At 45.2% G+C, this 140,105-nt stretch overlaps 6 protein-coding genes and 1 long non-coding RNA gene across 16 annotated transcripts in view; 3 read left to right on the forward strand and 4 right to left on the reverse strand.

The window, feature by feature from the left end:
- NME5 (NME/NM23 family member 5) overlaps positions 1 to 1,628 on the forward strand; it is a 19,520-nt gene extending 17,892 nt beyond the window's left edge. For all 3 annotated transcript variants that reach the window (XM_065690398.1, XM_065690400.1, XM_065690399.1), the window contains one exon: positions 1,057 to 1,628. The gene's annotated coding sequence lies outside the window, so the exon portion shown is untranslated. The remainder of the gene's footprint in view (positions 1 to 1,056) is intronic.
- Positions 1,629 to 13,920: 12,292 nt separating this feature from the next.
- WNT8A (Wnt family member 8A) lies at positions 13,921 to 17,684 on the reverse strand. The gene is made up of 6 exons (XM_065690535.1): positions 17,540 to 17,684; positions 17,414 to 17,447; positions 17,061 to 17,199; positions 15,996 to 16,121; positions 15,746 to 15,888; positions 13,921 to 14,707 (listed from the first exon to the last, which is right to left on the reverse strand). The coding sequence occupies exons 1-6, from the start codon at positions 17,608 to 17,610 to the stop codon at positions 14,147 to 14,149; spliced, it is 1,074 nt and encodes a 357-aa protein (XP_065546607.1). The 5' UTR covers positions 17,611 to 17,684; the 3' UTR covers positions 13,921 to 14,146.
- Positions 17,685 to 27,482: 9,798 nt separating this feature from the next.
- Positions 27,483 to 41,273, forward strand: LOC136019780 (uncharacterized). Its single transcript, XR_010615036.1, has 3 exons — positions 27,483 to 27,689; positions 29,476 to 29,580; positions 40,612 to 41,273. It is a non-coding gene; the product is annotated as an uncharacterized LOC136019780 (long non-coding RNA).
- LOC136019779 (thymosin beta-12-like) lies at positions 30,255 to 32,573 on the reverse strand. Its single transcript, XM_065690338.1, has 3 exons — positions 32,541 to 32,573; positions 31,536 to 31,643; positions 30,255 to 30,577 (listed from the first exon to the last, which is right to left on the reverse strand). The coding sequence occupies exons 2-3, from the start codon at positions 31,633 to 31,635 to the stop codon at positions 30,540 to 30,542; spliced, it is 138 nt and encodes a 45-aa protein (XP_065546410.1). The 5' UTR covers positions 31,636 to 31,643; positions 32,541 to 32,573; the 3' UTR covers positions 30,255 to 30,539.
- Positions 41,274 to 42,706: 1,433 nt separating the features above from the next.
- FAM13B (family with sequence similarity 13 member B) lies at positions 42,707 to 92,097 on the forward strand. 4 transcript variants are annotated; one of them, XM_065690334.1, is made up of 25 exons: positions 42,707 to 42,971; positions 52,947 to 53,113; positions 54,066 to 54,256; positions 54,719 to 54,931; positions 58,205 to 58,382; positions 59,178 to 59,322; positions 61,858 to 62,015; positions 68,587 to 68,628; positions 69,703 to 69,858; positions 71,797 to 71,932; positions 72,162 to 72,185; positions 75,858 to 75,925; positions 76,539 to 76,593; positions 76,994 to 77,141; positions 79,693 to 79,758; positions 80,826 to 81,036; positions 82,690 to 82,819; positions 83,292 to 83,373; positions 83,653 to 83,882; positions 84,241 to 84,324; positions 85,470 to 85,565; positions 87,844 to 87,930; positions 88,026 to 88,198; positions 88,626 to 88,727; positions 89,749 to 92,097. In XM_065690334.1, exons 3-25 carry the CDS (start codon positions 54,100 to 54,102, stop codon positions 89,870 to 89,872), a joined length of 2,865 nt encoding a protein of 954 aa, XP_065546406.1. In that variant the 5' UTR covers positions 42,707 to 42,971; positions 52,947 to 53,113; positions 54,066 to 54,099; the 3' UTR covers positions 89,873 to 92,097. The 4 variants fall into 4 exon arrangements, with proteins under 4 accessions (XP_065546406.1, XP_065546409.1, XP_065546408.1 ...); XM_065690335.1 differs by lacking the exon at positions 42,707 to 42,971 and adding an exon at positions 47,345 to 47,418; XM_065690337.1 differs by lacking the exon at positions 85,470 to 85,565.
- A 2,550-nt stretch (positions 92,098 to 94,647) lies between these two features.
- Positions 94,648 to 105,252, reverse strand: PKD2L2 (polycystin 2 like 2, transient receptor potential cation channel). The gene is made up of 13 exons (XM_065690854.1): positions 104,991 to 105,252; positions 104,659 to 104,783; positions 103,144 to 103,397; positions 102,189 to 102,410; positions 101,473 to 101,701; positions 100,778 to 100,948; positions 99,104 to 99,285; positions 97,908 to 98,028; positions 97,420 to 97,521; positions 96,359 to 96,438; positions 96,212 to 96,260; positions 95,344 to 95,465; positions 94,648 to 94,908 (listed from the first exon to the last, which is right to left on the reverse strand). Exons 1-13 carry the CDS (start codon positions 105,250 to 105,252, stop codon positions 94,794 to 94,796), a joined length of 2,034 nt encoding a protein of 677 aa, XP_065546926.1. The 3' UTR covers positions 94,648 to 94,793.
- Positions 105,253 to 106,361: 1,109 nt separating this feature from the next.
- MYOT (myotilin) lies at positions 106,362 to 119,221 on the reverse strand. 5 transcript variants are annotated; one of them, XM_065690171.1, is made up of 10 exons: positions 119,111 to 119,221; positions 116,870 to 117,472; positions 114,724 to 114,874; positions 112,552 to 112,653; positions 110,522 to 110,565; positions 109,847 to 109,979; positions 108,727 to 108,934; positions 108,098 to 108,263; positions 107,359 to 107,492; positions 106,362 to 106,955 (listed from the first exon to the last, which is right to left on the reverse strand). In XM_065690171.1, the coding sequence occupies exons 2-10, from the start codon at positions 117,304 to 117,306 to the stop codon at positions 106,783 to 106,785; spliced, it is 1,548 nt and encodes a 515-aa protein (XP_065546243.1). In that variant the 5' UTR covers positions 117,307 to 117,472; positions 119,111 to 119,221; the 3' UTR covers positions 106,362 to 106,782. The 5 variants fall into 5 exon arrangements, with proteins under 5 accessions (XP_065546243.1, XP_065546244.1, XP_065546245.1 ...); XM_065690172.1 differs by having other exon boundaries at positions 119,115 to 119,219; XM_065690173.1 differs by lacking the exon at positions 116,870 to 117,472 and having other exon boundaries at positions 119,115 to 119,196.
- Positions 119,222 to 140,105: the final 20,884 nt, after the last annotated feature.

The following is a 140,105-nucleotide window of genomic DNA, read 5'->3' on the forward strand; positions in this document are numbered from 1 at the left end:
ATCTCTTCAATTAAAAAAGTGCCTGCTTGTAGTTATGGAGATTTGGCACGATGTACTGGGTCTGTAGCCTAATCTCATGTCTTCTGAGTCAATGTGTCTCTTCTCTGTCTTTTCTGGAAGAGGACACAAATTAAGGCTGCTGGACTTTAATTCAGGCTTGTCCACCAGTATTCAATGTGCCTAACATCTCAACTTCCCCATCTGAACATGGGCAAGCATTCATCTGACACCTCACAGACTGCTAAGGTTGAACAGTCCTCTTCTTGAAGCATTAGTGCTTGTGCACCTATTGCCTCCACTAGACATGGGTGATTACACAAGCAGATGGTTACTGCATGTGCACTGCTGGGACCTGCACGTTGAAGTACCTACTCATAGGTAATAACGGGGAGTTTAACACTCATGTTCTCCAGGTTTGCCAGACCTTTGGTGCTTGGATCATTTGCTATATCCAAATATATGCATATTCTATATATCAAACATATATATTTGATAAGGTTTTTTGGAGGTAGCGACTGTTACCTGAATATGTGTAGAGAATGTCTGTGTGGTCTGATGTTTTAATGAAGAAAGCTGCTGTCACTGCAGTAGTGCCTGTTACAGGTTTGGAAAGGAGTTCTGGACTTCCTAAATCAGTGATCAGGAATTCGTGGCTGGTTTTCTTTCACCCCAGATGAGGCTTATTTTTAAATATAGCATATATTGCAGAATAACCTGGAAGAATCAGTTGTTTAGCATCTTATAACAATGCCTTATAGTAAATAAAATTAAGCCAAAACAACACTTGAACTGCATATAGCCATAAAGAAACGTCTATGTAATGCAGCTGTGAGAGGGGGCAGGTGAGGAGTTATAATGGAGAGTGAGAAATTGTGCTTCATCTTTGGAAGTGAGAACAAGTCCAGCCAGTACAGTTCTGCTGAGGGTCTCTATGTATTGAACTGGCAGCAGTTCAGCTCCAGCCACACAGATGAGTCTGTGACCAGGAGGATCCGTGTCTCTGCTCTAGCAGGCTCTGCCACTGTTCTGATTTCTGTTCTGTGTTGCTGTCTACAGCCATTGAAGGCAATGATCCAAGAGGAAACCACACAGTGTGTTCACTTCCACTGTCTTTTGGAGCTGTGAAACAAAGAGAACAGGTAGAGAAAAGGCCAAATGAGGACAGGTATCTTCTCTGCACGCTCAACTTTGGCTGCTTGTGTCTTCCTCTGCTCCTATAACACTGAAATAACACATCTTCCTATGCCCCCACCTTGCACATATTCTTACTGTCCTCTGCTCAGCTCAGTGATGACTGCAGGTGTATGTGGGATGGAGTGACTTGGACAGAGAGAGCAAAGACTGATGGACAATTACATTTTCTAGCTATTTTCCCCTCTAGCTGCTTTTCTGGGGGTTACAAACTGTTGATGTGACCTTCACCAGCTGCTGTGAGGGGAAAGATGTAAGGTAAAGGATATTTTTTAATTGAAATTAACAGATTTGTGTGTGCTTTTATAGATTTACTGCGCAATATGATGTTGGGCCATGTCCTTAGATACTATAATATGGTGTAGTTCTACCAAGGTGAATGCTATTGTATCAGTTTGGGTATGACCTGAGAACATAATGTCCTGACAGTATAAACTGGCAGCTTTGGTTTTTTCACTCCTTTGTCCTGACAAGAAATTGGATCTTTATTTATCTAGCCAGTTCCAATGAAAATCAATTGTTCCATTACCACTAACGTTAAACTGCAGTTCTGCTGCAGGTTTTCTTCCTTATGGGTCAGAAAGTATCGCACAGAAGAACTTTCACAAGTCACTATTTGTATGTGTGTGTGGAGTGGCAGTACCTGGGTTTCCCAGTAGAATGTGTCTGTTACATACACACATGTGTAACATTAAATCACTTCTGCTCATAGAGGTTGTATGGTTTGCACACTGGTCCAGAGGTGTCAGATTGCTGATGGGAATTTGTTTAATATTTAGAGGGAGAAGTTGTCTTCTTAAGGTTTCTTCATACCCTGCTATAGCCTGCAAGGGGAACATGTTGGGGCATGTCCTTTTGGGTTTGCTTTCAATAAGATGGCAATTCTTTATTTAAATACAAAAACATGGGAATGCCCTTTCTTCCCCTCCTCTCAAGTATGTTTAGGTAACTGAAGCACATTCACACTTGGAGGGATGAGCCTGTTTTGCAAGGGAAAACCAAACATTCCAGTGCAGCTAATATTGCAGCTCCTCTGGTGTCTTAAGTTCAGGCCACAGCAGGGGCTGCAGACACCTAAGGGGAATGCAGTAACTTTCTGGATCTTTTCTTTGGAAAAATACTAAGATGAGTCACAATTGACCCATTCAGCTAAATCAGTAAGGCTCTGCAGGTGAGAGAAGAGATGGGGAGTCTAAGTGAGGTTGCAGTGGGTAGAGGCTGCCCTGGGGTAGCCTAAGACTCTACATAGACTGGGCAGTCCTGTCCTTGCCATCACTGCTGTTTTACCTGGCTTTCCTTTATGGAAATCAAGACCTCTTTGGCCTCACTCTCTGGTTTCAAGAAGCTGTTGCTTTTTTGAATGACTGTAGGTACAGAGACAACATCCTGGGAAGGTATCTAGACCTTCCCACATGATGGGGACTGTGCCCATGGGAATAGCTGGTGGCACATTTTATTCCAGGCTGGACTCTTCCTGACTCCTGTACCAGCTATCTGACCCTCCAGCCACACTGTAAGTTTGCTTGACTCCACTGCAGTGGATAGGGCATTTTTCCTTGGCTGAAAGCCTTTGTAAACTGATCCCAAGCCTGGGTTGGTTTTATTTGGTGGACGGTTGTTTTGGTGGTGTGGGTTTTTTTCCCTGCTCAAGTAGTTAAACTTGGTTTATGAACTACACTGAGCCATCAGTTACTCATAGGCTCTGCTACTCATCTTGCAAAAAAGAAGTATTTTCTTTTCTTACATCCCTTCAGGCTCCATCAATACACCTGTATTTGTCATTGCAAGAAGCACAGTTTTGCTCCCTTTCTTACAACCTCCTCTAATCCATCCTTCCTTGCTCCATCCCTGGCAGTGTTCAGAGGGTGAACAGCGGGGTTGGAAATGGATGAGCTTTAAGGTCCCTTCCAACCCAAACTGTTCCATGATTCCCTGAGATGTCCAAGCCTGCTGTAATGATCTTGATTATCTGGCACACCAATGGACTTGGTCCAGGTATCCTGTGTCATGGAATGCAGCACTCTAAGGAAAGAAGGGGCTCTCTGGAGCAAGCATCAGTGTGTTGGCACAAAATACTTTGTTCCTCTTACATGATTGATGTGGAAGTTGCGGGTTTAAGTATATGGGGTATGTGTAGGATCCTGAACAAGTACCTATAGCTGGTGGGCAGTGGGTGAGAAGCCAGTTGGGTGGCTCCAGGCCTTCAGCCCACTGTGATCTCTTCTTGCATTGCAGCGAGTGTGTTCTGAAATGCCTAAGTGAGCACACAGGCTGCTGTGCTGCTTTGCCAAGCCAGCTGCATTACTCACCCTTTCCCCAGCTGTTTGCAGTGCTGGTATTTGCATGTCGTGCCCTGCAGGCCTGTGGGGAAGTGAGTCAGGAATGGGGTTTCGCTGGAGACAGTTACTTCTTTTGCAATAAGAAAAAGTTAAAGGAAATATGAACAGGTGTCAGGAGCTGCTGGATATTTAGGGGAATATACATTAAAATAAATGGAAGGTAGAAGCTGCGCATCACCAGCTGCCTGATCCATGCAACCTGGAGCTGTTCTTATGCATAGGTACTGCTGAGGGCATTCCAGTGAAAGAACACTGTATGTTGTCACAGTGACTTGCAATGGAAAGCCCACAGCAGCAGCAGTCGGGACAATAAGTGCTGTCTCATCAGCTGGGCTGTCCTTAGGAAGTGAGGACTGTTTCCAACCCAAGTGAAATCATAGAATCATAGAATCATTAGGGGTGGAAAGGACCTTAAGATCATCCAGTTCCACACCCTCTGCCATAGGCAGGGGCACCTCACCCATGTTTCTTCCTCAAGGACTGGTGCATGGATTAGCACTCAAACCTCTGCAGAACAGGCCAAAAGCCAACATGTGGTAGGGACATAGCGGGAATTAAGAAGGAAAACCACCACATCCAAACCCTTTTATTAGCATTTTTGTTGTCTTTTACCATTAGACCTTTTCTGGTTTCATGTATGTGGCTGTCTTGAGAATCGCTGTCTCCAAGGAGGCAGAGAAGTGTGTGTGTCTTCCCTGGAACCTCAGAAAATAAGGGTATATTTTGGCCCATCACAGAAACACACCGGTGAGATGGGTGAGCTGGACATTTCATGTCCCATCGCTCGCTGTCTGCCTTGTGCAGTACTTGTGGAGAAGCCCCTCAGTGATCAGACGGCTGCCAAATGAGGATGGATGGACCTGCAGTCGGCAGAGCAGAGGATAATGCAGACCTGCCGCTGCGGCTCTTCCCCCTTCATCCCTAGTGACAAACTGCTGCTGAGCGTTGCTCCCATGGGGTACCTCTGTCCTTGTACCACATCAGCACTGACCCACTTGTCTCAGCAGTGCTTCACCACTTTCTGTTTCCATTTTTTTCCAGCCTTTGGGCCTTAATTTCTTTTTCTCCATCACCATGTAGCTGTGAAATAAGTGTCTTGGGGTGAAGAGGTCTGTGTGAAGAGCTGTCCATCATTCAAAACACAGGTCGTGGTGGCATCTGTTCCAGTGAGTAGCACCTGAAGGACAAGGCTTTTATTCCATAACTCCCAAAAGCCGGTAATCTCCAAGGAAGAAATGGCCTGTCTGGGAAAATAAAGCAAGACATGTAAATTGCTTTAATAGGAAGCTTTATTGCATTTATAGCTCCTCAAAAAAGAAGCCAAACTACAGGCACAAGATCACAGATGAGTTTATTTTCACATGTGGATTTAATAGCCTACCGCGATGTAACCACGGGGTTAGTGCCAGAAAAAGCCTCCAGGAAAATAGTCCCTGGGGTGAGGTCAGAGCCCGCTTACAGCCGGGTTTAAAGGAGTGGGATGAAGGGATTTAGTCCGTGGTTACAGGCAGGGTGGTTCATACGATACCGAGCAAATCACAGTGATGTGGAAATTAATTACACCTTCCTCACAGGACAGAGAGAGTGGAAGTGCCCCAAGACCAGCTCTGGTTTAAAGCTCAAAGGAGTGGGCAGGAGCTGAGTGCCACTCTCACAGCAGTGTCTGTTACTCTGCCCAAGCATTTGCTTGATCACAGTTGTAACTGAATTTGTGCTGAAAACATACAAAGCCCCTGCGCTTGGCTTCACATGAAACCTGAGGCCTTCTTCACTGAAGCAGAACGGTGGCAAATCCATGGCCACAAAAGCTCCCTTTGGAAAGGGAAATAATCTAAAATAACCCAAATAACACTCCCCAGTGCTATGGCACTTTGCTAGGTTAAAGCACAGGAAACGGTGAAGTTTGGGCTCCATCCTGTTTGACCATTTACACTATCTCCTTATCAATGTACCTGGCCTGGGGAGATTGGATGGTGTCTGGATACAAGAGGTACAATTTAGTGCTTCCAACTGCTTGAGAGGGACGGGGCAGTGATTTGTGACCTCTCTGGTGATCAGTGAGATAAAGCTCTGCAGTGGGGATGTCCTCTGCCCTGCCACTGATGCTGGTCAGAGCCAGCCCAGGCTCCCCATGCACACCTTGGAGCTGCATGGAGGTTGTGACCTGATGGCTCCCAAATCCTGGAATGTCTCAAATCCAGATTCAAGTCTTGCATCCTGCAGTAACTGGGGGAAGGTGGTGGTGGTGGTGGGGGGTGTTGTAATGAATTTACTGCTGTCAAAAGCATATGGATGTTTCATGGGGAATTTAAATAGCAGTAAAACAGATGCTGAGACTGGTACCTGAGAGGATGGCAGCACACAGTGGGAAAGGCCATGGCACAAGAAAGAACCAGGAGAATAAAGCAGTCCAAGCTGGGAGCTACAACTGTGTTTGCCCAGGGATAACTCTTATTCACTTAAGCACATCAGAGCACAAATGAGGCTGCTGTATTCCTGGACCCAGGCTGGCTCGAGCAAGGACATCCCGAGAGTCTCTTCCCAGTGCTCCCATCCAGGAAGTCCTGCTGGGGCCAGTGCTCCCTTGCCAGCAGAGACGTCCCCCGGAGCCACATTTGGAGCCTGCCATGGACCAGAATTACCTGTTCTCAAGCACCCGCAGTGCTGCTGCAGTGCTGGGATGCTCAGCACCTTGGGAGGGGTTCGGGGCTCAGTTAATGTCATTATTCTCCTGCTTATTGCCTTCAAAATCCACTCAGTGATAGAGAGGAGGTGCCTGCTCCCTGTCATAGGTGATGGCAGTGAAGCAGAAGTCCTGGTTGGCAGAAGTGGAAATGGGGAACAGGGTCAGAGTGGGTTTAGCTTCCCAGCACTGGCTAAAAAGGAGAGAAACAGGAATTCCTGTGTTTAAAGCTGCCAGCTGTAGTCTTGATGGGTGATCCCACGGAAGCGTCAGGCCGGGAGCCATGGTCTTGTGAGGAAGAAAAGTCTGGAACTGGGAAGAAACAAGGGAACTGTGTCTCGCCTTTGCCTGTGTCCAACTGAACGGTCAGGCTTGATCTGAATCATAGAATAGTCAAGGTTGGAAAGGACCTTAAGATCATCCAGTTCCAACCCCCCTGCCATGAGCAGGGACACCTCACACTAAACCATGGCACCCAAGGCTTCATCCAACCTGGCCTTGAACACTGCTGGGGATGGAGCATTCACAACTTCCTTGGACAGCCCATCCCAGTGCCTCACCACCCTCACAGTAAAGAACTTCTTCCTTACATCCAATCTAAATCCACGACAAGAGTCCTACTTCCCAGCCTGTTTCAGACCACAGCCCTCATCACAGCAGACCTGAGCCCTGGCAGCCAGGCTGTGTGCTGGGACGTGCAGTGCAGCCCCACAAACAGCTCGCAACCAGCAAACTCGGTCCACGCATGGCCCGAGTTTGAGCCCAAGAGATGAGGTTTGTGCCTCTCCCCACTGTTTTACAGTCATCCCACTGACCCCGTCATTATCATCTTTTATGGCATCCCGTGAGCTACTGAAAGCATCAGAGGAGGAAATGAAGGGCCGTATACTGTCCAGGCTCTGTGGTGCTATGTCCCCTGACGAGCTATTCTCTCCTGGCCGTGCCTTCGATTAACGTTGTGTGGGACACTGAAGAAAGAGTAGAGAAACAAAGAGAAGGAAAGTTAAATACTGCTCAAGGTCTCCCTATTTCCCGTCACATCCTTCTCCTTGTAAACCTCCACCCTGCCTTTCTACAACCCATTTAGACTTACTTCTCTTTCATTTTCTGGCCCTGTCCCCCATGATTGCGACTCTTCTCTGCATCCTGACTGCATCTGGTGAATGTTTCCCATCTGCAGTCATCAATCTCTGCTCCTTACCACCAATTCCCTCTTGTTTCCCTCAGGGATGAGTCTGGGCCCAAGACCTGTTTCAGGCTTTAAACAGGGGCTTTTCTACACTCCAGGAACATTTGGACAGGATCCACTCTGGCTGGGAGTGCTCTTGCAGTGTTGTTCCAGCAGTCACCTCTGTGCCTAACTAACAGCTTAGTTAAAGAACACATCGTCTTCCTTGTGTTCCTTGTGTGTTTGGAGGAAGGGGGAGTGGGGATGGGAGAGGAGAAGAGGAGGAAGGAATTAATTTGGGAAGTACTTTGTGAGTTGCGTTGATTTGATTTTCTCTGATCCATCAATCTTGTGTTCTATTGCTCATCTCCATGGGCTTGTCTGAAAAGGGAGGATTTACTGCACTGTAAGCTAGGGCAGTGATGTGCAAAGTTGGGGGGGGGGCATGGAATGTATCCTAGGAGAGAGCAGGGAACCAGAAAAAGAGGTGGGGGAGGTTGTGAATCCCCGCACTGGGGTTTAAATCTGCCATACATTGCCCATTACCCCCCAGCCACCCATGGGGGCATCTTTGGACGGGAGCAGCCTACCTCGTCATGGAATGGTTTGGGTTGGAAGGGACCTTAAAGCTCATCCAGTCCCAACCCCTGCCATGGGCAGGGACCCCTTCCACTGGAGCAGCTTGCTCCAAGCCCCTGTGTCCAACCTGGCCTTGAGCACTGCCAGGGATGGGGCAGCCACAGCTTCTCTGGGCACCCTGTGCCAGCGCCTCAGCACCCTCACAGGGAAGAGTTCTGATTTCTAATATTTTTAGTGAAGATTTTCCCTGCTCCCCACATTTCCCATGCACCCTCACACGTGGCTGCAGCAGAAGTAAGGCCCAGTGGATGGGCAATACGTTGGCTCCCTGTACACCTCTTTCTCCTTGGAGTAACCCATGGATAAGGCACTTTCCCAGCAGACCTGTGCTTGTGAATCGGGGATAGAAGCACTGTATGAATTCATACGGCTTATGCATATTCAGGGTTCCGTGGTGGGTATGGACATGTCCTCTCCAGCCAGGGAGAGCAGATGCAGCGCATCCCCATAGACAGTTATTGTAGGTGTTCTCCCCAGCTGAGCGATGTTTGGGAAACGCCTGGAACTCTCTTTCTCAGGTGTTGCAAAGAGGATTTGGTTTGTAAATAGCGTTAATTGCCTTGACTTCATTAAGGGGGAGCTGAAAAGGTGTTAACAAGTTTCTGTTGCTCAGCGCTGGCCATGAGCCACCGAGGAGCTCCATAGGGGGAAGGTGGCAAAGCTGCTATGGAAGTCCCTTTGCTCTATAGGGAAGGGAAAAGGAATTAGGCACTGATTCAGCCAAAGACTTAGGGGTAACGTGTGACTTCTGCAGAAGGGGTTTAACGTGATCTGCCCCATAGTGTGATTCCATGGGATTCACAATGTCCCCAAGGATGCAGTGGTGAAGGTCTGAGCTTTGGAGGGTTTTGGCCCTCTGCTCCTCTCAAGGCACAGGTAAAGGGGAGCTCCTGTTTGCACAGTGCTTTTAGCAGCTTTGCACCAGGCTGGTGGGGTTTAGGGTCTAACTTTAAGCACCTCACATAAATAGGGTTTAGGGTTTGAGTTAAGGTTTCAAAGTCACTGCCTGGTCACAGGAACGTTTCCTATAAACCCCAGCAAGCCAGAAACCCCAATTCCCACCTGTCCCTGAAAATCCCCGTCAATAAATCCCGCACGGATGTTTTCTCATCCTCCTCTATGGCGCTGGCGCTAGCAGGGGCTAAACAGGGGCTTATTAAAGCCCTTTAACTTTGTCATGCTAAGGGCCGGTTTTGCAAGTGGAAAAGGACCTGTGAGTTGTTTTTTAAGGCTTTAGGGGATTGTTGGCACTCACTGGTTTCACTGCACCAGATGCAGCGTGACCGGGAATCTACGCTGCATATGAAAAGGTCACTTACCCTGTTCAAGAGAGGAGATGCTAACACTTGTCAGCTTGAGTGATGGAGACTCTGCATTGAGAGCCATAATATTCATGTCAGAGGATTGCCAAGCCCATGCGGAAGTGTTGAAGATGGATGGCCCTGGGATGTGCTCCTGACACTTTAATACTGGGGGAGGATACAGCACGAACATCTCATGCAGGATCACCATCCATGAAAGGGCACTGGAGGCATAAATTAAAGGTAACCCACCAGGCAAGGAGTTAACTGCTGGGGCAAAGGAGGGCTGGTGGTGGGGTGCAGCAGGGTGGGAAGGGAATGGGCTCAGCCAAGAGCCAGCCACCCCCAAAGTGCTTTGCAGAGACCACCTGCAGAACCTGCCCTGGGTGAGCTAAATAAACCCTGTTCTCAGCTTGCTGGTGGTGACCCTGCAGGGATGTGACTTGAGAGGGGAGCAGGACTGGGGCAGGTATTGCTCACTGTGGTACCCTGCCTCCAGCACAGACATCCCTGCCAGCATACAGGAGAGGATGGCCACGATGGTGTGAATTCTCCTTTGGAGCCACTTTGGCGCTCTGTTTTGGCAGAGGGGCACCAGCATGGATCCACCCCCGACATCCTCATCCCGTACTGGTGCACTGTGGGTCTGCACTGCTGACACAGGCTGAGGCCAGCACCAGCCTGCCTTCCAAGGGCTTCCAATCCATCCCTATCAGCAGCACTGATAGGCTGGCATGGGGCAGAGCTGAACCTGTCCTCCACGCAGTGATGGAGGTGCCCTTGGCCAACACTGTGTGTGGAGTCGTGCCCTGTTCCTGCCTGATGGGGAATTAGGCTGTGGGGGCATTCCCATCTCTAGGGCAGAAGGAACAAGAAGGGAAGCTGGTGGCTGTTGTTCCTGGTGAGGGTGCTGGGATGGTGCCTGGATGGCAGCACAGCAGAGCCAAGAGGCACCAGGTGAAGTGGTGACAGCGATGATCCTGGGTTAGATGGGAAGCGCTGGGAAAGCTTCTTGGGCTGTTACCGCGATACCAATGTCCCAGCGCTGATTTGCTGAAGCCCTGTTAGCTGAGCATGGACGCCTGATGGAAACCTGCCCCGGTCTGTGGCAATGCTCTAGCTGGATGATACTATCTCTTCATTCACAACATGTTTCCCTTTCTCATTGAGATTGCAATATAAATCAGTCCTTTCCCACAATAAAGCATAAACATGCTATATAATCTATATAATATATTGTATATATTATATATTATGTATAATATGTAATATAAAAATGCTGCTGGAACAGTGATTTCAGGCCAGTTCAACTGCTGTGCTGCAGGTTTCTTATCACACAGATTACTCTGGCCGTGGCCATAGCTCTGCCCCCAAACAGCAGCTCTGCAGAGCCTGTTCTGACATGAAGGTGCTGCTCCAGGACTGTCCAAGAAGCTCCATGGGTGCCCTTTTTGGGTGCCTGGTTGGGTGCCCCTGCTCCAGGGCATCCCCAGCGCCCCTTCCATTGCCCCAGTGCTGTGCTCAGCCTCCATCCCCAAAGGAAGAACTGGAGCTGACAGCAATCTGGAGGTGGGCAGCAGGATTTTGGGTTGAGTTCATACCACATTTGGCTCAGATTTTGCTTATTTCATTGTAATTAGGGTCAGGCTCCTCCTCGAGGCTTTCTGGGGCCAATCCATCTCTCCCTACAGGCATGCAGTGAGCTACAGGTGGTTGGGATCAGTGTCCCAAGGTGGAGCTGACTTTGGGTAATCAGGAGTAAACACGTTCAGGTTTGAAGACATCATCAGTCCCTTCAGATGCTCCTTGGCTGTGCTTAGAGAATGGGCCTTTACAAGCCTGCAGGTGACGGGGCTTTGCCCTGCTGTGTGCGATGGTGTTTAGTTCGAGCACTGCTCTGCAGGAGCTTGCTGCCCAGGTAAAATCACTGCTGAAATGAGGAGATCAGCCTGATGGGGTGTCCTGCATCAGCCTTGGGTTCATCGCCCTGGGCAAGTGGCATCTCTGTGTGTGTTATTACAAGCGCTGGGTACCAGCGGGCAGGGCTGCTCCTGACAGTGCTGTGATGGATTAAGATGATCCTGAATCTCTATTGTTTTGTAGTGAATGTAGTGAGAATTGATGACTGTTGTATCCAAGCAACAAGGGGGGGGGGGGGATGAGAGAGCTTCATCTTCTCCAGGACTGTGATATCTCTGGCAAGGTGCAGCTCTAAGCCATTACAGTTGTTCTTTGTATTTGTTCAGACTTGGTATTATCTCTGCGTGCTGTATAAAGGGAACAGAGATCTGTATCATGGGATGGTACATCATTTTCTCTTGAGTTTGCTTCCATTTGCATTTGGTCTCTGTTTTTTGCATAAGATGCGCTCATTGCCTTAGTCTGGGGGCCAGAAATGTAAATGGATTTAAGAAAGCAATTAGAAGGAAGAACAGCTCATATCCAACATTTAAATCAACACACTGGGGATGAGTGCTGACTTGGCAAGCCCCTGGCTGCAGGTCGGTGGGAATGGGAGTGTTCAGTGGGAGAAGGATCTGTCCCAGACGTGGTATCTGGAGCTCTGCTCCCTGGGATGGAGCTTGTGTGAAGCAGGCCTGGTTTGATGCTATGGTGCAAACCTGTGGTGATGTTGCTTTAGAAAGATGCTGCAGAGAGCGGTGGGAGATGCTACACAGCGCGTCCTGAGCATCCCTGCTCATGGGGACCCTCGTCTCCCAGGATTTACCCGTGCAGCAAGATGGGGTTTGTGTGTTTGGGAGCTATCCTGGTAAAACAGTTCCTCTGCTCTGAATGCAGCGACTGCGCCGTGCTCTGTGTATCCTCATTCTATGGCTCTATGGGACTTCCAGGCACGGTGCTGGTGCTGCTGAGCACCGGATGGGGCAGCAGCACTCTGGGCAGCCAGAGCAGGCACTGCAAAAGTAGAGCCTGGCTTAGTTCCGTGCCGACAAACCAGGCAGGGCACAGGATGAAGGGAAAGGCTTTTGGCTGGTTCGATCAGTTCCAGTTCAGCCTGGATTCTGATGGGTTGCAAATGTGGCGACCCTGCAGAAACCTCGGGTTTTCTGCTTGGGACATTTGTTATTGAAACTTTATCATCAGCTGTTGAAGCCCTCCAGTGAGATGGCCACTGGTGCAGCTCTTCCAGCTTTAATGGAACCCCTCTTTGTAGAAGTAAACGCATGGAAGTCAGTTTGTGCTTCGCAGCTTGTGTGTTTTACACCTTGAGCTTCCTGCTGTGGCTCGAGTGCGTGTCAGGGCTGCGTTTGCACTAGGAGCCATAGAGATACCTGGATAAAATAGCATCAAAGCATCTGTAGTGGGGGCACAATAGAACGGCAAAGCTGTGGTGTGGTTTCTCACTTGTGTCTTCTCCTCCTCCCCTGGCTGGAGCGCAAACCCCGCCGAGCATCCTTTGCCCCTGCGTTGTGGGTGCGGGCGATGGCGCAGCTCTAGGGCAGCGCTGTGATTCCCAGGAGCGATCCATAGTGACGGACAGCCCTGGGGAGACCTGGAGAGGAGCAGGACCCGCTCGGGACGGCAGCAGCAGTTTGTGCCCTGCCCGCCCCGGCCCCGGAGCAGCAGGGACCCTGCAGGAGCATTCACGGCTGTCCCCGAGCTTTCTCTCCTGCCCCAGTTCAAAGGCTCCTCTCGGGCCTCCGAGGATTCAGCCCTGGGTGCCGATGGTTTCCACATCAAAGCCGGGCATTGTCTGGGGGATGTCGGGCCCAGGGAAATTAAGGAGGAACTGGGAGCTTCAAACCGGGACGGAGCCGGGCAGTGCCTGCGCGCTCAGCGCTTGTTGGATGTGCGGGTGAGAGCGGTTAAAGCAAACCCTCCGGGGGCTGGAGCCAACGCTTGTGGAGGTCTAAGAGATCAGCCCCGGTGGCTTTTGGGTTAATGGTGAGAAATCTTGGAAGTGCTGGGTTTTATACAGAAAGGGACAATTTGGCACCTAAATTCGTACTGTCAGGAAGCCAGAAAGGAAAAAGCCAGTCCTTTCCATTGTGGTGTTTATTGCAAAATACAGTCCAAAAACCTAACTCTTGAGGGATACCTTCACAATACATAGAGAAAAGAGATTGTGCTAAGCAATAATACAACTTATCAATAACAACATCAGGCATAAAGAATTCTGAATTCTCATCCGATAGTTAAAACCAAACCCAAACCAGCAGTATAGGAGTTGCAAACTGCTCAGTTTCATCCAGTACAAACACATGAAGCTACTGTCTATTGAGGCAGGGTTCTGGTACCCAAATACAAAACATAAGAGGGGAAGGAGGGGAAGGAATCTGTAAACACTGACTGTAAACTTAGCAAAGCCCTCCGCAGGCTGCAGTCATCTCCGCCCATCAGAAAGTGCATGAGTTTCCCACTAGGAATGCTGCTGAGCAGCCGCTGTGCATCGAGGGCTGGGGCTGCCCCACCTGTGGTACCCTGGGCTGCTGAGACCCACTTCTGGCCACAGGCTGGAGCGCCACCACTGGCCGTGGTGGAACCACTGTCAGTGGCACAAGGGGTTGATCCCATCTAAAAAGTGAACTCTTCCCTCTGTCCAATCCACAGATTAAAGTGACTCCCAACGAGAAAGAAGTACTATTAGTAAACATTTACTACTAGTAAACACTGAAGACCCACCATGGAAGCAAGGAGGACCGTGGTCCCTCAGCGCCCGCGCTTTGTGCTTCCTAATCTCACAGCATCCATCCTCAGCAGGTCCCTCTGGACCCTGGGGATGCTCCCTCCCACCCCAGCTCCACCAGTGGCTGCCAAGCATGGGGACACCACCGTGTCCTCCTTGGGCACCACATCTGCCCCTTTATCTCTTATGACCCTTGCTCCTCTGCTTGACGTGGTTGGGCGCAGCGGTGTCGCGCCGGGTGCAGAAGTGCTTGGCCACCAGCTGCCGGCACTGCTCGCACCGCACCGTGCAGCACCAGTGGAATTTGCAGTTGCAACTGGCCACCACCTCGGTCCTCCTCTCCTCGACCCTCAGACCGCACTCAGTGCACAGCCGCCGGCAGCTCCTCCGCTCCCATTGCGAGAGGTTCTTGCCCGTCTGCAGGCACTCGCGGCCCTCGGTGCCGTGGTGGCCCAGGCTGGCGTTCCTGGTGCAGTAGTCGGGAGAGTCCTCCAGGAAGACCAGCTCCGTGGCATGGACGTGGTGGAAGGTCTCTGCCGTGGCCCCGCGGCTGTCGGCGCTGTTGCCGGCTCTCATCCGCCTCTTGTCCATCTCCAGCTTGTGAGCTTGGTCGTATTTTATCTTCAGGTAGTTCCCGATCTCGCGGAACTCGGCAAGCTGGAGCCAGCAGGTCTGGATGCTGCAGCTCCCGGACACGCCGTGGCACTTGCAGGTTCGCTTCATCGTGGCTTTCACGGCCTTAATGGAAAAGGTGGAGGAGTTAGGAGCAGCAGAGCATCACCATTTCAATCCCGAAATCACAGCACTTCTAATTCGGATGGCAATGGGTCAGAAGTGGCTTGTGCTCAGCATCACTTCAGGTCCTTCCCAGACGTGAGCTGATGCTCCTGGAAAGCATCTGTCCCTCTTCACTGATTTAAAGGACAGAGATAAATGGGCACAAACTTTCATCTCCAGCTCTTGCAGGAGCCGATTCCCCTGGCCAAGAAAGAGGCCAGGTCATGCCCTTCTCACGCCGCTCATGTCGCTCATTGCAGCATCAGCCCTTGCAGCGGTTTCATTCAAAACGTGTGAAACTGCTTTGGAATAATCATACCCAACCTCTCTGCATCTCCTCCAGGCCAGGCACTTCACAGATATTATCTACCTATCTGCCTCTGGTATTTATAAGGTCCCAATCGCTGGTATCTATGTGAGATTAAGCCTCGACACACCCTATCAGATAGGTATGTTAAGTGTTGCCGTCCTTGTTTTTACAGACAAGGAGGTTTGGCAAGATGCTGAGAGCCTGGCCCAGGGTGTGGGGGTGAATCTGGCAGTGAGCAGGGCCAGCTCCCACCTGGCTTTCCCCACCAAATAGCTTGGAAATGCATATTGCAAGGGGGAAAGGTGGTTCTTGCTTTGTTTTACAGACCAGACGAGCACAAACCCCATGCACTTCTGAATAAGTGGTGGGTGCTGGTAGTTAACCGCATCACACAAAGCTGCAGCAGCTGGAAGTGAGAACAGCTCTTGCTGCACTTCTTTCTGTTCAGGTTTAGGGCCAGATTCTGGCTGTGGTTTTTAATCCATTAAATGCTACAGGGCCTAGGTTGTCACAGAGGGCTGCAGACAGGGACCTGAACAGCCGCAGAGTCTCAGGTTTTGTTTTCAATATAGACATTTCATAATGTTGATATTAGTATTTAATAAATAGGATTTAATAATGTCTGTATTAGTATTTAATAAATAGCATTTCATAATGTCTATATTACTATTCCAATACATTTGACTTACAAGTCTCCCAACTTCATTGTTGTGCAGGTTAATCAGCGCCCGGGTATCGTGTCCTGTTTCCAGAGCATCCACGAAGAGCTTGGAAATCCTCTCCCCAAACTCCACATTGTCGCTGCATCCTCCCCAGACCCAGCCTCGGCCACCTGCAAGACAGAGGCACACTGAGCACAGAACCATCCCACCGGACCCAATCCTGCCCTGGTATGCGGATGGAGAGGAGGTCTCAGCCCCCCCTCGGGCCGCAGCTCACCAACGCGGCCGTTCCTGGAGTCATCGCAGCCGCAGCTCTCGAAGTCCCCCATGCTGCAGTTCCTGGTGAGGGTGTACATGACACCAGCCGAGCTGATGGCGTGCACGAAGGATGTTTCCCGGGTAGCTGAAGGAGAGAGGAACAAAAAGCTGTCCCATACCAACATAGAGACATCGGTCCCGGTGCACTGGGGATGAGGATCTGCTCTGCAGAGGTGCAGGAAGGAAAATACCCACAAGTTTGTGCAAAAGGTCGTGAATGTGCTATAGAAATTAAATACTTGTGGAGTCTTCAGGCTTCAGCATCGAGGGCTGCAGTAATCTGGCACAGTACTATGCAGGTGTCCATGCATGCGATGGAGTAGGACCCTAAGGCAATGCACCAGCCCCTCTCTGGCCAAGGTTAGTTATCACTCCCTTCCCCTCACCCAGTTCTCCTCTGTCCTTTCCTGCTCAGAGGGGGCACGTTTGTGCTTTGATCTTGCCTGCTGGGGAAAATCATCACTGATCTTGTTTCACCGGGTCTTTGAACCTGTGCTAACGGCCGCCCGCACGCACACTTCTAATCAATCTAGCTTCTCTTTTGGCTTTTCTAACTCATTCAGAGATGCTGCTGGGGGGGGGGGGGGGGGGGGGAGGAAGAGATTTCTGCTGGTTGAAGTAAAAAGCTTTGAAATACATCCATGAGTTTCTTATGAACAGAGTTTAGCAGTGCATGTCCCTGGTTTCTCTCCTGTGCTTTTCCCCATTGCAAGCTCAGGTACCTCTAGCATTGCACTCCTGGGATGCCATGCACTGAGTGGCAGGAGCAAGCCCATGGAGCAGCACTGCAGAAAGGACTAAACTCTAACCTAGCATGGATAGTGATCCAAAGAGAGCCTGGGAGTCACAGAAAATGTTAGCACTACTTATTATCCCCATTAATACAGACAGAGGGAAAACCATCACAGCACTTGGGACACCAAAGCCCTTCTCCATCAGCTTAACTGGCAGCACCGGCTCCCTCCAGAGCACATCCCAGCCTGTACCTAAGGGCATCCCGGGATGCAGGTAAGGGCGCACTCACCGCTGCGGAGCCGGTTGTGTGTGGAGAGCTGCAGGGCGCTCTCGGGGCAGTTCCAGCGCTCCCATCCGAACTGGAACTTGCACTCCTCCATCCCGCTGTGTGCGCCGGCCGCCACGCTGCTGGAGTACGTCAGGTAAGCCTGGCACGGGAGACGGCGGGGTTAGAATCCACCACACGTTACCATCATCATCAGGGATAACAGACACAAAGGGGTTGTGGTCCTTTCCCTCATCCTCGGCAGGACATGGAGCTGATACACACTGGGAATTCTGGCTCCTTGGAAAAGCACCATTTCCCATTTGCAAACCAAAATCACTGTACTTTAAATCCCGGATAGTCCGTGTTTTCATTACCTTAGGTCCTGTCATCAGAAAGTTATTCACAGACCTGAAAGATAAGAGAAGAAAATGAATCACTGGGCTTGCCACAGCCTGAAGAGCATCCCTGAAAAACGCCCTTTGCACTGAACTGGACCCTACCACGCTGCCGCTTGGAGAATGGCACCGAAGAGCCCTGGGATGGAGAGGATGAGGAAGGTGCTTCTCTTCATGGCTGTCACAAGGAGAAGGTTGGATCCCTTGTGCTGGTCTGTAGCTCTGTGCACCACAGGTCCCGAGTGAGCAGGGCCGCCTCCCTCTGCTCCTTCCCAAGGTGAGCTTCGGGGTGGAGGGAAGCTGCAGGAGCCACCAACCCTGATTATTTATAAGGGGAAGTTGTGAATAGTCAAAACCCCCCATTCATTTGCTACCCAATGACTTAATGTGGTAAAAAAGCTCCCTCTCCAATGGGTGACAAGGAACCGCCTAAGGTTGCACTTCAAAAGGCAGCACAGTGTCCCTGGGAGCGGGATGGTCTGAAGCAGAGCAAACTTCCCTAACAATGGGACACTTTTAACTCTCTTTCCCCATCAGCAGCCACCCCTTTCTGCTGGTCCCGGGTCTGCTCCCCTTCTCCTTTTCATCCCCTGCTTGCCAGGCAAGGCTCATCCCTGTCCCTCTGAAATAACAAGCTGATGCATTTCTATAGTGCCCGAGAGCTCCCCGAGGAGCTTTAACAACCCTTCCGTAAAGAGCTATAGGGAATAGACCTCCCAGGTCTTCTCGATGGGAAGAGATGCATTTAACGGCGGGGCTTCCCCCCCCACCCACCCCCCCCGCCCCTTCTCGCCTCTTTATGATGAAAGTTGCTGCATTTCCATCCTGATAACAGCGTGCAGGGCTCGGGAGTGTTTGGGAATCTCTCTCATTTTCAGCTTGGGAACGCTGTGTGAATCATTTATGTGGTTTGCTCCATGCTCCAACGCTGTAATTAGGGGAGCAGTTTTCTGGGGTTAGCAATTTCCCTACGGTGGAGGCTGTGTGCTGGCTCCGCAGGCAGGAGCGCTGCCCGCACCCCTGAGCGGGGCCAGGGGCCTCCACCGCTGCTGAGCCATCAGGAAAGGAAAATCCTTATCAGAGGAAACCCCAAAAAGCCTCTTAGTTACAGCCAATGCCACTGAGGGCTGTGAGGAGCGGTAGTGCAGGGATGGTGCCCATGGGAGCTGCTCCGTGTGTTATCCTGTGGATGAACGGTCCCTCACCCTGGGCAGGGATCCTGCCTGTTGGGTGCTATCCCAAAGCCGTGCCATGCTGCTCTGCCAGGCACTGCCCCAAGGCACACAGCATCTGCTGGTGCTGGCTCCGTGGCAGGGCAAAGGTGCTGCCCTCCTCTTCCTCTCAGCTCCCCATCTGAGCCCTGGGACACCCATCTCCTGGTGATAAATCACTGCTGCTGCAATCCTGAAGGGGCTGCAGATGTGAGGCTGAAGGGAATGGGACCGCACCGTGAGCAAAAGGGGGCACGTGGGGATAAACCCCTTCCTTGCACTTGGGTGAGCAGCCAGCAGCACTATGGGCAGGCAGGAGGCTGCACCTTAAACACCTTTGTGAAGTACTTTGCTGCCTTGCCATGAAATGAACAGGAGCATTGCAAAGCCAGCACCTGCCCTGGGGTTTCAACACCCCAGCACTGGATGTCTATGGGCTCAGGTCCCAGCCTGGGGTAGCTGTCACTGCCCAGGAGCTCCTTGCCATTCCTGGCTGCAGGAAGCACAGGGACTCTCGCTGTCCTGTATCACTGGGAGGGGAGCCCTCTCCCTCCAGACCCAGCAAAGGGAAAACCTGGAGCCAGTTGTGCAAAGCCACAAACTGTTTGCAGCCGGAGGACTGAAATTGCAGGTTGGTTGGAAGCAAGGATGCAAAATACCTTCCAAGTGAGCACAAAGCCAGCCCGGCAAAACCCCTGTGAGTCAGCATTTTAATCATTACCATCCCCAACAGATCCTACTTGTTAGAGCTGTCAAAGGGCAATTACTGGGAATAAAGCGTTTCCCACGTAGCAGTGAAGTTCCCTGATTAAAGCACATGCGGAGGGTTTGGAAACCTTTCCCATAGGCACGCAGGTCCTGTTGGGGTTCGGGTCTGGCCGTCCCCGAGGGCATATTGATGTTTAGGGGCTATTTCTTGTCTCGGAGAGCTTGTGCAGCTGAAACCCATTGGCGTGTCTGCTCTGTCAGTTCACACATGATATCCCTATCACACACCAGGGGAATAACAGCGATTCCAGGCACAAAGCTCTGCTGGGAACAGTGGCTGCAGCTGGCAGCATCACACAGCTCTTCGCTGGGCTGTTAAAAGTGCCCTTTCCAATTAAAGTCATGGGGATCTTAAAAGTCCCTCCTAACGTTATCACTTAGGCTGGCTGGCTGCAAACAGAGCAGTGCGCTGGGAATGCAATGATCCCGGTCCTTTCGCTGCTGGGCTTTCCCACCTTAGGCAAAAGCAGACTTTGGTCTTGCTGTGTTAATGTGTTTTGCACTTCTAGAGCACTACATGCAATGCCTGTGCAGTAAAAGAGGTTAAATAGAGCTGCGTCTGCAGCTGGGTAAACTGAGGCACGGGGATGGGCGGTCTCAGGGTAAATCAGTGGTGGAGCTGGGCTCGGTGGAGCTGTTTGGAAGCTGATTTCAGTGCTTTGCTCTGACCATCACTGTGTGTGTGTGTGTGAAGCCTGGCTGGGCTCTGGAGGGCTGCAGGATGGGGACTCCCCCATCACCCATCAGCAAAGCCCATGGGCCCTGCCTGGGTTGCCTGAGCTGTAGGTCCCACTGTAAAATGATGCTGAAGGAGTTTTGATTGGGTTTCCCCAACAAGAAACTGGCTTTGGGTTTGGGTTTGGATGGAGGGGGGGAAATACCTAAAAGGGGAATTCTGTTGAATTAACCTGGTTACGCAGAAAATGAAGCGTCAGTTGTTCTGGGCAGCCTCGGACCACAAAGTGACCATCAGTCACTTAGTGTGATGGCACCACAGGGCAGGCTGTATGGAAAGGGGTGTCCTGAATGTCAGCTGGAACTCCTTGGCTTTACAGATAAAACACTGATGCTTTGTTTCTTATTTTCTTGCACAGGACAATCAACATCTGAAGGATTTACTTTATGCCCCAAGCCAAGAGATAACCACAGTATAAACAGCCCCATGCACCCACAAACCCCCCTTCCCATCAGAATATGGGTGTTAAGGGAAGGCAGACATGAGATAAATCAGTTTATAGGTGCCCCAAGCTCTGCTGGGTGGCGGGTCCTGCAGGGATGGGCTCTTGGCTTGGCCATGGCTGCAGACAACAGGAAGATAAAGCACAGCCCACTTGCTAAATAGCCCTCTGCAGGTGACACATTCAGAGCCCGAGCGTCAAATCCTGCTCCGTTACAATAAAACCCACCTGGGTCATTAGAAACCCCCTCCTGATGGTGAGGTGGAGGAGGTTTTATGGTGCTCTCCCACCACGGGAAGCCCGCCGGGAATGATGCCATGTCCTTGCGTTGTGCACAGCAGCTGCAAAAGGGGATGTGATCCTTTCCTTCAGAGTACTGCATCAGGGAGAGCCGCAGCCATGGGGCAGTCCTGCTGCATGCTCAGCTCCACGCGGGGATTGCTTTGGGGTTATTTTGGTATTCCCAACTTTCCTGTATTGAGGAAAATGTGTCCCCATTGTTCTGCCTAATGCAGAGTCCCTCGTGGGCTGCTGCAGCGGGAGCAAACCCCAGCAGGATCTGACCCCTGGATCCACGGTGGGAGTTTTGCCTGTATAACGAACGTGTTTTAATTAATGAATGGTAATTGAGGATGGAGGTGAAGCTGAATTCAGGTTTTATGCCACACCTATCCCACGGGCTTAGTTCAATTCATTCCCATTTTGGCACAGAGACGTGATCCGATGCTCACTAAAAGCAAGGTTAAAGCATCTAACAGGGCCAGCTTAGGTTCCTAGTAATGAAGTTATCCTGAGGAGTTCCTGCCTCCTGCCTCCCCACAGCACCTCGTCCCCCCTCCCCTGTACCAATGCAACCAGTTTTACTGTCTTACTGTGTCTGCTTCCCAACACAGCCTCATGTGCAGAGTGATGGGGTGAGCAGTGAACTTCACCAGAGAGGCCAAGAGCGAGCAAGTCCAAGCTAAGATGCTCTGCAACAGAAGGAAGCACATCTGGAACAGGACACAGAACCATCAGGATGCTGGAAGCCAGAAGCAGAGGAGGGTCCAGGTTGCACAGTTTGGGTTTTACATCTTTTGGTTTCAGGATGCAAAAACTTAGGGTTTGGAAGCAAATTCTGCCAGCGCCATGCACAGGAGCTATTCCTGGCACCAGGGCACGGAGCTGAGCATCTGTTTCACTTGCAGGCAGATAAAGGGCATTTCTTTCCCCCTGTTTTTGCACTGTGTGGTTTAAAGCTGTAGTTTTCCGCTATCTTCTCACTCCAGTGACTTCCCCACTCCCCTCCTAAGCCTCTGTCTCCCATCCTCACCTCTTCCCAGACTCCCAGAGGCAGCTCCCTTGCTCTCCCAGCATGGGGCAATGAGCAGAGGAGCCTGCAGAGTTAAACGCTCTGGTACATCCCGCTGCAGAGGTACAGGCAGCAGCATCCCTCTGTGCTGCGGAGCGAGGTCACATCTCCCACCCCAACAATCCCAGCCCTTCCACTGGAGAAAGCTTTTCCTTGCTGGGCTCTTACCCCTGATCCAGGGCTGTTGTGGGGCTCTTGGTCCATCCTGACTGATGGCTTCCTAAATCCCATTGGCTGCTCCATGCCTCTGTTCCCACAAATGATGCAAAGCTTTTGGACAAAGACATGCCTGTACTTGGTCCTGCCGCATCCTGAACCACCCTGAAAAGCAGGACAGAGTAAACCACCCGAGTTCAGATCAACCTTCAGTGATTCTGAAGAGAACTCAACTGCCTGGTCAGCCCCCAAAAGGCACGACCTGATCAGCATCGCCTCACCCAAGCCTGTCCTTCAAAGCCTACAGGGCTGTTGACACAGCAGTGCTATAAAGCAGGGACAAGTGGTTTGGTTTTCTCCCCTTCTTTAAAGGAAGTGTCATGCAAAACGGTGTTAGTGCAGCAGATAGGTCACTGCCTGGGCATCTGCATAGGGGAGCAGATCTCTGTCCTGGCAATGTGTCACCTCAGCAGGTAAAAGCCTGCGCAGGAAGAGATGGGGCACTTGATACCGAGGGGAATTATCACCTCCTTCTTAATCATTCCCCGCCGAACTCAAGTTGAATTAACTGATTGCAGCCTTTCCCAGCGTGGTTCCTTTTGTTATCCCTTTGTGGCTGTGGCTCCGTCTCCCCTCCTGTCCCCATCCGCTCTGTGCCACGGGGAACAGATTGAGCCCAAAGATCCTGATTTCTGAGCTGGAGGATGTGTGTGTTGGTGCCGGCTGTGTCTGGCACAGCGAGTGTGGGAGGCTTTGAGACTTGCAGGGATTTGAGATATGGATATTTTCTTATAACTCATCTTTATCTCTTTGGACCAAGGCAATTCCTCTGGAGGATCCTGTGCTGGAGAGGAACTTTAAAAGCCCTTTGTGTCGTGCTAGGAAAAGCAAAGTGGGATGAATTTCCCCGGTGGCACCCTTTGAAAATGGATTTTTTTGCTCATATTCCCTCAAACGCTGCACCTGCAAACCAGAACCGTGGTGGTTTTGGAGGGAGCTTTGCCCAGCCCCACTGAGGATGAAAGCTCCCAGTACATTTTACATCTGTTATCCAGAGAAGGAAATGGAGCAAACCTCCCAGTGCTGGGATCAGGCACAGCGGTGCAGCGCCGTGTGAGCAGAGGGTGCAGTGGCTGGCGTGGATGGCCGGGATGATGTCCGCAGGGATGATGCCCCAGGGCAGTGTCCCCTGCAGGCTGGTGACAAGGCTCCCCCCTGTGGGATGTGACTGCACCGCACACCCAGCCCAGCCCATCCACCACCCACCCGTGCCCGTGCCCAGCAGCAGGTAGGGATGGATGGATGGGACAGGCTTGGGTACCGCCAGCAGGAGCAGGGATTAAGCCACCCGGCGATCCCATCTGCTGGAACAACCGCCAGTGATGTTTCAATGCTCTTTGCCCATCCCATCCCATCCCATCCTATCCCATCCCAGGGTTTTCAGGCTGTCCTGAGGAAAAGAAATGCCTGTATTGTGGCTTTGTGGTTCACCTGGCCATGCTCAGAGCAACGAGGAGCCGTGTTATGGCCAAGTGTTCTTGCAGACAGGAAAACTTGCACGCATGTAACCGTTGGGAAATAATGGAGGTGGTGTGAACAGGAGGAAGGCTGCCCTGGTGTCTCTTGTGCATGAAGGAGGTTGGTGGCCCTACTCCTGACTCTCATGTGGTGAAACCAAAGTGCAATGAGATGATGAGGTTTGCTTGAGGGGTGAGCACCGGAGCACAGCTTTCCTAAACCCTGCCTGGTTCGGCTCCCTGGCATCCCACCTCACTTAAATCCCCCCTTGTGCCATTGGCACAATTCATACACATTAACCACAGGGCAAGCTGCAGGCGCTGGTCCTGAACACTGGCTCGAGGCACCCAGTGCCTGTAGGGAACCCCAGCCCCGCTCCCATCAGTGTTTTGGTTCCTCCTTGCCTTATGCAGGGGTTAGTAGTGCCCCAGGTCCAACAAATTGCCTTTCCAAGGGACCCAAAGCAGGATCCCTTTGCAGGGCCTCGGTGCACACTGATGCAGAGGCCATGGTCACCCGCGGGTGTTGGTGGCTGGCACATTTACTTCAGTGTCACAGGGAGACGTTTGGGCATGGCGCTGGGGTTTGTTTTCCAGCCCGTTCTGAGGAATGAGCGCTATTTTAGGTGAAGCTCTTTTATTTCCACCTTGGCTGTGCACCACTGAGTGCTTCAGACAGAAAGCTTATGAAAGCAGCTAAGGTAAAGCTTCATTAGTCCTTTGTACAGCCAGAAAATAAAGGAAGCTGCAGTCAGCACCATCGAGGCAGGTCTTGTCTGAAATGGGCTTCTGTTATCTCTTGTGAGCAGGGAGGCTGATTCCTGTAGCTGATACGGCCACGTCGGTGTCCTGACACTTCCAATTCCCTGGGTATTCCTGAAACACATTAAGAGGGAAGTAAAACTAAATTGGAGCCCTGGCCGTGCACATTGTGCTTGGGATGTTAAAGCAGCCTGGTAATAAAATGGAGCCAGGGGCAGGTTAAAGCAGAGATGTGGTGGTTTGGGGTGTGTTAAAGGAGGTGATGCCGGTGTGGACCCAAGCAAGGCGTTACCAGGCGAGGTCCATGCCGGAGCGGGTGTGAAGCATCGCCGTGGGCTTGGGTTACCCAGCTCCTACTGAAACAGGAGCCTGGACAGGGCAGGGATCGAGTCATGAGGAGTGATGGGGAGGCTGGAGCTGTTTTAAAGCCATCATGAAGCTGTTACAGCACTGTCAGCTCTTGCTGCTCCTGCTCCATGGAGGGAAGGGCTCCAGGAGTGATGCTGCTGCCCCAGGGCATCACTGCTGCCTCCATCCCCTGCCCTTGCGCTCAGCTCCACAGGGTCTGCCTCAGCCAAAGCATCTCACAGCTGATTCCTCCATGGCTAAATGAACGCTATAGGACCCACACATGGGTTTCTTTAACACTGCGAGGTGGTGACCTGGTGCTGGTAGGGATGGGGGAACCAGTCGTGGTCAGGCGTGACCTGGGGTAGCTTCCATGATGGGACAGAAAGAGAAACCCCCAGTTCTCCTCTCTGAGGAGGAGAATTATTTCCAGCCCCACAAGGAAACAAAGCAGACCAAGAGGGATCATTTTCCCCACACAAGGCGCTGTTTGAGAACACCCACTCACAGTCACACGTTGGTTTTTTTCCTCCCTGCTTGTTACAACATTGCCAAAAACTTGACACTGAATTGGCCTCTAAATTCACGGAACCAGCCTAAAATTCCTGAGATTGTTGGTTTACTCTGAAAAATCTCAGTCTTTTCACGCAGTGCCTGTTGTTGGAGCCCCAAAAGACCCTATTCCCATGTGTGTCAGACCACAGAAGCTAGAAACCCCCTTTTGCTGCCCCATCTCTCGTTCCTCTGATTTCCCCATCCACCCAATGAATTCTGGAGCCGGGCCCTGAAGCAAACAGTGGTGTCGGGGGATTCACAGCCGATAGTAGGAGTTGTCAAGAGCTGTTGTCAGCACAGTGTGCGAGATGTGTGTGAGCCACCCCCAGCGACTGTTCCTTCCCAAGCCAGCCCCTCTGACAAGACAGGAAGCACACGGAGCCTTTCCCAGCACAGAGTCCCACTGCAGACGATGGAAGCGGAGCTTACCCTGCTCTCAGTGGGTTTGAGCTGCGGGAGCACCCACACACACGCACGGCCCGGCTCCTACGCACCCCGGCTCAGCTCCGACCATCCCCATGCTGTGCTGCGTGCCCAAGGCTCAGCAGGGTTTGGGGCCGGGTGCCCCGGATCGGGTGGGGATGGCTGGAGCTCACCGGGCACCCCCGGACCCGTGGGGAGGGAGCAGGAGCAGGGGCCGGGAGCGCCTGCCCCGGCAGGACACCGCGGCTTTGTGCGCTGCGTGCGGTGTGGGGGCCTGCCCTGCTCGGCACCGGGCGGCTGCTTTCAACGGGACGATCGTTTCCACGCTGTGTTTTGGGGAAACAAGGGGCGAGCTGGGCAGAGGCACCAGGGAGACCCTGGCTGCTTCTGCTCCGGTTCCTGCTGCCGTGGCACCCTCCTTCCCGTGTGCCTGCAGCTCAGGCCCCGATCCCACCGAGCTTGGGTCAGCGTGCTCGCTCGTTCCCCTCTTTTCTTTCCCCATTCTCCTCGCAGGAAAGGTCTGTGCTGCGTCGGGAGCACCACTGACAGTGAGCGAACACAGAGGCGATGGTCGTAACCGGCAAATTGAAGTCTTCATCTTCATGGAGTGGGTTGGGTTAGAAGGGACCTTAAAGCCCATCCAGCTCCAACCCCTGCCACGGGCAGGGACCCCTTCCACTGGAGCAGCTTGCTCCAAGCCCCTGTGTCCAACCTGGCCTTGAGCACTGCCAGGGATGGGGCAGCCACAGCTTCTCTGGGCACCCTGTGCCAGCGCCTCAGCACCCTCACAGGGAAGAGCTTTGTAACATCTAATCTAGATCTGCCCTCTTTCAGTTTTAAGCTGATTGATAGGCTGAGGAAGTTGGGGCTGTTCAGCCTGGAGAAGAGAAGGCTGCGTGGAGACCTCAGAGCAGCCTTCCAGTACCTGAAGGGGGCCTATAGGGATGCTGGGGAGGGACTCTTTGTCAGGGACTGTAGTGACAGGACAAGGGGTAACGGGTTCAAACTGAAACAGGGGAAGTTTAGATTGGATCTAAGGAGGAAATTCTTTCCTGTTAGGGTGGTGAGGCACTGGAATGGGTTGCCCAGGGAGGTTGTGAGTGCTCCATCCCTGGCAGTGTTCAAGGCCAGGTTGGATGAAGCCTTGGGTGGGATGGTTCAGTGTGAGGTGTCCCTGCCCATGGCAGGGGGGTTGGAACTGGATGATCTTGAGGTCCTTTCCAACCCTGACTATTCTATGATTCTGTGATTGCCTTCATCACTGCAGAGCAGGACCCAAAGATTTGCTGTGGGATGCCTCAGCAGCCACAGGGCCAATGACCCAAATAAGAGAGAACACCCAAACGTATTTGGGAAACAACCTCACAGATGCTTTGGGCTCAGTGTGTGGTGTCTGAGCTGGGGCTGGCGGGATCTCCGGGGCTTTTAGCTCCAAGACACACAAACACGTGCCCTCTCCTCGGGAGAACTAGGTCCAGGGTTTCACTGTTACCCAGTGCCTGCCTAATGGGATTTATGAAATCAGCCAGCTCCTGTGTGATAATGACAGGAATGTGGATTTCCTCTGCTCACGGAGGCAGTGCAGAGCAATTAGAGGTGACTCACAGGGCAGGTGGACCCAGCCGTGATCCCAAGAGGGCTGGCCCTGGGATGCAGGGGTAAGGCTGGCTCCATGGCGGTGCCAAGGAAGCAGGTGTTTATCAGCATATAATGAGTTCTTCGCTGTAACTGGAGGAGCAGGGAAGGTTCTTCATTTAGAGGGGTTGCAAGGTGATGTCTCCTTATGCGAAGGACCCAAACAGCAAAGGGCTGTTGCTGATTGGCAGAAGTATTTAAGCTTCCCACCTGGAGCAGGTCGAGCTTCCTGATGAAGCTGTCTGCAGCTCGGCTGTCCCCAGCGTGGTGTATGGGAAGGGATCACAGCTCCTGGAGAGTGGGGTCATTGGAGAGCCTCAGCGCTGGAGGATGCTCTTCTGGGGAGTGAAGGTCAGGAGCAGGTTAACACCGGAACGTGTCCCCCAGGTGTGGATAAGGGGTTTGGTCTGTAGCTCCCTGGCAATGGTGGGGACAAACATTTCCTCAGTACAATGACTGGAATGACGACAATTCACTGTCTCAGCCTTAAACATGAGCAGTTTCCTGGTCTGCGTCCCCAGCCTGCCCCGCAGATAAGGGCTGCGCTGCTCTTTGGTTAAGATAACAGGGAGACAGGCCTGCCCCTGCTCCTGGCAGATCTTAATCTCATGCTCCCGTTCCTGGGCTGAAGTGGTTTCACAGAGCAGCAAAGGGGGACGCTTCTCAAATCAGGTATTGTAACTGCGCGTCCTTAAGCCTCTCTTAACCTGCTAAAGGTGAAAGAAAGCCCCCAGACCCTGCCGTAAAGCTGAGTTCCACCTGGGGCAGGAGGGTGAGAGGTGGGAAGATGTGGCCTTTATCCTGGTGGAGCTTTTCCTGGTGGGCAGCTCCTGTGTTCTCTGCTGAGCCCTACAGCTTCCGCAGTCAGATCCAGGGGTGGGGAACCTGGCTGGGGTCTCATCTCCATCACCTTCCCAATGGGGTGAGACAAGCACTGGCACTATGGGTTTATGGGTCAGGCTTTAAATGCAAACACCTAAATCAGGAGGAGGTTTCATGGGGGCAGAATGAGTGGCACCAGGAGCAGCCCCGAGCCAAGTGCTTGGATAAATCTGGTATCTGCAGAGCTGTCGGCAGTGCTCTGATCTCCTGTATCACCCCTTAGAGCCACGCTGCTAATCCTTTCTATCTGTGCAAACATGAGAGGACAATCTCTGTTGTTTCCTTGCTCTGGCTACACCTTCCTTCCCTTCTAGCCACAAAGTGCAGGCTTGAGGATGCAGCCCGGACCTTGAGTCTCTGGGAGCACAGACACTGGCCACTGATTCAGCCCTGCCAAAGAGGGGTTTAGTGCTTTACAGCGCTTTGTGCTGAGCGAGTTGGCAGGTGCCTGAGCTGGCAGAGAAGGAGGGAGGTCGTCGTGTGGAACAAAGCTCTGTCTCCTGGCAAAAACAATGAGAGAGTCTGGTCTGCGGGCTTGGGTACCCGCTGAGCGCAATAGGGTGCTTCAAAATCACCCTGTGGCACAGCAGGGAGTAGTGTGGATGGATGGTGTTACCTGCACTTGTTTCCAGCTGGTGTTGCTGCTCCAAGTGTGATCTCTGAACTCCTTCTCCATGCATGAGCCATCATCACGGCAGATATTTAACCAGTGTCAAAGGCTCTTTCACCCATAAGCATGTGGGGAGGGTGTGAGTCACAAAGAAAATAGCACCGTGTTCGTTGTTGCTCACATTATTCACCTTCTACATAAAAATGAATATTAGTAAACCCAGCAGACCCTAAAAATACCCCAGCCTTTAGAATCAGGCACCAAGGGGAGTGAGGTCCTCAAAGGAGAATGTGCAGAAACCCTTGGTCCTGAAAAGAAAGCAGCAGCACCATTAAACTGAGTGGCGATCGAGGCAGCAGACTTTTTGCTCCTTTGAATTTCCCTGCCATTAACAAAGCCCTAACTCCAGTCCCTAGTCCTGCGTGCTGTGTTCCCTGCGGGCTCTTGGCCACCTCTGTTTGCTTTCTGTTGGCACCAGAAGTCACCCATTCTGTGGCTACGCTGCCACTGTTTAATTGCAGTTGTGACTCTTCACGTTAAATGTCAAGTGCCAAACCACCCTGAAGTAAACAAGACCTTTCTAAAGATCACCGTGACCATTTGCTTCTGTTTTCTGAAGGCTGGTTTCTGCCTCCCTTTGTGCAGGTATAAACCCAGAGGAACCCTGTGGAAGTACCCAGAATCATTCCCGTTTCACAGCACAAGCAGCACCACACTGATGCTCCAGGGACAGCAGTTCACCTTCCCAGGGTAAGCACTTGCTTTTCTATTATGACTGCAAATTAATTCCAGACATAACGTGGTACCCTGTAACTGAGAGTCCCCTGAGCTGGTACCAGGGTCTGGTTTTGCCAATAGTGAGGATGCACTGAGGTGGGGATGTTCTTGCACCACCAGTAATGGAGATTTAGGGCATCCCTGCTTCCTTTGAAGCTGTGTGTCTTATGCCCCTGTGCTGCCCTCTCATCCCAGAAATCAGTGCAGTAATAACTTTTCTTTCCTTCTCCCACCTTCCTGTGTTGCTTGATATTAGATAGGCCAAAGGCTACATGTGCTGCTCTTGTCCCATAGTTGACTGGATCTTGACAGGCTGAAGAGAGAAAAGATGTTGTGGAGAGGGTGCTGCAGCCCTACTCCCATTTGGGATGTTAATTTGAGCATTTCCTCAGGCCAGCCCTCAATTTTTCATGGAACTTATAAGCAGGTTCTTGTCTCTGAGACCTCTAACCTGCTGCTGGATAGGACTGAAGCAGGCCAGCAACTTCCCATCGTACTCACACCTGCTGCCAGGCTGGGTTGACCTGGGTGTGCTCTTTAGATGCTGTGGCAGTGCAAACAGAGCAAGAAGGATGCCAGTAGGAGTTGCAGTGTAAACCCTATTTCTGCAAGGCTCAAAGACAGCTCAAGGTCAGAAGAAACCTGTTTATTGTGAGGTTGAGGATAACAATTTTTATGCGAATTGCGCTTTTTTGGCAAGTAATGGGGTTGATACAGAACTTGGGATTACAGTTTTAAGAGTACAAATACACAGTATCTTGCTCAACAAACACAAACCAAACTTATTCCCCAGGAACATTAAATGAGCAAATGTTTGCTAAAATAAATGGGGAACAAACCCATTTTGGGGGGTGGGAGGGACAAAACCAACAACCCAACTTGGAAGCCAAAACCCCACTGAAGAAGCAGCAGTCACATCTTCGGCTTTGCGCTCAGGCTGTACTTTCACTTTGCTTTTCCTGTTCGATAGCTGCCAGAAAAACAGAGGAAACAAAACCATCACTCAATAAACATTGTAATGATTCTGTAGGATGCACATTCCTGTGGCCATTTTTAAAGCCAGAGGATGGTAAATCCCCACTCGCTCTCTTTGGCCACCCTGGAAATGCCAGCTCATTCCCATGTAGGGTGTAGTTCATGATGTGCAAACCTCATCTTGTATTTACAGCTTGAGCACTGGTAGGGATAATAAACCAGGAAAAAGCAGGTATCTTATCTGCACAGTGTGTCTCCATAGCTGTCAATATTAACACATCCTTAGTGATAGTGTTATGAAGGAAACTGCTCACAAAGTCCGGTCCAAATGGAGTGAAATGGCAGGTTGAATGGGAATTACAAGAATGATCTGGCTGCCTGTGCACAGTGCATGTGCCATCCTGCATGAGGAAAGCTTCCTTCTTAAGTAAGATTGCCTGGTAGATAAGGATGATGATGGGTTTCTCTTGCAGCCTTACTCCCAGAGAAGGTGCCTGGATCATTCACGGCCAGGGCTGACAGCAGGTACCAGTGGGGGGCAGCAGCTCATCTGCCTGATAACACCAAATCCAGAGCCCAGGCACCTTCGCGGATGCTGCCAGAGATGCAGAAGGGTTCCCCTGTGCGTTTGTGCCTCCAAAGAGGCTGGTAACATGGCAATTACAAACAGTTTGATCCTGTTACATGCAAGTAGCAGAAAAACTAGTCTTGCTTTTAGCAGAAGCAAGAGCAATCCCATCAGAAAGGCTTTTTCAGGCAAAATACACCATTGGTTACAACTATTCGTATCCTTGGCAGCCCAACACAGAGTACAAGTCTTAGTATTATCCCCAGTTAAAGTCAGGGATGAGTTTGAGCCTCTAATCCTGTGATTAGTATTCATTTTGCATATGAACTGCATTACAGATTGTGTCCTTGCCACTCGTAGTTCAAAGAGCCTCGTAAGCACTTACTTTCTTTAGTGGGCAGTGGATTTTTCTCTCTGGTTTCTGTCTTCTTCAGCTTGGTCTTGTCAAACGTTTCAATTTCTGCAAAATCTGGTTTGTCGGACATGGTGGGTGCTGACAAAGAAAGGAAAAACACACCCGGGGCTTCATTAACCAGTGCTGTGCTTTCAGCCGTCTGCAAAGCATTTGCTGCTCAGAAGCAAGACTATGAGAATACCATCAAAATGCTTATTGAAATACCCCCCCCCCAAATCTAACACCTTGGTCTGGGACCTCTCCCTGAGGCTTGGCTCATACAGAGTTAAAGAGGAAAGGCATAAATAGGATTTTATTGCAATTTCTCAGCTGCAATTTCTCAGAAAAATCGTATTTTACACATGGAAACAAGCATATCTCAGTAAAGACAATGCATTAACTGCCAATAACCCACGGTGCCTCCTGACGTAAACCTCTATTTTAAGCAATGCTGCTAACCAGAAAGTCTACAATAAAACTCAAATCCAATCTGAACAAAGAGCTTCAATTCTGATTTGGTTTTAATTCATAGGATTTGCCTTTACTCCAAGCACCCTGTCCTGAGTGCATACATACCCTGTATGCATGAGCTGCTGTGGACACTTGTGCTTAACAATAGAGGACCGGTTCACCCAGCCCTTTGTTTGCTCTCACACTCAATATCCCAGTTGCAGGCTCAATGGGTTTGATTATGCTCTATCAGAAGAGAAATCCACAAAGCACAACGGCATTCAGCACTTCACCTGTCAAAACTTCCCTAATCCAATCCTTGGTTTTAACAGAAATTCAAGTTAAAATCCAGCCTGGCCATTATTCCCCTTATTTCCACGGAGTTTCCCATCAAGGCGAGGTTCGGCCCGGAGATGGCTGATCTAATTGTATTTTTAGCTTCCTAAAGACAATCAGATTTCATTGCTATCTGCACTGAGACAACAGAAGTAAATATTCACAGGGAAATAAAAGCAATTACAAGCTACCAAACCCACATGGCATTACCGTCTGCTGCTCTCTCCTCAGCTGCTTGGTGGCCGTCTGAGGCAGTGTGAGTTGAAAAAGGTCAGGGTAATCCCTCCTCTCCTCTCCTTTCCTCTCCTCCCCCCGCCCGAGCCCATCGCTATTAATATTGATTAGTTTAGTGCTGGGATTGCTCAGCGTTCAGGGAAAGGACAGATTGCTGCTGCAGAAAGTGCACGAGGGAGGGAAATGGGAAAACTGACGTGGAAAACCGCCAAAGTACAGCTTGGATTTTCTTTTTGCCTTTCTCCTCATTTACCAAGATGATCATACTGAAGTTTCCATTCCTGCTCTTCTTTTACAATGGTGAGGTTTGGAGTTAAAGTGAGGTTTGAGATCATTTAAGGGCTGCTGCTTCTGGATTAGTTTGTAGGGGAATTCTGGGTGCATTCAGCATCGTATCTGGGGATCATCCCCAACCTGCTTGCTCCCTGTTCTACACCCATACTGGTGGCATTGACCACACTGGAATTGCTTGTAGGAACATCTTCAGTTGCAGCAAAGGGAGAATGCACTGTGGTGCCATATGGTATAACCCACATAAACCTTTAAAATGGCTAACAGCCTTTGTATTTGCAAGACACATTAGACGCACATTAGATTATTTGCACATTAGATGTGTAAATAGCCACCTGCTAGAGCTGCTGCTGTCGAGGGCTGAGGACATCCCTGTGACCACGACATGGCTCCAGCTATGCAGCACAAAACTTGGGGAATGGTTTTTGGAGTTTGGAAGGGCCTCCCTAGATACCAGCAGGGGTTTCCCCTTGTGTAACTTTAGATGTCTCCATCTGAATTACTTGCCTAGACCCTAATCAATAGGGAGGCAACTAACCTAGGATGAAGTTAACTGTGCCCTCCGAGTATCCGGGTTTTTCTACTGACTATAAAGGGAGCCTGGACAATGAGCTCGGGGAGACAGAGATGTCTCATGGCTGACCGAGAACACCAGAAAGGTGCTGTGGATCTTTCTGTTGGCATAATATGCTTAGGTGGAGTGGGTTTGAGACTGATTTGTGTGGGAGGAGAAAATGGGTTTAATGTGTTTAAACATGGTTTTAAGGACCTCTTCTTGCAGTGTTTGCTTACGTTAAAAAAATTAACAGGTTTGTGGTTGGACTGCATGATCTTGGAGGTCTCCTTAAAAGGCCTCTTAAAAGGGTAATGGCTTTAAGTTGAAAGAGGGGAGATTTAGGTTAGACATTAGGAAGAAGCTCTTCCCTGTGAGGGTGGTGAAGCGCTGGCACAGGTTGCCACTGAACTCAGCCCTCTGCAAAGCTGGCTGTGCTGCTTCTGGACCTAAGATTGTCCTGGCAGCAATGTACCTACATTTCTGTAAGCCTAAAAGCTCCGGTGACTTGAGCAGGCTGGCTCAGTTACTTCTGCACTTGCACTGACTGTCCACACCAAATCAATGTGTGAGTACCAGTCATACTTAGGGTCAGGACTCGGTTCCTTTGCTTCCATCCCATTAGTCCAACCAATTGTCAAAAATAGAAAGCTGTGTTTTTGACCAAAACCCCCTGGGAATAAGCAGGAAGGCAGCCACTGGGTGAATATTCAGTGTAAGCCATGGCTGAGATTTGGCACTGAACAGTCTTAGTGTCTGTTTAAAAAGAGAGCATTAACCTTTTCTTGTTAGGGTAGACACCAGATTTAGGAGATCAGAAAAGACTATAGAACACAATCTGAATGATTCATGAACTCAGGCAGCTGATGAGTTTCAGTTTTCTAAACATTTGTCCATTTTTACAAGTAACAATTAGAATTCCTATTATGAAGAGATTACAAGGGCCAAACCTCTTAAACTTTTAGACTGGCACAAATTCTCTTAGAGGTAGAAATGAAGTGTTCAGGACAGCAAAGCAGAATAAAGACACTTCTGGCTTTCTGTGTACAGTCACAGGCTGGGCCCCTCACATCCACAGCAGAGCTCAGGCTTTCCTAAACACACAAAGACTGCGTGGCCACGCTCGTTTTTCCACCACCACCATTTTCATTGCATGATTTATCAGCAGACCTAGTATTAAAACCAGTTTGAGATCTATTGTTTGGGGGTTTAGGTTGCAGATGAGCAGGTTTTTAACTGATATTAGGTTGGGTTTCTCAGGAAGGTGCAATAGTGTTTGTCCATGTAATATAATGATGAGAAATTACATGTTCCCATCCTCAGTGGAAATGAGTAGATACTCATCTCCATAACAAACATCTTGACCGTTGCATAAAGTCCTTGTCAAGTTTCTGTAGCTTTCAAGTTCACTACTGTGGTCAAACACAGCTCGTGCTGGGTTCAAACCTCATGTTTACATACTCTGTGCCGGACAAACAGCCTTATGTGGTTTTCATAAGGAAAGTTTGGAGTTTGGCCTGAGGGCATTGTGTACTGCATTGAGGCTGGTCACAGAAGCAAAGATGGGTAGATAAGATTTTACTCAGCTGCCTTTTACTTTCACTGAGGAATGAAATATTCTTGCTATATGAGCAGCAGAGCAGTTATTTGGAAGGTTTTTAATGGCAGGATTTCAGAGTCTCCACCTTCAGTAAGGGGAACATGGCATTTACCTGGCCTTAGGACAATTGTGGTAGCAATGAACCTCAACAATGAACTTTACAGATCCCATACGCATAATGCATGTAAAGCCATACTGGTGTGGCTATGTCTGAAAAGCTGCCTCGGATACAATGGCAATTTCATTTAATTTCAATCTGCTGCCAAAGGATGGAGAGCTGAGTCAAACCTTCCAGGACTGACACCTCTGATTCCAGTGAGTCACCTGCTACCGACAGCATTAAACCGTGCCTGGCAGCACAAGCCACTGAGTGTCTGTCAGACACCCACAGAGAAACAGGGGAAAACAAATATTTGCTACCAGGATGCAGTAATAGGTGAGAGGAAATGTTTAAAGGCAGCTCAAGTGCAAAGGAACATTCAGAGGAGAGTCTGAAGAGTGTGGCTGGGAGGTTTGGAGCCTGCTGCCACTTGGCTTTGCCACTTGGCTTTTTCCCTTGGCTGCCGTCACTTGGAAACAGGGAGCCCAGCCTGCATGGGGCTGGGGCTGCAGGGACCTACATATGAGGGCTATGGCCTTTCAATGGGCTGGGAGGATGCTGTGCTCCTGAGAATGCCAAGTTTCATGGAGATTAGGTGGGCAACTGCAAGAAGAAGGGGATTCTTTCTCTTTGGTGCACCAGTGGGAATCAGATCACATCTCTTTCTATGTGGAGCTGAGGAGGGACAAAGCACCCTATCGCGAGCAGCCGGTTCGAGGAACAGACGCTCGAGCAGATCAGTGTCTGTAGCTGAGCCAATAAGCTGACACAACTGATTTTATAATCACATTAGTGCTGTCTCGAAATACCGCACCCACTCAAATATAACAGTGATTTCGTTTTCAAAACCTTGTGGTATTTTTGGTGCTAAAGGTAGGGGATTAATTTTTCAAGGTCAAAGGCTGGGCTAGAATCTACAAGCACCCTCATTCCTTTAGGGCCCTATGAGCACTGAGCACCTTCCAGAAAGGCAGCAGGATTGCACGTGTTCTAAACTATCCTTAGGTTTCCCGTCCTTAGGGGAACAGGAGGGAAAAAAAAAAGACTACAGCTTCACTGAAAGGGTTTTCTTAGTTCTCTTTGTGCCTTTTGTTCCGTCTTGCTGCCAAAAAAAATATCCATGTTTGGGAACAGAGACAGGTTCCCAGGCTAAGAGACAATGAATCCTGGGGGTGTAAGGAAGGAATGATCTCTCTTTGGCAGAGCGTCTGCCGTAATGCTGCGCTGCTGCTGGGTAAATGCTTGACTCCTGTCTTCTACTGTATGTTTTATCATGAACTAAGGTGCTTCATTTTCCTTATCGAGACTGTTGAACCTTAAGGGTAGGTGCATACAAAGGATGAGGGCAGAGGATGGTTGTAGATAGCCCTTCTGCTTGGGTTATTTTTTCCAACCCCATATTTTCAAATAGCTCTGGAGTTTAGACAGTCTCTACTAGGAGTCCCCTTGTAGCAAAGAGCAGAAAGAGAAAACATAAGCTAGTGGGAGTGGAAATTTCCTCTCCTCCTCTTTTTTGGTCTTATAAAACTCAGTGTGGGGGTGAATTTTTACAAGTTTAAGCAGATGGAGATTCTTGCAACAGAACTTTCTTGAGAGCTGACCCAAAGTGTGTCTTCAGCAGAAAGTACTTGGCTTCAGCCTGGCCTTTTCTAGCAAAATGTGGTGATCCCTGTGTGCATTATTAAAGGAAAAAAAATGAATACAAAATGTCCATGCACATGCTTCTCTTCCAAAGACAGGGTGGGGAAAGAAGCATGTGATGTGTTAGTCACATTAGTTACTATGGTATGGAGCACATGACAGTTTGTGATGAATACGGTCTGGAAATGCTAGTTCAGCGTGAATTCCAGTCTTTACTAACAGTCCTTTTTGTCTCTCTGTCTCTGGACAGAAGCCTCTCTTGCAAACAGAAGCTCTTAGGGAAAGGGTAAGACAGAGAAGTCTTGGGTGAGCCTGGGGAGCGTGCTCAATCACGGTTCTCAGTGCAGCTGCTCTGGAACTAAAGAATCCACTGTTGCATTTCTCACTCCTTTTGCTTTAAACAAAAGGAAAATCACCATTCCTTATGAAGATTAAACTGTGGCACCCAGTGTGCAACAAATAGATAAACAACCTAATCCAAGATAAGCTAATACAATCCAGAGATCTACTAACTTTATATTAACTTCAGATTATCGTTCCGTCTGGGGGAAAAAGACAGTGGGTCTGATTACACACCACATTTTGCTGGGGTAGGTACGGAGGCCATGGTATCCTCAGCCTCTGGGTTACGGGGTTGTGGATGTAGTTTTGATGGGCGCCTGCCCAGCACTTCTCTTTTAGTGCCAAATCATTTTTCAGTTTCAGCACCCTGGCACCTCCTGGTAGCTTAAGTAGGTTTTGTCTTCCGGGGAAAAGAAGATAAACCCTGAAGTTTTTCAGCTGCTTCAGGAAACAGGGCTGCTGAAGCAGAGGAACAAGACTAAGCAGCCGAGTGTCTTTTCTAGCTGATCTCTGTGAGCAATTTCCAGAATCAAAACCCGTATTTCTACTTGAAGGGATTCATACTTTATCTGTTCCCAAAATCATTTTCCAATTTTATAATCTTATGATGCAGAGTAAACCAAACACACAGGTATTACATACTGTGGATAACATCAACAATTATGTAAGGAAGGGGTAAACAGTTAAGTTCCACATCTGTTACCTTCTGCCTGTTCAAATGAAAGCTGCAAGTATGCTATGCTAAACGCTGGTTTTCTTCTCTAAAATGTAAAAAGAAACCACGCACACACACACAAGAAAAAACCAAAACAGGAAAGATGAGATTATTTTCCTCTCAGGGCATCCAAAGTGAACAGTTACAACCTGACCAAACTAGAATGTTTTCAGTGAATACTTTTACAGCTTTTTCCTTACAAATGTATATAATGTGCAGAAATGGGTTGCAGTCTTATGAAAGTTATATCTTCATAGGAGGGTTAACTTGAGCTCTGTACACTCAAACTGACTCCTCTGGAGTCAGTATACTCTGTGTGTGAGTGGCCACACCATGAAATAACATGGGAGCAGCAGAGAGTGATTGTGTTGGCAACAGACAAATTGTACTAACTTGAACTCGAGCTTTCCCTAACTAAGGTTAAAGCACTACAGCAGCTTAAGATCCTTGTGAGAGCAAGGAAAGGGAATTAAGAAGGGATGGGGGTATTCAAGCTTTATTTCAAGTTAACTTTTAAGCAGAGACTAGCTTTAGGGCATGAGTTCACGTCCTCAGCCCAAACTGGTGAATGCAGAGAAAAGCAAAGAGGAAGTAAAAACCGAAAGTGTGTCATGTTGTCATTTTTGCCTGTCTGATGCATACATTGAATGATTTTTCCCTTTGGATGAATACTAGCTTGCATAAAATTCAAATAACTCAGCTGTCTACAGATGGGGGGAGGGAGTGTGGGAAGAGGAACAGAAGGAAGGAAATGGAACTGAGAAGATTGAATTAACCTTTCAATGTCTTGAATTTCAAGAAGGGAAGAATTATCTCCTCTTAAGTCTGTAAGCATGCAATTAAAATGTGAACAAGCCTTAAACCCCACATTTGCCCCATATTCCTAGATCTCTAGTTTAAAGACAGGTCTTACAAAACAGAGGTTCAGATACAGGAGGCAGGAAAAAAAATCTTATCCTTTGAATATCTATTTTAATCACAGAACTCTGGTAGAAAAATGAGTAAAAATGTCTGACATTTACATGGAACGTGTGCCTTTGATACTGAATTCAGTTTCAAAACATCCTTATGTATGTGTACAGTAATGGCAGACAATCCTCAAGAAGGTGAATCGTTTTCTCTGTGCTGGTTTCTGTTTCCATGAAATGAATTCTTTCAGGTATCTGCTTGAGCATTGTGAAGCTTCATTTGTTAATGCAGGGCAAAGCTTTAGAAAGGACTTTGATTCTTAAGTGCTCTGCTGGACTCTGTGAGTCAGAAGAATTAGATACCTGCTGATTAAGGAGCCTCCATGAAGAGTTATGGATGTCCAACGCAGCCAACGGTCTTGTGCTGGGCATCCTGAAATAAAGTATTTGTTAGAAAACTTTATAATGCTGGAAAAGACTCAGTTTGGGGACACATCCCTGTTTCTGGAGGAAATATGCAGGAAGAAAAAGCATTTTACAGAGCAACTAGCTGGAAACTGTTACTGTTTGTTAGTTCTTTGGTATTGAAAGGACTCATGTTTGTCAATACATTTGCAAGGTATCAATAGGATCCATTTAAGACACAAATTGAGTACTTCCAAGTCCAGGATAGTATATCAAATAATTTGCTTGTAAATGAAAAATTAAACCCAAAAGTAAATACTTTGCTGACATAGGGATAATTTTCCCGTGAAATAAAAGCTGCTGGCACACAATACACAGGTATTACAGCAGACAGTGTCTCACTTTGATTTCCATTTCCTCCTAGTAAGATAATGACCCAGCATGAAGGCAAAGAATTGCATGGCAGGATACCAGCTTTCAAAGCATCAGGAGGCATTGCAAAATTGATTCAAATTCTGGAGTATTCTAGTTTAGTTTCTACTAAGCCTTGTACAACAGTGAGCACAGTTGGGATAGAGATATTTTACTTTCATTGGCTTTATTTTCTGATGAGGGCTGTTGCTGGAATTAGACTTAAGTGGAGATGCAAGTTTTCAGAGAATATTTTTTCTAAGGTTGTACTAAGTCAGGACTGATATTGGGATCCATGATGGAAATATGGCTTCAGTTCTTCTGCAACAAATACTGGTAATCATCACTTGCGGTCATGAATGGCTCTCCCTGAAAACAAGGGATTTTTTTATCAGTAACCATCTCAGATCTACCAAGTTACTTTGTAGAATCTCTATAAAACTTTTAGGCTGAGCAACTTGGCTGGACTTGTAAGATTACACGCTGAGCTATAGAAATGGCTCACCCTTGGCGGTGTGGCTCTGGATATGGATTTACTGATGAGACAGGGATGCCATGGCACTCTGGCTCCTTGGTCCTAGGAGCCAGGGGCATCTGCCAAGCTCCTGGAGCTGTGCAGCAGCTGGGGAATGGTTCCCTCTGCTCGTGAGTAGCCTCACATTGGGGCCTTGTCACTGTGCAGGGCAGTGCATTGTCGTATGTCCTGACATGTGGGCGACAGTCCTATGTCATGTGGAGGGACTGCAGCCACACACTGCACGTACTGGGGATGCTCTGCATGTGCCTGTGTGTTCAGAGGGGGAAATGAGCCTGTGTGAGCTCCACAATGTCTTGTCTAGCCTGCCAAAACTGGGCTGGGTGTCTGCCTGCATGTCGTGTAAGCAGGAAGTTACAAAATGCTACTATAAAATCTGACCTGTGCCCTGATAAACACAAGGAGACAGATCCCACATAGCTCCATTGTAATTTTAAGCAGTGATCTTGAGAGGCAGACACCTTTGATTAGCTGTATTTTGGGGGTGTAACTACACAGCCACTCATTTAGTCGTTGCCTCCCTTCTCTCTATATTTACTGTTTTAGAAAAGGTGTCTAAAGCATCAGGACTCCCAGGTTCTCCTCAACCTTTCAGAAACAGGCAGCGAGAACACAAAGTGAGCAGAAAAGACTAAAATGGCAGCTTGGGACTGCATATGTCTGCCCCCTGCAAGGAACATTGGAAGTGTTTGAAAGGGAGGTAGGGTAAGCTGGCACGAAACAGGGCACTTGGAGCCAGTTCAGAGGAGGGAAGACGCTGCCTTGGACTCCAAACCAGTGAGCAGGTGCTGTGCAGTGCCTGCCTACCTGCCTGCCTCTGCTGTCTGTCTCCTCGCACTGCATGTGTTTTGTATGTCAGGTTTCTTGGCGTTTTAGTCCTGTCAACTGGCCAACGTATCTGCTGAAGAGCCAGCTGGAGTCCGCACTCTCCCGTGTTTCATCAACAGAATTGCCAGCTTGTTCTGATTCAGTATCTTTATTGTTGTCGACGAGGCTAAACGAATCAGAAAGAACACAGCTATGTATACAAAATGCAAATTCGGAAACCTCAGCCTGATGCGAGGAAACGTTATTAGCTGTTCAAGTGGAGAAATCTGCTGTGGAAGCAGACTGGCTGCAAGTACAGACCTCCCGAGAGCTCTGTATCCCCTGGCCCTACCCATTGTATTGTCTTTATACAGCACCTCCTAATGATACCACATCTTCTAATAGGGAAATAAAAGTTTAGATCTGATTAAAACCTAATCTGCTGTGGGACTGTGATTCTCCCTTCTTTGGATTCTAAATGTAAAACCTCTTAATGAGTGTTGTGAAGTATGTCTAGATAAATTTTAGAATCCATGTTGGAAAACCTGAAGCAAACCCCTCGCAGCTATTGGCAGTACTTTAGTTTCCATTAATCCCATCCTACGTCTTATCGGGGTTTTTTTTCTTGTCACATATTGTCAGTTTTTCACAGGGCGGAAAAAAAAAAGCTTTTCCTGTGAGGATTTTTTAGGAACTAAAATCCGAACTCCCTTAAATGCTTTATTAAACCCACCTCCTATGGCTGCTGGCACCGCGTGACAGAGAAAGCTGTTGTAGTTACAACATGGCATGTGGGAACCGCAGACTGCAAGGCACGGCTTTTAACACTTCTACTGCAAGCTCGCATCTCCTCACTAACTTATGCTGACTTAGTTTAAGGGTGCTAAATTGTGTATTTTGAGACACATTAGCTCTTTGTCAAAGGGCACTTCATTACTTCTGGTGTGCTTACACGTTGGAAATGTTTGGGAGCGATCACTTTTGATGCTTTGATTCAGGAAATACTTAAATATGGTTACGAGAAATGGAGAATCACAGAATCAGCTGGGTTGGAAAAGTCTTTTAAGATCATCAAGTCCAATCGCTCCCCAGCACTGCCAAGGGCACCACTAACCCATGTCTCTATGGGCCTTGTCTAGGTGGCTTTGAACACTTCCAGGGATGGTGATGCCACCCCATCCCTGTGCAGATGGTTCCAATGCCTATTACTCAGTGAACAAATTGTTCCTAATAAAAACCTTAGACTGGATATAAGGAAGAAGTTCTTTACCATGACGGCGGTGAGGCACTGGAGCACGTTACCCGAAGAGTGGCAAATGCTCCATCCCTGGCGGCGTTCAAGGCCGGGCTGGACAGAGCTTTGGTGCCATGGTTTAGTGTGAGGTGTCCCTGCCCATGGCAGGGGGGGTTAGAACTGGATTACCTTACGGTCCTTTCCAACCCAAACCACCCTGTGATACTAAGCAGTGGTGACACCAACTGCGGTCACTCTGGGCGCCTCCCAGCCCAAGGCAGGCGGGTGCCTGAGTCATTGTAAGGTTGATGAACGACAGAAAAACGCCAGTCCCCGGGGTGCGGTTCCCGGGTGCCGTGCGACAGTGCCTGAGGCGCCGGGCAGCTCGCGCCCATAACGGACAGCAGCCACCCCACTCGGGGCCGTCGGTTCCCCCTTACTGAGGCTCCATTCCCCCCCCGGGGCCCCACCGACGGCCGGAGACGGAGCCATTGCTACCGGCAGGACCCCTGTCCCCTCAGCTACCCTCAGCGCGACCCCGCCCCTCCCCTCCACACGTGACCCTGAGGGGAGGGGAAGGGGGGCCGCGCGCGCGCTGCACCTGTCAGTCAGCGCGTCACTTCCGCCAGTCGCCGCCGCTACCGTTGAGGGACCCCCGCTCGCGGTAGGCGCGAACGAGCGGCTGAGGGGGGGGGCACTGCACGGCGGCCCGGGGCGAGGGCACGGCGGCGGCGTGGCGAGGCCTTGCGGCGGGAGAGCGGAGCGGAGAGGAGAGGCCCGCGCCGGCCCCCGGGGTAGGAAGAGGCGGAGGAACCTGCTGCTTGGTGTGCTGAGGACGGCGGGGAGGGCGAGTCACCCGGCAACGGTGAGGGGCCGCGGGGCGCATGCGCGGCGCTGTGCGGGCTGGGGGTTCTGGTGGTCATGGTGGTGGTAAGGGGAGGGGGGGGGGGGGATGTCCGCCCCTCTGCCGCGGGGAGGGCGGCCCAGGCCGGGCCTCCGGTTCGGAGGTGGTTGAGGGGTAGGGACGGTGTGGCGTCAGGCTTCAGGAACCTTCTGGCACCGGTACGGGAGCGCGAACTTCCTCGTGTGCGCAGCGGCGGGCGCGCCGCAGGGCTGCGCGGTGCAGAAGTTGCTAGAGCCTCGCGGAGGGAGCTGTCAAGCGGTGCGCCCGCTTCCCGGGTTGCACTTGTGTGGCTGGGACCTCGGGGGCAGCCCTGGCAGCCTGCGGGGGTTTCTTGGCTCTTGCAGCAGAGTTGTCTGCCGAGCCTGTGCCCTCCTCCCACGGTGGATCAGCTCTGTTCCCCCCTGCGATGGGGCTTGGAGCGCTGACAGCGTTAGCCTGGTAGCTCCCTGCCAGCAAAGTTGTTCTTAAGAAGTTAAAGAAGGGTATTCACTAAATCTTGTGTGAATAAGGCAACGCTAGCACCGAGAGCACTAGCTTATGGGCACGGCACTCCATCCTGTGACTAAATGTATCTTCTGAGGAATCTGTCAGTGTGTCTGCTTCCATTGTTCTTGGAAGCTCCTTAGGGGTTTAAACGTTTGAGTGTAAATGCTTCTTGCTACCAGAAAGTTGCTTCAGTATGAGATGCTCCAGTGTTAGGGTACTTCTTCCAGGTTTGAAAAAAACACCCAACCGCAAAATAACTGCAATCAAACACTGCAGCTTGAACTTTTAATACTTAATTCTTACTCTGGAGTTCCATGGTCTGGCAGCACTTCTAAATTTGAACAGGGGAGGGGAAAAAGGTAACGAATGAAGAAAGTGAATAGCACCAAATCACTCCTGCCTGTTCAAGAAAAACAAAACTGACTATATAAAATGCAACACAGGTGTTTATTTTTTTTCAGGCACGTATTCCCAAGTGTCCTCAGGGATGGAATAGTTAGTCTGTGACTTCCGAATAAATTGTTGAACTGGATTAGCATTTAGGGTTGAAGTTTTTCTGTCTTCTGTGCAGTTTAATCTGCCAACATAAAAAAAGAAAAGAAAAAGCTACTTTGTGGGCCTGTATTATAACAAATTCACTGTCTCAGTCTGTTTCCTTTCCCTTTTTTTTACTACTTATTACCAGTAAACTGCTTTATGTGTTCTTTGCTGCATAGCTTTGAAGGTATTTACACTGTTTTTTTACCTGCTTTGTCTGGGTTTTGCATGTTGTCTAGCACCATAGGAATCCTTTCCTTGTCTTGACAATGTTACAACAAGGAATCAAATATCCCGATGTTTTGAAAGCATCAAACTGGAAATTCACAATATTATTTTAGAAAAATCAGTAGAGCGTTTCACGGTTACATTTAAAGATGTAAAGAAGCTCCTGATCATTTCTAATGCTTGCAGATTCTGACACGGACGATGTGTCAGAACATCTGAGCTTAGGAAATGACAGTTTGTATCTGCTGAGTCAGTTTGGGCTCTCGCTGTATGCACTGTAACATTGGAGGACCTTCTAATAGCTCATAAAAAGACTTAATTTAACATTTATGGCTCATAACGGGAGACCTGTGCAAGCAGTGAAGTCTTCTTTCTCATGTATATAACAGCATGTTGGCAAAAACAGGTGAGGCTGAAGAAATATTCCATGCATTTTGAACACACAGCAACTGTCATGAAAGCCCCAACCTTCTGTGCGTGAAAGCTTTTTGTGGTGCTTTTCCCCTTTTCAAATACTCAACCTTTTGATCTCTGCTGAAATGTTTATAGCTCAGCAGTGATGCCCTATTCTAGGACTCATTAGAAAGTGCATAAAATCTGCCAAGTCTCTTCTAGTTTCGATTTTTGTTATTATTCCTCTTTGGTTCTTGTTTTGGTTTCCCCTCCCCGACCCTGCCCTGAGAAGCTGTAGCTCTAAGGAAGAGGAACTGCTATCAGTAGAAGAATGCCTTCAAGTTGTCCTTAAATCCCGTGTATAACACCAGGTTATGTTTTGCTGCCATATTAGCACACAAAACAAAAGTCTAGCAGCCATTAGGCTAGTGAATTGACTTCTTGCAGGGCAAGCCAGTATTTGCATCTGTGAGGGTGGAAGATGGTAAACCATTTTAACTTCTTTTTTCCCCCCTTGTACTGCAGGCCCAGTTCTATATTTATTAATCATTTCAAATGTGGAAACTGTTACTTCAGAGCTAAAAAAAATAACACTTTATCTGGGACATTTGAGGAGGAGATACAGAATTGAAGGAGTATTTAATCTTCTATGAAAGGCCATTAAAGAGGGAGATTTGTTACTTGTCATGCAGTTTTTAAAGTAATGAATGTATCTGTTATTCAGCAGAGAGGCTGTTTGTCTCGTGTCAAAATTGGATCCAGGCTGAGAATCCAGGAATTCTGCATTGTTCCCTGAAAAGTCAGTAAAATTGGGCAAGTGATTTTGAGTCTCTTGCTGACCATTACCTTCTTCAAATTCAAAATTTTACCTGCAAAGACTTTGGGAGTGATGACCTGTCTGAAGGCTTTAGCCAAATCAGATTTGGCTTTGTTGTTTTGTACTGGCCTCGTAGCCAACTGCCGGGATTTGTGAGAGTTCTGTCAGTTCAGATGAATTCTGTGTATTGTTACAGCCTAAAAGAGAATCTGTTTCTTCCTGCATCTATTTTTTGTAAAGCTGTTTTTTTTTTAAGTCTTAAGTTTAGGAGATGATAGTGCTGAAAGCCTGTTCTGCTTGCAACATATGGGTGGAGTCATTCAGTGCAAGAAATGGGCAGTATTTTGCACCTGGATCTAGGACCATATTCTGATTATAGTGAAATTAATAGTTCTGATAGTAACAAACAAGGCTGCTCTTGAGGTGTCTCACTTGTGAATGTGTGAAATTTGATACTGTACATTTGTCTTGGAAAAAAGAAGACTTGAGCTTAAAATAAAGATACTGCATTATGTTCATGTTCACACAGCTTGTAACAAAGACTGTGCCTGCAGAGGCTTTTTGGTATTGAGGGTTTTATTTTCCTTGCTATCTGGAGCATTGTAAGGACGTTAGGGTGGGGCAGCTGCTCGGTCAGAACAGAGGATCTGGTGGGAGCCATGAATGGATTGTCCAGGTTCCAGTCTCCCTACCTGCTCTCTTCATATGTCTCTTCTGTTCAGTGTGTTCCCTGCAGTGTGTTTGGGATTAAAATTTGTGCTCAGCTGTGTAGGATAATAATACTTGGACAAAATTGAAAAGATGAAAGCTGGAATCTTATGAATGCCGTTCTTTCTTCCTTTATTTTCCGCCTGTTTTTTTAAGCATGTATATTTGAAAGGGTTTTTTTTTTTTCCCTTTTTGCTGAACTTCACATTTAATTAAATCTTTTGTTGTCACTCTTTTATTGTCATCGGGTTACTTCATTTTTAGGCTGCAGTGTAATTTCTAACCTTGTGATTCTGGTGGTATCTTCAGATTTGGTCATGACCAAGTTGTGACAAGAATGGGTTGTGGAGGAGACCTCATTAGCAGTCCTCTGTCTTCTACCCCATCTCCCCTTTTCTTTTCTCTCCCCCTCTTCCCTTGCAATTCAAAGAGTCATTGAACTCCATTAAGATGTCTTACCCCTTCAGTGGGGATGCTAAGACTGTCCTTTATTTTGGTGGCACGTGGTCATCGTTATGACAGAGGCAGTGTTTCCATAGCGAATGGGCCATTCTGTAAGGTGTTGAGTTCCAATGTGAATTTCTGCTTACCTGCTCAGGAGAGAGAGAAACAGGCTGATGATAAATGTATGTAATAGGATAACTTGTGTATCATAAATTAAATGCATTATCTATTTATAGTTTGCTTTTTTTTGGTGTCTCTATGGTAGCTTGACTTCTGTTCCAAAGTCTGTCTTTAACAGCAGTGACAATTGTTAAGCTGCTTTGGACTTATAATGTGAACCTCTCCAGCTGCATAGTTTTACTGATAATTTCTTCCTGTCTGTTACCTCAGTGTACTTTTATAACGCCATTACACTTAACTTATTATCTGATGTACTGGCAATTATACATTTGTGGTTGGTGGAGTACAGCTTTACTTTGGGGGGAGGCAAGTAGCATGAATATAATTAGCTGTTAAACAAGATACAAAAGCCTTTTTATTTATTAACTACTGTTGTTAAGAATGTGACGGGATCTGTGTGAGCAGGAAGTTTCTTTATAATTCTGCACATGTGCATTGGCAGCAGCAGCTGAGAGCAAATCTGGCAGTGTTCAGTGGTGGGTGTGAAGCAGTGAGCAAACATCGACTTCTTTCTGGTATTGCTGATGGTTTTATTGAATTCCTCCTGCTACAGTATAGTTGTAGAAGGATTCCGAGTTGCTGTAATGCTGTTTAAAAGCCTTTGGAGTTCATCTAGTAAGTGAATATAAAATACTATTTTTGCATATCAAACCACTTGAAAATCAGCTCACATTTTGGTGATCTCTCAGCTTGCTCTTTTAAAATGCAAAATCGTTTTGGAATGTTACTTAAATCAGTCGCTGTGTTTAAGGGTTTACTGCTATTGCAATGCAGCTGCTAAATGCTTAATTTGGTGTTCAAAACGTGAACCTTTGTAGGTTTTGGGGTGGTTTTTTTTCCTTATTTTGCAATTCATCTAACCAAAGCCTGCCCACTTTCCTGCCTCTCGTGAAGATCTGTATTGGATGATGGGCTTTTTCACAGAAAGTCTAATCGGGTGCTGGCAGCTGAAATTGTAGGCTAAACTTTAATGGCTGGAAAATAAATCCTAATCAATACTGTGGTTTCTTGGCTTGTAAGTTTTAAAAATAAAATCCCAAATTTCCTCAATTTTATAAATATCTTTTTTTCAGAGGAGCTTTTGTGAGTTGTTTTGTTGCTTTCTTCCGTGGTAAGGACATTGAGGCTTATTTTGAATTGGTCTAACTTGTAAATTAGGCAGCTTGCTGCTGCGTTTCCAGGAAGCAAAAATGACATTCTACTAAATCTGCTGTTGTATTTTTTTGTGTTTTTATTTGCTGTATCACTATAACCGGTATTTTGAGTGTTTTCTGAGTGCTAGTGGCAGATCATGGAGAATTTCAGCTAGTTGAGATAGTGTGTGTGTGTGTGTGAGAGCACACATGTGAAGGCATGTACATGCAAGTAGCGAGTTTATTAAATAGCTGGTGTTCCTGCTTCTGCTGACTCCTGTGACTGGGTGCAAAACTGCCACAAGCTTGTTGACTTTTGATTCCTATTTAAGCAGAAAGCAGATGTGTCAGTGAAGAGTTAATAACCATGTTAAGAAATGAAGGGAGCAGGGAAGTTGAACGTGCTTGAAAAGACATTTATTCTGACATGGTTTCCTTCAACACTGTGAGTTAAATTCTGTAGTTACACTTCTTTTAAAATATTCTGCCTTCACAGGAATGAGGAATAAATTCTTGAGAAGTCCATCTTGTGAAATTTGAAATGACAGCTGAGTCAACTGCCTGATTTGCCAATCCAGACTTTTTACTAAAATGCCTCCCAATAGCTGATTTCCCTTACAGTCAGAGCAAATCTTGCTTTAAGAATCTATTTCAAGCTAATCTTCTGGTTTTAAAACGTCTGTCCTTAAACAGTTTCTGTTTTGACTACTCATTTTAATGAGTACTTAGATGTTGCTTTAAAATTGATAATCCTTTTTACATGAAGGATATTCTGTTTGTATGTTTAAGCACTTGCCCAGCTCTGCATGTTTTCAGCTATTCTCTTGAGACAAATAGCATTTGTCCTTTTGTGTGTCCTGAGTTTGTGGTAGTGCTCTGTTTGTTTGCTAAAAGCTTGGGATAGGAGTTTTTAAGGACTTTTAACTTTTATTTTTTTCTTTTCCTCTAGCTGTGTCTCCTGCCCCAACCGGCCATCTTTCCAATTTTGACTGGATTAATTCAAATGAGCAAAATACTCTTATTTTTACTTATTAGCCAAATAAAAGCTGAAAATCAGATGAGTGAAGCCTCCTTTTGTCTTGCTAAAACTTAAGAGCAAAGAGCAGACTGCTGGTTGTCATTTTTTAAAGCCATAAACGGTGTGTAGCAGTTGCCAAGTGAGGCTGTGTGTTCTGCAGGGAGCTGGTACACCGAAGTGTCCCAGGCAAACCCTATGGCTCATGCTTATGCCTGACAGCTGGATCTGGGTGATACCCCTGCATGAGGAAAGTTTCTGTGACTCCGAGTTGGAATCTGTGTCGTAAGTTTAGGCCCTCAGTTTGAAATTCTTAGGATCTGTTATAACTTTGAACATTTCAAACTTAGCTGAAAACAGAATTCTTTATCTGGATTTAAAAGTATGTTTACTATATGCATCCAGAGGGATATCATGGATTTTTGCTAGTTATAAGAAAGTAAGGTAAGTAACATAATAGATGATTTTATTTATCAAATATAGAGTAAAAAAATAAAAACTTGGAGGCACCTTAAGTTTTTTGAGGAATTTATTTGTAACTAAACCTTGCCTGCAGAAACAATCCTCCTTGGAGTGGAGGATGTGTATGGGTTCTGTTTGGAGCCAGTGTGAGGGCATGTGGGTGGGTGACAGGATGCAGCACTGCGGACTGAAAAAGCCAGTCTCAACTTGAGGTGTGTTTCCCAAGAAGTAGGGGCAAGCGATTGCCCTTTAGCACTTTTATTCCTATCTCAAAATCTTACTTAGTTTTTACTTTTCATGTTAAAAAAAATTAAAAATCACTGATGTCTCCTAATCCCACAAAATAATACATTAAAAATAGAGCAGAATGGCAGACATTGTTAGCTTTGGTTTTGGCTTCACAGATGATATGAATTTCTTGCTAGATAAAACAAGCAAATAAAAGAATTGCTTAAATAGTTGAGACTTGTGGCAAAAATTCTACAGGCAGATGAATGTTTTCATTCCTATGGCATGGTTTCAGTTTGTAGCCTTTTTTTATCTTATTTTTACTTCTTGTTTTTTTTTCATTCCTTTGCTTTAAGGGAAGGTGGTAGAGCCCTGAGGACTTCAATTTAAAAAGACACCCATATATTTGTAATTTAGCCAGTAATGTAAAAGCTGAGCTAATTTTAAGTCTAAACTTTCATATGTATTCCTCAGATACTGTCAGTTAGCTATGTATTCTGTGTTTTCTTTAGTGGCATTTCATATGTGGGTGTGAATATTTCTTTGGTTGCCAAGATAAGTGAATGCTATTATGATGGCAAAATGAGACTTGTGGTGCTGTTTTCCCAGCAGACTCTTGCCTGGTACTTGCCTTATTAACAACAGCTACATCAAAGAAACAACAACAACAACAAAAAGCCCCCAGACAAAACAGCAAAACCCCAAGAAACCTTTTTTTAATAAGGGATAAGAGCACTGAAATACATGGAATGAAACTCAGTGTTTTACCCTCATTTAAGGTTCTTGGGGATGTTGCACAGGACATAGCATGGTGGGTTTTTTTCAGCCTCTTTCAAAATTATGGTGTAAGATGGTCACAATAAGGTGCATTTTTTGTTTTTCTGTAGTTACATTTTGTAGAACATCATTGTAGCTTAGGGGATCTTTCTAAGTGTTTGTAGTAACAAGGGGGGAGGTAGATGAGAAAGGTGCAACCAGACTATTTTTAACAAAGCACAAGCTGGTGTGTTGTTTTAATTACTGTGGTTCCCTTGATAGGACTTGTGAGTCATGTAGGCTGTGAAATTGGGAAGCACATGTTCAAAAGGGTCAGGATAAAAGGGGCAAAACTGCACATAGTTGAATGGATGACTTCCTGTTTTCTGAAACGTTAGATCATGGCAAAAAAACCCCAAACAAACCCAAGAATGAATCCCTACCCAGAGTCTTGCTTAGGATTTGTAAAAGACTCTAGAAGTAATACTGAAGGTTAGATATCTTGTCCTAGTTTTCATATGTTGTCTGCATTAAAGTGGTGGACATCTTGAGTCAAGGGAGACCAAGTGGAAAAGCTGTTGGTCAGTATAAGAAGAGAAGATATATATAATTCTTTCTGAACCTTTCCTTCAGTGATAGGCGATAGCATATGAATGATGATAAGCCCTATAAAACTGGGATTAAAGTACGAGCTTGGGTTGTAAATCCGGTTTGGCTGTAACAAGGAGACAATCAGGCTGTTTTGACTTCATTGTTACGTTGCCAAGCTAGTGAAAAAAAGACAACAGAAAGACTTCTATTTTACTGTCTCTTGAATGAAGTTAATATTCAGGTAGCCTGTTTTTCTGCAGCACCCGGTGAAAATGGCAGTGCTTTAATGTCAGCTAGCTAAGCACAAAGTTGTCTTTGTTAAGGGAGCTGGACCACAAGATTGTTCATTTGGTGCTGAGTTATAAAGAAGTGGTTGCTTCTAATTTGCTTTTTATTGGGTGATGATTGTTTTGATGTTTATTTGAAGGTTGGTTGTTTATTTTGAGCAAGGCAGCCTGAAGCATTGTGGCAGATCCATCAAAGGTTTTTTTCCCAGCTGCCATTAACCCCACTAACATGAGCCTGTCTGATTCCTTTTGGATACGTGGTTGACTTTGGTAGAACTTCATAAAATAGACTGTGTGCATCTTCAGATCTTAAAAGTTGCATGTGTTGGGATTGATTGAAATCTGCAAGAGACAGATGACAAAGAACAGGAGAGGATATTGGTCAGCATTGCTTACATCATTAGGCAAAGATTTAAGCGCTTTTAAGCATGAAATTCTTTTTTCTTCTAGGCCTCAATGCAAGAAAATTTTGAGGAGGTTGAAGCAGTGTCGTGTAGAGCTTATGGTCAGCTCCGTGTTAACGCATGGGTGCAGTGTGGGGAGGATTTGGAGCAGGAAAACGTCAGTTATTTCAGACTCCTGGAAGGGCTCTGGATTCCTGCTGTCCCAGGCTAGTGAATGGACTGGCATTTTGGTACTGAAATGAGTACTGGGTGTTAGGACTTTGAAAGTGAAGATGATTTTTTTCTGATGTGGAATAGAAAAAAGAGCCAATGTGAGGGAACGAAGAGAGGGAAGGTACTTTTCTCAAGTCTGTCAGCTGAATTCTCATCTTGATCTCAAATTATGAAATGGAAGGTTTTAAAGCCAGGGAAAGCTTTTGGATTGTCTAGCTTTGGTGGTGTGTGTTGTGTTTGTGTGTGTTCATGTATGTCTGAAGCTAGTTTTGCCCAGTTACAGTTGCTTGAGTTTAATTAGAACAGGTAATAGGTGGGATTAAGGAGCTGAGATGACCCTTTGACTGTACCTGGGCATTAAATGAGCTTTGCTGTGTCATGAAGCTGCAATTTAAATGTTCAGTACCACACAAGACCAAAAGGCAATTGCTGTGGTTTGTAGTTATTTTGAGAGCTGAGAACTTGAAAAATGTACAGATAATTGGGATTCTAAAAGGTGGCAAAAATGTGATTGGTTCAAGGGAACCTAATTTTGGGGAAGTTGTCTCCTGTATTCATATCTCATGATGACTTAGGCTTTGAACTGGAAATTAGGACACATGATCAATTTCCTAGATCTGTACCACTGAAAAGTAGTTGACTCTCTATGTTTCTTGGTCAGGATTTAGTTTTTGGTCCTTCCATTTAAAGATGGGGTGTTAAGCCAGAGATCCTTCTAAAACCTTTCTAGCCATGAAATGTTTTAATATGGCAGGTACTTCCATCCAACCTACCACACCCTTTGTGGTTCTTTAGGAAAAGAATGAATGAGTCTGAAAATCATTTCATAATTGCTAAGGCTTAGCTGTCCCATGCTTTTGCTTTACATTTGGTTAACTCTTAAGTGAAGAAAGGGATTTGCTTTTTTGTATGATGAGGTCTTTGTACTTTCTTGATCAGAACAAGAAGTGGATGATTTAACAAGGAGAATTCCTCAAATGTGATGTTTAGACTTGTGACTGAGTTTAAAACTGTTGAAAACTTTATGGTCTGATTATATTTTGCTTATTTTCAGATTAACTGCTGAAGTACTGATCGAGTTCTGCTATTCTTCAATGAGGAACTACAGGCTGATCTTTTGCCATAATCTTAAACAACCATAAATGACAAAAGAATGCTTGGTCAGTGAGGGCAGCTGGCGCAGAAAACGTTTTTCAAACTCGGCTGTTTAAGTACTCTGAGGTGGGTTTTTTCAACTGCTTTACTCAAGCTATTAAAAAAAGAAAAGCGTGGATTTCAGTGTGTCTCATCTGTTAGAATTTATCAATCCATTAATAATCAGAGGATTAAATTTGGTTGCGGTGCTTTGTCTAGCAGTCTGTACTTCATGGTCTGTGTGCCATGCTCTGTGAAAGTGACTGCTTGCATTTAAGCAAGTATGTTTTCTTTTTGAGTATTTATTTTGAAAAGACAGGTTTTTCTTTGCTAAAGGAAATATTTTGGTTCTGACAGGTTAACAGTTTAACTGGAACACTGTCTTTGGTAATACCTCTGTTATCTACTTAGATCCTTTATCAAGCAAAGACTTGCAAATAAAGCTGGAGCTTCTGCATGGTGGGAAGAATGGTATCACTGAGCATCTAGAAACTAGTTTTGGAGGTTTATGTTTATTAAATGTTTAATTTGATGCAGGTGTTGAAAGCTCTGTTGTACAGACCAGAAAATGCTGAATATAGTAGAAGTTGATTGCAGTGGAGTACCGTACCACAAAATACTTTATCATTTCATGTAACTAAAACCAGTGGGTTTGGTTTGGTATGATCCACTAATTCAATTTCCTCTTGAGAGATTTTTGTGTTGGGTTTCCAAGGCCTGACTGATAAATACCATCAGGAAACGTACTGAAGAATCTCTCTTCTGAAGCACCTTAGGACTTAAGCAACGATGTTGTAACTAGAATTTTGTGAGTTTTCTTTGCTGCTATATATGTTCTTCTCAGTCCTCTATTGAGGATTTGCCGTGACATCTGTCTTGGTTATAGTTGTTTCTCTAGTTAGTTGTACTTGTAGTCATTATAGAACCTGTCATTAAATCAGTCAACAGACTGAGAGAGACCAAAGAGTATTTGCATTAGGTGATTAAACCAGCGTGCACTGAAGTATGATTTTTGGTTTTAATTCCTCTTACTTGACAGAAAAGACAGCTTTGATTTTTGGCTGCAAAAAGATATGAGGAAGAGCTCCTCCCCTTCCTTGAGTAACTGCAACTCTGTTCTTGCTAACAAAATATTTGGAATTCCACTTGATGAGCTGCAGCAAGAAGGGCAACCAGACAATGAGGTTCCATTCATAGTCCGCCATGTGGTGGACTATATTGAGGAACATGGTATGTATTATCTTGCTGTACTTGAATGTGTTGAGCTGTTATTCTTACAGAATAAATTGTGGGGTTTGTAAGCTGTATTTTTTGAAGAGTACTTTTTTCTAAAGTTACTTACCTTTAATTGGATGTGATTTAGTTGGAATTCTTTTTTGGTGATACACACTTTCTTAGTCCTTCTGTTACATTTGATTATCACTTTTTTTCTGAGACTAATGCAGTCAGCTTATCAGGATAGTTCATAGGAAATGGTATGGTTTAGGTACTGCAGCACTCAGCTTAGTGTACTTTTAGCTGGGCATAAGAATGTATTTGCTGGGAAAAGGACTGATGAAGTCTCACAAAACTGTTGTCCAGTAAGTGTTTCAGTCAGTGTATGAATTGTGCATATCTGGTTATCAGTATTTTCTGCGATATTTGTCTATACTAGATATAAAAGTTTATTTCTGCAATTTCTTTCTCACTCAGGGGGTCTGGAACAAGAAGGACTTTTTCAAGTCAATGGGAATGCCGAGACAGTGGAGTGGCTTCGGCAACGATATGATAATGGAGAAGATGTGGACCTGGTTAAAGAAGCAGATGTACCCTCAGCTATCAGCCTTCTTAGGTTTTTTCTTCAAGAACTTCCAGAGCCAGTCATCCCTGGCAGTTTGCACATACATTTAATGCAACTTTCTCAAGGTAATAATTTTTTTGATTCACTGTTTGTATTATTTTAAGGGTAAAAAACAGTATTAAATGGAGATTTGTAGTGGCACTGGGGTGTCTTTGGTGCTCTGTGTAATCATGTGTGTATCAGGAGGCATTTAAATAACCTTTTCTTAGCACAAACCCCAAATAAATAGGTCTTTTTAGGAAACTCGGACCACAATCAAAGGCACAGTTGATCCATCATGGAGGAAAACAGTGAGCTGCCATGTATCATGCTGATTGATTCTGAGTGTTCCATGTTCTTGTGCATGAATACTGGGACACTAGTCAAAGCTACTGGAATCAGAGTTGTGTGACATCTACTGATGCTTCAAAGTACTAGGAATGCTTTTGTCTGCTTTTCTCTTATTTCCTCTTAATTTCTCTTACTCTACCTATGCTTTCCTAGCAGGTAAAGCTTTTGTATACTAGAGATCTCGAGCCCTATGCTTATGTTGTATTTGCTCTCCCACTGTGGATTTTTTTCAGTTTAAAACTCATTTGTAGAAGGACACCCCCCCCCCCCCCCGCCCCATCAGCAGCATGTTGTTGTTGCTAAATGTGTTTTTTCATACCCTGCAAGACCTTGCCCTTTCACATTGATACCCATATGCTGGCACAGTATTTTCCTTACCAGTTCCCAACTTGTCTATCTATATCCAGTCTCCTGAGTCTTTTGGCCTCTGCTGTCTTGAGTGGTGTTGGAGTTGATTCATAACTTAACTAGTGAAAAAGCTTGTCTTGCAGCACTACCTTAGTAATGTCCTCAAAGGGTACGTTGCTGTTGGAGCTCTGCACCCTGTGACATAACTGAGGGGTTTGCTGGTTGTCACTCTGCAGGAGTGTTGCTCATCTTCCAATGTCAGTTCATACTTTGCTTCAAGTGCTGGGCTTGTTCTGCTTTGGAAGTTGCACATTTTGGTTGTTGAGTTTATTCCTCATAAGAACTTGGTAGTGTTCATGATTGTCCTGTTCAGAGTAGGAACTGGCTTGTGGGGTGAGTGAGTATAGGATGGTTTTTGTACACTGTTACTCTGTATTTGCCAACTGCTAAACTGGAGGGTCATCTGTAGACTGTGAAGCTGCTTCATTTTTCTCCTTTGGTAGCCCCCATATCCTGAAATGTTGAATGTGGGGTGGTTATGTGGATAGCTGATGAGCAGAGGCTGAACACTGATGTGTGAGGCACTAAGTAGTCTTGTGCTAGAAACAATTTTTGGAAGCTGCTGATCAGAGAAATTTGTTAAGGCTGAAGTTCTGTTTGTTTGTCCTGTGCAGTAATGAGAAACTGAAGTGGACAGGGAATCTCATTAGTGCTATGTCTGCTTTTTGGGTTGTGTTGCTGATGTCATGGTTCCTTGGACCTCAGCAGCTAGTAAACCTGAAAAAGATGATAAATGACAGAAGGATGGTTAAGACAGTAGTGCAGAATGCTTCTGGTTGCTCAGCTAATACTGCTATGCACCTTGATTTGCAATATCATGACTGGAAATGGGATTGAGGTGGACCCCCTTGGTGTGACAGTGTAATTCCCTTCTATGACTTGTAAAATACAGTGTGAAAATTGTGGTTTTTTTTCCATTTTTGAATAGATGACTATGTAAAAAATATATTTTCTTTTTTTACATGGGGGTTGTTTTCAGAAAAGAGTTTTTCTTCAGCTTGTAAATCCCATTTAGTTCCTTTCTGTCAAATACACAGAAAAGCTTCTTTAACTTGCAGTTTATTTTCTTTGCTGTCTTTCTTTACAGTTTAAAATAAAGTGATTTTACAAAGATCTAAAGTTATCTGCACCGTGAAATCGGAACACATGAACCTTTAAATGCTCTTTCCTGATACTAAAATTAGAGTTTCAGTTTCCTCTACTCAGGTTTTGGCTTTTTCACTGTCTGATAGACATAGCTCAGTTTCCAGGAAGAAGTATTTTCTGTGCCTGGTTACCTGTATTCAGATACTGTAGGTGTTACCTGTGTCTAGGTAAATGAAGTCCTGCATGTTACTGTTCAATATTACTGTAAATGTACAAAAGGGAATTTGCTACTTGGAGTTGACATTAAGGACTTAGCAACTGCTCATCATCTTCAAATGTCTTCTTTTCTTTCTTACTGATCTAAGAAGAGCTTTCAAATCCTGAGAGAGGATGAGGGGTGTGTTAGTATCAAGTTTTCTCCCATTTTGGCTTTCCCAACATTTTCTTTATATGGAATTTCTCTGTTAGGTACAAACAATTGTAAACCCTTTGAACCTTGTTGCTTGTAGGGCTTATAACGTAACAGATGAGATAGGGAGATGCTTTGCTGAAGGGTATAGTTAAATGTGGGGTGAGAATGAGGAAGTTTTATGGTGAGCCTTTCTCAGGTCTGAAAAGGAATCAACAAGCTTCAAGCTAAGTACATGTTAGATGATTGCATTGAGATTGCTTGTATTTATCAGTTAAGTGTTGTAAAAGGAAGTAGAGTGCTGGGAATGGGATGCTTGTAGAGGAAGAAGTGGCAAAGGAGCCTGTCTGAAACAGGGAGAATTTAGGTTTTAAGCTAGCTTGCTGTCTCTGGAGCTCTTCTTGAAAAGCAACTGTTGTGCAAGTGGTAAAATGAAAGGATATGGAGGAGCTGGCCTATGTAATCAGCATTAACTGGGGAAAACATGCTAAACTGGACTTGCAGAGGAGTCATTGGTTTAGGTTATCAATTTGTTTCACAGAAGAAAGTAAACTTAGAGTTTATCATTAGGGAAAGTAATCGGATGGTTCTGTGCTACGGAAACAAGACTGGGAAGGGTTTGGGTTTTTTGTTATGTAGCCCTATCTCTCCACTGCCCATCCAGACCTCTGACACTGCTGAAGAAGAGTGACAACAGGAAGGGAGTTCTCAGCCTCTCTTGAAGAGATCAGAGAGTAAGGGACTAACCCAGAGACTGAAATGAGAGGATGAGATGCAGGCACAGATAGATTGTTATGAAGTATCGCCACTGTAAATACCCTTCAGATATGTGGGTTGGGTTGGTTTTTGTTTGCCTGGTTACTTGTTTGTTGAGTTTGGGTTTGTTTTTTTTTTTTTTTTCCTTTTTCCATGGAGAAATTTAGTAATGGAATCTCAGACCAAACCAACACAAGTCAAATGCTGCCAGTTCAGGCTATATTCTGTCCCAGTCAATTGTACTTCAGAAGCAAGTAATTATTATCAGAGTCAAAAAGTCAATCAATATTAAATGTGCAAAAGTAGGTATTTATTTCTGTGATTAAAATACTTTTATTACATTTTCCAGATTATAATAATGAAGATGAATTTGGAAGAAAGTTGAGGTTCCTCTTGCAGCAGCTTCCACCTGTTAATTACAGTTTGTTAAAGTTTCTGTGTAAATTTTTAGCTAATGTAGCATCTCATCATGAAGAAATCTGGTCAGCGAGTTCTTTAGCTGCAGTCTTTGGCCCGGATGTTTTTCAGTAAGTTGGTTTTTAAAGTTCATGTAGCGTTTATGTGTGAGTTTGACAGAGTGTATCTGTAGTGTGAACTGGTTTCTAGTCCATGAGTAACAGTAGCAAGTACACAAGTTGAAGTTCCCAGAGAACTTATGGCCGCCCCATCCCTGGCCGTGTTCAAGGCCAGGCTGGACAGGGGCTTGGAGCAACCTGCTCTACTGGAAGGTGTCCCTGCCCCTGGCAGGGGATAGGAACTGGATGAGCTTTAAGGTCCTTCCAACCTAAATCAGTTTCTTATGAATATGTTTTGGCCAGCATCTTTCTGTCTGTTCCCCCCACTCCCTTGCCCCAGTTTTGTCTTACAATTTTTGCTCAGATGTAAACAACAGCTTGTCTATGAGCTGTGACATTAGAAACCAGTGATGTGGTTGTTGCATTACTGTAATAATGTAAAAAATGTGAACTGAGGTTCACATTTTTTAGAGATAGCCTCTAAGATTACTATTTGTAGTGAGAAAAAGCTCTTCTGGTATAAATGTATCCTGGGGATTCCCCTCTACAGGAAAATACTTACATTTTAAATATTCCTCATGAAAAGTTAATTGATGAAATAGTACTTTGTCACTTTTAAATGTAAGCTAGTATAAAGCTCTATAATGCACTGGTGTGAAGGCACACTGAAAGTTCTCTTGTGTTCTGTGAATGGATTGGGGATAATTGTGTGAAGTGCAGCCTTCAGTCATAGAAGTCATTCACAGGAGTCTTTGGGGAAACAGTTGAATTCATATCTCTAAACTAACCCAGTGTTGAAATCTTTAGCATTTACACAGACGTGGAGGATCTGAAAGAGCAAGAACTAGTGAGCAGAATAATGGCGGGGCTTCTGGAGAACTACTATGAATTCTTTGAAAATGAAGAGGAAGATTTTTCATCTACCAATGATTTAAGCTCCATAACTGAGCAGGTAAGAGTATTTTAAATGGCAATATGTTATCACTTAAGTATCTGTTATACACATTTGTGTTGTGAAAGATAGGTTGAAATATGACTTTGTTATGCCTTTCTGTTTCTTGCAAACTGACAAAATGTGGCATTTCCATATGAGTTTTCCAAACATAGGCATGCTTGTGGAATTGTATAGCTATGCTATGGAGAAACATACACTGGCACTGAACCAACAGTAATATCCTGCCCAACACAAATATGCTACATAAACAGTACAGCTTTTGAGTTACCTTTTTAGAGCCGTGCTAGTGTCTGTCTTGGTCAGTAATACAGCCAGGTGTGTCTTAGAGGAACATTCAGGGTCTCGCACTCCACTTGATGTTATCATTGGTGTTTCCCTATGCAAGAATTTCTTGAATGGTGTTTCTGATTCTAAGACTTCAAAACAAATTCTTGATATTAGTGAGGAAAAGTGCTGAAATTAGAGAAAAAAAGTCGAGTAGAACAGAAATCCTCTGGGTCCCAGGATTCAGCTGCCAGGCTTGTCAAAATCACCTCTCCATGTGATTGGTGGTATCCAATGTCACTCTTCTGCCTTTCCTCACAACAAATTTAACTCTGTGCAGTACAATACAGTGTCATGATGGGATGTATATAAATATTTATATAAATATATATATTATATAAATACAGAGATCAGAGGTGTTAGGGGTAATGAAAATGTAGTATTCTTCTTATGTTCGCAGATGCTTTAAATTCTAGCAAGTCATGGTGTATAAGCAGTAATGATAGAAGAAACACTTTTTTGTATTATCAAAGCCAGGTTTGTGGATTTATTAACAAAATCTTGGCTCAAACCCTTCCTCGGAAATACAGAGAGCTATAAACTATGAATTTGCTCATATTCAGTTGGCTTAAGAAGTGATATATTTTCTTTGAAGAGGAAAAAGGGGTAAGTAACAGCAGTTGCTAAGGAAGGTAACAAGAAACACTGAGGTTTTTAAAGCCTCACTGTGCCATGAACCCCTCCTCTAGCAAGACAGGTAAGGCAAGTCCTGGGGTAGCTGATTGCTTCCTCTTGACTGCAGGAGACACCTCTCTCACCTATTGGGCAGCTCTGCTAAGCGTGGGCAGCATGTTCTGGATTGAGCAGCTTCTGCTCTGCTTACTCCTATAGCCAAGTGCTGCAGCTTTGCAGTGTTTGCTGTCTCCAGCTCTTTCAGGAGTGTGTCTAGCACTGAGAACTGATGCAGCCGTGCTGTGAGCAGGAAGCTGTTGAATAAAGCTGGGCTGTATCTTCTACGGCCAGGCTGAGGGCTGTCACCTGAGGCTGGCATGACTGCTCTTCAAAGAATAGTCTGCTGCCATGCTTTGAAATTCCTGACTTGTCTGTGGGTCATTCTGTGTTTTAGCAAAAGGGTTTCCCAAGCATAGCAGCCTGTTTGGTGTGTGGTTTTGGCTTTTTTTTTTTTTTCCGGGTGGGGTGTCACTTTAATTACGTGGTGTCTCCACCAGATGTCAACAGTGCACTGCTGCTGGGTCCTGCTCCCTCCAGGCCAGCGTGTGGGGTGCAGCAAGGGCCTGTCCCCACTGGGTGCAGCCCCACTGTGTGAGGCTGGGCTTGCCTGTGGGTCACTGCCACATCCTCTTGCAATTACACAGGAAAGTCAGGGATAAGTGTGTTTCCTGACCTGAATGTATTTCCATGTAGCACATTACACCCCTTTGAAAAATAAACAGCTCCTCTCTGCCTTCTGTGTAAAGTTTCAGTTTTTCTTAGTTCAGTGGGTTTCTTTTGTACTCATGCAGAATGTGATATAAAGCATATATTCTTGAGGCTGCTGCTGCTTTAACGTTTGGCTTTGCAAGTATGGGAGATCAGTAGTCAATCACAGGGGTTTTGCAATCAGAGTAACTTTGTGTTTACCTTTTTATGGTTTTAACATAGTTGCTTTGTAAAAAGGGAAGTTGCTGTCTTGAGGCCTCAGTGGCTATATTATTTTAAAGGGCCTGTATCTCACTGCTTCAGCAAACACATCTGTGTTTGGAAATGAAGAAACAAAAATAGACAAGAGGCTTTGGAGAAGCTTCTCAATACTCTTATATTTGCCTTCAAATGCTTTGGATTCTTAGACTTATATAGTGCTTTCCATAAAGCGTTTGAAAATGCTTCTCATGTATGATTAAGACTTCCTATGGAATAGAGGAGAATTGGCTGTCTCTGTTTCATATATAAAGGAAGAAAGGCTCTGTGCCTCATGACTTCAGCATGGCTGGGATATTTTTGTCTTGGTTCTGCTTGTGTTCATTTACTGCTTTAGAGATGCTTCTCTTCAGCTTTTGTCCAGTGTTTCAAAAGAGTTCTGTAGCTTTTTAGTGATGTGGAATATATAGTTTAACATAAAAGCAAGTCTAGTGTGTCTGTCTCTTTCTGACACTGAAAAATGTTCACCTCTTACATGTACATTGTTTTTAGACCTCTCATGCTCTTTTAGTTCCTTGGACCTCTTTAAAGAACTTTTCCAGCCAGTAACTGTGATTAAATCCTTTTTAGATCAATGATCTCTTGGAAGAGGAGGAAGATGTAAAGCTTGAGCAATCTGAAGAACTTCCAGAAGATGGCACAGAGAAACCTGTTGAAAGGCCAGCTGTGGTACATCTAGATATGACAGGGAGTCTCTCGGATTCCAGGAGTGTTACAGCATCAACAAGGTAACCTGTTCCTGCCTTAGAGTTTGGATTTAGAGTCTGAAGTATCGTCTGTTCTGTCTGAGAGAAGCTGTCAGGCTTTTGAGCGGTGTGTCTACAAACTGAAGCTTTATAAGTAGATGCAGTTATTGTAGTAAAATACAGAAGTAAATAGTACAATACAAAAATAAAATAACTGTTCCCAAATTCAGCAGAGGAGTGCCTGTAGAACACAGATGGGATTAACAATGCGATTTATGCAGAGAAAGGGAAAAAGGGCATATTGTAGTGAAACTGTAAAGGTGTATTTGAACAGTGAATTTTATAGGAGAAATATAAAAAGAACGTGAATATTTTTAGATGTGAACCCATTTGGAACCGTCTTTCCACCGCTGCCTTTCGGTGGGAAATCCTGGGGCTATTTCTTGTCATGTGCTGGTCAGCAGAGCTGTCCTTGTGCAACCCTCCTTATTGTCTAAACCTGTGAGAATTTGTTTATCCAGATGTCTATTATGCCCAGTTTGGTTGGGTGTTAAATGGGAAAAGCACTTTTTGATTTCACTAACATACAGTGGAATATATTGCATTCAGCAATTGTAATGAAGAGCCTATAGATGTGATTACTCCCTGAAAATATGCTAGAGAAAGAAAACACTGGGGATGAAGAGAGAACTGCTTATAGCCAAAAAGAGAGTGGGAGAGCAAGTTGGGTAATATTGACCACTAATGACTTTTAGGTTGGTATTTAGAGATTCTAGAAAGGCCTTTAGTAAGAGCAATGTGGAGGAAATCTTGAGTGCTTCAGAGGTGGTGTTTGGAAGGTTATATATGAGACTTTACAGAATGGGTTGTTGAATTGAGGGTCCAGAAAGTCACTTTAATATGAGCTAAAATGAAGTCTCTGGGTTCCCTGTTTTCTGAAAGTTGCCTTGTTCGTGTACTTGTAAAACACCTCAAGATTGATCTTTCAGCTAATTTAAACTCTGCTAACTAAATTTATCTCAGAGGCTGATGTTTGTTATATCAGTATAGGAGTGACGTAACTGGCACCAATGCATAAGTTGAGGTTTTATTTGTTAATTTGTTAACCTTCTAGAAGAGGTTATTAGAAAAATACATAGGAAGCCAAGGTCTCGTGTTGTCCAAACAAGTATTAATAGCTGCTGAAGCTGGAGGGCCCTGCAATACCTGCCAAGGGCCAGATTCTGTAGAGAGATCTGTTCAGATAGGCTCTGCTGGGTGGGAGCAGGGAGCAGGTTTGGGAGCTGCGAAGTGGGGTAGAGCATTGGAGTGGGATTCAGCTTTTAATTAAGACCAATCTTCATAAAGGAGATGCATATACGTAAAAATGTGTTACCCTTTGAGAGCTTATTTGTGTGCATTTGTAATACACAGATTTATATTGTACTTGCTTGTAGAAAGCAAGTTTTCATTTTTAAGTCTGCTTTACTTGTACTTAGAGTTCACATTTTACAGAGAGTGAATTTTACCTTTTCCTCTTTGCAACGTGTGTTTTTTATGGGTATTGCGTGTAAGAACTTATGGGGAGGGATGAGGAAGAATCTATATTAAAAGTGTGACTGAAAGCAGAAGAGATGCAGGGAAAATCACAAATAAGGTTCTGCGTAAGACTTAGTAGTCTCAAGAATGTGTATTTTGGGTTCTGTTGAGGTGCTTGGCTGCACACTTCCTTCTGCATCATTGCAGGAACTTGTAAAATAGAAAATAGAGACATTTTTGTTCTGTAATTAAAATTCTATTTTAATAATTATCCTTGTCAGTAATGGAGGTGTTTAATCTTGGTTTGAGTTAAATGGAAAACAAGTTGCTGCAATTGGAATTTTTACCATTACAGTTGTAAAGCAGTTTAGCTGTTCACAGGTATTCGCAGGTATTTAGTTGCCTGTGGAATGTGGAAGCACAGCAGTAGTGACAACCTCAACATGTTAGAGAGTTTTAATTTTGATAGCCTGAAGAGAAAACCATCTTTCCTCAATGTTTAGGGTTAATTAAACATTAATAGGCTTTAATTATGGTTGGCATTTTCCATAATTTTTGTGGGGAAGGATAACGAGGAATCCTGCAGAAGGGAGTTGTGACTGTAAAACCGGAACAACTGCAGGAAACATGAAACAAGAAAATACAATTGCAGAGTGAGACAGTGTGCTTTATTAAACCTTTAACCACCATAAATACTGTATGATTCCAAACTTAAAGGCTTTCGTAATATGTATTTAATGGCCTTTCTTTGTTTTATTTTATGCAAAATAAAAGTAAGAAAAGCCAATGTGGATGCAGCTTTATGGGGCTGTTTGTCTTGACATAGGGCCTGCAGCAGCTTGTAAAGGAAGGAGGAAGAGGAGCAGATCTCAAACATGATTCATGTAGTTTCTTAACCTGTAGTTTTGTGGCTTCTTTGCTCCTGTCAAATTTTGGGGATTGACTAACTGTATATTTTAGGCTCTTTGTGGAGAGAAAGAAAAAGAGTACTGAAGTTGCATGTGCTGCATGTTAAAGATTGGTTATCTTGATCCATGCAGTGCGGTATAGACCTTCCTTCTAGTTATCTAGACTATAACTTCCTTATAACTTTGCTCACTAGTTTTTTTCTCATGTTGTTCTTACTGAAACACCTGACCTTCATGTACTGCATGGTGTTGAGCTCGAGAGAAACCGGGTGCAAATGTGGGTAATCATTAATGCAGTTAGATTTAGAGACTGCTTGAAAGAGGTATTTAAAATAAACCTGTTGAGTGCTCTTTTAGCCCATTACCCCAGAGGGGAGTGTTTGCGAGTTGACATTGTGCATGTAAAGGAAACACCGTATTCTGTTACCAGAAGTCTTTTCCCTAGGCTCTCCTGATTTTGCTGTCCTGACTTTCGGAGGAAGGAATCTCTGACTCAGCACTGCAGCTGACTGTCAAGACGGGCTCTTGAAATAATCACTTTAGAATCCTTCTCTATCATTATTTCAAATATTTAATCACTGCACTTTGCCAAACAGCATTTGCTTTACTCTTTGCAGTTCATCTTAAATATTGCCAGCCAGGAGCCTAATGGAAAAACTCTTGAGACATTCTATGGGCTTTTCAAAATGATATGTGTAAAAATATGAGACATGACAAGTTGCAAGTTCTATAAACAAGTTGACCTATATTAAATGCAATGATAAGGGTCATATCCTCGCTGCTTGTGTGATATTTGTTAATGCTTTTTATTTCTATTTAGATCAGTGAGAGAGAGGCAATAACAGTAAACAGCAACAAAGTGAGACAAAATGCATCTATAGCAAAGCTGACCAAACGTTACAACTGCCTGAATGGCTAGAAAATAGGTTATTGTTTTAATCTGATGTTCTCTTTACCATCCCAATACTCATCCCTACCTAGAAAATCTGTCAACAACATGTTGGGGAAGCTTTCAAGTGTTGATTGGGCAGCTTATTGTCAGGAGTGACCTCATGTTGCAGTCTATTTCTAGTTAGACTGCAGGGTTTAGTGCAGCACTCCAGAAGTGCTGCCTGACAAGCAGCCATTGAAGCCGGGCGAGCAGCATGCACAGCCAGCAGCCAGCACCACGCTTTGCTGCTTTCCAAATGAAGCAGTTTTACATGAAGTGCTCGTTTGGGATAGCAAAAATCATCAGCATGGCCTGTAAAGTTCTGCTTCACAGGTAAATATATGAAAGGGAAATGTTGCTTTGATTGCAAATAAGACTTTATTTAACTTGAAAATTACATGAGATTAAATGCGTTTAGGAGATAGCATGAAATGAAATAGTCACAACTGATATTTTTAATGAGAAATAACAAACTGAATTATTAAGAAAAAGTTTGAACTGGTTTCTCTCTGGCTAATGTATTTTTCTATCTCAGGTGTGTTTTCACCGGAACTTTCTATGGGTAGGGAAACAGTGCAAAAGGGCTTCTCAGGACTGGGTTAGCATTATGAAACAAAGCTGTTTACCTTTGTACGTCTTGCTGTGTCATTCTGCGTGTAGCGGCTCTGTGTAGCAGTATAATTTACAGCTTTTATAAAGTATCCTTGAGCTGTAGTGGCACAGTGGGGAAGTTGGGTTGTATTTTCACTTAAGAGCCATTGACACATTTCTTTCAAAAAGCACTTAATTGCTGAAGGGCTTAGTTGAAGATATCCTGTATGTAGTAAGAGGATTGTAAAGGCTTTGCAATACTGCTGATTTATGCAGATCTTTTGCTGAGTACCTGTAATGTATCTAAAGGTGTTTAATGGGGGCACTGGGGAATGATCCTGTGCTGGGGGCCTGAAGGTTACACAGTAAGATGGAAAATTGTGTTGTGAACCATGTCTGAAATTTTTGTGATTCTTTGGAGAGGAATTTGATTTTCCCCATTCTTGACACAGTTCCTCATTGTCTGAAGTGGTAGAATAAAAGGATTCCAGGTCATCAGTTTCCTATAAATAGTGTTTGTACTTGTGTCCTTGACTGAATTACTTCTTTTGCTCTTTTACAACTGGAGTGCAGTGTTCTGTGCTATGATTGCCTTCCCCCCGCACCCCCGGCTTGTCCTTAGGAGTAACTGTGTGTTAATAGTAAATTGAGTCCAGTGTACACAATTGTGTATTGGTACTTTTAGAGTGTGAGCATACCTTTTATAATGTAGAACTTCCTGAAAACACTGAGATAGGGGCTGTGGTTTGAAATCTGTTTTATTCACTGATGGTTTTGCTCATGTTCCTCTCTTCTCTTGTTTGTGAAGCTGAACTTACTCACAGCTTCATGTCTTCGTTTTTGTGATTTCAAGTGTGGTCAAATCAAAACGTGTTTATCAAAGATCTTCCTTCGTACCAGTAGTAGGGCTGTGCTGAACTTCTGTGCACAGAAATATCAATGAAATGTAGATAGAGTAAGTTGTAAATTTTTTCTTCCTCTTCCTTAGTTTGAAAGAAAACAAAGTGCCATTGCGTTCACCCTCAGATGTTTGATCCAGCAGCTCTGAAATCAGTGGCTGCAAGATGTGCTTTCTGTATCAGGTGGTTTAATTTTCCAAAGCTATGCAGCACTTTCTGGTTTGAAATGGTAGTTTAGAGCTGCTTGTTCTGTCAGAGCATTTGGATCTGGATCTGCTTAGGTTTTCCACGAAGGCAAACGCACCCATCAAAATGAGCTTGATTCAAAATCAAGTTTCCATTAAGAAAAGCTTGTGTGGGTACCTGCTTGTGCAGTTGTTCCATGGTGGGGTTTGCATTCTGTGCTGTGCTGTGTCTCAGGACAGGTTATCTAAGGCAAAAGAACATCACTATTTTTAAAGAAATGCTTTAACCACTTTCCTGTCAGCAAGTGTTTCAGTGGAAATCCTTTATTGTTTGTGTTTCCTCTGCTGAGAGGAAGAGAAAACCAGTCTGCTTGAGGTGGTGTACTTATCTTACCTCTCTGGTGGTAGAACTACTACTAAACTTGATGAAGTCTGACCAAGGTACTCCTTGCTGCATTAAAACTATTCTTGGGTAAGGAGTGAGACCATCTCTGTGTTTTAGTGCAAGGCAGGCTGGGATCAGAGTATCTGGCAGAGGCAGAGTACCTGTTGAGCTCCAGTGCAGTGGGAAGCTCCTTTGTATTCAGAGTTTACTTTATGCATTCATGGAAATAAGATTTAAAATCAGCTGTGGGTGTCAGCAGTGTTGTTGCATGGTAACGGGCGGGCTAAAATGTTGGGCTCCAGCTTTTTGAACTTAGTTATAAGTAATAGGAAGCAAAAGCATTTGTTTGCTTCCCTCCCTACCTGCCAATTGAAATGAAGTTAGTATTTCTTTCGTTTGTTGTAAATAGGATATGTAAGTCGTACCTCACAGCTGTTCACAGTAAGGTTTTCTTCTTTTATTTTGTTTTTTAGCATATTAATCATCACTTTGTCTAAAAGTTAAGCATTTTGTTTATAATTAGAGAATTCTGATCATATTGATTTAAGACTATAGAGGGACCACATAACTATGAGTTAACCACCACCCCTAAGAGTTTGATAGTCTAGGCTGAAGTGGCTTGTGCTGGGAGATTTCCAGATGTTCTCCAGACAGCTAGCTCCTGCTTCAAAACCTCTGGAAGGTGCCTGCCTTGGTCTTGAAATGCTGTAGCTGTCCTTGGAGAGCGCTGCACATCTGTTGAATGATGCAGAACAAAATGAGGCAGCAGTCTGACAGGCAGGAAGCAGCTCTTATGGATTGCAACTGCGGAAGAAAGCAGAGTGATGTGGAATGTGCTTTAGGCAGCAAGGTTAAAATCTGCATTCTTAAGCAAGGTGTCAGGAAATCTTTGGAAACTAAGTGATTAGTATTTCCCATGGGAAAGACTGTACTTCTGAGAGCTTATAGCTTCATAATGTACTGAGAGACAAATCTGCTTTGCTACTGTTAACAACTTTCTGTCTTACGATGGTGTTCTCTAAGATTCCTTCATCTAAGCAGTAAAGGGAGTACAAATCAGTGTTTTCTTTACATATTTAGTAGCTGCATTACCTGCAGTCTTTAAATATTTTCTGAGTTGTGTCCTGTTGACTTCAAGACTTTTATTTAGTGTGATAAGTTTTTGCATTACATTAACTTCTTTTTCTTTATTGCAGTGCTCACATCTCTCCCATAAGTATCTTGCCAGCCTCTGCAGAGTAAGTGCAATGAAAATATGAAATGTTTGAGTTGTGCTGTTACTGGAATGTGCATAGAAGATATGTCTCCTTTAAAGAGAAGGAAATGCAGTATGCAGTAATGATGGTTACAGTTACGAATGAATGTATTCTAGCATGAAGTATTTCACTTATGGCATTTAACACTAATGCAGTAAAAATGTCTGTCGGTGTTGACTGCAGAGGCATGAGAGCACAGTGTGGTAGAATCTAGATTCTAAAACACTTCGGTTTTATGCTTGGATACATCGTAGATTGACTTTTAAAGATCTGATAGCATTCACTTTGTATTTTAGCACTACTTCTAGTTGTTAATACTGAGTACAGTTCAGTGGAAATTGTGTGTATTCACATTGTATTTTAGCACTACTTCTAGTTGTTAATATTGAGTACAGTTCTGTGGAAATTGTGTGTAGTAATGTTGAGGGGAAAATAAATGCAGAATTCCAGAGTTGAAAATGGGCTAAAATGGTTTAAGACTCTTACAGGAGGATTTTTGATGGGCCTAATTGTGTATTTTGGGTGATCTGGCTAAGAAACACTTAAAGGAGTTGACTGCTTTTAAATAGTGCAGTACTTTTCTTGATATATCTTTGGGTATATCCTGTGTCCTTCCTCAGGTACTTGCTCATTGTCTCTGCTGTTTGTGCCTCTTGCCTTTTAAGATTACAGCCCTGTTTGGGAGGGCTTGCAGCCAGCTGTGCTGAAGTGGTACCTGTGCCAGGGTTCACTCTGACCTCTTACAGATGCAGGATTTTACTGGCATATTAATGTATTAGGCTTTAAGAAAACTTTATGTTGTTAAAAAAAATAAGTAACTGTAATGTGTTAATTACTTTTACATAGATTTCATAATAATTTATGTAAATCTTATGAAATAAAAGATAGGTGCAGTAATTTCTACTGCCTTTCTGGAGAAGTGAGTCTCTTCTCGCCTTGAAGTACTTGTCATCAAAGATTCCTGTTGTGTATAAAGTTTGTCTCTGCCTTTCTGCATATTGATCAATGCAAAAGGAGAGTTCTTAGTATGAACTTTCTGTCTTTTTTTCCTTGCAGCATTTTAGAGAGAACAATCAGAGCAGCTGTGGAACAGCACCTTTTCGACCTGCAGAGCAGCTTAGATAACGATCTTAAACACATACAGCAACACAGACTGGGCTGTAACAATGAAGCAAACAATCCCAGCGGGGATGAGGAAGGATCTAACAACCAGTAAGATTTTGTTGTATCTTAGCAGATTCTATAGGATTGTGTATCTTAACTCTTCCAAAACAAACCACCTTACCCAAAGCAGAAGTTATGACTTTTGCTGTTCAACAGTTCTGCTATGAATCAGTTGATCTCTGCATTTTTAACCAAATCAACTTCTGTGAGTTGTCAGTAACCAACAGCTCTTAAAGCAAATACTTTAAATTGATCTTGTAGCTAAAAACATTGTTGACTGTAACTGCTTCACTGCTGAATTCTATGTAGGTACTTAAATTGACCCAAGTGCTTTCATTCTTACATTACTGCTGTTACTTGGCAGGGGGGTTGGAACTAGATGATCTTAAGGTCCTTTCCAACCCTAACTATTCTACGATTCTATGATACTTATGACATAATTTTGCCATATGAAAGCTCTTGTACATGCTGTTTCAGTTTCTTTACCCTGTCTTTCCACATAAGCATAGCTGTTTTACTTCTCTGGCTGCCAGTGTCAATGAAATAGCTAAAAATGGATAGAATGAACACTGTGGGTCTGTTTGCATTGGGTTTCAGCTTTGTTTGATCAGGTTTTCTTTATATTGTAAATCTTGCCATGTTACCAGTGTAGTGATTGCCATGGCAGCACTGAGAAGCTGGTACATTTTGGTGCTTTATTAAAAATAAATAGTCATGATTAATAGCCCAACTCCAAAAACATGTACTTAAGTAGGACTTCAGTACCTAAATTCCTTGATTCAGAGCCTGAAATATGTGAAATATTCAGAGACTCAAGTGCTGTTTTATAAATTGTTCAATCTTTACTGGTTTTCGAAGTCTCATCTGTGACAAAACGTCACACTAAAGTTAGCAGTTGATCTTAAAGGTAATAATCATTGCTGGTGTTAATAAATTAAAAGTGAGTTTTAGTGTTAGAGATTTAATGTCTTTGAAGTAGGCTCTGTGTAAGTGGTTACTTGCCCAAAAGGCCCGTTGTAGTCGAGTTCCTTCAGTTACAGCGTAAGTGCTTTAAAGGCTGGCTGACTTCATAGCAGTGGAGGCTAAAAGTGCCATCACTGCTGGTTGAAACCAATATACTCTCCTGGCACAGCAACTGCTTCACATGCTCATCATCACTGTGGATTAACTGTAATAGAGGATCCTTGATAGTGTTCATGAAAGAGGTCGTCTGGGTCCTCTCAAGCAGTGCTGCCTGCAGACTGTGTACATGTCAAATACGCAGTTAAATGGAGAACTGAAAAATGTGGTGATCCACTGCAGATTTCTTAGAACTAACTTTAAATAATTGCTGCAATAAAGAAAAAGGAGTTAAAAGTCAGAACTGTTTGAGTGAGGAGAAGGAAGTTAAAGGCTTGTGATAAATTAGAGAATCGTTTGGTAACAGGGATGGTGGCATGTATAGAATATATGGACACAAATATGGTATGTTAGTTTTAATCTGGATGGACTGTTACAAGCCTTAAATTGAACTCTAGGAAGATTAAATGTTAGAAATAATGGGATTTCTCACTAGAGGGCTATAAACTGGCTGGCTTCAATATTGAGAGGAGCATAGGCACCGCAACTTCATTGAGTTGTGATAGTTTCAATATGTTACTGCTTCTGGCTGTTGGTGCTTTTATTCCTTAGACCAGCGTAGTAAGTGGGGGGTGTATGCCTGGCCCTTGATACAAGAATCAAATAAATACATTTTAATATGTCATATTACATGCTGTTGGAGAAAACCTCAGAAATATACGTAAACTACATAAATAATAAAATTTGCCTTCAGGTGATAGAGATTGTAGATATTACCAGTCAGAGTAATTTTGATGAGGGGAAAAACCCAACAACCCTGATGTTTGATACTCTTTAAGGAAAAAACTCAAACCCTCCAGTGTTTGTTTTATTTAATTTTAAAGGTGGAACAGCAGATTGATAAAGTCTTTCTGTTCTTGTCTTTAGGAATGATGTTATTGAAGATAATGACACTGGTAGCAGTGAGAACACAGGAGACTGCTCTGAAGTACTGGTTTGCACTGATTTAGACAGTGAAGCTATGAAACATGATACTGTAACTGAGGAAGAAGAAAGTGTTCAGGTGAGAGGAAGAGCCTCCTGTATATGAAAATCATACAGTGCTGTGGCTTTAGCAAAGTGTTTTGGAGATACAGGTTTTCCTGGTAGCTCTGATGTAGCCTTACTTGGTGCTGTTGCTTTGTGCAGTTGTCTTCTGTTGTGTGTTTCATGGACGTGCACAGAGAATTTTTGTATACTTTGGGGCAGGTTGTGGGACTCCGACTAATGTTGTTTCTATTGGTCTTTCACAGGTACCAGCCCTTCCTTCTGTTCAGGTAAGTCAGTGTACTGGCATTACATCTTATCACTACTACTGCTGCTGGCATAGCACCAGATAGAATAACATCTTGTGTTAGAAAAGGCTTCCTGAGTAGCAGAAGATGTAGAGCTGTGTCTGTAGCATAGCCCACACACAGTCACTCCTTTTACTGTATCAAGAAATGGTAGAAGTAGCAGTCGCCTTCAGACTCTCCAGCCTCTTGACTATCCTCGTGCTGGGAAGGTGTGGGTTTGTACTTAGCTAATCACGGCCCTTTCTCACTGTTTCCACTTTCTTCTGTGGGTAGGCATCAGTGTCCTGTTCTTTTCAACCACTTCTCCTTTCTAGTTGAAAGAGGTTCTGTTGCTTCTCCTTGGACCTCTTTGTTTAGATATTTGACTTCTGCTGTGCTTGTGTCCCTCCATACTGATGTGTACGCTTCCAATTCTTACACTTTAGGTGTTTAGCAAAAAAAATGAAAGGAAGTTGGACTTGTGGCCTTTGAGAAGGTTCAACACTTAGTGGTTGTCTTGAAAAGTATCAGGATTGACAATTTATATTCCAAAGAAGAAGGATCTGTCTAGATTTGGCACATATTAGGGTGCGATGCTGACATGCTTGTAAATATAAAATGCTTAGCTGTATTCTTTAGGAACTATTTGACTACAGTGTTAATGATACTTGAAGTTGCTGTTAAACTTCAAAAATTGACTGAAAAATGTAAACAGACCACAGGATAATCAGGTGTCATAGATTCAGTTTTGCCTTTGCTTTTCTGTATTATGCTTGAATTGAGCAGCTTTATATCACTGAAAGAAGCAAGTATTGAATACAGCTTGAATGGAATCCCAGTATTGTCGCAGCTGGAAATGCTGAAATAACTGTTTTCCCTGTACAACAAACATTCCTCAGCTTTGCTTTGAGCTGCTGATTATTAGATCCTCACATGCAATCCAGAGTGAAGGTTTGTAGTATGTGTGGCCTGAATTTGCAGTGACGGCCTGAGCTGTAGTCGCATTTGTTACTAGTGAGCATCAGTCCGATGTTTAGGGTTTCCTTACGTGATCGAGCAATGCTATCAGATAATTGCTGACAAAAATGAACTAATACCAATATGCACAAGAATATGGTTTCTGCCATTGTATGAACAGCACATCCACAGCTGTCAAATAAGCACTTTAATGAAAAATTCAACTCTATGCTTCCTTACTTATTTGGTAAAACTTTTGTTGTCATAAATCTAATGATGAATTCTGTGGGAGATTTGGTGGCCATGTGGAGAGAGAACCTTCTGCAATGATTTTTAGCTTCTTGCCCATGAGACCATAAATCTTTCTGAGGGTTTCCGGAAAGATAACCAGATAAGCAAACCTATTGTTAGGAGCCTTCAATTAACGAGAAGAATTTAATGGGTCTGTGAACTTGAAAAGCTAGAAATGGATGCCTTAGCATAGTGAAAGTGCAAGTCTTGTTGGGAATCTAGCTTTTATTACAGCAAAATGTTGCTGTTGTGCTTTTTGCTATTGTGATGTATTCTTCTCCCATTCTTCTGTTTGCTTTCATGGATCCCAAATGACTCTAGAATCACCTTACAAGCCAAATCTATCAATTGTTCCTACTAAACTAGCATAGTGGTTTAGAATCCCATTCTGCAAATTAGAATTCCACTGGGCTCTTTCCTGATGCATTAGTGCCAAACCTTGTGATAAAAACTACTGCATTATTGTCCTAGAGCACAAAATGTACAAAACACGGTGTTGCAATTAGATAATGGTTTATCCAGCTCAGGTGAATACTGTGTTTGCAAGAACTCTGTTGTCAGTACAGGGCAGAGTTCCATATTTCTGCCATAAGTCTTGTTCTGGCTATTTTAAGTCTTGTGTTTGTGGTAGGTTTTCAGTCTGTTGCTAGTGGAAGCCTTCAAAAGCAGTAGAGAGTGAGTTCCTCATCTTAACTCCAAACACTTTGGTTCTTCCAGTTAAAATATATGTTGAGCTTTAGGGATCAAAACTCAGGAAATACAAATGTAGATGGAGGAACAAAAATTGGTACAAATTGGTGGCTTTTCAGTGCATTTTACGTGGTTTCTGTGGTTTCAAAGAACAGCTGAGAAAGGTGAATTATACTTCTTAGGAAGTATGGGCACTTCAGAGTTCCACGTTCATTACTATGCTTAAGAATATAAAGGGGAACATGATGCCTGGGGCCACATGGGCATGTATAGATGCACTCCTGTTGTACTTGATGCATTCTTGGGTGTTTTAATGTTAGTTTTTACCCTCTTAATACAGAATTTCAGATGCTGTGAGAGTTGGATCTTTCAGGGAGATCTTAAAGGGAAATACATAGATTTTTCTGTATGAAAGGAGACAGGAGCACGTAGGGTTGTAGGAAAGAAAGGAGCACGTGAGCTCTCCTTTGAGGCTGAAATAGAAACAGAAGCAGTTGTTCCCACAAGTACAATAAGTGTGACTATGCAAAACATGCAGAGCTCATCTCCAGGGTGCACATTACCTGCTGGAGTATGCTAAATGCTCTGTGATTAGAAATTGTTTCCCCTAATTGGAATTTGACTTGAGGACTGAAATAGTGTAAACAGAATAATGGAGTTTTGTCTGATAAGGGTGGATGTTCACTATCAGCAGCGTAGAACTGGCAACTGTTTGGACTCTTGAGGTGATTTTATGTTTAGGGACTGTAGTGACAGGACAAGGGGTAATGGGTTAAAACTTAAACAGAAGAAGTTTAGATTGGATATAAGGAAGAAGTTTTTTACTGTAAGGGTCTTGAGGCACTGGAATGGGCTGCCCAGGGAAGTTGTGAATGCTCCATCCCTGGTGGTGTTCAAGGCCAGGTAGGACAGAGCCTTGGGTGACATGGTTTAGTGGGTGGTTTCCCTGCCCATGGCAGGGGGATTGGAACTGGATGATCTAAAGGTCGTTTCCAACCCAAACTATTCTATGATTTAATGTTCAGACATTTTAAAGGTCATTTGTGAGAGCTTCTTAAAAGTCCAAAACCAAATGTAATGTTACTTTAAAATGTCATATTTAAAATGGCATATAAGATACTGAAGCAATACAGGGCTTTGATACAAATAAGTAGTCAGTCTTCCTGTGCCAACTTCACTGAACAAAATGGTGACATGTATTCATCTGAGCTTGTTTTGTGAGATGGTGTCACAGAAATGCCAGTGTTTCTTCATCCCCTTCCAGTTCTGTTGCTGCTTTATTTAGTAACAGGGATTAGTAGCTCCTTTCTGACAGACAAAGTCTGTCAGACTTGTTTCATTTCATATATACCGAGCACAAGTCTACAGTCAACTATTACTTTTGAGACTAGGATATACTTACTGCCATGGTTTCAGTCCCCGCAAACTTCATGCTGTGATTGACAATTTGCAGTAGAGTTGTTTGTATTAATATTTAAAAGAAATGGTAAAAACTGGTTTGTCTGAAGGCAGAAAGTTGTTGTCTGTCTTTTAGTGACTAAAACACCTAGCTACTGACCTTGGGTTATACATATATGACTGGTATGGCTTGGTTAAAAAGTATGATTTCCACCACCACACAAGAAGCCGTGTTTTTAGTTTTTGAGGTTTTTTTTTTGTGGTCAGAGATGATTACAGATATGTTTTCAGCTGACAATGCCATTCCCAAATCTTTCTAAACATACCTTTTGCCAACAGGCTGCAGATGTATTATTGAAAACACGTGATGAAGATGCAGATGTTGATGGAGAAAATAATAGTGAAGGGTATGTATGTTTTTTTAGTCACTGACACGGCAGAATGTGTAACATCAGTTTTGAAACCTAAGTGTACCAAGCTGTGATTTGTGACAACACGGTGTAAGATGGGGGAGTTGAAACTAAAAGCACAACTTTTCATGTGTGAAAACAGAGGAGGTAAGATGGAGTTAACTTTTTATGGTGATGATATAAAAGGCATGGAACTTTATGCACTTAAAAGAGATAATAAATACAAGCCTATATGATATGTATCGTGGCTTTTTTGAGGACAAGCCTATGTTCTGGGCAAGAGAAACAAAAGAACAAGTGATTTTCTTTAAAATATTTTGGCACATTTTACTGCTCTTAATGAGAAAAGAATTCTTGCTGGTAATAGTGATTAGCCAGAAAGCTTTAAATTCGCTTGCAATTGGAGTTGAGCACTGATTGAAATCTCAGTATGAGTTGAATTGAGTTTGAAAATATTTCCTCCCAGTTTGAGAATAAAGCTCTAAGCTGGTTTTGTTTTATTAACTGGTCTTGGATATGTAAGAATAAAATGAAAGGGGAGTGTATAGTATTTACTGTCCATTAAGAACTTGTATTTAGAATTATAACTAGATGTGTTTCTTCTCTTTAGGCAAAATAGTATATTGCTTGGTGGCAATGATAGAATATCTTCAGAGATGTTTCTGGTAAGATTATGATTTCATTTCTATCCAGGTGCACAGCATCTTATAAATTTACATGAAATGCAGTTATGAAGAAAACCAATAAATTCAGCTTTTAACATCTTGCGTTTGTTGGGCTCCTGCAAGCTTTGCAAAACCTCTGTTAGAGATCTCAGCATCTTGCATCACAGGATGTTTTAGCAGCAGAGCAAGCTTATACTTATGCGTCTTGTGAGGAATGTTCTGTAATGCAAACAATTGGCTGCTGTTGGGGGTTGGGAAGATTGTTTATAGTTCCTTGAGTCAGGAAAGAAGAAATCTTTCTCGAGTCAATTCCCAGCAATGCTGGATCTGACACTGTTTGGGTACCTCATTTCCAGTTACTAAATAATAACAACAACATTCTTCTGTTGTTTCAACACAGGATTCAAGTAACAAGACTTGTGATCTTAACGCAAATACTGATTCAGAGATGTTGGGGGATGGCAACATTAATGTTTCTGAGGAAGCTCTGAGTGTCCAAGTACCACGTCTAGATCTGAAGAATGTGTCTGATGGTGACAAATGGGAAGGTAATTCTCACCCTTTAACTCACAACATAATGAGTAATGATAAATAGAATGTTTTATGGAGTAGAAAGCAGCAGACAACACTTGTTTCCTTTGGTTCAATCTGAACAATATGTTCTGTACACATAGTAAGATGATCCAAGCCATGACATAGATCCCATCTTGTTTCAGAATTATCTGCAACTTAATTAAGAACCTTAAAAAGCACATGAAGAAAAAATAGTCAAAGGAGCAAATAAAGAAGCCAAAACAGCCCAATTTTCATAGCAGAGGTTTTGCTGTGTCTGTTCTTTATTGTTTCTTACTAATTTTTGTTTTCAAGGTGACTTGTGGTTCCCAGAACCCTGAGTCTGTCATCCCAGTGCTTCAAAACACCTCCAGTTATGTCACACAGTTCATATTCACATTGGCTTGTCTGGTTTTCTGGGTTTTATAAATGTAAGCTATAGAAGCTCTAATACAAGCTGAATTTGACTTAAAATCACTAAACTGCTAAATGCAGCAGTTCATGTTTCATTTATTCTGCAAGATCTGTTGGTTAATATATTTTAAACGTCAGGAATGTCAGATGTTGGTTTCCATGTCTTTGGACAACTTGAAACAGTTTTAATTTTTCTAATGCTGTAAACTAATTTTTCTAAAGTTATGAAGCTAAAGCTGCAGATGGGTGTTATTCCTGTGCCCCTTCTCCCTCCATTGTTGGGATTTTAGGAAAGGAAAATGTTTGGAACAGAGTTTTCTCTCAGGCAGGATTCCTTCTGTTTGTTACCTTATTCTTCATGGCCTTCCAGGTTTAACAAGCCCTGAAGCTTGTGACTTTACTGAACTTTGTTGTTCAAATGTGTGTTGTTTTACTTGGGTAAAAACATAACCTATTCCTAACCAGAGCAAAACACTCTTGTCAGTATCTTCTTTTCAAGGTACTCATCTTTTTATGTGTTCCTTATATCCTGTTTCCTCTGCCTGGTGTTGATATTCTGAATCATCGCACCTTAAAAAAAGCAAGTGATAGAGTTTGCTGAAATACTGTGAACTGTCACTGATCAATGGCCACAGTCCACTTGTTTCTAGTCTTAAAAACTTGGAAATGCAACTTGGCAACTACAGTACAGATTTACTATGCGGTGATGAGGTTTTTACTTCCAAAAGGCTGTTCCAGTGACAGCTCTTCTTCAAGATGCCTGTGAGTGGCATGGTCAAACGTTGGTAAGACACTAGTAACAAAAGAATGGCTGCACTTGACTTCTGGTTGCTCTGTTGTGAATATTAAAATCAGTGAGATGCACCTGAAATGAGTGTAGTTTAACAGTGCAGCATATAATTGTAGCATGTCAGCACATAAAGCTTTGTCCTGAAGTTCAGATGGCAATAACTTGCTGTTCTTCACCAGTGTTGACTGTTTTCCAAGTGTGTTGCCTCCTTGAGTCCATATTTCCCTTTTACAAACGATGCAGCTTGCAAATTGTGATAGATTTACTTGCTGGTTGGCCTTTTTGAGCCCTAGCAAGCTATACATTGTATGTCATGTCACATAGAAACTGATTTGCAGGCATCTGGAGACACTGAGTCCAGGTTTTTATTCTCATTGCCCAAGTTAATAACTTTGTCTAAAGTCTAAAAGCAAAAAAATAACCCTGCTTATGTTCTCGGTGTTTTATTTACATGAATTGCTTACTTGCACATCACATTTTGTTGCACCCTCTGTTTGTGTTAATCGGATTTAATACGGACTCTCAGAAGGTTTGTGGCTTCCATTTTCATTATTCCCTTAAATCTGCTCATAAAAGTTGCTTTGGTTTTACTTACTCAAATAGCTTCTTGAGTCTTACTTTGAAAAGAAAGTAGTATTTCCATATACAAACTTACATTACAAGCTTCTTGGTAGTAAAATCATGATACCTTGTAAGAGGTGTTATTTCATTGCAAAGTATTTTAACTTTGGCTATTGTTCAGTCCTGTTTACAATGGTTATCAGGATATCAGCCTTCCAAGGCACTGCAAGTCCTTGTGGCATTCCATTGAAGTAGAATGGCTTTGTAAAGAAATCTGTGCTAGTCCAAATCTTGTTTGGGTTATAAAAGCCTATATAATGTAAAACCAGCAGAGTTCTTGGAAATGGTTATAAAATGCTTGCTGGCTTAATGCAGAAAAACAGATCAGTTAATCTATATTTTGAGTATTTTCTCTGCATTTGTTCTGCCTTTTGGAAATTACCATCTCTATTTAAGAGCCGTGAGCAAAAGCACATTGAGAACTTGCCATCTGTTAATGTGAGGATGCATGAGCCTCTTAGTAAACTACAATAAGTCTTTACTATTCCTGTGTCAGTTCTCTGTAAACCTTTTCAGTAAGAAGTTCAGATTCACTCAGGTCTGAGCATCCTCACCTGCCATTGAAAGTGCTTGGAAGCTGAGAGTGCTCAGGGCCTGGCCTAAAGGATGGGATGGTTTTCCCTGGTACTATATCTTCCTGCTTTACATGTGATGTATAGTTTGTTCTGACTGTGCTGTGTGTTCACTTTAGTATTTTTTGCCATTCTTTTTCATTTTATTAGCGCCATGCCCTATCACTTACCCCCTCATTGATTTCAAAACAATGCATCTGCAGAGAGAAGGGGAGGGTAAGTATGGTTCGCCATACGTTCAGTTATCTGCCTTTTGATAGTTTATGGTTTGCTTTCTAGCTAACCCTTCACCTGCTGTCCCGTATATCTTGGGAATATTCCGATCTGCAGTTGTTTTGCTTGCTTCTAAACAGTCCCTTTCTTCTGTCTTGTTCTGTGTAAACAGGCAAGATAAGATCAGAGCTTCAAAACAAAACAAACCCCAATCATACTTAGTCAACATGCAGTGGAAAGCAGGTTCAAGGGTTATCTCTTTTTAAAGGTTACTTTGTGGGTTTAATGTTGTTCTGCACACTTTGAACCCAGTTTTCAAATTTCAGATTTGAACTGGGAAATACAGGCAACTCTTTGAAAGAAAAGGGGGGTGGGATTGTGAATTCAAGTGCTTGGAAGGCCGCATTAACTTCTTGTTAGACAGCAAGAAAACCATAACTAAGAATTGGAAGGGATGTTAGCAGCTTTATATAGGAATTTAAAAGATTGTTTTGGAATCCCCTGCCTAAAAGAAATCACCTTCCACAAATTAAGAAATCTCTTTTTCTCAGTGGTGTCAAGATGCTTTTAAACTTAAAAACCCAACAACACTCCTTTCAGACAACTTAAGCAAATGGGTATTGTACCTTAAGAGCTATTGTCAGGCTTAACGTCTTCAAAACCAAGAAGACAATCTTTCAAAGTACATGTGTAAGGTATAAAAATTAATTTCCACAGCAAAATATCACAATGGATAATAAATACATCCTTCTAACTTTGGATTTCTGATATGTAAATAAGGCTCTCACACTGCTGGAACTGTTCAGAAATGCATACTCCCAAGATACACTTGGAAAAAGGGATCCTAGTGTGCATACTCCATTCTGGTACCTTTTTCTTTCAGTTGCTACATGACAGAATTTGTAGCTTTATGATGTATTTCAGTGTTTATATCCACTTTGTGTATGACACCACATCCTTTATAGCATACAAGACTAAGCAGTGGGTACAGAGTTTTGTTTCCTTTTGACTCTTGTTTATAATTCCGTTAACAGCAAAGTACCATTTTGTGTCCCTTTTTTATCTTCTAGATCCTTTTCCTGCTTTCAAGTCTTGGCAGGAGGACAGTGAATCTGGAGAAGCTCAGCTTTCCCCACAGGCTGGAAGGATGACTAATCATCCCTTGGAAGAGGACTGTCATCCGATACTGTCACATCGGAGCCTGGATTTTGGGCAAAGCCAGCGCTTCTTACATGATCCAGAAACCTTAGATTCATCATCCAAAGCACTTTCCTTTGTTAGGTTTGTATTTTAATGCCATTTGGTGGGTGTTGGGGCAGGAGGTGTTACTACAAGCATGAAAATACAGCTGGTTAAGATCATTGTGGGTTTTCATGATATGAACTAATTGAAGATCAAGGGCAAATGCAGCATCATATGGCCTTTTGGCTGTTCTGCCTGCCCAGGAACTGCCACAGTGAGTCAGACCAGAGGTTCATCTGAGATGGTATCGTGTCTCTCAAAGTGGCCACTGGCAGATGCTGAGGGAAAGAGTATAAAAATAGGCTGAGCTTGCAAAGATTTCCCTGGCATTAGGTCTGGGCTGTAATGTCACTTCCTGCACTGAAGATAGTATTTATATCATTTGTTTACCAGTCTTTACTGGACTGCTGGTCTATGGTTTTATGTAAGTTTTGGTGCTTTTTTTCCCCCCAGTAGCATGAATAGCTATTTTCATGTTGCATCATTTTGGATTTGTTTTGCCTAGCATGTTGTCCACTCCCAGTAAAGACACAAACCATTGCAACTGAAATGTGCAGTAATGGTCAGTGCAGAGGCAGGGTTCTTAGTGCAGTCCTCTCCTGCAGATTTAGAGGATCAAGCCTGTTCTATCCAGTGTGTTAAAGTAGAGTTGTAACTAAACAAGCTGCAAGTTATTTGTGTGACACTGTTGGGAGTGTGACCCTCCAAAACTGTATGTAACCTGTGACCTGTACTGTGTACTGCTGTTACTGTGAAAGGGAATTTAAGAGGAATTTTTGTGCTTGTTAGGGAAGAAATAATCTCATAAAAATGAGAAAATCTGGAACAGGAAAGACCAAGTTTTGAGTTTCCAGTTCTGTTTGACCTAAATTTATTGATGCAAACAGGTACTTACCCAGGTTTTCTCCAGTTGGCTGCAGAAGATAGTTGAGTGCTGTTAAAACAATGCACAAGACTGACCTGCAGAAAAGTGCTGATTGTATTCCTCATTCTGAAACTAATCAGTATCTGCACTAGTAGATGATGAGATTAGTATTTCTAATATCTTGAACTACATAGATCTCACCAGTTGGGTTGAGGGATCTTTCAGGCCCCTTGCGTAATAAGTGCACCAGAAAGTTCGCATGGTCAGTGTTGAAATAAAAAGGCTTTTCACAAGCAGCATCAAGGAGCTGAACAAGTGCAAAAGATGATTTAAAACCAGAATCACATACTCTAGAAATGTATTAGTAAAGCCAACAAATGATGTAGATGTGTTTTAGATTAATATCTAATTACTTGCCTGAGACAGTTAGCGAAGCTGTCACATTACTAAGGACTGTGCTTTTAGCCTCAGCTTTAATTGTGCCCGATACTTCAAGAAGGTATCTAGTAACTTAGATAAGTATCCTAGCCACCAGAAAGACCTGAACTGGTTTAAAGACAGTGTAATTAATGGTACATTAAAAATGGTGTTTTTCTGTTAGGGGTATTACAGAAATTAGAGAGGAAAACAATAGCACATCGCATTTTGAAGGCAGCAGATCAAAGCATTTTGATTCAGTAGGTAAATAGCTCTTGCTAAAAACGTGCCAAGAATGAATTATGAACTGGAGAAAAAAAAACTAAATTAGTCCTCTCTTACTAAAATACACAAGTTGTTTGCGCTTGTTTAATTATTTAAATGACATTTAAAAACTGTTTTTAATACAGAACACGAAGAGCATCCTTTAGCTCAAAAGATGACAAAAGGGAAGACAAGACACCTTATCAGCTTGTCAAGAAATTGCAGAAAAAAATAAAGCAATTTGAGGAACAATTTGAAAAAGAGAAAAACAGTAAGGTAAGCTACTTCTGCCTTTACTGAGGATAGAGGGCTGCATGGTGGAGCCAAGTTATTTCTTGTGGTTCATCACTGAATAACTGTGGGCTCACAGATGAGAACGATTCTGTTACGCACTGCTGTCTGTGAAAGTGAACTGCGCAACAGCAATACTAGGAAATGTGCCATAATGCGTGAGCCCAAAGAAGGGCAGACAGTGCCATTATGCAGTGAGACTGAGGAGATATCAAATAAGTGGAGAGACAGAAGCATCTTGCCACTCTCTGTTTCAGCTTCTGATCTGTAGTCTCAAGTTTATTTTCACAAGCGTTGGCTGTTATGGTGGCACTGAGATCTGACCTGATGCTAAGAGTCACATCCCTGTTACTAGTCCCATTCCCTGTCATAAATATTACCAAATCTTGAAAGAAGTATTTGTAAGCAAGACTTAAGGTGTTTTAATAAGACTTTGTTTATTTATGTTACTTTTCAGCCCTCCTATAGTGATATTGCAGCCAACCCAAAAGTTTTAAAGTGGATGACTGAACTTACCAAATTGAGAAAGCAAATAAAAGGTAAGAGGTGCTACAGCTTCTGGTTTTCTACAAGCACAAATTATCTACGTGACTAAAATAGCAAAGTCATTCAGTAAAATTCCACAGACAGTAAATATACGTCATTTCTGTGTTCTGAAATACTCAAAACTCATATTGTTCCTTTGGCTTTTAATTTTGTTGGGTTTAGTTCATTAGAAATTTTGCCTATGCAAACTGTTATATTCCTTTATTTGCAGTTAAACAAACTGAGAGTTACTTCTTTTAAACCTTTGGACTGAGCAATTGTTCTCATTTCAGATGCAAAGCAGAGGAACTCAGATGGAGAATTCATACCTCAAACACGTCCACGAAGTAACACTCTTCCAAAAAGCTTTGGTTCCTCTCTTGACCAAGAGGATGAAGGCAATGGAGATGAGATGCAGGTTGTGCAGAAAGAGAAGAAGCCCACCAAGGAAGCCACACTTGAACTCATTTTGAAAAGGTTAAAGGAAAAACGAGTTGAGAGATGTTTGCCAGAAGATATAAAAGTAAGCATAAAGCTACGGATAGGCTGTTTGTAAGAGAACAGAGGGAAACAGAGCACTGTCAGGCACTTCAGGTTATCACTTTATCAACAAAATGATGCCTGTGTCTAGCAGCCCTTTACAAGACCCTTGTATTTCAGACTCCGTGGGGAAATAATGATGAACCACATTTTCCCTTCTCACTCTTTATTAAAATATTCTTAAGTGTGTGCTGACAATATTGAACAGCTTTGAATGGATGAAGGTGGGATGAATGGTATCGACTAAGTGGAGTGTGTCTAAGGCATCCATATAGCCAATAAGGTAGAAAAACTGTTAAAGTGACTTGAGTTGCATTAAATGTGAATTATTCTTCTGACAGAAAATGACAAAGGACCATTTGGTAGAAGAGAAAACATCTCTCCAGAAGAGCCTCCTGTATTACGAAAGTCAACATGGGCGGCCGGTAATTCTTGGTTTACTTCATCAAGCTCTATTAATAGAGCAGTAATTCTTGTGCAGTAGTAGTACCAGAAGCTAATGCGGGTGGTTTTGGGGCTTTTTAATTCCTCAAAACAGAGCTGTCTGTTGGTTTCCATATTGCTGTCAGGGGAATTTATTGTGTTGACTTCAGACTGAAAAGAAGTATGTTTTAATAGGCCCTTTGTCCACAGATCAGGAGGTTCTTGGAGTTTTAAAAGTGACTGCTGTCGTTTGGTGCCTTATATGTCTGAAGCAAAGACAAATTGCACAAATAAATGGCTCTATTGAGTTTCCTGGGAAAGGCTTGAAATGTTATTCTGGATTTCACAAAACCAGAAATTAAAAGACACTTCCCTTCCTCCCAAGTCTGTGGCATGTATCCTCTATAATTGGAGGTGGGGAGGTTGTTAGTGCTTGAAGTTCAGGGCTTTTGTTTTGGACAGTGTTCAGTATTACTAGTCCAATCACAAGATCTTTCCAGGTTCTACTCCATCAGCCTTCTGGGCTTGGCACACTAGCTTTATAATCAGCACTGCTGTATTAATGTGACTAAACCTTTCAGTCTTAAAACCAAGGAAGAATAATGGTCCTGGGGATATTGGCACTGTTTCTACAGTCCCTTTAGGGGGAAAATGCCAATAACTGTTGAGGATAGCCTTTAAGATTTGTTAGAGTACACAGTGGCCAAGAATTGAGAGTAAAGCAGATATCAGAGAAAATCTCTCTATGGTTTCATCTCTTTCTTTTCCACCCCCTCTCATTCCTCTAGAGTCATCATCATTGCTAGGCACACAGCCCTCCCCCTAGTTCTTGGTCCCTTTTTTGCCTCTTTACCACATGTCTTTAAAGATACTTTGCTTCTACAGAAGCCCCTCTTAACTTTTAGGAAGTCTTTAAAACTGCTTCCTGAAAAATACAGGGAGTTAAAGGGAGAAAAGGGAGGAGGAGGAAGGACCAACTTCTTCCCCTTTATCTGCACAAGCCCCGTTTCATACACACAGTTTAAACTAGTTTCATGTTCCTGATTGGCAGGTCCGTGGCCTGGCATGAGAAGCAAGACCGCTTTGTGTTTGCTTGTATATTATTGAGTGACTGGTATAATTAATTCTGTGGTTTCTCTGCCTTTAGGTTACTAGAGAAGAAAGACATATTGTGAAGCCACTTTATGACAGATACAGACTTGTAAAACAAATGTTAACTAGAGCAAGCATTACTCCTATTCTTGTGAGTAAAACAAATGCTATTTCTACTTTTTTCCACTTTTTGAACTGCTAGGCTGCCTTTAGAAGAGCTAGTAACACTGTTCCAGAGATACATCTTTCTTACGGAAGATGTAAGATCATGATGTCATTGTACTTGAAGCATTTGATTTACTGCTGAGAGCAGAGCAGTTCAAAGCTGTCTGTGACCTTGATGGCTCTTAGGAGGTGCACGGTTCTTGGTGGAAGTAAATGAGCTGTTCTGACTTGTGCGGCTGAGATGCTCCCAAGTCCCTGTGCTGGGTATGGATCCACAGTACATACTGTACTTTCAGTCCTCCTAAGAATAGTAACAACAGTTGCAGTGAAGCTTGCCTGTACTGCAGGGGACTGTCACCAGAGGCATGAGTAATAGGATGGCCCTAACAGCCATTTCATTCATTCCTGCTTCCTCAGTGTGAGACCTGTTATCAACACCTGCAGCATCTGTACAACATCTGTGCTTTTTCACTGTGTTTGCACTTCATTTCCTTCTAGCTTGCTTTCTGTTCTTTTCTCTCCTCTCTCTGTGCTCTTTTAAGAGATGAGGAAGAAAAGTTTTCATACTGTGCAAGGAGATTGATGTAACCTTGTTTATAGTACCTGTAAAACAGTCGGGGAATGACAACCAGCTGGCTAGCTTTGCTCTTCATGATTTGTAATCTGAGTCTTCATGCTGACTCCGACTTGCAACAGAACAGATTTGATACTAGCTGTTTGACCCTTTTAGAAGGAATGGACTGCATAGGAAGGGATGTGAGATAATCTCTTTACATACAGACAGCTCTCTACCAGATCTATGTAGCTGGGCAGTGACTTACTCAGCAGGAGCTTAAGCAGCTGTCTGCGTGGACTCTGACTGTTCTCAGCTACCCTCTTTAAGCCCAAGTACATTGAGATGAAGAAACCAGTTCAAGATCATTCCTTTCCTGTACACAGATTTTTGTGTAGTGGGTTTTACAGAAAAATGTTGTTTACACTGCAGTCATAATTCAGTTTAAAGGGTTTTATGTCAGAATCCCTTTTTGAACGTTGACACAGGTTGCTTTTAAACACCTAAGCATTTCTTCATGATGAGTCACAAGGTATTGGTGGTGCACTTGACCAGTTGAGTTTCATCCCATTTCTCACCTCAAGTCTGACTTTTCAACTGAGATGCATTTTGTGTCATCAGTAGTCTTGTGACTATATTGTAGTCATTCCTTTTTGTTGTTGTTGTTTGTCTGTGAGATAAAGGCATGGCTGATAGGCAACCGATAGGATTTTAAATTTGGGAAAGATGTTGGTAGCCTGTTGCCTGCAGCACAGATTAGGAGTTATTTGTAAAGTGTTTTTCGCAGGCTTCTGCTTTTGAAATCTGTAAGAGATGTGGAGCTCTCTAGTTACCAAGGGTTGTTCAAAGGTGGCTTCTATATAGGCTATATATTTAGTGCCAGGTATTTCAGGAATTGGTTTTTGGTTTCCATGATGCTTGCTCCCATGAGATCTCTTATGGTATCACAATATGTTAATCACATACGCTGAAGCCTGCATGGAAATGTCTAAAGAGGCAGGAAGGTATTGACCTTCCACAAACTAAAGTGTTTTGTCAGGTCACTGTCTCTGTGGCTTTCATATTTCAGTGTCCTCCTGTTCAAAGAGTTAATCTGTTGAAATTGCAGTTTGGGGATACTGGAAGAGCAGGGCACAACGTGTGTGTGCTACAGGCAGCTAATGACAGTCCACATGCAGCACAGTGGCACCTGGTTTAGGCTGAAATTCAAAGGGTTTTGCTTGGAAGGTGGCAATAGGTAACTCTTACACAGCACTTCCAATTGTTGTGGCTTCAGAGAGGTCTAGAAGAAGAAACTGGCAGTCTTATTCCCAACATATGCCTGGCAGAAGATAAAAGCTGGCTCTGGCTTTGTGTAACTTTATAGTGTCCCTTTGGTTTGGTTTGGAAGAACAAGAGGAAATATGAAATTCAGAGATATCATTGCACTTTATGAATTGTCTACAAAACATGGAGTTATTTTTATATTCAAAGAGTATTTTTATATAGTTTATATAAACTACAGTGTTTGATTCTGTGTCAAGGATACTTTGGGCATCTGAGCTTTTGGGGTTATAGGTTATTTTGTTTGTACCCTGTAAGTATGTTTGCAGTCTTGTATTCTTCTGGAAGAAGAAATACCCTTGAGTATTAGATGACTTGACCAGAATTCTGACCCACACAGCATTTAATGTCTAATGGCACATAATGGAACCAGCTTCAATTTTTGCAGGGCTCACCATCAACCAAGAGGCGGGGGGGGCAGATGTTACAGCCCATTATTGAAGGTGAAACTGCCCATTTTTTTGAAGAAATTAAGGTAAGTACAGTGCATATTGTAAAAGTACTTCCCAGCACCTTAATAAGGAGCTGAAATATTTCATTTTGGGTTTGAATTCCTGCTTTGGCTTTCAGGAAGAAGAGGAGGAAAGTGATGGTTTGTCTGCAGACCTGACCGATATCCTAAAAACTGCTGTCCAAACGCAGCCTGTTTTAAGCCCAGTTGAAAACTCTGAGTCTGATGTTGAAGATGGTCAAGAGAAACTGACCCGGGACCTTCGGCTGTCAAGCACCCGTGCTGCTTCCATGTATGTGGAAATAACAAGTTCCTAATTCTAGTATAGAAGTTGCAATTACTGTGCTTAGAGTCACGATACGGAGTATATGATGTTGGGTGGAAGCAAGTGACATGTTCAGCACTTGTCAGGAAGCGTTTAACTGGAATGAGTGTTCACACAGGTCTGACTAAGATCCTTTTGTACTCAGTGTATTGTTTAGTATCTTCTAAACCTTCCTCAGCCTTACTTGAGCTGTGCAGACAGCAGGAAACTTGAACCCTTTTATTAACTACTTGTTTGTTCTCAGTATTTCACCATCAGACAGGTAGCATATTCCTCATGAGGAAGGCAAGTTCATTACTAACGCAGCTAGCTCAGTTGTTTTAGAGCATGCTTTGAAGAATTTGAATCTTATCCTATGGCCAACTGTGTTTTTCCTTTCACTTGGAATTTTCAGGCCTGAATTGTTGGAGCAACTGTGGAAAGCCCGAGCTGAGAAAAAGAAGCTACGCAAGACACTACGAGAGTTTGAAGAGGAGTTTTATCAGCAGAACGGAAGGTGTGTTGAGCACAGAAGTGTTCGTTTAGCACAGAAGCAGACGTTGGGCAGCAGCCTCATTTTGTAGCCAAATATATTTTGAAGTCTTCTATGTGACTGTTGCCAATGGAATCTGATCTGGTTTGATCTCTGCTACGAATAATCTCCTGAAGGAGATGACATTGGTGTGCATTTTAAATAGCGGAGGAAGCTTGCTCCTGAGTTTAGTTTCCTCTGTTACAGTCTGTAAAGCACAAGAACAAAAGCGAAGAAGTGGGGCTTTCCATTTAAAAAAACAACATTTAAAAATATTTATTAAAAAGTATTTTTTCATATAACCGCCCCCCAGAGTATCCCTCTGTTTCTAACCCAGGGCAGGGCAATTTGCCTGGTTGTCCTTTATTCTAGTAGGATATTTGCTTTACCAGTAAAGGGGTGTATAATTTTTATTCTTAACTAGCTGACATTTACACTTAACCGCACTTTCTACTGTATTTCTTCATAACTATAAACTCCTGAACCACTGGTCACACAGATTGCACTGGCGTGGCTTCATCATGCATTTGGACCATAACTCCTTTTGACTTTAATGGCAAATAATGAGGTTAATAAGGAAGGGTTGGTTTAAAGCAAGTCAGATTAATATATCTTATAATTCAGTCTTAAACAAGAATAATCCTCTGCTGTCATATTGTGAGTCAGTCTCCATACAGTGAAAATGTAGATCAGTTGAAATTTAGTTCTGTTTTCCTGCAGTGTATACACAGGATCTGAAATGAAAGTTTTTGTATCCTGTTGATCAAATCTCCAGAAGAACTTAAAAGAACAATTCCTAAACAATGCTGAATAAATGCCACTGGGTTTTGTAGTCAGTTTCTTAGGTGACGGCAAGTTTAACTAAAATATGTTGTGTCTATTATTGGTGAACAAGCTGTCAAAAATGTCTTTATCTTCCCCAAGATAACTGCACATAACTGCTGTTGTGTTTGCTTGCTGCACTGTGGTGGGGTTTCTTGCCACTCAAACGTGCTTCTTTTTGCAGGAATGTACAGAAAGAAGATCGGGTTCCAATGCTTGATGAGTACAGGGAGTACAAGAAACTCAAAGCCAAGCTTAGGCTGTTAGAAGTCCTTATCAGCAAGCAAGATTCTTCAAAATCAATTTAACTTCTATTCCTCCAACCCATTGAATAACATGATGTTTCCATATACTACCACTGTACTTACTGGGTGCTTGTGTTCATTTGTCATGCACTGTTGAAAGAATCCAGTTTGTGCACTTTATTGTGGTGCCACTCTAAGGTGTTTGAAGGGTAAATAGGTCCTGTCTATAAAGCAAAGATTTCTAAGTTTGAGACTGCTCTATCCAACTTTAGCAAACACAGTTTCCAGCAGAGTTTTGTCTAACAGATGCATCCATCTTATTCCAAAACCACCATAGCTTTGGGTTTTTTTAGCATTCAAGAACTGTGAGACTTTTGTTATTACCAACTTTTTGCATTCTTGAAGCAATTCGTAATACCATAATGCTACACTGAACTACTTTTTATTTGGGGGCGGGGGGGGGGGGCGGGAAACATCAGCAAATTAAGTGTGCTGCTCTTTTTCCGTGGAACTTTAAAAAACCAGACTGAAATTCCTTTTCCAAAGGACTGCTGTGGAACAACTTTAAGCTTTGGTTTTCTAAATTGCACCCGTAACACAGTAATAATTAACATCTAACGGATTTTGCTCAGTAGTGGTCACGTTTCTTCCTTGATAAAGATGACAGTGGACAAACCAGAAAGTGACCTTCTTTAGTGTCTTTTAAAACTTGGAAAACTGACAAGTCATATCACACGCTGCCTGCAGGACTTACATTACTGTTGTTCATGTTCTCATTTTATGGGTTATTGTTTCTCAACTAGTGGTGACATAGTGTTTTGTCTGAATTGGATACTGCATCTCCACTTTGAGAAGATATGAGGAGCATAAGGAACATTGCAGTGCATGGGAAATCTGATGGCACTCCAGCAGGAAAGAGCTGGCTTAGGACAGTTAAAATTCCACTGTACCTGAACTAAGTTGTGGTATCAAGGGCTAAAATCAGTGTAGTGAATGCGCACCACAGGGTGAACTGTTGGGTTTGAGTGAAAAAGTGACTGCTGTTTCTCACAGTTTTGTTTTACAGTTGGAGAATAAAACTAAGTTATCTAACCCTTACGATGTAAGCAAAACAGTTTATGGGCCTTGCATGATTTAGCTTCAGAGTTGAAACTAAATGTTTTTAAGTATCACATCTGCTGTGCTGAATGATGATTTAGCTACTAGCTTTATGCTCCGCAACAGGCATCAGCAGCTGGGTTTGGATCTGGCAAAATCTAAATGTTAATTTTTAACTGGTGCTTTCTCAGTTCATTTTCTTTTTCCTTCAGTGTATGGGTTTGATTGTGGCCACGTTTTGCATGCACCTACTCTCACTGCATGTTTTTATGACTGGCTAATGTCAACGCAGCTATTATTCACACTGCTTTCTGAAAGACCAAAAATGAACTTTCTCACCACAGAGAAGAAATGGCTAGTGTGTAACCTCATAGACTTGCTGTTCTGTCATGAAGCATATGAAATAGGTAGGAAGTAGGATTTTTAGTGCTCAGATTTCATCTGTGTACTGTAGAATACTTCTTGTTTTGTTTTACTCTGCTTGTAGGCATGGAATTTTGGAATTCAGCAAAAGAAAAAGCACTAAAACTATTGAGCACTGATGATATGCCTTTGGTTTGGTTTTTTTTTTTAACTGCAGAAGGATCTGGGACCTTAGAGAATGATGAGGTTAAACTAGTCTTGAGACCATTTCTCGATTTCATTCAGTTCCATTGTGCAATGTACACTTCAGTTACTTTTCTATCAGTCTGCAGACACGGGTGTATCCAAACATTGAAACTAATGTGTACTGTATAGTGTTGTACATGAATGTTTGTGTTTTATATACCACATGCAAAATGTCAATATGCACTATTTAAATGTTTTAAATAATATATTCCTCCTTTATAATGCTTAAATCTATATGATTCCAATATTTTTATAAGTGAGTGAGTGATCAGACTGGTTCCAATTCAGAATTAACAGCTGCTTTGTGTTTGTTATGCAGTGTTTGGCTGTTTATTCAGTATAGTAGATAAGCATGGCAACAGTTATGCTGAGTGTGTTTTGTGCCATCCTTGTTGAGCAATAAATAAATGGTAGAACTAGGCATTTTGTGATATAACAGGTTTACTTTGGTAAAAACAAAACGCTATATATCTATATGGATATATAGATATGGAATATATATAACTAAACCAGATATAATTGCATTGCTATGTCTGGAGCTCATTGTATAGACTTTTATAATAAAAGTACCTTAACCTTTATTGTCATATACCTTTGTTTCTTATCATGCTTTCTCCTCCACTGCCATGTCTTCAAAACAAGTGAGTCCTTCACCTTTTCTGTACCTGTTTGTAGTTTCAGGGTGTTGCTGAGGCAGGTCCTGCCAGCAGAGCCATGTGTGCTGGTAGTGGCTCAATGCTAAGACATCTCTAGGTGAACCTACAGCAGTTTAAGCCTTCCTTGACCTGTTCAGAGTGTGCCTCTCAGCAGAGACTGCAGGGAAGTGACCAGATCAGCTCCCAAACTGACACTGTGGCTCGTGGTGCATGTGGGCTTCAGTTCCTGCTAAGTGCCAGCCTGCTGTGCGGTGATGTGGCAGCAAACTGTGAGTCTTTCTCATTCCTGCTCCAACAGTAGCAATTTGGGAGTAGATGGGGCAGGGAGCCAGTTCAGCTATTACTGGGCTAATGAATTCACTGCCGATGAACACACGTCCACTGCTGAGCAGTATTTGGTTGTGTCTCTGGATCCATAACAATCCCTTTGCCTTAAAATCAGCATCCCAGCAGTTGTGTTTGTGGCCAGGAAGCACTGTTACTGCACACACTGCTGTAAATACAAGAAGATGCTTTTCCTCTGAACCAAATAGGTGTTTATTTTCATGGTTTGTTGATGTCAGTTCATATGAAAAACAATTCAGGGCTTTTGAACTGACTCTTTTGTATTTTGTGTGAATCCACCTTTCTTCAGCCTAAGGCCTGGCAGGAGGCAGAAGAACTGAAGGTGAAGACTCTGTGGTTGTGTGGTAGTGCAGGTAAATGGGAACAAGAAAAACAACTAGGAGACTGAGGGAGAGGAGACAGAAGGCAGCTACAGTATGTTCTTCAGGGCATCAATGGGTTTCCTCCAGAGATGGGTGGAAAGCAAGCACAAATTATTTGCACACTGGCTTAAATGTGTTTTCCAATCTTTTTTTCCTATTTTTTAGTATTTTTTCCTTATTTATTTGATGAAACTTGCTCTGATCAAGGTGCTAATGAGAAGACAAAAATCCTTCAAGTAATGGTTTAGTGAGAACCACTTCAAATCCACGTGCAAGGAACTGAGAATAATGAAGAAGAACAACCGTGTGTTGAACACGATTAGAGGAGAAATGGCTGTTTTCGAGGGTGCAAAAAGCTCAGTGATACCGGGACAGATCTTCCTTGCTGAAGAACCATTTCTGGGAGAACACAAATTAATAGTATTCCAAGCTTCACCTCTTTAAACAGGTTTGCTTGAGCCATTATGTTACTGCAGGGCAAGGAGCTTGCTGGGAAAAGTGAGGCAGACTAATAAAGAGGCTTTCCTGTGCCTCAGAGGAGTAGAGCAAAGCTGATGAGTGCTGGAAAGCCCGTCCAGGAAGCTCTGGGTAAGTAACTGTGTTTAAAGGGCTTGAGACTTCTCTATACAAGGGGTTGCCAAGTGGAGGAAAGGTTGGAGCTATCAAAGGTGCAATGTGTCTGCTTTCCTGCCCGTCAGGCTATTGAGTGACCAAGTAACACAGGTTCTGATCTGTTTTCCTGGGACAAGTGTCCTGGGATATACTTCATGGCAACAAAAAACTTTTGGAAGTGAAGGGCTTGGCTTTGCCAGGAGAGTGGAATGCAAAATCAGTGAACCCTGATGGGCAAACCAGTGCATGGCTGTGCTGTGCCACTGGGCTGGAGTGATCTCTGGGTGCCTCAAGCACCCATCTGCTCCCTTCAGGACACAGCTCCTCCATGCTGTGATTAGGTGCAGAGACCTGAGATTGTGTAGTACCCCTGTAGTGCTCTGCAGGACATAAAGCTTTACAGTATTATGAATCCATGTAGGATGATTCAGGATACTTTGGAGGCTGGGGGCTACGTGTTGAGACATACAGCAGCAGAAGGTCCCAGGGCAGGGACTCTGTGGTTCAGGTGGGTTGTTGCAGCCTGGTACAGGGCCAGGCTTTCTCATGGCGTGTTCCGGTGGCATTTGTAAATGTGCTATATTTCCTCCTGTGGCAGAGTCCCAGCAATGAACGAGTATTAATGACTACATAGGAGTCGAGAGCTTCTGGCCACAACATAAAACCTTGTCTCTAAGGCAACGGGTATATATGGATTTGGGAATAAAAAGGATGTTTGGAACATCGACGCTGGTGCAAGGGTGAAGCAAAGGGCCCTCTAGTGGTTCACAATACAAGATTTGTTTCCTGAAAGAAGGATTTTGTTTCCATTGAAGGCAACAGAAACCTGTTCTGGAAGCAGCAATGCCTGGAACAAGAATTGCTGGGAAATAAGAGTTAACCTTGGCAGCAGATGCACTGTGTGGTGGACTGTGCTTGGTGACTGAGGGTTGCACTGGGTTACACAGGGCCAGAGAGCGAGAGGAGGCTGTGGAGTAGGCCCGGTATGTCACCATGGCTGGTGATCTGCTCTTGTGGTTACACATCTGTGTCTCACAGCAGCCCCCAGAACAAGGCACAGGAATCGGTGTTGTACAGGCATCCATAGAGATGGATGCTCAGTTCTAAGAGTTAAAGCAGCACCTGAAGCTCTCAGAGAAGAAAGCCAGAAGCCACAATGGTTATTTTTTAATAATACCTTCAATAACATTCCTGCTTCTTTTAGCCAGAAATAGAACAAAATAAAGGGGGTGGGACCTTTGGATGTATTTAAATGGGGACAAGTTGGGGCCATCTCTGTCACCAGCTGAGCAACCAAGTGTTTCAGCGTGCTGGCTTGCCTGCAGCATCCTGCTGTTGCATGTTTCTTAAGATTCTCCTGAGTCTTGCATTGGTGGTGTTGAGTTCCTTCCCCAATTCAGCTGTATAACTCACAAGCCTAGAACACACAAACACAGCCACATATCCTTGAGATGGTGCTGTTCTTCAACTTGCAGTTGCAGCCTTTTTTGCTCACTTGGGACAGCTGCCAAGGATCTAAGTCCTGAAATGCCACTTCACAAGCACAAGGTCCTATGGTCTCAGTCCCCCTCCCTGGGCAGCCACAAGGAGATGTTCTGGAAGAGTGTCCTTGTCCCACCTCATTCTTGACTCATGTCTTTACAAGCTGCTCTGCTAAATCCTTTTGTTTCCTTTTTCCCTCCCTGAGGGCAGCTGTTATCAGTCAGTATAAAAGGACTTAAAATAGCTTAAAAATCACTGACTTTATGTTGGTCTTCTGTCTCTCAGGTTGTCACCCAGTGAGGGTTTCAGCTAAGGCTGCAGCTGCTGGGGGATGGCAATAAGAGTGCAAGAAGAGATCACACATACTTACTGCTGAAAATCTGCAATGGTGACATAGCCCTGAGCTGGGCCCGAGGCCATGTTCTGAGCAGACAGATAAATCATCTGATGTCTTTCTTTCTTTGCCTGTAGCTCTGATACCTTCGAAGGGCTCTGTACAACAGCAGAAGGATTAAAAAGAAATAGCAATCATAGCCAAAGCCAGCATGGCTCACTGGGACACCTGTAACATACTCACTTGAGCAAGGAAAAGATCTGTCCAGCTTTGTTCTCTATCTGAAAGTAGATTTTCCTCCCAGCCCTCCCAAAAAGACAGGCTATAGGAATGCACATTTTGGAGAGCAGAGAGATGGCAAGTGTGTGCAGTAGTGTTCACAATGGGCCAAGAGGGGTTCCCCTCTCTTGTACAAGTGACTGCTTAAAAAGTGTTTTGGAAGTACTTGCACAGGCTTCCCCCAGATACGGAACTACCAAAGCCTATTAGAAACCCTTTTGTAAAGCAAAAGGAAGCTTCAGTGACCTTTCTTACTGTAGATGCAGCCTATGACCCAACCAACTGATGTGAAACTTGCCTGTTTTCCATACAGCTGTTTCTGTTTAACATTTGGGCAAATGCCCAGCTCACAACTTTATACCATTGCTAAGCCGCACTGATCGCACCCTATGGCCAGCTCTGCTGTTGCAGTGTATGACCTTGCCTGACCAGGCTCCCATTTGAAGTGTTGCACATTATTATGGATTTTTTTCTAGCTTTAACCATTCCTATGTTGTTAAAAATAGCATCCTGTGGAGAAATAGCTTTTGTAAGTAACAGTGGGGACAACTGTGACTCCTTTTGTATTATTCAACCTCTTGAAATATCATCAGTTTCTAAGAAGACAGGAAAGAATAAAACCTACCTTTTCTCTCTTAGAAACATGCTTCTTTCTAGTGGATGGTAATTCCTTGCTTGTCATTCACACAAATGAGAAGAGAGAAAAGTGCTGTGAGAACAGGTCCAGGTCCGTGCTCGGTGCAGGGGGTAAGAGCCAATGCTGAGATCCTACCTTTCCAACTTCTCTGCTGCTGGTTGTGTGCCTTCCTCAGGTTTCTTCAGCTTGAGCTTGATAAGGGCATTATCACAACTCTGGACATTGACAGGGAGAGTTAATGTTAAATGGCTTGTGTTTAACCAGAGACATTTTGCACAAGGAGCAAACCCTCAGCACACTGCCTTGGCAGTTCAACAGAAACCTTACCAGTCTATTGCTTTCTTTGTTCCCTTAGCTCAACTCAGAGAACTTACCCTGCCATCGCTCAAATTGGTCATGAAAGCCCTGAAGGTAATAGCCAACCAAACCTAGTAAAAGCTTCTGTTTTCAGGCATATTCAGTTTAATCTTACTGTAGTCCTGGTAAGTAGGAGAATGAGCTTGGGTGGGAGAACCTGAACTGGCCTGTTGATGTTGTTGGGCTGAGGTCATGATTTCAAGTTGCACTGAAAAGATTTGTTCCCATTTTATACTCATTTCTGGCACGTAAAAACAGTCTGAACTTTGTGGAATTTTAAAGGTCCGTATTTCTACTTGTCTTGTCTTCCCCTGCACAGAAGATCTTTAGTTTCTCCATTTAGAAAAGCAACAGAATCACAGAATCACAGAATCCCAAGGGTTGGAAGGGACCTAAAAAGATCATCTAGTCCAACCCCCCTGCAAGAGCAGGGTAACCTACAGTACATCACACAGGAACTTGTCCAGGCGGGCCTTGAATATCTCCAGTGTAGGAGACTCCACAACCCCCCTGGGCAACCTGTTCCAGTAAGCTCTGAAGAATATGACGGGACATATCTCAAACCAGACTGCTCTTAAATATTGCTTTTAAAATGGTGAAGTAAAGGTAGGTTCCTTGCACCCTAACTCATACACTGCTCTTACCATTAGGAGCTCCTCGGGATTTGATAGAAGGATGTCTCTGCATCTGTCAAACGTTTACTTAGAGTGGGAAATCAATACTTGAGTGTTCTTACATGGTTATGGCCCAGCTGTTTCAGGCTCTTTGCTAGGGATGTAGCTCAGAATTCCCCCTTCTGTCTGGCATTAAACGAGGTAGTTACGCAAGTGTTTACTTACATGTCTAAAGAGGTCTCTGATCGGGAGTTTGCGACTGGGCATCACATCGTAGTCGGCTTTGACTTCCGAATAGGTGTTATTTATAATGGCCAAAAACATGTTCTGCACAGGACGAATGCAGTTAGACATTTGTTTCTGGAAGCTGCATCTGTATTATGCTGTGGCTGTTGTCTGGGGGCTGCTCCATGCTAGGGCACATATGGACTTGAGCTTTTCTGAGTGCAGATGCACCCAATGCAGATACATAATCTGGTAACATTCTCATCATTCAATGTGCTCATTTGTGGTGCAAAAGCCCCTTTTTATGGCAGTTTGAAGGAAGGGAGAGCTGGGAAACGTCAAGGACTGCTGTCTCTGCCCAGGTGTACTGAGGGGCAGCCAGGACAAGCCTGGTGTCAGCTTGGGTTAAAAACCACTGTCTCAGAGCACTACATGATAGTTCTCTACTGCTAATGCAAAAGGATAAGCATTTTTAAGCTAGTACTTACCAGCAATATGAAGAACACAAAGAATACGAACGAGATGAAGTAAATGGGTCCAAGGATTCTGTTCACGGCTTCTGTGTTTTCAAAATCAAAATCTCCCAGCACAATACGGAACTGTGTGAAGCTGGGAGTAAAAGTACCAGAGTGAGGTTGACTGGCTTCTCCTAAAGAGGAGCATTGTAAGCATCACAAGCCCAAAGCAATAGATATAACTGATTCACCATGACCTTCATCACTGAAATCAAAAGGTGAGCCAGGATAGTACAGCAGTGATAAACTGGGCGTTTAGCACATACTTGGCAATTTGAAAGTACAAAGGAATTTGTCCTGGTGTGCTTGTGTGAGAAAATTCCTTCATTTTGGATAAGTCATGTGGCTTATTTTAATGATTTCCCTTCTGTTCTGGCTTCATGATCTGTCACCTTCTCTTAGCACAGAAGGTATCAGTATAGGTCCCTATGCTCCCTATAGGGGTTTTTATTCCTAGTGAGGATAAATACTTATTTATCTGCATTGCAGCATCTTAAAACCATCTCACACCCAGGTGGGTCTAAAGTAAGCTGGTTTTCTGGTTTAGAAGTGCCTTAATTTTATATGAAAAGCTGCTTTCAAACAATCTGCTACACTAAAGATCTCTGAATTGTAAGAAGCGTAGCCATGGGCTAAAACTCAAGGCTTGCTGAGAGTGTCAGGTTAGAGACCCTACAAAGTGTGAGGACCATCAAAGCCAGCTCCATCTGGTACCTGGAATTGATCTGATGATGATGCTACAGCGAGTAGCAGAGCCAGCAGATGGGATTTGGGGACTCCTGGCCATGCAGCTGGATGTGTTCAGCTTGTGCTCTGAGCGTGTCTGCTGCGTGGCTTTATGCCCTTACTTCTGAAAGGGGTGAAAGAGGCAGCCTGCTGCCAGGCCTGCCCCATCACCCAGGGGCTGGTTACACGTGGCAAAGCTGAGAGCTGGGGGGACTAATGGCTCCATTGGGTGACCTGCTCCTGAGCTTCCCTTTCTGAGGCTCCCCTGCATTGTTTAATGCACATACGGCCTTTTCTGAGCATGGGAAGGCTTTGGGAATCAAAAAGGGGTTTACTCTATGAGATAAGCTAAAGTGCTGGAGCCCTGTACTCTTAAGTTCTGCTTAGCAGAAACTGGTTTGTACCTGCACCAGTTTGTATCCTAAAGTTTACAAAGTACATACATGCATTTCTGGAACGTGGAAAAATCTTCAGCTTGTGACCCAAAGACCAGATAGCCAAACTGGGCATAGGCAAAGAAGACGATGAAGAACATAACGGCAAAACCAATGATGTCTTTGGCACAGCGAGATAAAGTGGAGGACAACTGCTCCATTGTTTTGTTAAATCTTACATATTTAAGTACCTGCAAGAGAACAGAACATATTGTTATTGGGGGATCAAAATGTGTTGCAATTTCTCAACAGGATTTCTGGAATGTTATCCATAATCATCATTTACAGGTTAAGTTGTACCTAGAAATGGGATGTATCTAGAAACACACTAGGATTGGGTGTGTTTCTGGAGAAGATGAATATCCTGCAGGGCAAATACTTGTCTATACTAAAGCTAACAGCATGTTAGGTCTTTTCTGGGTACTGATATGTGTGATCAGTTCTAGCAGTTATAGACCCCCGGTCAAGGAGACCACAAGCCATTCCACCCTCCTGTGTCTGCAGAATTGGTAAGGAGCTCTCTTTTACTTTGGGTCTGAAACAAGGCCTGAACAAGCCTTGCTCAATGGCAGTCATTAATGATAAACACAGCTGTGCTACTGACTGAACAGTCTGAAGGGAGGGTGATGCAAGGGCTGGGGTACAGAAGGGATGTAGTGAGGAAGGCTGTGCACAGAACTGGTTAACAGCCAGTGCTCCCAGACAGCTTCTGTTCGGGCTGGGAGGTGGAGGAAGGCCAAAAGCCTGTTGATTTTAAAAGGATGTGACCTTTCACAATAGCCTGTGTTGAGGTACCTGGGACATGACTGTGAAGTGTGATGTCCTCTGCCAGATGTGAGCACATCCCCTGCCTGTTTCATAGGTGCTTTGTGCTGGATGTTCTATAAATGCATGAGGGCAGAGAGGGCCTTGACAAGCTTCATCTAGTCACTGGGAACATTGAGGCCTGCCTGTTTCTTAGGTGCTTTGTGCTGGATGTTCTATAAATGCATTAGGGCAGGGAGGGCCTTGACAAGCTTCATCCAGTCACTGGGAACACGGCAGCCTTCCACACTCAAGTCACTGCTGTCTGCTGGGTAAAGGGGAAGGGGAGCAGAGCCCAGTCACAGCCAGCAAGGTTTAGCAGTGGCAGGCAAATAGGCAGGGCTGGTTTAGCCCCAGAGCATCTGGTTAGGAACAAAAGTAGCTCCTAATCTTGGAGCAGTTTGCTACTCTGTCCAGAGATCAGCAAATCTGTTTGCAAGAATGAAATGAAAGGTGGGCACAAAGTCACTGCCGAATCAAGTTCAGACACATTTTGCCTCCCTTTTGGCTACAAAAGCTATGAATAGCTTCACCTATTACAACCATGCCATCTGTATAGGTCAGGCTGTGACCTGGATCATATTGGGTCTAGGAAAATACTGAGTTTGAGGAGGCTGTTTGGCCATGCTCATTTCCCAGCTGCTCCAATGGAGACAGCTGCCCATGTGCAAAATTCCTTTCTAGATGGGCTTGGAATCTGTGTGACCATGTTTATGAGAAGGAGGTAATTTTAAACTCTTCTGGAATCTCATAAACAAAATTCTCCCTTTTAGCCCCACCTTTGCAATTCAGCCATGAAAAGGTACAAGTGAACACTTAGGCTATGCTTAGAAATGCTGATTCTTAAGTACAAAAAAGGGAGTAAGAAAGAGCCAATACCTTTATCCAAGCAAAGAAAATGTTGACAGCAATCATATTGTTGTAAAGGACTTGCCAGAATGTAAGGAAATAGAAGTCTGGATATACATTGGCATCAGACAGCAGCTCTTCCATTAGCAGGGACACTTCTACGGTGCTGTAGATATTGAAGATGATGGCAAGGATGGATACCTGAAGGAAAGCAGAAGGCAGTGAAATGCAAGTCCAGTTACATGCCTTCTCCTTCAGGCTATCATTTTGCATAGGGAAGACCTGGGTTTCAACATGCCCTTGGGTAGATTTGGAAAACCTGAGCTTTTTCGGTCATAATCCATATATACAAGACTTTATTGCCCAAACCAATTATAATGGTACTGTGATAATTCTGGCCTTGTGGTATTTAACATGATGCATACGTTCTAATTTACTGTGTTTAGCTCTGTTATGTGCTACTACTTCCCTGCTCTGCAAAGATTAAGGCTCAAAAAACAAGGTGGATAGCAAGTATAAAAGATGTGGAGATGCAGCAAGCTGCCAGCAAAGCTAGAAGAGTTCGATGTGCTGAACCATGGTGGGCCATGTGTCCTCTTCGGTGCAGAACACTGGGTGACTGACTCAAACCCAACACAGATTTGGGCTGTTTGGCTTGTTGGCTGTGTATTCAGTGCAAGCCTACACTTGTCAAGCACAGAGGTGAAAGTCAAGGGGTAGCTCACCATCAGCAGCATCAAATCCAGCCAGCTCCAACCACTTCTGAAATATTCCCTTTTCAGTTTCACTATTTTTATAGCTTCCTGGATTATAAATGTAATGATAAAGAGGCAAAAGATGATTTCACAAGAAGCCACGAAGTAATCATACCGCGTGATGTATCTGAGGAGCTTCACAGAGTAGATATGTATAGAGGTGAAAGCACCACCGGTGGCAGGGAACTCTACCACCAACCTGAAAAAAATGGGGGACTGGTGTTAGTTACCATCCCTTTAAATCATCTCAGCCCTTCATTTTCTAATACTAATCATTACTACATTCATACCTTGCTGGAACTCCTACATCTCTAAGGCCTTTTTGTAAGATACTGTTTCTCAGTAGAGCAAATGTTCACTGTATCCTGAGTCTTTTCCCTCCCCTAGCTGACAATAGCACTACTAATCTGGTCTGTGACCTTGCAAAAGGCTATGAAATTCCTTCCAGCTGACAGCAGCAACCAGCTGTACGGACAAGATACCGTCTACTACAAAAAAAACATGGAAAAGAAGGATCTGGGTCTGCTTCCTGCACTTCTGAATTCTTAATGGATTACTGTCTTGCCAGCTACTACCTGGGAAATGTGGCTGCATATGCCTGAGATGACCAGCCTTCCCTTGTGTCCTTATGAAAGCATCATGCCTCAGTAAACTGGACTTCACATGTAGTAAAGGTAAGAACTCACCTGACTACACAGAAGAGGTTTAGGTTAGCGTTGTATGTTGAAAAGTCGATAAATACAACTCTGGTTCCTCTAGTGAGCCAGTTGTTCTGCTTCAGAGATGCCAACTTCTCTATGCTCTCCTGCTTTGATTTGGGTAAGGTGAACAAATACCCTCCACCGCCATACAAGCCCATATTTCCGAAGTACCACGGGGTAAACGAATCAGCTGGGGTGTATTTCCATCTGGTCAGAAACGGGAAAACAAAGCACTCAGCTTATGGAACCTGGACTGAAGTAAGCTTCACCTTTTGTTTCATACAATGCTTGCTACTGCTTGTGTTCTGCATCCGTGACTGACCAGTTAAGCCAGACCTTTACATAAAGAATATGGCCTTAAGATACTTACATTATATTTAGCTGCTCAGTACATTCACAAAACAGCAATTGGTTATGAATCTGGATTTTGCCCGATGTGGGCCAGACAGTTCATTACCTTAAAACCTTTGTAGGCAAATGGAGTATCTCTGGTTTCCATAATTCATTGTTCCTGTGGCATGTTCACAGGTTCTTCCATTGTGTTAAATTCATGCTAAATGAAGTGTGTGAAGCAGGCCTTTTGGCTCTGTTTTCAGAGCTTTTCAGCATGATTCCAATTTATAAACATGGGTTTTAAGTTCAAGCCTCGTATAATTGAGCGTTTCTCCAGAGATGGTAATGGAGGTGGACCCACTGACATGTGCTTCTGCTGAACTGGGTTTGCTGTTCCCAGTTCTTCCTATCTCTCCGCTCTAGATTTCCCATGCTAAACTCCCATCCATAATGCTGGCATAAAAGCAACTCCATGCTTTATCACAAGGTAAACAAGAGGAAAAACTCAGCTAACTGCATGCACGGTTGTGACTGAGTGAACAGTAGTGGCATTAAGGCTTTGGTTAGGTTTCCAAAAGCATTTCTGTGCTGGAGCAGGATGACTTACTCAGATTCGTTCCTTAGAGCATCGTCAGACCTGTCTTCAGCTTGGGAACGGTACTCGCTGTAACAGTCGTCTAAAAAGCTACGGAAATAGGGGTAGATGGAGCACGTGTTGTTGCGCACTTTCACCTGTCGAACCTGGACTACTCCTAACAGTAAGTTCTCATAGTAAATATGGCTGTAGTTCTGGAAGGGTAACGTCTTGTTGTTGTACCATTTGTCCCAGTAGAGTCCATCCAACAGCGGTCCCTGTACAAACTGCACATACAAGTGAGGTTAAGGTTTCAGAAGAAGATTTAAATACCGCTATTGCCCTCTCTTTAGCATACAAATCTCTGATATCTCTACTGTTATCTCTGATAATCACAAATACAGGGGTCCTAGGTTACTTATAGCTACAGGGTCTAAGCTAGAATACAAACAACTCCCACTGATGTACCGTCTTACACATACGGTATATTTATATCTTTTTGCTATGAGTCAATTCTGTTCCCTACACAATTCTATCAGGGATGTGTAATGGGATTACTCAGGGTAAGATTGTAACATCTCTTTAGAATTCTCCTGAATTCCAAACGAATACGTTTAAACACAACCGCTATACGTTGTTTTAACAAAATCTGATGGTTATTTTAATCTCTGACAGATCTGGTTTGGGATATGTGTCTCATTAGGGTTTAGTCATCTGAATGTATTTATTTGCGAAGGTGGGGGAAAAAACAATCCCTCTTTTTCTAGGTGTTTCTTAGATGCCGATAAGGAGCGTTCAGTTTGAGGGGGGTATTATTCCGAGTGCAAAACAACACGCCCTCGTGGTTTGGGACCATCTGGGCACGCATTACAACCATGCCTAGTGCAGCAGCCCACACACTGTAATAGCAAAAGCTCCCTGTTTGATGGACTGGCAATTGCAGACACCATGCTAAGAGGGAGTGCAGCTCTTCCCAATGAATTCTTATAGCCAGGCATTTCCCATTTGTAAGGAAGAGCGGGATGAGAAACTTTGCCTCCTGCTGGCAGCTGGGCAATGCTGGTCATGCGGGAGGTCCTCCACCTGGCAGTGAAAACAGAGACAAGTGTTTTGCAACTGTCACTGAAATACAGGGTAATGCAACAGCAAAGCAGGCGGGCCAAGGTGGTTTTCCACTGGAGATCGTAGATCTGGGATTGTTTCCAACAGCTGAAAGTCAAAAGAGCTGTAAGCCCAAAATCTGGTTTCATTGAAGCTCTTCTCAAGCTTCACCGAGAACATAATGCAGCAGTTAACTGGCCTATTGTTTTCCTCGACTGATTGATCAGAAGTATCAGTATTAGTGTGTGCTTGTACCCAATCCAAATGCATTTGAATGGGTTATTTGCCTTTCTTGTGCTGAAAGCACAACGTCTAGCACACAGATTTTAGGAGAACCACAGAATGGTTAGGGTTGGAAAGGACCTTAAGTTCATTGAGTTCCATGAGCCCGTATTGCTCCGAATTAACACTAGGAGATTCCTCACTTGCCTGTAACACAAGCCTTACCTTCCAGAAGTCAGCTTTGCTCCGAATGGTCCCAAAGCCACCCTCGCCCTCAGCGGGCTCCATGAAAAGATGGGACATGACCGTGTTCAGGTGGTACATGTCTATGCTCACCATGCCAAAGGCCACTGGAAAGAAGGGGCAAAGAGAGGATGCTCGCAGGCTGAAATGAGAGCACGACAACAGCTTCTACCCTTGCTTTGCTTGTCCCTAGGTCATCCTGCTAGAGAAAGGCAACCGCACTGAAGCGATGCTTTGATAAAGGGGATACGGGAAGAGGCAGAGCTCACACGGCAGGGACTTGTCCGCAGGGCTCAAGCCGTTTGATGACTCACGTATACAGAGGTCTATGAGGAAGACGACGTAGACGACCAGCTCCCGCAGCATGGCCTTCAGCTCCTGCTCGCTGGTGCCCGTCTCCCGGGCCTTCGGGGCTCCTGCTTGGGGAAAGGGAGGCAGGGGCAGGGCCCCGTCAGGCCACGGGGCCCTCGGGCCCGGTGCGGGGCCGGGCCGGAGGGCAGCGGGGCCGCCTGACGCACCGCGCCCGGTCAGCCTGCGGTCCACCGCGGGCAGCTGCGCCGCTGCCGTGGGCTCCATGGCGGCCGGGCCGGGCCGGCTCCCGGCGCTCCCCGGTGTGGGTCTCAACGTGCGGCGGTGAGAGCCTTCCCCCGCCTCGGGCCCCGCCGCCGTCGGGGGCCGCCGCTCGCGTTGCTGCGTTTCGGTTCGGGTCCGGCCCGCAGGCAGCGGTGTCGGGCGGGGTTAACGGGTGAGCTGTGTCCGGTCACCCCGAGCCGAGCGGAGGGCGCGGGGAGCACGGGGGGTCCGCGTTTCAATGCACGGCAGCGCCGAGGGGCGGGGGGGCTCCCAGGCAGGACCCGGGATGCTGCGGCCCGGCACCGATGCCGTGCTCTGGTCCAAGCAGCGCGGCATCCTCACGTCCGCAAGAAGCACGCGGGTCATGCGGTATCAATGGGTTTGATCAGCTCAGGCCCACCGGAGGAGTTACTTCAGTGTGTTTCATTGCTCGGGCAGCCCAGAGGGGAAGGATGGGGGTAGAGCTGTTGTGTTCTGTTAGGAGTTTAATAGCCGGCGTTGTGCTGTTCAGAGCTGGGGGTTTATTTAATGGCACTGCAGGGTTGGGGGAAAGCTGAGGCTGGAAGATGCTGTGGGTTTGCTGACGAGCAGCGGCACTGCCGTGCAACCCCCAAGAGCTCATTCCACCCTTGTAAGCATCCTTTTAGGAAGTACAGTGGAAAAATCTTCAGAGATCGGGTTTGTTGGATTGGGCAAAATCACGTTTCATGGTGTTTATTGTTATTATCCTGAGCAAGGTGGCTGTGAATAGCACCACACAAACCATCTGGAGGATTCAGAGCAGCAGCTGGTTGATTTGACAGCCAGGTAAGTCACAGCCTTGGTTAAAGGAGCAAGGCAGAAAAACAGCTTTAAAGCTTCAAATGATGCAGGGCAGCTTTCGGGTCAAGTGTGCAAGGAGAAAGAGGATTATTGCTGCCTCACTGACACGGGTTAGTGTTAAGGGAGTGCTGGCATCTAGTTTATAGATATTAGAAGAGAAACAATGGGAGGAGCAGAGAGGGGAGGGAAGCAGTGGCAGACTTTACAGGGGAAGAATGTACCCTTGCCAGGCTGCAGCTGATGCTGGACACATGCAAGCTGGTTCTAACAGATCAAGGAAGACTCACGGCTGATGTTGGCTACTCAAAGGTTTATTTGCCTCTAATTTATTCTCATAAAAACACTCTAATCTATTTGGGTTTAGTATTCAGACAGCACAGACTTCTGATACGGTCAAGAGTGATATTAGAGCAGCAGTACAAACCAACCTACTTCAGCAAGTAGAACCAAGTACAGGTAGAACTAAACCCACCCGCGCTCATACAAACTAGTTAGCCTGCTTTCTTAGGCTTTATAGTTCAAATACAATACTCAGTAAATGGTTACAGTCACCAAACCATATAAATAAAATCTAACATGGTAAAATGGGAAGAGCTGAATGTGCGAGAAAGTAAAAATCTGTAGATAGGTATTTTGCTAATTAGGGCAATCACCAGTTAACTGCATCTATGTTGTAATTGTCTCTTACAGGTGTGAGATCTCCGCTTCCAGTTAAAGTTCATCACTTTCGTACAGTCCAGACTGCTCAGCCAACCGCTGAAACTCTCCTTCTGGTGAGAAAGCTTGTTTCACATCCAGTCCTCTTCCATTAAGTGCCAAATACTTGCTAAAAGTTGGTCGGACCCGTAACTGCTTTGGGGCTGGAACTGGCTTGTTTGTATGTGCTGGAAGAGAGAAAAAAGCCTCTTTCAGTGTCTGTGGAAAGACTCATGGCAGAGCAACCCGGTTCCTTTCTATCTGCAGCATAAACTGGCAAACCCTTAGGAAGAATTTAACAGACCAAGCCCATATCTCAGACACCAGAGATTTATATTCAGGCTCCTTCTTGGTATCAAACTGTAGTCTTTAAACGGTGCAGATAACAGACAGTGTTCAAAGGACACATCACAGTGTCCTGACACTCAACAAAAGAGTTTGTCCTGAGATGGTTACAGTTTTGTCTGGGTCACTATCTTTGGAGAGCAATCCTCCCAGCACTCTAAGCTTCATTAGGCTCACCCTGAGGGTCTGCCCTGAATGCCAGTGGCAGTTTCAGTTGCGGTTGTGGCACTGCGATGTGGTACTTACTTGCAACCTCTAGCCTGGCATGGCATGTGGCCACTCCTGCTCCGTTGACAGCAGACACAGTGTACCAACCAGCATCTTTCTTGTTTGCATTATGAATCAGGAGGCAAATCCTTCCAGTATTGTCATGTAACAAGCTGAAAAATGAAGGTGTTTGTGTAAGTGCTACATAAGGAGAGAAGACAGAAATCAGAGAGACAGTTTATATGCTGAGGAGCTGAGCAAATCCTAGAACAATTCTTGCAGGGCTATGTAGACATAAACACTGCATTTGTATTGTAAGACACTAGTGATGCCAGGCCAGGTTGGATGGGGCTTGGAGCAACCTGGTCTAATAGAAGGTGTCCCTGCCTGTGCAGCGATTGGAACTGGATGAGCTTTGAGGTCCCTTCCAACCCAAACCAATCTGTGATTGACATCATGTGAATCATATCATCACATCATTCATGTGGCATCAAGGCCCTTCTGTAGCCCCATTGCGTCAGCACATGATGAATGCATTGCATGTTTCAATCCTAAGGCCAAGCTTCTCCATGGGCCTTGTAGCTTCTGCTAGAATTCAGTGTGGCATCTGATCACAGTTTTCTCTCTGTGCCCTCAAAACCAAGACTTATGGTCCTGTTCACTGTGTGTCATAAACAAGGGGCAGATCTAGCTTTCCAGCTTGCTGCTTTTAAAACAAGCCAATTTTGGCTTAAATACTGGTTATTGTTTTCTAACACACCAACTCATTATGGGATACCTTATTCGGTCTGTATTATATTGTACCATTTCGTTGTTTCTTTTCCAGTAAATCCTGGGTGTTGGGATAGCAGAGATCTGGCATTCGAGTCTGGCTGTATCTCCTTCAAAAACCTTTTTGCTTTGGGGCTTGAAGATGAAAGTTGGCGGCGTGTGATGTTCTTTGGCTAAATTAAAGAAGATAAAGAGAAGTTACTGCAAGTGTTGAATGCTAAAATCAGGCTTGGTTTTTAAGATTTCAGAATGTTAATTCAGTGGGGCACATGTTTCTTACTGCATGTCCTTAGCATACAGGCAATTCCCATGAGCATAAGGGTGTAGTAGACACAATCCAGTTCAGGAGGAGAGTCAGTCAGCATAGGTTATCCATCTTGGGAGATTAACAGCTCCCAGATTCTGGACATTTCACTACATCTAAACGTCCCACCAAAAGTGATTTGAAGAAATAAGGCATCCCGGATGTATATTTTATAACAGTCTTGGAAAAGGTAAGGGGTTTGTTGTGATTTGAGTCTGAATATATAGAGATCTAGATCTGCTTCTTAATTGGTTTATGTTCCAAACACATGGAGGAACGCATTAGATTACTGAGATTTTCCATGTACGGTCGGGTAGTGCTCTCAGTCTTACCAATGACTTCCACTTTTACTGCGAAAGATGCTTCTCCTGCACGGTTGACAGCCACACATTCGTATGTCCCTGCATCAGATGATTTGACTGCCTCGAAAATAAATGAGTGGAATCCCTTTTCTGACACTATCATTTTATGGAACTGATCTTGATGAACCATCCTTCCATTCTGATACCACATCACATCTGGAGTTGGCAGCCCACTAACCTGTGAAGGAGAGAAAAGCAGTGAAGAGTTAAACCAGGTTTTGGACTCTAAAAGCTCTTCAATGCTATGGGGATTTTGATGCCCATAAATGATCAAATGATGATCCTACCACGAAATTTTACATTTGAATATTAATGTGGAGCTGCACAGAGTGGAGCTGTAGAGTGCTGTGGAAAGATGAGCTTTAGCTACAAGACGATAAAGGCTGTTCCTACAACCCCCTGAACCCACCTTGTGAGGTAGCTTTGATTAGCCAGGTACTCATTGTGGGTTCATAGAAGGGGAAACTCTCCCTTTCCATCCCACAGTTCTCACTGTCGGCAGTGCTGATATCACACTCTTTTGATAATGTATGTAAATAAGCTGCCCTGCAGACATGCTCCAGGTTGTCCACAACATTCAGAAGTTAAGCAATTTGCAGCAAAATGCCAAGTCTGGCAAGAGTTTACTTAAGGAAAGAGATTGGAAGTGGTTAAGGGAAACCGAGCCAAACCACAATCAGCAAGCAGCCTTTGCAGTGAAGTTGCATGTGCAGCTCTAGGTTCTTTCTTACCCTAGGCTTGGGACAACGGCCATGCAGTTTCAGGCCATTTTGTCTGTTTGTAATTAGGGCATTGTCTTTCCAGATTATCTGCTCCAACAAGGGCACGGTTACCTCAGAGAAGGTGGTGGTCTGTATTTACCACTATTAACTTTAACCGTATTCTGATGCAGCTCATTCCATTTACATCTTCCAAGGGGAAAACATTTCGCCATCTCCTGTTTCTAGGTTTACACTGCCTGGACGGACCTCGTACCATTTGCCATTAGTGCTCTGGCTTACAAACGTGCAAAGGCAGTGCTGTGCAGAGACCCTTCCATGCCACACACCCCACAGAGCTAATGGAACTGCAAGGGAAAGGTTGGCATTACTTTGAAGTCGAGCCTGCAGAATCGCCCCTCCTCAATAATTACGTCTTCAGGCACTTGTGTAAAACGTGGCTGGAAAAACTTCTCCTGGATTGAGTCGTGCCCACGTTCATCTCCTCTTGAGGATGGTCTGCTCCTGAAAAGTGGGCAAGAAAAGTTGGTTGTTTCGAAGTCACCACGGCACAAATGACACAAAGCACTGATTGCAGCTCAAGTCCCTCAGCACGTTCAGGAGTCCAACGCTACCGTTCTGGTTTGGTTTTCAGCTGGAAGGCATGGGCTTTGATAACCACTTATCTTGCTCAAGTTGTTCAACACAGAAACGCAACATATGAAGCCTTCATCTTTGGCCTAATACCCAAAAGAACTTACAAGGCTGTGTTTCAGCATTTACATTGTCAGACCCTGCTGTGACTAGAGAGTAATCTTCCAGAATACGAAGCATATTTGCCCTAGGTGCACTGAGCCTTTAAACCGCCAGTGTTATACTTAGAATTGACTGGATTAAGATCAAAGGCATCATAAATGGTAGAGTTTTAGTTGAAAAGAAGAAATGGACTTTGTAATTACTACTTAAGAAAGGTGATAAGTAGTGAAATAAAACCAACATTGTCTAGAAACATTTGAAATAAGGTCTTGAGGAGTAGCACAGCAAGTCTTATGTAGTTTATGCATTACCTTACGTGTGTTGTAGGAACCTGCAGCCTGATGTTTTCTGCATTCTGGTGTTTGGAAAGAGGAGAGGAAGAGATGAGTTAACACAAAGTTTTATCTATAAACTGAACAAGAAGCCATTTTAACTTCATGTACTGATTGCTGCTTAAAAGCAAACCGAATACTTCAGGAGCCATCGGGATAAGAGGTAGAGGAACTCGCATCAGGAGCTAATACACCGCTTTCACCCTCAGCTTTGCCATGACAGTAACAAGTACTATTAATAGGATGGCACAACTCCTCATCACTCTGCATAGGTGATAGGTGCAGCAGCTTTTGTTTGGCTGGCCAAAGGCCTGGTGTGCCAATAACCTTTGTTAGAGGCGAATAGTACTACCAGCAGTATCTAAAATGAGAGCAAAGTACAGAGTGTCCTTCTCTATAGCAGGAATAGAAGTGGAATCGCTGGCAGGAGCACCGTATTGTGCCCACTTAAATACGGTACCAAGAGCAATGGACACATGCTGAGCTGGAAAATTTTTCTCTTTCTAGATCACAGCACCAAGTAAGCTCGCTGACAACTCCACCATCACATGAGTGAATCTGCTCCATACCCAGGACTGATCCCTGCTAGGAACTTACATGTCTGGAAATGCGGTTTATTACCAGTGACTCCTTTTAGCACTGGAGTCAGATAGAGGAGACGCTGCATGGAAGTTTCTGGTGTGTTTGCAATTAGCCATTATGATGCTTGGTTCTGTGCTTGTAGTCTAGTCCTGTAGAACATTTAACCTGGGGTTTAAGCTTCAAGCACAGAAGCAGCCTGAAGTTCAGGGGAAGCATTATGTGAATGAGGGTTTTGCTGGACTGAACTCAGTGCCGAGTCCAAAGGCGATTGCTTGTGTCTGCTCATTTACACAAGTTCTGTACAACTATTACTTGTCTTGTGAAATGATGCTGTAGTGATGGAGCTGCTGATAATTCTAATGCTCTATTATATGGACTGACTGCGTAGTTAAGTTCCTGACGAATCAGGAAGCTGAGTGATGCATCAGTGACTACAATATTTAAAAATAAGAGTGAACAATGGGAATAAGGTTTCCCCATCTCTCCTCCCAGTGCTCCTTTTTATGCAGCATCTCACACATCCTCAAAGCTGTCAGTTACCCTGTTCTGACTGTTTCCTTGTTCTCTGCAAAGATAGGGCTTCCCTTGCTCTGACATCCCTAATGTTCCCTTCTTACCTACTCTTGTCAGGTGATTATTGGGGATAAATAGCTCAAATGGCATATTCCTCCCTTGCTGTGATCTTAAGTGTTTCTTCTAGGGAAGAGTTTTGCTAACTGCACTTTGGAAGGTCCGTGCCAGCTTGCTGGCTCTATGGGCACGCAGCAGGAAGGATGTTTTCTTTGGCTGCACAGGTACCCGGTGCCACATCACAGACATTTCCACTAACTTTCATCACAGGAGTGCCAAAGAGAGCTTTTAACTGGCCTGAATAACCAACCAGTGATGCAAGTCTCCAACTAAGATGCTTTTGAAGATGCCAGGGGTGATAGATTCTCTTCTGTCAGCATGTGGGCTGCTAAAATAACTGCTTTGCTTCCTCTTAATGAATGCAGGCCCCTGGAGGGGCTAAAACTCAACCGATCCCACCCCAAGGCCCTGACCTCTTGTAGTGAATGTCACTTGCTCCAAGCAGTGACAGGTGTAAATCTCGCTGCCCTGGCCCTGTCTGAACTCAGGCTGTTAGAGTTGGTACCTGTCTCTCTCACTGTGCTGCTCCCTGCCTGTCACCCAGCAGTGCTGTGCAGCAGCTGTTGTAATTCTTCCTTGGTGAGGTTATTCCTACAGATCAGACCCCGCAAGGGGATGGTGTTTAAATTCCCTCCTCCTGCCACCACCACCCAAAAAAACCCCTAAAGTGAGAGCAGTCCCCTTCCATCCGCCGCACTGCTACCAGATAAACCCCATCTCTCTGCCCTGTTCAGGTCCAAGCAAGCCACAGCACAATCACCAGGAAATCACTGTTCTAGAGACAGGTCCCCTTTTACCTGTGCGTTCTGCACGTTGTCTTCACTTTGTGTTTCCAACACGGATGCAGCATTTACTGGTCCAAGCAGCCTGCGAGCCATTCTTTCTTCGTAAGTTAATCGCTTAAAGCAGAGTGGAGAGGAATTCTAGTCAGAAGTCCATTCACTATTTCAGATCAGCTTGTAAGAACATATATATGCCATAAATGAAGGGTGTTGCCAATGGGAGCAGTGGCTGAATAGAAACCCCACGTCTGCTCCAGAGGGTTTGCAGTCTGTGATGCCTGCTGAAGTCAGCCTCAATATATACAGCACTGAAATGCATCAAAGATTAAACTGCCTGTTCATCAAAGCCTCTCTAATGCCATGTGTGGCCTTCCACCCCTCCTCTTTCTCCACTGGGATTATTTATGGGTAACTGATGGCATTATCTCAGAAGCCAGAGTAAGTCCCAGGGTACCTTCCTGTTAGAGCTGGGAAAACTTCCCAATTCATTCAGCTGTGGATTTACTGCAGGAGCTAGAGCCATGATGGATGCTATCTCACATACCCCCAGTAAAGCAAGAGCCACACTAGCAGCAGACACAGCCAGAGAGGAGCACCACTACCCCTGAGAGCACAAGGGAAGCTTTTGCCAGTGCAACAGCCACCTTACAGAGGCAGCAAGAATGTGTTTCAGTAGGAACAATAAATTCCTATAATACGGATGCAGCACATAGGGATAAATATGAGAGGAGTTAAATTCAAGTTCTGTCATCTGGGTTACTTTAGAAGAGCGCATCAGTCCCCTGAGCACCAGAGCACCTGATTCTTCACTTCCCACAAGGTTTACCTTGGGTTTGATTTGGTGATGTGAGGACAAACTCTCTCTGTGTACGGAGCTACTACTGAGCAGGTAAAGATTTAAGGAGGCTTCTGGGACTTTTCTTTAGAAGAGAACGAGAGAGCTCTTGGAAAACCTATGAGAGCTTAATATCCCCGAGGTCATTGTGGCTGTATCAAGTGTGGCTGAGATTGGCCAGTTGGTTCAGGCGTTGTTGGAGGACAAGGGGAGGAGGACACAGCGCAGCGATTGCATAAGCCTTATTTTTAGCCTGGCTTCCTATGGGAAGAAAAGCTGGCTTGCAATGGCAGGCTTTCTTACAGCAGATAGGACATTCGTGGTAGGGACGCATTAAGTCAGATTTGACCTCATATATTCTTTTTCCTTCAATGTTTAAAGCAATATATGTGACACAAACCTGTTCCTACTGATGTTAATGGAAAAACTCTTTTCTATTCCAGGGAAAAGAAGATGGAAACGATAAACACTGGGCTTTTACCTGTCTGCCTCCAGCCAGCAGGAAGGTTCCCATGTTAGAGACCTGCTCACTTTAGCTTGTTGTTATGGGCTTCCCTACTGGTAAGCAATTTTCTCTCCTAGAGTCGGATTTCTTGGTAAAGGGGACTGCATTTTGCCCCTTTGCAAAATAAATAAGTAGGTAATGAGACTAAGAGTCCTTCTTATAGGGGACAAGATTTAATGATGAAAACTCATGTAATTTCTTTGATTTTCTTTTCATATAAAAAGCGAGCAAAGAGGTTTACCATATGTGGCGATGCTCTCTAGAATGAGCTTTCAAATATTGGTACTTCTCAAAGTGTCTAATGATTCGGGCTGGTTTATTAACCCCAGCATAGAAAGCCAGGGTGAAATGGTGTCTGGAGAACTGAGGGATTCTCCTTGAGTTTCTAGTCTGTAATGTGGTGCTCAGCAGAATCCCCAGGAGAGTTCAAGTTCATACCACGGCTCTAAACAGGTACCTTTCTCCCAGTCCTGGCCTTGTTGATTTGATTGCACAAATTCAAAGACAGCTTGAATGGTGTGTGCTAGCCAAGAAGGTAGGATAAGAGGAAAGGCAATAGCAGATTAAACCCATCTTGCTGCATCAGATGGCTTTCAGAAGTTAACACATCCCTTTCTGATGTCATGGGATATGCAGACAGTCAGTTGCCACAGTACCTGCCTATGGACAGACTTACAGCAACCATCTCTTGCCGCACATTCAGTGTTTGGGCAGTGTTGCTCCAGCATTTCCTTCTGCTTTCTGCTCAGTTTGGACTGCCTCTGGGCACTAGAATATTCTCCACGTCCCTGCTTGCACTACCGAGAGTCAGAGCAAGCTGGTTCTTCCCTCAGCAGGTTTCCCTTACCTGGTTGCCATTCTGGAGAAGGTTGTCTTTGCATCGGAGTTTCTTTTCCAAGTCCTGAATGAGGGCCTCTTTTGTTCCTCGAATTTCATGGTCTGATGTCTTCTGCATAGAGTTGATGCTAGCTTGTTTGTTATACATTGGTTGTGAGTAACTGCTCATGCAGGAGGAGAAAACAAAGTTATTCCTGTAGGCCTGCTTGACTGCTGCAGCTTCACAGAACGCACCCAAGATGAACCTGCTACCCAGAAACTGTGGTTCAAATGAACACGTAAAGCATTTGGGAGATAGGTGGGCTGGGTGGCATAACTGGGTATCAACAGGGGTAGCAGCATGGTCTAACCACGTCACTGAGTTCCTCCCGCAACACTCACAGCAGTTTGCTGTGGGTGGCTGTTCAGCATCCCTACACCCTGCAGTGGCCCCTGCCAGGACTTAGATGTGCGCTAGCAATGTGGCCAATCTGGGAGTAAGTTCTTCCTCAGAAACTGCATTCCTTTGCAATTACCATTGTTAGTAAGGCCCTGGTGCTGCAAATCCTCGACAAGGTCACAAACTACTTGACCGGGTATGAGCAAATAGCTTATTAATTGTCCTCTTCCTCTTGGCCCCAGAAAGCTACTTCCCATAGCATTTCTGTCCAGGTGGTCAATAGCTGAGCTTACTCTAAACCAGGTTGGGTCTTTTGGACCTGGTCCTGTAATCCATAGTCAAGAGACACAGTCAAGTTTTGGAGTCAAATAATAGACCTGATTCTGAAAGGTGCTAGGAGAAGAGGGAAATCCTTCAAAACACATCTGCTCGAGGTCAGAGCACTCTGTGCTGACAGGGTCCAACCTGGTTTGTTACACACAGCATAGCCCTGATGCTGCAGTTGTGCTCAGCAGTCATTTCTATTCAATTATCATTGAAATACAGTACCATCATCATTCTATTCAAGTTATCATTCTGGTATGTATTCCCAGTACCGCTTGGACTTAATAACTTGCCCAAGTTATAACTTAAAAACATTAGTAATTTGCCCAACAGATTAATGCATCTCCTGTCCCCATCTGCCAATTTGGAGCATGATTAGGAAAATAATTCCTCAACTCACAGGATATTGCATTGAAGAACAGCTGATACGAAAAGCACAATGAGGCACTAAAGCTCTTTGCTATGAAAACAGCCCCACACTACACAAGAACCCAGCAGTTACTCCAGATGCGTAACTAACCCCACACACTCCTGCAGTGCTATTAAGCAACAGCGCACTCAGTCTTACCTTTCCACTGCCCACTGTGCTGTGATTCAAAGAAATCCCGCAAACATTCAGATTCCCTGACTACAAACTGGCGCTTAAACCTGGATTTATACCCAAGCCAGCAGGACCCCAGCCCCTATCACCTTTCTAACATCCCCGGTTGAGTGTGGTGTGTTCCACACTGACTTTCCCCAGGACTTCCAGCTAATATTGGCAGGAGTACAAGTTGGTGAGAAGGCAAGACCCAGCTCCCTCTGACATCTCATTGACCTTGGAAGATATTTGGATTGCAGCCCAAAGGCAAAATGATATAATACATATTCAGGAAAGAATTTAGGCTTTGGTCTGAAGGGGTGAAGTTTTCACACGGCCGCCTTCCTGATATGATTAATGAAAACTGTATTGTAGGGGAGTGCAGGGTCCCATCATGATGTGGGACATGAAAGTACTGCTGAGACTTACTAGGAACCTTGGTTAGATGTGGGATTACTACTGCCTTCCCCTCTCCCTCCCCATTCATGAGCCATGTTTGCTCAGAGAAACTCATTTGACATGGGTGTCCATCCTCTTGTGAATACCCTTAAATAGGAGATTTCCATCAAATCAAACCGAACTGTTCAAACTGACTCCAGAAAAGGTGCCCAGCAGCCCCTGACATGACTGCTGGGCAGTTCAATTCCTGGTCGGATACCCATCTGTCCCACACAGACACCAAGGGCAAGCACTCAGCCTCCTAACCCGAATCATGCAGAGTCCTGCCTCAAACATCAGAAGTCAATGGGGGTTGTACCATTGGCTTCTGCCAAGCCAGCGCTTCACCGGATGGTTGGATCTGGAATGGTCAGTGCATGGGAGAGGCCAGGCCAGAGGAAAGCAAGGGGAGGTTAGAAGCCTGTATATACTTACTGAGGTTCCATAGGAGAAGGAGTTTGGCTGTTATAGTCGGGCTGCGAGGGTAGCACTGAGCACAGGAATGCTGCGGGGGGTTGGTTAGGCATGGATATAAGCCGTTGCCCGGATGAGGAGCTAGCAGGAGACTGCGCGGATGCAGGAGTGACGGGATATGTGGATTCCTTAGGGGCACTACAGGAAGGCGAGGAGAGCGTGATTGAAGAGCTCAGCGATGACGAGGAGGAGAATTTCTGCCCGCTGGGGTTACGAGGCTGTATTAGGATGGAGGATTGTTTGAGTTGTCTGCTTGACTCTGTAGAGGCTGCGGGTCCCGGAGGCTGCTGTTGCCCTTGGCACACATTCTTAGACTGGATAAAGTGTTTTGGACGCTCGTAGTTAAACATGGTTGGTTGACACATAGAGGAAACGGATGGGAAATTAGGGACACTCATAGGAGAGGTTTCGCGGCTGTCCTGGGTTTTTGTTGGTGATAACTGGCTTTGGATGGGTGCCTGGTAAAAACTAGGTGGTAGGCCACGAAAGCTGTCTTGGCTGGGCTCCTGGATAGAATGGAACCCTTGCCTTGCAGAATAGAGGCTTTCTTGGTGTAGATTTTCCCTTAAGGAAGACAATACAGATAAAATGAATCGCACATCACCATTTGAACCACACAAATGCTGTGTTGTGAGCAGTCATGAGCAATCCAAAGTGTAGGAAGTTCAGGCAACTGACAATTAAAGCTTGAGCTTAAAATGAAGAGATTTAGGATTGATGAGAGCTATTCCAGGACTGTATGAACATTTTGGATTCCAATACCAGGTCATGCACTCTGACTTGGGTGCAGGGCTCTTATCTGCAAGAGCCCAGTAAAGGAAACAGCAATGGGTTTATTGAGATGACCCACACCTTCATAACACTATAGATGGCTGTAGGTACTAGTGCTAAGCAGGGTAATTTGCCATGTATCATCTTAACTAAAGATCTCTGACTCGTACAGTTTTGTGCCCTGTCAAAATACTACATGTACTCAGAGAATTGGCCATTTGTGCTGAGAAACTCCTTATTCCATAGGAAATCATAAAACCAGTTCGACTTTTAAGCCTAAACCTTTGAAACTAAGTATTCTATTTTCTTCTCTAATGGGTTTTGAATTCACAGCTTTTTATACCCAGTTCGTATTTGGCATTGGAATGCCATGGATTGTGCTTGTCCAGATTTGCTGTTAGGGCTAATAATTGCCAGCATGACATAGTTGCAGGATAAAATAGGGCAAGCCAAGCTGCTTGGAGCTCCTGCAGTTATTTTGCATGTCCTTAATATCTAACCCCAGGTTTTGCATCAACTCAAACCCCAGGAAAGCTTCACTAGAGAGAACTGGGCAAGTCTGATCAGAGCTGACAACTTGAGCTCCAGGATAACTGAATAACCCCCAGAATAAACGTAAAGCTGCTAATAAAAAGCGAGAATATAAATCCACACAGTTACATGTGCTGGAAAAAATGGCAATCTTGCCCCAGTGAGCTCAGCTGTTTCACTGCTATATATACCCTGTATATTGTATCCCTATCCTTGCCGAGCCCAGGAAGGGCTCCACGGGGTCATAAATTCCCATGGGGGGAGATGACTGAAGACATCAGTCTCCTTTTAAAGCTTCAGAGCTTTCACTTCCTAAAGGTAACTGTGAATATACGGCGTGAATTGACTGTACAGAAATAGAGGTTTTCTACGGAAAAATCACTGACTTTCCCCTTGGTTTGCTCTTGGAATCTGAAGCTGGCTTAAACTTTAGGAGCATATCCACAACATGCTCCTGTTTGCTGGTGCAGAAAACTTGTTGGATCTTGGGTTGGTACCATTTTGTATCATTAACTGTGCACAGATCCATTCATTTAACCTCCAGGCTGTGCACGGAAACCAACGCTTGCTTCGTTCTCTAGAATCGCTTTGTTTTCTTGAATAACCGCACTTAGACAAGTGCACAGATTCACTTGCTCACAGCAAGGGGGAAGTTCCTCAGATCATTCCACCTTGATTTGGGGTGGAGAAACGCCATAAATCCAAGGAGGCTTTTGAAATTGCAAGTCGAAAACAACCGGTAATAACAGCAAACCGCTTTTTATCCACGGCTGCCTCCCACGTTCCCTTTGCCACCGCCGCCCCGACGGTGCCCCCCGCTCATCACCATCTCACTCCAGCTCCCTAAGCGGCTCCGGAGCGCAAGGTGACGCTGACCCCCCCCCAGCCGCAGCCCCTTACCTACCGCCTGCGCGCTGCCACCGGGCTGCGACCGGAGGGGAGGGTCGGGACGGGGCCTCGGCCGCGCAGCGCGGCCGCGGCTTTAATGCGCTGGCCGCGGGTGGCACCGCGCTGCCCGTCACCGCTGTCAGAATAAGAGTCTCCCGTCCCCGAGGGGCGGGAGCGGGGTTTGGCAGGTGCCCCCGGTCAGCGATCACCCGCCCGGCCCCCGCACCCTCGGGTCTCCCCGCCCCGAGGGGAAGCGAACGGGGCTCGGGGGTGCCGCTCGATCCCGGGACGGCCCCGAGGGCAACTGGAGCAGCCATGAGCTATAGGATAGAGAAGTCCCGGCTGCCCCGAGCGGCCGCCGGGGAGCAGCGGGGACGCATCCCTAAATCCCGCTTCGTTATCTCACTGGAATTCCTGTTTTAATCCATTCGCTAATTAGCTGCCCTGCAGTGACACTGCTCTGCTACTGCTTGTAAGGCCGTGTGGTTAAAGGCAGCCCTGGAAAGGCAAAGGTAAATCTCTAAATAGCCACCCAGCAGCAGACCCGACCAAGCCTGGTGCTGCCCACACCTCTGCTTCATCAGAGCAGCGGCAGTGCTGGTGGGTCTGTCTGAAGGGTCATAAGCGGGGTAAAGCAAATAAAATACATTTGGTGGTAAATGTTACGTGATTACGTTGCTGTTTGTGTATATTATTGCAGGTATTTACTTGGACTGTTGGAATGAGTCCAGAGGAGGCCATGAGGATGCTCAGAGAGCATTTCTGCTCTGGAGACAGGCTGAGACAGCTGGGCTTGTTCAACCTGGAGAAGGCTCTGGGGAGACCTTATAACAGTCTTCCGATACCTAAAGGGGCTACAAGAAATCTAGAGAGGGGATTTTTACAAGGGCAGGTAGGGACAGGACAAGGGAAATGGCTTCAACCTGAAAGAGGGGATATTTAGGTGAGATATTAGGAAATAATGCTTCTCTGTGGTGGTGCTGAGGCGCTGGCACAGGGTGCCCAGAGAAGCTGTGGCTGCCCCATCCCTGGCAGTGCTCAAGGCCAGGTTGGACCCAGGGGCTTGGAGCAACCTGGTCTAGTGGAAGGGGTCCCTGCCCGTGGCAGGGGCTGGAGCTGGATGAGCCTTAAGGTTCCTTCCAACACAAACCGTTCTAGGATTAAAAGATGCAACTGTGGTATTTTCACCCGAACAGCAACAGATCCTGCTGGCTGGCGAATTAGGTGATTTGTATCCCTTTAATCAAGGGCCTCAATGCTTAATTACGTCTTACTTAAAATACTATAAAGTAAATTTATCTTAATTGTACTTTACCAACTCTTGCCTAACATACACACTATTATTTAAACCCCCCATCCCACAGCAGGGCTGCGCGGGGTCCCTCAGTTGCCTCCCTTTGCTGCACTGATGGGTCTTAAAGCAGAGCTGATCTTCAGGAGTTAATCCGCACTTCGTGTTTGTATTCAAACATCAGCTCCTCGTTTGTGAACTTAATCTACGTGGCAGGTGTTAATTGAGTGCTAATTTACTTGAATTCCTCGTCGTGAGAGTGATTAAGGGAGGAAGTGAGGCGCTGGCTGTTGGAGAGGTAATTTGCTTTTTAACTAACAACGATTAAAAACCCCTGTAGTTTGCACAGAGTATTAAAAGAAGGTGAGTGTAGGGAGCTGTGAGCACGTTGAAGGTCAGGCTCTGTGCTCGCACAGGCTCCCTACATCTCATCCTCTTCAATGAGAGTGCACTCTGCTTGTTTCAGAACTAAAGCTGCCTGCAAGGCATCACTTTATGCGCTTAAGGACTGGACACGACTAGGATGGCTTGTGTGGAAGAGAAGGAACAGGAAAACATGAGATCCAGAAGGCAGGAATAGCATTGAAAGAACTGGACTGATAGAGGCACAGGAATAAACCTCCCAGCCTCTGCTAAGGTAACGTAATAGCACTGCCCAGCACTGCGTGGTGTTAGAAACAGCTTTTCTGCACTGCTTCGCTTTACTTTCTATGAACAGTGTTGGGTCTGATTGGGTTCTACTGCTTGAGTCATACAGCAGAAACTGCCCTATTTATTAGGGCCTCTTAAAAGCTACCTGGAAATATACTCAGTGCCCAAAGCCTCTTCTTTTGCTTGGATTAAGTTAAGCAGTATAGATTAATTCAGGATAATATAGTTATTATATATACATATAATATGCAATATATATAAATATAATATATAATTAATATATATAAATATAATATAGAATTAATTCAGGATAGATTATAGATTTTGTTCTTCCTCTTTAAGGCTATTGAGAAGGTCACTGTAAACTGCAGATACAAAGGGCTCAGGAAGGAGTAACTGGCAGTGACAAGTCCTGTAGAGCTGCACTTTGTAGCTCTTGTAGAGTGGCTGTTGCTAAGCAATGATTTGTAGACTATGAGTACGAGGACTTCATTCGCTTTATAGTTACTCTCAGTAGTAGCTTCGTTCTGTCATACACTGTTGGTATTGCTTTTTGTCTCTGGTAATACAGTTGCAACCATGTACACTACATGGGAGTTGTACAGCTCAATCTGGCTAACAAGACAGTTATTGTACAGCTCATCATTAGAGATGATTGCTTAGTTTGAGGTAACAGCATCATTTACAATGCTGAGTCCTATTCAGAATGATGTTTCAAAGCACATGGCAATAAGACTGTGGGTTTTAGAGACATTTAAATTCTCATAGATGGGTATATCTAGAAACTTTAGTAGTTTTCTTGCTGTATCTTGAGACATGTAAATGCCTTCCAAAATGTGGCTCAGCATCACTGTCAATCAAAAGCACTCTGCAGTTCTAGACTAGTTAATGTTTTAGATAACCCAAATTTTTAAGAGCTATTACAAAGCTGATTTTGGTGGCATTTTAGATCCCTTCATGCAGGGTATCAGGTGCTGCAGCTCCCTGCTGCTGCTGCAAGTGATAAACTTTCCAAGCAGGCATCCTGAGCAGCAAGTATCATCGAAATGAGCTTCCCCACAGCTTGCTTGTTATAAATGCCAAAACACAGGCTTCTTGCTGCCTTTAAGAGAGGCTGGAAAGCTACTCCTGTTCTAAAAGGACAGGCAGCAAATATCTCCTACTGCCCCAGCCCTTCCAAGAGGTAATTATGCTAATGATTATTTTATAAAGGCTTTAATTTTGCTCTGCAGACTGTTAGCCGTGTGCTCGTGTTTCCAACAGTCATCGTGTAATGATTCCAAGCAATGCAGTGTTGTTCTGCATTAGATACTCCCAAGCAAGCAGCCTTATCTTGAGGTTTTTGGACCTGGGGTAGTTGAGGGTGAGTTGACTTGAACAGGGTGCTGCCTTCACATGCTCTGCTTGGGATGCTTGAAGGTGACAGCAGCATGTGCAGGCTGCATGTAGTGAGTTTGGAGAGGGGTGTTCAGAACTGTTAAATAACTGAGTTTAATTAAAGTGGCTGAGTGCATCCCAAGGTAATCTATACCACAGGACACTTTCTGTCCCACACAGCCATTTACACACGGTGTAACAGGATCACTGCAGTGCAGCGTAGCTCTCGCCTTCACAAAGACAGCTGAGGACACTCTGCAGGGCTTGGACCTCTTAACTGTCACCGTCTGAGGTCTCTGTTCTGCCTATAAACACCTGAGAAATGCTACAGAAATCTGGGATGGAATTGCTAAGGTGTGCGTTCTGACTTGGTTTGCTTCTGTGGAGCAATGAAACAGGATAACTAACAATGCAGTAAGTGCATTAGCTACTTGAGAGCCGCGTTTGGGACAGAAATTGGATCGAGTCTTGTTATGAGATGGAGCACTTTGTCCCTGGGGAAAGCCTCCATGTCCTGAGTGGGGAGTGTCCCTGCTGTGGCACGGGTCAGTTTGCATTCTAGCCAGTGAGTCACTGGTTTGGCACTTTTCCTCCATAAAGCGCTTTGCGGGTACCATCTGCACCACACTTCCAGGATCTCGAGTTTTCTTGCTCTCTCTCAGAATGGGAAAGAGGAACATGAGGTCTGATGAAACAATGAGGTGATGCCATTTGGCTGAGGCTACAGAACTGTACCTTGACGTTTCCCAGCTACTGTCACCTCTGCCTCATGCTCTGCTATGGAGTCAAAAGTCTTCTAGAGACGAATTACTTGGGGTGATGCTTTAAGGTTTCTTACAGATAGGCACTGGTGCAAATGCTGTTTACTGCATCTGCCTGTTTCCCTGTTCAGGTATGGGGTCTCAGGATCTTTATGGTTGAATTGTGGGGTCACCAGACAGTCCGTCCCCTAAGGATTGTATAAAGCTAACTGAGGATGTGATGCTGTCTTACCGCAGAGGTGAAGCCTGAGGTGAACCCTCATAAGCTCCATGAAAATCATCAGCTTCACTCTTGGAATTCATCTGCCCGAAGTTTGTGGCTTCTCCTCGACCGCCCATGCCCGGGGGCTCTGTGCTGTAGGACAGCCCAGCTGGGTCTCGCTCCTTGGCTCCTGCCTGGCTGTTCCTAGGGAAGGTGGGTTTCTTCATGGTGACTTGCACAGCAGGCCTGTGGGCAGCACCAGCAAAGCTTTCCAGCTCTTTTGCTCCTGGAAGAAGAGTTGTCCACAAGTGAGTGCTGGTTCACCAGCACAGCGGGAGGAGGTAACAGGGGAAGGAAAACTGGTCTGTCCGTGTAGGTGGGTGGGAGTTCAGCCTGCATAGACCGAAACCTGCACAGCTGCATCAGCCAAACCTGGCTTCTCAGCTGGTGGGCCTTGGTTTCCATGTGTTCTGTTTGGAGATGCTTTCAGTACAAGCCAGACCAGTCATGTGTTATGATAAACAAGGTTAGATACAGACAGTGCATCGGCTAAGCTGGAATCCCTGAAGGGATAAAGCTCGGGGATGAGACATCATTTGCACCTTGTCATCCTTAGGAAAAAGAGAGGCTGAAAGCAAAGACACAGAACAAATCGCATCCAGTTTTGAGAGGTACCCAAGCAGTCTGCATTTTTGGGACGTTTATTTTGAGCCTACTGAAGTGTTTGCGTCTGGCTCCTGCTTGGCAAACATCTGTGATTCTGCCTGGTGTTGAGCAGCAGCAAATTCTCTTGTGCTCAGTTGCTTAGCTAAGAAACCCACGTGCTTACCTGGGGACACAGAGAGGTGCGCACTGGATGCTGCAGATCCAAATTCATTTTCAGCCACACATTTAAATATCCCAGAGTCTTCTGGAAAAGCTTCTGTAATAACCAGGGTGCAGACTTCCTCTGGAATAACAAATGGAGGCATGCTGTTGTACCATCAAAGCCAAGTGTTAATTTGTGGGAATTGGGTCTTGCAGAAGGGCTGTCACTTAGTGACGAGGGTTGGCAGCAATGAAGTGCAAAAAAGAGGGATGCAAAGCGCATAGGAAGTCAAGGGATTCAGAAGGAGCAAAGCTGAGGGAAGAATCTTTCCTCCTGTGACTTTAATGGAACAAAGCATGTTTTCTTCTGCTCAATTTTGTGTTCTCTTGCTCAAGTTTAAACCTCAGAGAAGACTGCAGGTCAGCATGGGTGATATGTTTTCCCTTAACATACAGGGTACTCTGTAGAGTCTTTCAGATGCTTGTGTCAAAACTAAGAACTCGAGAGCTCTAAATCTGATACTGGATGTTATCTCTGGCTACTCTCTGAGCATTATTGTTTTATCTTGGACAAGGTGACAAGAACTAAGTGTGGGGTAAGTGACTGATGAGATGTCTGACAAAAACTGCACTGTACTTACCAGGAAGTGCTGATGAACAAGCCTCTGCTCAAAAGAAGAGAGAAAGAAATCCAATGGTTATAACGCCAGAATAAAGACCTTCAGCCCTTGCTTTCTTTCCCATCTCAGCTCCCACCCCTTTGTGTCCATCAAGAGAAATGCTACCAGGAGAGGGGAAGCTCAGGCGTGGATTGGGAACCTGATGGTACAACCACATCTCCACTGAGGTGATACAGAAAGAGCTCTGCTGACTCTGGAGTTAGTTACTGTGAATTTGCTCCACTGGAGCTATGAGCTCATGCTTGGGAGTATCATAAATGGTTTAAAATGTACTTATATTTCCTAAGTTCTTCAGTAGTTAGAATATACAATGCCTCCATGGCTCAAGAGTACTGCCATTAATAACTAACAGCATGGCAGCCTCCTCCCAGCATGCCTGATCTGCTCACGCATTGCCAGGGGAAGCTCTGGCACCCCAGGCTGTGATTTCAGCTCATCTGATACTTGTAAACTGAGCTCTGCCTCTATGGACATCTACGATCTCCTAACTTTTACCGCAGTTCTTGTTCCTGCCCTATCACTGCCCCAGCGAAATGACATCAGACAGGCACAGGAATACCTACTTTTCCTTAGGATTCGGAAGTCAGCAGAGTCTATGATCTGATCGTATTCTCTGTACCAGTGAATCTGTAAGGTGGGTGTTGCGCGAATGCGGCATTCAAACACCACTAACTGACCCTTCGTAGCTCTTATGTTTTGTAGACCCTGGAGGAGGAAAAAATGGTCTTAAATGGAAGTATTTCCCCATTGAAGGAATTATTATGGAGTGATGCCCCCTTCAATAAAGATGATCAGCTCATGCTCATATTTTTAGGTCACTTAGAGTAGTTGGTTTGATTCTAAATGCATTTGCAGTGGGTTGTGTATGGAGGGTTTTCTCACCTGTAGACCTATGCTCATTAAAAAGCTTTAGCTTACTTAGGCATTTAAATAATGATACAAAAGCAGGATACAAAAACATCTATTCCAGTGGATACAGCATAGTCAGGGAGGTTACTATGAGAGGTTCCCACTCCAGCCTCCTTTGTAGGAAGTAAGTGAGATGGATTCATGTAAGTGGTTCTGTCTGTCTGCATCATTTCCTAATTAAGATGTTAGTTTGATAGCATCGCTAATGAAGCGTCCTGACTCTTTTGAACTGTAAATGAACCAATGTTCCAACCTCAGAATACCTTTGGATGGAGCAAACTCAAAATCTAATGCTAGTAGTTGCAAAACAAGCTATGTTTGTGCTCTTTACCTTTGTGAACACAGGAGTGCTTCCGTAGGCAGATCCGGTCAGGCTCGCTGAGGGACTCTGCATCTGTATAGCAAAGAAAAGTGATTTCTGTAGCTTGAATTTCTCATGTGCACAAACCCAGCTGTGTTGCTGGCACTTTACTTTGAAACAGAAGAAGATGTCAGTGTGCTTTATCTATTGTTCATGTGCCAGCCTAATAAATACCATGCGGAGAGGCTCCATTCAAGTGCTCCAAGAGGAAATGCCTCCCTGGATGGTGAACACCAAGTTAGCAGAAAGAAGAGCTGATAACCAGTAAATGCTGCTGATCTTGGAGCTATAAGCCAGTTAGTGGCCTATATCTTGTAGTCTCTATTTAAAAAGCAGTGCTGCTTGCCAGTAGTTGTCCTGTTGTACCGACAGCCCTAAGTGGTTTAGCTTACCATAGAGACCTGACTACAGCGGGGCTGAATGTAGAGAAATGAACAGAAACTTTGGTTCTCTGCCTGACATCCTCCTTTAAAGCTCAGCCAGCATACAGGTTACAATAAGGTCTCTATTAAAGCAAGAAAGGCAGTTTTAAGATGATCACATACTTGCAGTCCAAGATAGGTGCCTGTTCCATGGTGGAGCATTGATGTGCACTCATGTAAGGGCAGGATGGAGGCAGACACTTTAGCAGACTGATTATACTTGACCCAACAATGCTTGTACTTACTGTGGCATTCCTCCGGCCCTGCCAGGACGCTGGGACTTGCGAGGAGGCTTAGTCTTTGGATTTATGCTATGAACCTGGAGAGACAAACATTAATCAGTGTGTGTTTAGAGCTGCCTCCTTCCCTTACAATGCACTGATGGCTCTGTTTGTGAACTGAAAATGGGAGCATCCTTAATATTTGAGAGTAGGTGCAGGTCACTTCCAGAGGATGGAGGCATTTAATCAAGGTTGTTGATATGGATCCAAGTCACCTGTAAAACCTGGCTTCATGGTGGAGTTAGGGTTTTCTGCATTTAGATGGAAGAGTCTAAAGAAAACCCTTGTTACTTCAGCTGAAGTGAAAACAAACTGCCTACCAGATCCTTCTCCATAGGGACTGTAGCATTCTGGATTGACACAAAAAGAAGTGGTTACTGGTAGCTTGTTAGCCCACAGTGGCAATAACAGCTTCACAGATTTCATCTTTGCTTCCCTTTTACTATAACAAGAGAGGCTGCTCCTGCTTCTCCTGGGCTCAGCTGCATCAGTAAAGCTGCTTGGAGCAGAGCAGTGGTGCTGTTGTCATATGCTCCGGTTTGGGAGTGAACATTAAAAAGGTGGCTCTGGTCTGAGAGACAGCAGCATGTGTGAGACAGGGGAATGGTGCTTCTGTGTCTGCCTTGTGCTATAGCTGCGGGGAAGGAGTTGAACGCTGTTTGTCAGCAAGGAGAAGGCGTGGAAACAACTGAATTGACTTTCTGCTGCCTGTAGGAGCAATATATGATGTCCCCTGCTGATCTGTTTCGTGTGATGCAATACTCCCGACTTGCTGACTTGCTAAAGGGGGCCCTGGGATATGTGTTCCCCATCCGTTAATCCAGCCTTTCACCATCTCTCCCATCTTAGCACCTGCGGTGTCAGATTCGGGCCTTATTCTACATTGACTGGTAGTTGATGCTGTCATGTTACTAGCAAGTCCTATGTTTGTGTCTGTGGTCATGCAAACAGCACCTTAAGGTATTGGCAGATGGTTGCAAAGCTGTTGTTTGTTTAGGGATCAGTTGCTAAGGCCACTGTAACTGTCACCTTGTGAGCTCCTGCCTGTTCAACCACAGCGGAAGCTTTGCTTTGTGCCTTGCAGCCTGCTAAATATTAGATGGGACTGGTCATGGCTTGGCAGGTCAGAAGTCTCTCCTTAAGGCTGCACTTGTTTCTCTGCTCTAGGTCAGGCCAACCTGTGTGTTTCTTCAGGGTCTGAATGTTACACTTGATGCTCCCAGTTCTGTATGGCATTGTTTGGTACTTATATTTGTAACACAATAGGTAGAGTAACTGCAAATTTGGGGTCATCCAGCTGACTGCTGCCCTGTCTTGGAGTCCTATTTGTAGCTATACAGATAGGTGCTTGGTGTAGAGATATGCAGGCACATCAATAGACTAGGGTTTAGTTACCTCAAATAGGTCCGTAGGCTTCAAAACCACCCATCTCATCAGACAGCATCACTGCCTGCATCTGAACCCTTCAGAGGCTTTGCATAGCAGTTTGGTCCAAATAATGCATTTGAGATCTGCTCTTTCCTGCTTTCTGTCGTTCTCACTGCTTGGATTTGACTGATGTAGGCACGTGAGACAGTCACTGCTGTAAGGCAGTCAGTGATGAGAGCACTGGGTGGCTCATCCAGACCTGCAGCAAGTTCCCCCGTTACTCATGGGCTTGGACCACCCGTGGCTTTCATATTCCTGCCTGTTGCTCTTGAGTTATAAGTGTCTCTCAAGCCGTTGAAGGATGGCTCCTGGCCAGGGTTATGTCATGGAGCCATCAGCGGGGCTGTGCCGTGATGCAAGGACAGCTTGGATGTGGGAGGAGGGCCTGGGAAGCCAATGTTATTGAGTTGCCCTGGGCTCCCGCCGCAAACCAATCCTGGCTGTAGGCCACCACAGATCCCCGTGGCACTGATTCCATTGCATCCTTGCAGTCATCAGGTCCCGCTCAGCACAGTCAGTTTTCAGGACCTGTAAAATGACTTGATTTATTCTTTCTGGCTTTTTCCCCAGTGAAAAAGGGCTGTGAAAGCAGGCTGGGGAAGGAGTTCCTGGGCTGGCGTACCTGCTTTAAAGATCCTTCCGCACAGGAGCAGCATTAACAAAGCTGCATTGGAGGATCTGTGCCCCCCTTTTTTTCTTACAACAGAAGACTTCATTCTCCTGTAGACATGCCCTCGCTCTTGGCTGTTCTGCTCTGTTTCCAAGTCCACGATTGGTCTGGGATCAGGCAAGGCACTCATAGAAACAGAAGGCACAGACTTAGCAAGAGCATGTGGGGTGGTCACAGTGGACAGGCTGTGGTTTAAGACCAAAGCACAGTGAGGTACTCCAGGGAGCTTGCTCAGAAAGGCTGGACACACTTTATCTGCAGTGAGAAGAGAGAACCTGGAGAGAGCTTGCTCCAGTGAGCTGGGTAAGAGCAGCCTCTGACGAGTTTCCAGCCACAATAAAACAAGAAACGAATTTCAGCACTAAGCAGGAATAGGATTAGCGTATGAATTTGTGCTCAATGCAGTTACTCAGTTGTGTGGCATTAATTCCTCACTGCAATGATTATTGCTAAGACCTGACATGGCAGAGTCCATGGCCAAAGATGATGGCTGTCCAAGCAGCGCATGAAACTGGACTGATGCCATGTAGCATGCCAAGCAGTTGGTGTTCATGCAGTAAATACAGGTGCTTATATAGGTGATGCTGCAGCTGCCAGTGCTAGAGGAAAGCTTGGCTGATCTTTTGCCAGTGCAGCTCCTACAAGTTCAATTGTGTGAAGACCCCATCATTGGGAAGTCTGTGCTTAGCTGCTGAAGCCGTCCTTCAAACCCACATTGCTTGCAGCACCCTGGATTGTGGACAAGCTCATCCTTCACATGCATGGTTTATGTTTGATGCTCTCTTCTCATCTGGTCCTTCCACTTCACAGTTTGCTTCTTGTGAATGTGTTGGATGCTTTCACTGCTGATATTGGATTTGGGTAAAGGAGAGTTCATGGGAATAGATAAAAGGATTATAAGCTTCATCACCAGAACAGTCACTGGTTTAGTCTGAGTTTTCTGGTTTTGATTGAGACTTAACAACATTGGAGCTGAGGAAATGTAATAAACCGGGAGACTTCCAGGTGTGCTGAACGTGGTGGCTGGTGCCGCTTCAAAGGGCAGAGTGAATTTGAGAGAGTAAATGCACTGAGGGCATTTGGACACGGGCTGCAATGCTGACCAGCCCTGCTACTACTGGCTGGTTTCATGTGATTGCTGTAATGGGCTTCCGTGCCAGGGCAAAGCTGTCTTGTGTGTGAGACTGTGTCTGTGGCTGTCCAACTTAGCAGTAAAATCGACGGAAGGTCAGTCAGGTTCCAGGAAGACTCTGAAAGGTCGCTCTGAGGTGGCTGGTTTCTCTCTGACACCTCTCCTTTTCTTTAGTGATGAGTGATGCTCCAGGCTTCTTTAAGCATCTGTTTTCAGACTCCCGAGTCCTGCCGAGCTCCACACATGACGTGCCCCTCTCTCTGGGTTTGCCTTGCTAAGCACAGAGCTTTCTACTGCAGGTCAGCAGATCCTCTTCATACGAGAGCAGTGACTCACTCCAACAGCGTGTCCAGAGGAGCTGTGGCTGCCCCATCCCTGGCAGTGCTCAAGGCCAGGTTGGTCACAGGGGCTTGGAGCAAGCTGCTCCAGTGGAAGGGGTCCCTGCCCATGGCACGGGTTGGAACTGGATGAGCTTTCAGGTCTCTTCAACCCAAACCAGCCTGGGGTTCTATGAAATGTCAGCACTCCACAGCTTATGCCCTTGAAAGAACGTATAGCCAAGGTTTTACCTTGGTGAGTCATTTTAGCAGGCCTAGTGTCTCATGTAAATGTCAACCTTTACTTAGTGTAACTCTAGATCTTTGTGAAGGGGACAGAATTAGACTCAGCCAAATGAAGAGCCCAAGGACCTTTGCAACCCAACACCAGAATGATTACAAGGTACATACAGATCACGCTGTTGACACAGACCATAATGATGACATTCTAGCATTACCTGAATAGTTGACATGGCTGCAGAATTATGCTATAAGCAACATTAGGCCAAATTTAACACAGGGTTAGGAAAGTATTAAAGCTGCTTGGAGCCCCTTTGCCAGGTGTTTAGATCATGGAAAAGCCATTAAATCTGTTTTAGGAACTAAATGAGCATCTGCTGGATCTCAAATACACTGCGTTGTAAGGAGTGTGCTGAGGGTGGAGGAGAACATGCTAAAATTTACACTTGGAAGTGGGGCAGACCTAGACCGCATCATCGTGTTAATGTACCAGCATTAGAAAAGAGGCTCAAATAGATGTATGAACATAACTTTCGGTCAATTGGAAAGCAATGCATTTTGCAAGCCATCTGCAAGTACCTGATGGTGTTACTCATTTTCATAGGGGTGTTCAAGCTTTGCGAGTGGATGCTAGACACTTGCATATCTTGTGGCACTACCCTGTACAGCTTAACAGTGATCTGAACATAAGACTGCAACGAATGAGGCTCTCCCAAAGGCAGTGGGCTGGAGAAAGCTCTGTCTTGAGCGGTATTTCTTCTATGCCATATGGCTAAATGGGGAAATTATCACCACTTCAGCCGCGAGCTTTCTAGTTGTGAGTTACTTGGTGATGCGAACGTGTGAGTTGAAAGTGGCTTCTGTTTGCTCCTGGGGTGTGAATAACAGGGTTTCTGTAGGAAGTGAGAAGAGTGTGATTTCGTTTCTCTTCCCACACACCAAGGGTCCCGAGGTGACCGCTGGGATTGCAGGGAAATGCGCGATGCTTTCCACTCGTGCAGTGATTTCCTCAAGCGAGTGTTCTTTGGGAGGGGAAAAGGGCAGGTTTGCAGCAGCTGAGATATAATAAAATACAGAAAATAAGCAACTAGCTGGAAGAGGTTATTGTGGCCATGGATAAGGCGTTAATAGACATGCAGAATCCTGATTGGATTTGAGGCTTGCCGAGAGTCTTTTGTCTTTTATTTTCAGAACATGTCGCACTGAAATAAACTATTTCAAAGGCTCTTTTTCTATGGATTGGGTTTTTAATGCCTCCCATGGAGCAGGGAGGATATTGGGTTTGCATCTCAAGTATTGTGTATGGCGCTCCTGGGGGTATTTCCATACGTACTGTCCAGGAAGGCCAGAAAGGAGCACCGGCTTTCCAAGGACAGGCTCCCTCTGGGATTAACAAAGACTCTGAAGCATGGAGAACAGCACGCTGCTGAAATGTGCATCCTGTGCTTCATGCTTGAAAGTCTTTGTAAGCTTAAGATGAGTTCATGCATTGTACAGAGCAGAGTGTGGCAAGGGAAAGAGCATCAGTGATCAGTGGGCTGGAGCAGCTCTGCTCTGGAGCCAGGCTGAGAGAGCTGGACTGGGTCAGCCTGGAGAAGAGAAGGCTCCTGAAGGGGAGACCTGAGAGCAGCTCCAGTGCCTAAAGGGGCTGCAGGAAACCTGGAGAGGGGCTTGGGACAAGGGCCTGTAGGGACAAGGGGAATGGCTTGAACCTGCCTGAGGGGAGACTGAGATGAGCTCTTAGGCAGAAGCTCTTCCCTGTGAGGGTGCTGAGGCGCTGGCACAGGGTGCCCAGAGAAGCTGTGGCTGCCCCATCCCTGGCAGTGCTCAAGGCCAGGTTGGACACAGGGGCTCGGAGCAAGCTGCTCCAGTGGAAGGGGTCCCTGCCCATGGCAGGGGTTGGAGCTGGATGAGCTTTGAGGTCCCTTCCAACCCAAACCAGGCTGGGATTCTGTGATGTGAATATGATGACGTTTGGGCAACAGTAGCTTTAATATAGGAAAAAGCACAATAGAAACTTAATCTTGGAATTACTTAAGGCACGTCCCTGATGAGATGTTGAGCATCTGCAATCACACCCTGTGTGTGCCTCTCATGGCCATAAGGTCTGTGGGGCGTTGGTGTCCGTGGGCAGCGTGCGGGGGTGCATGTACTCAGGGTGGTTTTGCTCATGGTGCACGTCCCTCTCCAGGTGCAGTGTGAGGAGATGGGGCCGCAGAGTCTCTCCCTTCAAATCACCTTTTGATTGCCTTGAAGGTCCCTGGTCCAGCCCCAGGTCCCTCCTGGTGTGGCTCTGGGGCCGCCTAGTGGGGTCCTCTCCGTGTGCGAGAGCTGGGCTGCCCATCCAGTGGCTGGGAATGGCTCACAAGCAAGGGCTGAGAGGGAATTAATTTTATCCCTCCTCTTACATGCCTCTTTGGAGCACAGCTGTTTCTCAGGGCTGGAAAATCCTGGCTTTCCCTCCCCTTATTTGGATAACAGCTGAACCACCGACTGATACTTGAGTCAAACTGGAGTTCCTAGAACCAAATGACCTAAATCCCTTTTTAAGCACCGACATTAAAAGACGCCTAGAGCTTATTTTAAGAGATGCTAAGCTTCCACTTGCAACCGTGAGGCTCCATGCTTGTTAAAGTGGGTAGACCTGTGTCGAACAGGGATCCTGCTCATTTGCTTCCTTCCCTATAAAGAACCCCAACCCTACCCCACTTCTTTGCATGCCAGAGCATTACAGGAACGTGGAAGGATTTTGAGCCCAGACTGCCTGACACGTGAAGACTGCAGGCCCTGGGGAGTGCAGTGTGTGATGGCTCTGGTGCCACGGATGTAGAGCATGTGCAGATGTGAGTAAAGGCAGTAGTGTATGTGGGCATCCCAAGGCACCTGCCTGCTCTCTGCTGCTCGTGCTCTGTGTGCCTTTGCTGTTCCCATTGCACATCCCAGGGGCTGTGTTTGGTGAAGGTTGAGTGTCCTTTAGGTGGACCCTGAGGACAAGTGCTCAGCGCTATGGGAAGAACCTGGGGATGGCTATTTCTGCACTTAGGATGCTGTGTAGTGTCAAAGCTAGACAAAGCTATTTCCTGTAAGCTCTGGGGAAACAGCTACAGGGTTTTAGTGGCTCTGGATTACTACTTGCTAAGGACTCTGTTGTCAGTGCTTGCATGGAGAGGTGCTGCACTGGGGCAGTGTGGAGCTGCTCTGGTTTGGTACAAAGCTATGAGCCGTGTGCCTGATCAGTTCCTCTCCTGTCTGCATGAGCCCAGCTGAGGACGAGGAGGGGAGGAATCAAGTTCCTGCTCTCCCTTTCGCTGCAGGCTGCTGGAGGATGCTATCCCCATTCCTCCATGGATACCTGCAGTGAATAATGAAACAGCATCATCCTTAATACATAAACACAACCCATGTTTTTCCCTTTAAAGCAGAAAGTATCCCAGCTCTACAGCCAGCAGGTATGTTAACCTCTCCACCCTCAAATACAGCGATAACTCTCCGGTGAGTCATAAAGGGGGTTAGGTTAATGGAGCCAGCCTAGCCAGCTCCATCCTTCATGTTGGCGCACCTTCCCAGGAGGTGGATATGTCGTTCTCCCCCTGGCAGAAGGTTGGAATTGTGTGCTCAGTGTGTAACTGTGTGTGACTCACGGCTTTGCTGTCCATGCTCCAGTGATGACTTGCAGCTACCGCAGGCCATGGCTGTACTGTTACATTGGCGTGTTCTGAGCTCTGCTGTCCCCAGCCTGGACCTGTCACTTGTGTCCCCCCTTCTTTGTGAAGTGTAGCACGGGGTGTCTTTACTACACCAGTTGTCGCCAAAATGGACAAAGAGCCTTTTGTGTCTTGGAGCCTCCTGCTTTGACTTAGCTGATTTAAACTGTTTTGAATAGGAATAAAGTATATCCTCAGGTGGGAGCACATTCCAATGGGATGTCTGCAGGCTGATAGCAGTACGAAGGAATCCGTATAGTATTTTTCTCGGAAGTGCTACACAAAGCAGCATGTACTATAACTTCTGTCATCTCCTGTCTCACAGGTGTGTTTTGGATGGTTATCCCACAGCATGTCTGATGCTTCTGCCGTATAAACCTGTTGTCACCAAAGCTGGAGGATCCAGAGGTGAATCAAAGCTTCTGAGCCTGCTTATCCTCTCTTCCCCCTGCTCGTGAGGCCGCTGTGCTCTTGTGCAATGAGAGGGCTGCAGTGACAATGGAGGTGAGGGACCAAGTTTCATGCACTGTGTCTGATCGCTGGCGCCGTAAGTGCTGCTTCCAGCCTGTGCCCCAGGCAGGGAGCCTGTGCACAGAACAGCAGCACTCAATCCTCCAGGCTACCCACGGCTGCACTTCATCACCTCACATCTGTGCCCACAGTGATTTCTGCCCTACAAACCTTCTCTGCGTTCAGCTCCACCAGCACTGCTCACGCTGAGCACACGGAATCACGGCTGGGGGCTCTGCCCCTGCTCCAGTGTGCCAGGCCACCAGCAAAGGCAATGCCCGTGCTTCCAGAGTGGGGCAGAGTCAGTGGGCGAGATCTGAACTCAATGGCACAAGAACCCCCGGATCCCCCTGGAGACTTTTGCCTGAGGGGGCTGTTATTTAGAGCTCTCTGGTCTCCGGTTTCCTGCCTGCCAGGGGATGTTTTTAGCTCACGCCTGCTGATAGAGGAGTGTCCGAGCCCCCCACGCCAGTGGTGTGAGGATCTGACCAGAGGCACCTTCCTGGAGGTGTCACAGCAGCACGAAGGGGTTTGTGGCTGGCACATGAACCATGCAGGCAGCTGCTGCTCATCATCTGCACCACAGCCTGCAGTGCCTTGGGGTGGGCAGGCCTGGGGGTCTCATCCCATTGCATGTGCTGCAGTATCCCCAGGAAGCCCAAAACAGGGACCTACCTGTTGCACTGTAAACCATGGCATAAAAACTATGCCAGCCTCAGAACTTTTACACAGAGCATAAATCGTGCATGAAAAGTGCAAATAACCAGAATATCGCTGGAGTTTAGAGCCATGGTTGTAGAACTAAGGTGTGGATTCTGAAGCAGTTCATGTGCCAGTTCCCAAACCCATCATTATTCAAGTTGCCTGAATTAAGCCATTGCTGTAGAGTCAAAAGAAGCTTTTTCCAGGGAAATGATTTTACAATCCCCAAGCCATTTCACAGAAACCTGAGCTGGCACAGAGCGTTGCATGCTGTTAAATAACTTGCATGCATGTTTCTTCAATGAAACACAAAAGCGCACCTGGTCTAATGGTTGTTTTCTGTCTGTAGGAAGCATCAGCACTGGAGTGTTTAAGCTCTCACAAACACCTCCTATGACGGTGAATGTGCCATACCCCATGCCCAAGGAGGACAAAAGGTGAGTTTCAATGAATGGCCATGGCATTTGTGCTCCACAGGGTACCATGTGCCTGGGTTGTGCCGAGCAGTGAGCTCCTCATCCCTGGGGAGCCCACACAGGATGATGAGGGCTGCATAGCCAGACCCCCCCAGGAGATGAGACCAGGCTAATTTTAACTACATGGACAGCATTTGATATGGAAGCAGCTGGTGTCATACAAATCCACAGGCCTGTCAGGCAGCACAGGGCATCGCTAAAGCAAGGATGTTCATTTCCACGCCAAAGCAACATAGAAAGCCTGCCTTGATTTAGTTTGCACTTGACCCAATGTTGATCAGAGCTGTAGCTCTGTAACCATAGGTGTGCAGCACCCAAACTCTTAGATTTTAATGCCATTTCATTAGAAAAGTGAGGCAGGACTCATTTTTCTCACCACATGTTGCATTTCATGCTAGTACATACCTGCTCCTGTTTCCAGCTGGTGGAGAGGTTTTCTGGTCATACTCCCTTTGTTCCCCCCTCGTGACAAGGTTCTCTCCAGTTAAAAGTTTATCTAATGCAAGCCAGCACCATGCCTTCCACTCTGCACACTTCCCAGTGCTATGGAAAGACCCTCACTGAGAAGATGCATTATATTCTCTAGCTCTGTAGCATCTCTATCCCTTCTCTTTTGTTTTTAAACTGCCTGTGAGCCATGTTTAGGAGGCGGCTGTGGAGCCCAGCTGATGGACACCTGAGCCCCCATCCAGCTGAGTGTCTTGTGGACCACTTGCCTCTTCTCTCAGGCCAAGGTACTAAATGAAGTATTGGTGGATTTGCTGCTTGCAAAGTGCCTTGTTGATAAAGCTGGATGTTAAACGGGGCGAAGCTCATGGCTTCACCCCATGTACCCGTGCTGTAGAGCCGGATGCACTCGGCTTGGCAGTGGAGTCCTCTTGCTTCGGAAACCACAGGTCCTGGGTTTCCTTGGTGTGAGGGCAGGAGATGCTCATACAGGCAGGAGGACTGAGCCAAGCTTGCTTTGGGGTAAGAGCTCCTGGTTTGGCAGGATGCTCAACTGACCACCCTTGTGAGCCCACAGGTAAGAGCAGGGCTCAGTGTGCCAGAAAGGGGAACGCTGCTCTCTGAAATCCAAAATCACATCCCTGCCTCTCCTCCCCACCCCTGCAAAGCCCTCAAGTAACAGAACACGGTTATTGTGCTAGAAATTAAAGTGTTACTCACCTCTCTGAGCCATCAGTTTGGGTTTGGGGCTCTTGCTGCCAGCACTGAGTCTTGAAGTGGGAAGTCTCCTCTGCACCAGCTCCCCGCTGAGGACTGAGGCTGTCTGGGGTGGTGGGTTACATGTCTAACGTTCACATCCCTGCTTGGGAGTGATGGCATGGCGGGAATGTCAGCTGGATGGGAATAAACTGCAGCAATTTATGCTCCCCAGCCTGTTTGGGAGTCGGCAGAGCGGCACCATTAGCTGGAACAAACCAGCTCTACTGTGGTGGGATGCAACAGTGGCCAGATCCAGACTTACTCATTATTTATCAGTCCTGAGTGATGGAAAGATGCCAGCTCAGGTTGATTGTGATTCTCTACTTTGAAAGAGAGGTGTAGTGAAACTTCATTAGAAGCAGGACTCTCATACAGATCTGGAATGTAAAGAATTTCCTATTCGCTTGGAATATAAAGAAAACCTGAGCCTCTCCCCAGATGCTGAGGAATGCAGGGGGATAGCTTGGGTTTGGTGTAGCCAGTTCAGGTCTTACTGACCAGAACAGTTTCACATTAGCTCCCTCCAGGCTTGGTTGGAGAGCTGTGTAAAGCCTATGGGAGCTGAAGTAATGTCCTGGTGATGCCAGAAGCGCAGTGCCGTTGTGTGCGGGGGTTTCAAGCAAGGTGCTTTATCCAGTGAGGTGCCATATAGGAGAAGGAGCTGAGGGCATCGCTGTTGTGTCTGTGCCCAGTGCCAGTGCAGTGTGCTGCCCTGGGAATTCCAGCGCTCCAAATCACAGTTAACAGCTCATTTGGAGGAACTGCTTTGTGTAGATGCATGAAGGGCAGGAGAGATCCCCAAGCAAAGCTGCCCATTGCTCTCAAAGTGTCTATAAATCAGTTGGATCTTGTCTTCTACCATAGCAGTGCAATCCCAAGGCTGAAGGGGTGTTAGACCATTTGGTCTGGGCATTGTCAGCCTTCACCGGTTTTGTGACCATGAAAATAGCCTTGGTGCTTTGCAAAGCCTTGCCCAGCAGTCTAAGGTACACTGAATTGGTCACCTTCTGTGGGGTTCTGGAGCTCTTCCCTGGATTCCCAGTTGGAAAATGCAGCTCGCAGCTGGGTTCCAGTTACCTTCCTGCTTCGTTTGTGCTGAGTGCCAAAAGCTGTGTGGAAAGGTGTCAATCACTTCTGGCTAAAGCATCTCTCCTGGCACTGTTAGTAATGGTTGTATCAACTTTTTGTGTCCCTGCAAATTGCATCAAGGCCATGAGGGCCCGAGGATGAGTGGATCCTGCCCTCCAGCAGGGACTGTGGTGTAGGGATGCTCCGGGAGCTGCCCCTGCTTCCTTTGGCCGTCTTTTGCCTCTCTGGTTCTCATCTGTGCTTGAAGACCTGTGAGGGGTCTTGAACTCCAGGAGTGCTGCTCTCCCCCTCCTGTGGATAAGGAACTCTGCCCCAAGCCAGTGGGATTCACTTGGATCCTCTGGCTGCACAATCCAGCCCCAGCAATTCCAGCTATTGCTCGCCTCTTGATGGCGTAATGCGCGGATGAACTTTTGACGCTGGCTTGAATGCTGGTGGGAAGAGACCGGCTTATTCCAGCCATCCTAAACCCTTCCCAAAATGGGAAAGCAGCTGGCGCAAAGGCCACAAGTGCTGGGGCCCTTCTTCCTGAAGTGCCTTGTCAGGGGCCTCTGAAGTGACATTTCAATTTATACCACATCAAACTCGGGCGCAGAGGAGCAGTGATTCGGTTTTTCTTTTTCCCAGACTTCTATTTTTCCAAAGGGATTTCTGGGTGGAAGAATGTAGGTAACAGATGGTCTGGGTGTGAGAATGAATGGACCTGCCTCGAAACTATGTGTCTTCTCTGACAAGTTGCTGTCTAGGGTAGTTTTGACAGTGAGAGTTGAGTTAATTCTTATGGTGGATTCATTGTTCAGGAAGAAACTTCTCACTCCTGCAAGGAAATCCAGCACGCATTCCCACTCCTGTGTGAAGAAGCTGAGTGCAACTGCTGCTCATGTCACAGGGAGCTTGGAATGAGGAGGGAGCTTGGCAGTGCTGTGGATTTTGGGAGGGAGAGCAGCTCCAGGTAGCCTGGCAGGCCTTTCCCAGAGGTCTTTCCCTAAGAGTGGTTTAGCTCTGTTTGTCAGAGGCTGGCTGAGGATAAGATGATGGAAGAGAGGGCACTGAGCAGACAGGCAGGCAGGGACGGTGCTCTGCGCCTGCATGTTTGAAGGTGGTGGTGCCCATTGCTGGTAACAGTCAGTGCTCTTTCTCTAGCAGATCCTCAGCGCAGTGCAATGAACACGATTGCAAGTAAACAGCAATCATCCGCCAACAGAAGCAGGGCCTGGGGAGGTTTAAAGCACATGGAGGTGCCATTGCCAGAAGGTGTCAGAGCTTGCCTGCGGCCCAGAGGCGCTGGAGCGTGTGCCGGGAGGCTCCCCGAGTCCTTCCTATCTTCTCCCCACTGAGGTCTCCGGGTGGGAGGTAAACACGGAGGGGCGCAGCCAAGTCTGGCTGATTGCACTCACTCAAACTGTCTGAAACCGGCCTCACCGGCAGGCTCAGCCAAGTCCGAGTGATAGAACTGAACCAAGGCTCTCTGAGAGCAGCGGTTGTTGGGCTGCCTCTGCCTCTGAGAGCGCAGTGCTCCAGCCCCAAACTTGGCTTGGGACCGTTCCTCTGGCTTCAGAGGAGCGATGCCGGGTTATGGGAGGGCTGTGTTTGGACCAAAGGACACATTTAACCTCTCTCCTGCCATTACTGGTTGTTCCGCTAAAGAGATGATCTCACTGAGCCAGATGCTTATCACGAGTATCTTGGTGTAAATCCATATTATCTCAATGATGTTAGGCAAGTACTCACCTAAATTACGCTGGCACATCTCTGTAGACTTCAAGGGGATTGAGCAAGTGTGGTGGAAAA

Source organism: Lathamus discolor, chromosome 10 (genome assembly GCF_037157495.1).
Source record: "Lathamus discolor isolate bLatDis1 chromosome 10, bLatDis1.hap1, whole genome shotgun sequence".
Taxonomy (NCBI): domain Eukaryota; kingdom Metazoa; phylum Chordata; class Aves; order Psittaciformes; family Psittacidae; genus Lathamus; species Lathamus discolor.

Excerpts from the sequence above, each read along its gene's own strand:
- WNT8A (XM_065690535.1), bottom strand. The coding sequence starts at position 17,610 with ATGAAGAGAAGCACCTTCCTCATCCTCTCCATCCCAGGGCTCTTCGGT. Across the intron at positions 17,448-17,539 it reads ATTCTCCAAGCGGCAGCGTG|GTCTGTGAATAACTTTCTGA; the intron begins GTAGGGTCCAGT and ends CTTATCTTTCAG. Across the intron at positions 17,200-17,413 it reads TTCTGATGACAGGACCTAAG|GCTTACCTGACGTACTCCAG; the intron begins GTAATGAAAACA and ends CTCCCGTGCCAG.
- LOC136019779 (XM_065690338.1), bottom strand. The coding sequence starts at position 31,635 with ATGTCCGACAAACCAGATTTTGCAGAAATTGAAACGTTTGACAAGACC. Across the intron at positions 30,578-31,535 it reads TCCACTGCCCACTAAAGAAA|CTATCGAACAGGAAAAGCAA; the intron begins GTAAGTGCTTAC and ends TTTTTCTGGCAG.
- FAM13B (XM_065690334.1), top strand. The coding sequence starts at position 54,100 with ATGAGGAAGAGCTCCTCCCCTTCCTTGAGTAACTGCAACTCTGTTCTT. Across the intron at positions 59,323-61,857 it reads TAAGCTCCATAACTGAGCAG|ATCAATGATCTCTTGGAAGA; the intron begins GTAAGAGTATTT and ends AATCCTTTTTAG. Across the intron at positions 79,759-80,825 it reads TCTGCAGAGAGAAGGGGAGG|ATCCTTTTCCTGCTTTCAAG; the intron begins GTAAGTATGGTT and ends TTTATCTTCTAG.
- PKD2L2 (XM_065690854.1), bottom strand. The coding sequence starts at position 105,252 with ATGGAGCCCACGGCAGCGGCGCAGCTGCCCGCGGTGGACCGCAGGCTG. Across the intron at positions 102,411-103,143 it reads GCTCTAAGGAACGAATCTGA|ATGGAAATACACCCCAGCTG; the intron begins GTAAGTCATCCT and ends GTTTCTGACCAG. Across the intron at positions 96,439-97,419 it reads TCAGAGACCTCTTTAGACAT|AGTTGTGATAATGCCCTTAT; the intron begins GTAAGTAAACAC and ends GTCAATGTCCAG.
- MYOT (XM_065690171.1), bottom strand. The coding sequence starts at position 117,306 with ATGAGTGTCCCTAATTTCCCATCCGTTTCCTCTATGTGTCAACCAACC. Across the intron at positions 110,566-112,551 it reads ACAACGTGCAGAACGCACAG|AATGCAGAAAACATCAGGCT; the intron begins GTAAAAGGGGAC and ends TCCAAACACCAG. Across the intron at positions 108,935-109,846 it reads TCTGCAGGCTCGACTTCAAA|GTTAGTGGGCTGCCAACTCC; the intron begins GTAATGCCAACC and ends TCTCCTTCACAG.